Raw genomic sequence first — 144,179 nt, forward strand, 5'->3', positions numbered from 1 at the left:
AAAATGATTTATTATCTTAAAAAAAATCTATCCAAATTTCTTTGACTTAGCACTATACATGTCAATGCGTCGCATTAATGCTTATTTGTCATCTATATGTGGCGCTATACGTGGCGAAAATTTAAAAAATTTATAAGATTTTTATTAAAAGTTATAATTTAATATATATGTATAAAATAGTGGAATTATCTAAAATAGAACCCTAAACTTCTCTAAACTAATAATTTTATCCTAAAAATCTATCCAAATTTTATTGAATATCAAACTCTAAGCTATTTTTTTATCTAAAAAAAAAATATATCTTTCTTTTTTATCTCAAAAAACCTACCCTAATAAATCATAAAATAATCCTTATATGTCACCAACGTGGCGCGACACTTTGTAAAAAGTTGGAACATCAAGTGTCGCTGTCGCATAGCTTGACTAGAAGATTAGGTTTATGTATTAGTTTTATGATACGGAGTACCCTGTATCATCGTTATAGATTTTCCCTGATCAATTTAAGAGGTACAATTCTACAATCTTGCTATAAATATCAAACCTACACCAATAAACACAAGCCTTCTTCGCTTCTCTAGACTCTTTTGTACTTGCTCTCAATGTATTAATTTATGATGAAATAGGTGGTGGTGTACTATGGTTTGCATAGAACAATAATCCAACAATAAAACATATAATGAGAAAACAATAAAGAATATAAACAAGATATATATACAAGAATTGCGTGGTCAATTCAATAATGTTCATTGGTGAGAGATTCAAAACTTTTCAATTTTTAAGGAAGAAATAACAAGTGAAATACAAAAAAAATAAATTCATGTTGGTTAATAATGATCACTCATCATTTCATTTTTATAACACAAACTAAGGAACCCTAAATGGTCCTATAGGATCTAGTAGCTGTCACAAAAAAAAAAAAAAAAAAAAAAAAAACTCATAAATAGGAAACAAATTAGGACGAAAAAAATGAAAACTAAAGCAAAGAGAATTTCGAGAATACTTGTAGCTGCATAAGTTGTATAGTTCTTCGTAAAATGAAATTACCTATCTTGTTCTTATCATATACAGCATATAGGTTTATGACCAATCATTGGAATCTGTTGAAACAAGCTTATACCTCTAAGACTTTAACATAAATCAAACTTTAGAATTGTTTACCATTAAAAAGATATGTGCATTTTGAAGTCACATGAAACTATTTTCTTATTGATTTTAAGGCACAATTAGCATGTATAGAATACGAAGTATATATTTATCCCACCACAAGTTTCTCCCTCTTCCCTCTCCTAAACACTAACATTGCTCTCATTCTTGCGGCCACCACCTAGGATTTTTTTTTTCTTTTTCAAATCCATCACTGTGGTATATTTAATTTTGGAGTAAATTAGGCACTATTTAAGTTATGTAGGCCCACATTTCTTGCTAGTGTGTCTTGTACCTAAGCAGGTTGTGCCTGAAATGGGCTTAGAAAAAGTTATGTTGTGTCGAGTTTATACCGATAATAATTAAAATACAAAGCTCTTGCACGACTTGGCCCATGTATTGTTCCACCGATCCCACTTAGTAATTTTTATATACTAAGGGTTCCGATGTAATACCCCGAATTTCGGAAAATACTTTCTTAATTATTCATTTGATTATTTGAACTAGATGTATATAAGCTTGTGCGTTGCACGAATTATTATCTAATATTTTTTTATATTTTTGTTAACCTTTTTGTTTAAAAAAAAATTATTTTGCTTTTCTCTATCTTACAAATCTTTATACCTAAAAGAGCAGTTAGTTTTTTATGAATCCATTTGAGAATGATAACATTTATTAGCACTTTATGAATCCATTTGAAAAAAATAATATTAAATCATGTAATGGAGTAAACTTTTCATTCAATCAATTTTGAAAGTGCTGAACGTAATCACCCTTTAACTAAAAATAAAAAATTAAGTTAATTTAATACTTTATTAAGCTACCTAAATCACAAAAAAAATTTGTTTTTATCATAAAATTAATTCTTAAAAACTAAAAAGGTTTATAAAAAAAAATTGATGAATTTAAACGTTTTGTAAAGATATAATAGCTCCTCATCCAATAGGACCATAAACAAACTTATTAAGCTAAGTACGTCAAACAGACAAGAAACTCGTATTTTGATTTTCCAATCATTTTCGCTCGAATTTAATTCTTTAATTAAATTATAGCTGCATGTAAAAACAAAATTTAGTATACAAAACATAAACATATAATCATTAAGTATCTCAAAACACACACACACACACACAATGTAAGCAATAATTGAAATATACATTTAAGCATGGATTTTAAAAATTAAGCTAAGGATAACCTAGCCATTGATGACACAAAATTACTAACACAAAATTCACTTGATTTGGTTTTATATTGATATAAAATTTTGTTGGTGTTGTATGATGTGTTAATTTATAATGGTAGGTATCATAAAATTTAATTTAATTTAATTATAATTAAGGAATCATTTTTATTTCTTAGCATAAACACTATCAAAATTTATCTTATAATGGTAGGTATCAAACTTTATCGTAGTTGTTTATCCTTTAAGTATAATATTATTTCTAATATGGTTTTAATTAATTTATTAATTAATAAATATCTTTTTTTGAAATTTATCTTTTCATATATTTTGTTTTTATTTAAGAATTATGTTTTTTTAATTATGATTTTTTTAAAATTTTTTACGTACTTTAGTTATTAGTGATAAAAATTATCATATATTATATATAAGGATTATATTTTTTTCAATTGTGATATTGTTTTAAATCATAATAATAATTATTATCTTTATTTATTTCAATTTAATTTGTGTTCATGGTATTTTTTTAATCTTTTTTGGTAAGATAACATGTTTTTCATGCTATTTTATAAAATTATGCGTCTTTTCCAGATAATCATACTTTTTTATATACATAAACTATCATATATGCTCTTTTTTTTTTATAAATTATCATTTTTTAATTTTGATAATTACACGATAAAAATCTTTCCCGTATAATATATATATATATATATATTGTAAATTATTATATACGTTTTTTTTTTGTTAATTTTGATATTTAAATTTTAATATGCAAAGATAATCTTTAGTTCTTAAAAAATTGATAAATTTAAGTTTTTTAAATAATTAAATCCACTATTCGTTGTTTTTACTACGTGGCAATATTCTTAAATCTCATTCGCCACTTTTGCTTAGGTGGCGAGTGAATTTTTTAATTATAAAATAAAATACAAATCTTATTTTTAATTGGTCGAAATAATACCTTTGCTTATGTGGCGTTCCGAATGCTCCCAAAAAATGCCTACTTTATTTATATACTAGTTTTGTGCCCAAGTCCACGCCCAGATTGTTGATAAAAATTTATGATAAACTTTTTGGCTTGATTGTAAAATATGATCATATAGGGCCTGTTCGACATTAACTTTTAAGGTAGCTGTTAGCTTTTAGACCTAGGGCGTGTTCGGCAAAATATAGCTGTGAAGGTAGCTGTACCTGTGGAGGTAACTGTTAGCTGTGTAGGTAGCTGTTTGCTGTCAACAAGCTGTAAGCTGTGAAGATAAATAATTTAGATATGAGTGTTCGGTAAAGTAGTGGTGACTAGCTGTTACATATAAAAATCAATATTTTATTTTTAAAACTATAGATTAAATTTTCAACAGCTACCTGAAAAGCTACCTCTAATTTCAAAAGCTAATCTTTCAACTTTTCATAAAAGCTACCTCCACCACTAAAATCTACCCTAACCACTACTTTGCCAAACACTCACATTTTTTGTTAAGTAGTGATTTGACTTGGTCAAACCACTAAAAGGTACCTAAAAGCTACTTAAAAGCTAGCACCGAACACGCCCCTAGTCAAAACACTACCTTAAAATAATATTAGTGTTTGGTGAAGTAGTGTTTTAGGTAGCTGTTAGAGGTAGAGGTAGCTTTTAAGTAGCTGTTGTTGAAAGTTAAAAAAGATAGCTTTTGAAATTGTAAAGTAGCATTCAACCTTTTTTTTTTGTTTTGTTTTATTTTTTTTATTTTCTAATGAACTTTTTTTTTTCTTTTCTTTTTGACTCAGTATTATTTGTTTCGGTCAACCATAATATCAAAAATTTCTATTCTGTATCCCATTTTTTTTTCTTTCAATATAAGGAGTATTTTTTTTTCTATCTTATTTTTTAAATTGATTATTTATTAGCAATATATGTTATACTATATAATATTTGAAATCATCAAACATATCATACATAACACGTCACACTAATAATAATAATAATAATAATTTTAAATTGATTATTCATGCGTGGTATTTGGATGACGGCACTATTATTGGTGACACTTTGGTGGTAGGGAAAGTTCTGGAGTTGATTATGGAGGTAGGGCCTCGTTTTGGGTTACATCTCAATGTGGAAAAAACTGAAGTTTTTTGGCCTTCAGAAGACCCTTGAAGCAGGCTTGTGGGTGTCTTTTCGCCTAATATTGCTCGACCTTCTCATTGTGTTAAGTTGCTTGGTGGTCCCGCTAGTTCCGATCCCGGTTTTGGAGGCGACCTTGTGATGCAGAGGGTGACTAAGACCATTGCTTTAATGGATAGGGTTGCTAAGCTTGATGATCCCCAGTGTGAGTTGTTGTTGCTTAGGGCATGCACTGGAGTTTCTAAACTGTACTTTGCTTTGCGTACTTGTCCTCCTAGTACTTTTGAGGTGGCTTAGTGCAGTTTTGACGAGGCTCTTCGATCTTCCTTGGAGCGTATCATTACTGCTTTGGGGCCTGGGTTTGGCGATTGGCAGTGGCGGCTTGCCACCTTACCATTTGCGTTTGGCGGACTTGGTGTTTATTCCGCAGGTGATGTTCGTCATTATGCCTTTCTTGCCTCTCGGTTACAGTCTGCTGGATTGAAGACAAAGCTTCTATGGCATGCTGGCGTTGTTGGCCTTGGTCGAGCTTTCGCGGATGCGTTGCTTCTGTATAATGGAATGGTTGAGTTTGACATTTTGAGTACTCCTAATGAGGTCGCTGCCCCTAAACTCATGAAGAAATTGGCAGATATATATTTCACAAAGGTTACCGCATCTGCAGAATCCACCTTCTCCTTATCTCCTCGTCAATCAGCATTGTGGAAATCGCAGCAAGGAGTTCACACCTCTGCTTGGCTTCGGGCTGTCCCTATTTCTAGGTTGGGTCAGACGATGAAGGCAAAGATATACCGATGTGTGTTGTACTATCGGTTGGGTGTTCCATTATTCTCTGTCTCGATGCCGTGCTCTGCTTGTTCTCGGGTTTTTACTGGGGTTATTTTCGGCGACCACGCGGTGTAGTGTGCTGGTATTGTGGGTATTAAATATCGGCATAATGTTGTTCGGGATACCCTTGCTGATATTTGCTACAGATCTGGGATTTCATCAAGAAAGGAGGTTGACATAGGATTGTCTGGAAGGCATGCTGGGGCCCTCAGACCTGCCGATGTGTTACTCTATTCATGGGATTGTGGTCGTGATGTATGTGTCAACTTCATAGGGCTTCTCCTTTGACGCAGACAGGGTTAGCTGATTTTGTTCCTGGACGGGTTGTGGATGATGCGGCTCATCGGAAGCGGGTTAAGTATGAACCTCGTTGTCGGGCGAATGGATATGGTTTCATTCCCTTCTCCTTTTCTTCACTTGCAGAATTAGAAAAGGAGGCTGTAGCGTTGCTGAAGCTGGTTCAAAGGTTCTCGATGACGCAAGACATTGGGGCTCGTGCGGCAACTCATATTTTCATTAGGGTAGGCTTTGCTATAGTTAGAGGAGTGGGGGGCCTAGATTGTATCTCGGCTTCCCACTAACTTATTGTAGGTTGTATGACTATTATTTTTGAGATATAATAATAATAATAATGATAATAATAATAATAATAATAATAATAATAATAATAATAATAATAATAATAATAATAATAATAATAATAATAATAATAATAATAATAATAATAATTGCATTTATAGTTTCAATCGCTACTTTTACCGAACACTCATACTATGAACAATTACCTTGATAGCTAACCTCTAACAGCTACTACTTGACAGCTCACAGCTACCTCTACAGCTCACAACTACTAAAAAGCTAATAATAATAGCTATAGCTAGTTTTGCCGAACAGACCAATAATCTCTTTTGATAATTTATATAGTAGTGTACTTATTGTAGTTTTGTTTAAATATAAAAATCTATATTATTATTGACTTGAAATTATTTTTATTGAATGTAAACTATTTTTACTGAAATGAAAGTATTTTTAGCAAACTAAAATTATTTTTGTTGATTAGAACTTATTTTTACGTATTCTCTATTTTTTTTAATATATTATATATATCTATTTTATTATTTACTTGAAATTATTTTTATTGAAAATATTTATTTTTTTTTACCAATATTCACTATCATTTTTAAAATCAATTAATATATTATAAATAGATCTTATTTTAAAGAACTTTTCAAAATGAATTTTATGATGGAAATAGAACCAAATTATAGGATTTTTATTAAAAATTATAATTAATTTTGTATATATGAAATATTAGAAGTATGTCAACAATAAAACTTTATATAGAAATTTTATCTTGAAAAATCTATCCAAATTTCGCTTACGCAACATCATATGTGTCACAATAAAATCTAGTTTTTGCCTACGTGGCGTAACACATGGCAAATAACTGGAATGCCAAGTGTCACTGTCTCGTGGCCGGCTGCGAGACCGATTATTTTTACGTATACTCTATTTTTTTAATAAATTAAAGGAAAAATACAATTTAATAATCCCAAATATTGGCGATTTATTTTTTTATAATCCCAACTGAGGTTTATTATCTAATAATCCTAAATATGCTATGTGTTTGCCTCCAATAGTCCCAATAACCGGTAACCCGTTGAACTTGTATTTTTTTTATTTTTTATTAAATGCTACGTGTCAGTACATGGTTGGTTTAAAAATAACCAGCCACGATTTTCCCCACCAGGCCACCACCTTGCCCAGCCAAGCAACTTATAACACCCCCAAATCTCCCTCTACGGAAATACCAGTATAATACGTATAATTATACCATAGAGATAGACTTAGGCATATTACCGCCGCGTGATTACGCAAGGCTACTCAAACTTACTAATTAAAAACCAATACTTTGTAGCGAAAAATTCAATACTCTTTCTTTATTAATAAAACCATAAATAGAAACCATTTTCAGATCATTAGTACTCATAATTAAAATAAAGACCAACATCCCTAACTCTAGGTGAAGAACATTCCCGGGACTCCATGCTCATATATTGACTCCACCTGAAATTAGTCAACACTGCTTACCATTAAGGTAATAGGGCAAACCAAAACAAATAAGAAAGTATGGGTTAGCAAAATATGCTAAGTACGATAAGTGCAAGATAAGTAAACTCTATTTATTAACAAACATGCTTTTAAAACCAATTCCAATAATAAATCCATTGAATTCCAAAACTCATGATTAAAACCATTTCTCAATATGCTCAAACAATTCCAATAACTCAATAATAATGATTAATAAAATCAATTATTTTCAAAAACTCAATCTCCTCTCTAAGTGTGCACACCCCCAAGCTAGTCTCCTGCTATTTCAAGGCTATTCTTGGAGAAAGACTTGGTCATACAAAGTCCATAATTTTCAATGAATCCGCATAGTGGCATTAGTATAATAATCATGCTTGTAAAGCTTTTAAATAATTCAATAACCTTTTTAACTCAAGAATTCCAATAAATAACTCAACTCATTTTTAATTAAATTCAACATGCTTTCAAAGTCAAAACCCTTTTAAATATGATAAACAATTTAAATCATTCAAAATATGATATAAAAATCAATACTCCAATTTACTTATTAAAACTAATTATTTAAACATGCTTTATTTCATAAATCATAAATCCTAATTCAGTTCAATTTAATTCAATCATCATAAAAATCATATAAAACATGCTCTTTCAGTTCAATCAATTTCCAAGGTATTTAGCCACTTAAGCGTACCTTTGATCCTTGCTAGCAACACAAAAACAAACTTCAAGAACCTTGATTGAACACTCCCTACAAATAAATATAACCTTAATAAAGATAAGGTTAACAAATAATCACAACAATTAAATTAAAAACCCCTAACTATATGTACATGAACCCTATAAATTTATTTTTCATAAACATGAATAAAACTCTAATTTTATTTAATTAAAACTACTCATAATAATTTTTATAAATCCCTAATAATAATAATAATAATTAATTAAATAAGAGAAGAGAAGAAGAAAAGGTAGAAAACCAAATGAAAAAGGAGAAGAAGGTGGTGGCATTTGGTGGCTGCCAGCGACTGGTGGCTAGCGTAGGCGGTAGGTGGCGCCGGAGGTGGAAGGTGGTGTTTGGTGGTGGTTGGCGTAAGAAAAGAAGAAGAAAAGGAGAAGAGAATTAAGAGAATTGGTGTGAGTGGTTATCCATGAATTAATGAGTATTTATAGGCTAGCTCATACATGAATTATAGTAGGAAAATATAGGGAGGATTATGGTAAAAAGAGTTAATAAAATTACTTGGAGAAGAGTGTTAAAGAAACGTGGAAAGTTTTGATATTAAGGTGATTAAGAATAATAAAATTAAGGAAAGTATATTGTCATGAAAAATAATATGGCAAAAGAGGTTTACTTAGCGAATAATCAAGGAAGATATAAGGTAGAAAAATAAGATGATCAAATATTTAGGAGGTGGGAGATAAAATTAAGGAAAATAATAATTTTGAGGAAGATAAGTAAAATTACAAATTACCAAAATAATTGACCCAAAATCCAACCAAGGTGGCCGATTATTTTGAGCATCCATGCTCCAAATTTTTGAAACTCCTTTGCATTATTTAGGGAAATATATTGCTAGATTTAAGGCTTAAAAATAATTGTGTAAATAATATTTATTGTATAAAATATATAATTAATTAAGAAAATATCAATTATTCACTAAATAAATTAACTAAGAAAATCAGATTTTCTACACATAGAAAATGCGAAAATCATAGTAATTAAATTAGGAATTTCCGGCCCTTTTAAATAAATAATAAAATATAATTTTATTTAATTGAAATATCCAAAAAATATATAACTAATTCGGTTTTTAAAATAGAATAAATGGATAATAAATCTGATCCAAAATCTAAAAATAATAATTAGGTTTCAAAATACTTTTTGCGCCAAAATTCAAATATAATTTTGGCTCCAAAATTTAATAGTAAAATAAATTACTGAAACACCTGTTTTAGGAAATAATAATAAATTAATTAATTTAGAAAATACTTATCAAAATACGGGGTATTACAATCTACCTGTAACACCCCGACCCCAAAAAAATTAGGGAGGGGCCTATTATCACGAAATACGCATTGAGGGCGCTAACAACTGTCCTCACAGACCAAAACGAATCCTTCCGGCGCATTTTGTCCTCTCTCAAGCGCACCCCGAGAAAACTTCCTAGGAGGTCACCCATCCCAAAACTACTCCCAGCCGAGCGCGCTTAACTGTGGAGTATCTTAGCATATGAGCTTCTTAAAAGGAAGATGCATCTTATTGATAAGAGTAGTATATCAAACTCCTTTAAAGCAATCATGAGGGGTATTACACTACCCCCCTTAAAAGAAGTTTCAACCCGAAACTTAGTCAAAAGAGAAACGAAAATCATTTTAAATTTTTGATTCATGCACATCCTAACTTGACTCAAGACTCCAGCCAAACTCAAGAAAGACTCAAAATCACTCAAATGTGACTGGAAAAGCAAATGCGCGAAACTCTATCGCCCTCTACCCCCCTTAAAAGGAGTTACGCCCCGTAACTCGATCACTAACTTTAGTCAAACACCTCTGGGTAACGTTTCCTCATATCAACCTCACCTTCCCATGTAGCCTCCTCAGTTTTCTGATTTGAACACAACACTTTCACAATACTCACATCCTTGTTCCTTGTGCTCCTCACTTTAGAATCTAGAATCTTCACTGGTCTTTCTTCATAAGTCAAGTTCTCATCCATCTCAATGGTTTCTAGTTGCAACACATGTGTGACATCAGGAATATACTTTCGAATTTGACTCACGTGGAACACATTGTGAACCCTTTCCAACTTATTGGGCAAATCCAACTTATAAGCCACTTTTCTCACTTTCTGGATGATCTCATATGGCCCTATGTACTTTGGGCTCAGCTTTTCCTTCTTTCCAAACCTCATCACACATTTCATAGGTAAAATTTTCAAAAAAACTTTCTCTTCCACTTCATATTTCTCCTCCCTCCTTTTCAAATCAGCATAACTTTTCTGTCGATCTTGGGCTGCTTTTATCTTTTCTTGAATCAAATTCACTTGTTTCACCATATCCTTAATCATCTCTGGCCCAAGTACCATAGTCTCACTTATATCATTCCAACAAACTGGGCTTCTACACTTCCGACCATACAAAGCTTCAAACGGTGCCATTCCAATGCTTGCATGATAGCTATTGTGGTAAGAGAACTCTATCAAATCCAAAGGTCTTCCCAAGACCCTTGATACTCCAACACACAAGCTCTCAACATATCCTTCAATGTCTGAATTGTTCTTTCCGTCTGACCATCAGTCACAGGATGAAATGTTGTGCTCATCAACAACTTTGTTCCCATCGCCTTTTGCAAACTCTGCCAAAAGTTAGATAGAAATCTTGAATCTCTATCCGAAATGATATCCGTAGTGTTGTTGGGATTGGGGAAGGTGGTTCTGGGGGAGGGGAGGGGCTGGGTGGTCGGGAGGGTACCCCCGGCACCGGGCAGGTCCTCTGGCCGCCGACGAGGGTAGAAGGTGGTGGTGGAGTTGCTGCCGGCAAGGGGAGGGATTTTTTTTTAAATAGTTTTTTATTTTATTATTATTTTTAATTTTTTTTTTAATTTTGGACCAATCGTTGTTGATACGTATTATGGTAACCTGTTATAACAAGTCGTTGACTTGGTGTTGACTAGTTGTTACTATTGGAGGCAAACACATAACATAATTGGGATTATTAGATAATAAACCTTAGTTTAGATTATTAGAAGTAAATCGCCCATATTTTGGCAATATTAAAGTATATTTTTCCTAAATTAAATGTATCTATGTTATTATTAACTTGAAATTATTTTTATTGAAAGTATTTTTTTTTTTACCAATAATCACTATTATTTTTTTTAAAATAAATTGATACATTATAAATGGATCTTATTTTAAAAAACTTGTTAATAAAACAAATTTTATGATGGAAGTAGAACTGAATCATAGGATTGTAGACACCCAAGTGTGTCTCCCCAAAACCAAACCCAGTGATGAATACCTTTCATGTCATTTGATTATCGAACGAGGTGAAAGTGTGAAAAGTCTAGTGATGTGGATGTTTTATTAAAGTATCTTTCTTTCTGTTTTTGAAAACATTTATTTTCTTATACTCTATTTATGAAAATAGCCAGTCCAATTTGGTTTGGTCCATGATAAAGATCCAATAATAGTGTAGTTGGATTTGGCTCGAAAAGAGCTTTCCAACGATATATTATAAGCCCAATTCCGATGAATAATGAGGAATTTATGGATTATATTAAATTGGGTTGAGTTTTATATGCGGCCCGATGATTTAGAGGAGGGCCTATTAATTATTATTCCTAAAGTTATTAGGATTGATTTTAATCTTCTAGAATATTTAGAAGGTTCTTTTAAATTCTAATGGTATTAGGATTGATAATTATATTTTAAAGAGTTTTATTTGGAATAAAATAAGTGTTTTATGATAAACCTGACTTTAATTTGATAAACACGGAATTTGCTGCTTAATCATATTAAGAAGAGGATTCCGTACAAAAGCGCGTTTTATCTTTTAATTAGCGCCAAACGACAAAGTCTGTCGCTTGGCGCTAACATCTGCCGCCTGGCGCTGGTCTTGTCGCCTGGCGTTGATGTCTGTCGCTTGGCGACAGATTCCAGTTTTATTCCGTATAGAACTTGAAGTATTTTCTATCGTTTTCGGACTGTTTTCTTATAAATAGGGGTTGTCTCTCCTCCGTTTTCATGATTAACAATAATCAACAATCAATAATTCACAACCATCATCTCTCTTTATTCTCTAAAAGCTAGAAGCTTTCTTTCTCTCTATTCTTTTTCTAAACCTTCCCTCTTACAAAATTCCACATTCACAAGTTCTAGACACACCTAGCCAAGTTCGAAGTTGCCTTTGCCCTAGACGTGAAAGGTTTAATATTTCTGAGGGTTTGGTCCCAAATCTCTATTTCAATTATTTAATTTAATTATTTGATTTATTATTTTCCTTGAAGTTACTAACGCATGTATTTTGTTATTAGAAAGAGATACGAGGCATCGAAGTAAGTAATTTCTTTAATTGTTATTATTTTTATATAGAAATCATGCTTAGATTATTATGTTAATTCCTAGTATCATGTTAGGATGTCTTTATGCTTCCTAGTATCATGTTTAGGATGATAACTGATTTCTAATATCATGCATGTTTCTATGATGCTTCCTATTTCTTTTCTAATATCATGTTAGGAATAAAGCTTTGATATTTATTGTTTAGTGACATGCTAGGGTTTGTTATTAATCTTGTTAGTATCATGCCTAGGATCTTACTATTATTATTAAGCTTTATTGAGAATATTATGATTATGATTGTGATTATTATGTTGCTTGATATATATTATCATTTGTTATTGCTTGATCACACCCTCTCTTGCAGGATTAAGGGAATTTGTACTTGTAATCACGCTTAATAAGATAATTAATAATCTTGTTTAGGCTAATATGATTATAATTCAAGTGATCACCAATAATAGATTTGCTTGTGCATTAAATTCAACCAACATAGATTAAACAGGTTTAGGGTTAATCTATTGATTGTATGTTAGTCAGAAAGCGCACATGAATACGAGAAGAATAAAGTAGAGGCCTATTTAGGGCAGGTTCAGTCTCTTTCAGGTTGGATTTGTACCTTCATCCCCGAATTTCCAGTCATGGTTTCGGACCTATTGGAGTTTATCTTAATTAATAATATTCAACAAATTTAATAATATTCAACAAATTTAATTATTTCTTATGATTTACAATTTAGTTTTGATATTATCTAAAATATTTTATACATTTGTATTTTTATCAAAATCATTCATTTTATCAATTAAAATCTGACTTTTGTTTTTTATTTTTTTATTTTATTAAAATAAAACCTTGTTGGTCGTATCTATTGGGAATAATATCATATTTCGTAACTTTTATGTAGTTAATTTCTTGATTACTTTGATTTCTATCCTTAATTCTCCAACCAAATCAATACTAAACCTATTTTTACTTCTCATCTTTTTCATTGATTTCTCACATAAATTAACCTAGCCAAATTGCATTCAAATTCATTTAACTAACCTAAATTTATCTTGTCTTCATACTAATCCTACACTTTCTTGAACTCTATCTTCATACCCTTAAACACCTATATATAGACCCTTAATTCCTCCGATTTACTCACACCAAAAATCAGAAAAGTCCCCTCTACACCCTAAGACTTACGACCCTTTCTTCTTCCTCAACTTTTCTTTCTTTCTTACTTAAACAAACACCGCAATCGCACCACCTCGCCATTGCCACCGCCGCTTCCGCCAACCAACACCTCACTGTTGTACTACTATTGAATCTGCCACCTGTTGATGCCGTGACTTGCTGCCAGCAATAAGGTGCGTGCAATAGGACCTTCATATCATTCCTTCCTCCTATGCCGCATAATTGCAAAGAAAAATGATACTTTGCTTCATCTTATTTCTATTATTACCAATATTACTAAATTATTATACTAATGCTATTTTGATATTAACGTTTTTACAATTTTGATACTAATATCACTATTTTTGATACTAACATAAACTATTGAAATTTTGATAGTTTCGACAGTTCATGTTTAAGTAGCTTAGAGTAATGTTTGTAGTTTTGGGATTATTTGTTAACCTTATATTAATTAAGGTTATTTTAAATTATTGGAGGATTCTTTTGATCATGACCAAGTGTAGCTGTACCTTTATTTCCTGTGATCAAGGTACGCATAGGTGGCTAGGTGTAAGGAGGGTGTGCCCATCGTAGGGGCTCCTTCTCCTTATATGCCTATAGCCCTTTAAAAGCCTAGGACTTTAAACTTTTTAGGGTGTTTTAGGATTTGAATTCCTGACTGTTTGGGAGACATTTGAATTAGAGTTGATCCTATCATTATGCTTTTTTGTAAGAAACTAGTAAGGAGTCGCCAATGAGTTTTAGGAAAACTCATAAACCTCGTTCATGCCTTTCTCCAAAGTAGGGTTCAAGGGATATTTAGCATGAATCATAATTTTACCCCATGCCCAAATTGATCTACGTGTACTAGAAATGAGTTTGGGAGCGAGAGTACTAAAATGACGTTCCCTTTAGAGGGGAATCACTATTCTAGCCCTAGTGCGGCCTCTACTAGGTCTTCCTTTTTTACAATTTTATCACCAAACAATATATGCAACGTGGCTCCTAAAAACTAAGTTAGTTGATTTTATTTACAAACATTAATCACATAAAGATTACATCACAACGAATGTCGTTATTCTTAGTTAATTCAAATTCGTGAAAAGAACAAGAAATAAACAATATTCACCTTGACTTAGGTGATAAAACAATCAATTAATTATTTAAATTCTAGTTTTGAGTTAACGCAAGAATCTATGTGAATTAAATTAATTAATTTTTTTTAAAGTGGTCAAATAACACTAATTAATCAACTAAAATTATTTAAGCAATAAAAGAGAAGTGGTTTATCTAAGTGCTCAGGAAATCTCCGTTTAATGCGTTTACGGACTTTTTTTTTCTTCTTTGTACCTTCAAGGACTTTAATGGAATGTATTAGGGTTGAAGAGTATTTAGGAAGAAAGGAGAAAAGTATTATGATAGTAAGAGAAATTAAGAGATTAGGGTTTTAAGAATCCTACGGTTCTTGAATTCTGATTTTTTCTGTCCCCTTAAGGGTTGAACGAAGGCCCCTATTTATAGGCGTAGGAATCTACATTTAGGGTTTTATAGCCGTGCCTTCAGGTGGCGAGCGCAACTCTCTGAGTCGCGCTGGGTGCCGCGCGCATCTCAATGACTTGAGCGCGCCATGCGCGCAACTCTCTGAGTTGCGCTCGGTGCGGTTTGCCTTATACGAAAACGCGCTTTTAAAACTTTCATACTTTTGATTGCAAAGTCGGATTAAGGCGTGTAAGATATCATTGGAAAGCTCTGAATGTCTACTTTCTAATTCGGTTAGAATTAGGTTAAAAAACTATTATGGATCAAAAGATATAGTCGTTGGAGTGAAAGGGTGTCGGTTTTAGGGCCCGGTTTAGTGTTATGATCATAACTTCTTCGTTTTTACTCGAAATTGGGCTTATAATATATCGTTGGAAAGCTCTTTGAAAGAGATATCCACTTGTATATTCCTTGAATAGAAATTTGGTGGTTGATTTATCTGATTGGCTCGGTTTTTAACAATGTAAGATCCATTGGATCTAATCATTGCATTTGACGCATTTAGGTCCGTTATTAATCAAGTTTAAACATGTATGATCACGTTTTAGGTCTAATTAGTAATTGGAAAAGGCTCTAAGATAAATTGGTTTCAAATATAGGTTTTAACTTACTTCATAATGCATTTGATAGTCCATAAACACTTCAACTTTGATGTAGCATGAAGAATGGGTTTTTGTAACATCATCGCACTTCCTGTCGAGACAGGAGGCCAAAAGTAGGTGTCTACACTAGGTCCTTAATATAAGTTTTTGAATGCGTGTTTTGGTGAATGTTTATTTTTATTAATTGTTTAAATATCGCGTATGAAAGATTTGAGTTAATGATTTTTGTGATGAGTTAAATTTTACGACTTTAAAGGTTTAATTTTTAAAGCATTGATTAATTTTATAATTTTTTTTTAAAATTTATAAATCACTGGTTAAAAGTTATTGAATTGAATTAAATTTGCAGCTCATTACGGGCTTGCATATTTAATATTTATTGATGTCCCTTTACCCGAGAGTTGTTAAGTAAGACCTTGAACATTGTATGATTTGGTCTTTCCTCGAGTATAATTTAAATAGCTTGGGGGAGTGTGCACACTTAGGTGGGTTTTGAAAATAAGTCTAATTTTTGAAAAGTAATGAATTTTGTGGAAGTCACATTTTGTCATGTTTAATTTAAAATAATTATTTCGAAAGCATGTTTGCCTAATAAAAGTATTTACATGCCTTGCACTTATATGTAATTAGAATTTTTGCTAATCTGTTTTCCTTTTTGTTTTGTTTCGCCCTGTTTACCATTATTGGTAAGCAGTTTTGATTTCAGGTGTGGAGTTGATCGTGTACATACTTGAGTCGGGATTGGGATCACCTAGTTAGAAATTTACTCATTCATGAATCAGACATTTTTTTATTTGGAGTATTTTCAAACTATATATTAGGGTTATTATAATATTAATAGAGTCGGTTATTTTCCGCTACCATTTTTAGTAGTTAAGTAAGTCTTATGTTTTCACGTGGCGCTAATACACCCTAGTCTATCTCTGCGGTATTTTATATGTATAAATATATAGTATTTACGTAGATGGAGATTTGGGGTGTTACATCTGACATATGGCTAGTCCTTTGGAAAGTGTAATTGCAATTGGTCCTAATGTCCTAAGCTTATTTGCAAGTTATTTTATTATAATTAACTCTTTGCAAATAGGCGATAAATGCGTAGATTGTTGTGTAATCGTGCAATATTCGGGACTTTAGTAAAGTTAACTTAGATTTAGTGAAACATTGGCAAAAAATATCAAGTTATAGAAATGTAAATCTTCGATATATTTAAAGTACTTATTAAGAAAAATCAACCAAACAAGATATCGCACAAAATTGGAGAGAGCCTTAATTTAATGTAATTAGAAAAAAGAAACGAGTTTCTCAAACTTTCAAATAGGGGCAAATATGTAAACAAACATTTGAAGGGTATAAATTCCTGAACACTATTCACAAGGGGGAAGTCTTAGTACATACCTGATATGTATGAACATCGTACATAATAGGGTACATTATGTGAAACTTTAAATTTCAACATAATACTATTGAAGTCTTAATGATACTATTAGATACTATAGTAGTACCATTGAAATTTACATTTTTCTAACCATGATAAATTTCAATGATATCGATGTGGTATCTGATAGTACCAATAAGACACGAATGGTACTATATGTGTTTTTAATGGTACACAAAATATACCATTGAAATTTAAAGTTTCATCGAAAATGACCATAATATATATCTCGTGTACCCAGAATAATCTCCCTATTCGTAAGAGATTTCTCAAACTTTTTAAAAGGTGGGAATTTGGTAAATTGACTAAATTTAAATAGGCCTATGTGCAGGTCGGGGTAAGTGTACGTGCTTATCATGCCATCAACTTTTGAAATGAAGCTCTTGCATGGCCCATGGCCCACCACTAGCGTGTCATGTTATACTTATAGTGGGCCATTTTCGTGTTAGGTCTTATAGACCCTTGTGTGTCTATGTTGGCTCAGCCCATGCCCATCTCTAATTGGAGATTGTGGCACCACCATGTTGGCAATGTCTAAATTAGACACATTGGTCATGGTAGAGGAATCTAACAAATAACACTCCTCCGTGGTGAAGCTGCAATATCAAAAAAGGTCGTAATGGTAAATTTTTTAGCAAAAAGAAAAATTGCAAGAAAGTGTGTGGTAGTAAGAGGCATGGTGGTTTTGGAGATGGGAGAGAAAGGAGGATGAGGTAATTATGGGTTAGTGAAGGTAAACTAAATTGGAATAAATCTTATTACCCTGCCCTTAAATTTATTTTTCTTTAACTTATCTTATTTTATGTAGATAATCCTTATATAAACTTATTAATCATTATTATTTAGGGTAAAAATACCCCAACACGTGTTTCAATCTCATGGTGACACGTGGCCCAATAAACATGTGACGCGTGTCCCAATAGAAGATGACACTTGCCAACCTAGGATCATATGAGATATGGGAAAGGCAACAACCACATAAGAGGCCCAATTCTCGATAAAAGCACCATAATGACGCCCCTATAGGACACGTGTCCAACGCTCATTGCGCAGCCAATCAGTGCCCACCATTCTAGGGTACTAAACCTTAAGAGGGCACACATTCCCACCCCTATAAATACCCCAATCATTGATGATGGGAGGGGTGGATTGAGACATTGCATTCAAGGCATTATTTATTGATGTTTGCTCGATCTAACTTCTCTCTACTTTCTCTCTCCTAAACCCTACGTTTACCGGTTGCTAACTTAATCGTCAGAGGCGAATATTGTGGTTACGGATTATTCATTGTGTTTTAGGTGTCTCGACCGAGTGAGTTGGCAATGATGATCTGTATCCCGAGGGATTCCAAAATACCCCGAAACATTTGGCGCCATCTATGGGGATACACATCTGAAATGGCTCAAGACGGTCGGCAGACATTAGGTCCGAATCAGGACGGATTTGTGGAAGATATCGAAGTAACTATCAACAACAATGACCCTCTAATCGCGTCCTTTAATTTCATGCAGCAGAGGCAGCTCCTCTCATAATTGGCATGCTGCAGGCCACCTTGTCCAATGGAACTTGAGGGAAAGATTACTTCTTTTTCTAGGCATCCACCTAGAAGAGAAGGAAAGGGCAATAAAAAGAAGCCCCACGATAGATAAAACAACTAATACGGAAGATGCTGGTGCTACCCCATTTAGGAAGCAGTTGAGATAACCAAGGGTGGTTCGAACAAACTGATCTAAAATCTTTGAGAAATCGAAGTCAGCTGGGGGGAAAATTAGTAACATGTTGGGCAAGAGAATGAGACGTTGTTACGCTTTAAAGATGCTAGGGATTATCAGAGTCAAAAGCGACAAGATCGGATGGCCAATCCTACTACTGGGACATGACATCCACTTCAATTATGCTGGATGAATTCTCATATCTACCTTTTCCTAGCATCAAAGATCGACAATTATGCAAAAAAAAGTTTCTTGTGTGAAAACCATGAGAGAGATAGTTGGTGAGAGAGAGTCCACACCCCACCTTGAAAAGCCACCAGATCCACCACCAAAACATCCACCACCACCAAGTGAAAAAACCACCTCACCTTCTCACCACAATTTTCCTTTTCAGCCCACCAAATCCCACTCCTTTAAGGAAACATTAACAACCCCCTCATCGGAGTTTTTCACCAACCAGCTAGCCTTAAATCCAGCCCCCCTTTTTGACGAAGATAATGAAGTCTTCGTTGCTATCTCGGAAGATGAATACCCAGCGTATGCTCCCCTTGGGAAAATGCTATCATCTCGAAGTTAAATGGAAAGTCTTTCTCCACAGAATACTTCATTCAAGGCATTCAAAAGATTTGGAAGCCAACGGGAAAGATAAACTCCTTCCCAATTGGAAAGGGGTTCTTCATTACAAAATTTGACGCAGCCACGGATGCGGATAGAATACTAAATGAAGGACCGTGGTTCTTGAATAGGACCTTTATAGCTGTACAAAAATGGAAGGCGGGTTTTAAACCTTCGGAAGCGAAAAGCTCTATTTTCCCTATCTGGGTAGAGCTCCCTGTTGAATTCATGAATGAGGCCATTCTGAGAATAATTGGGAATTCAATTGGCACTTATGTCCATTCAATTACTAAGAAAATGAAACAGGGGAAACTCAGATTCGCAAAATTAATGATCCTCATTGATGATGCCAAACCAAGGAAGCACTCGATCTGGCTAGAAGGTGTAAAGCAGATTATTATCCACGGAGATATTCCCGGAACTAAGCATAGGGAAAATCTCCCCACAACACGGGCGGGAATAGCCGAAATGACGGTAACTAGTGCGGTGGCTGCAAGCACAAAACAAAGAGATCAAGAATGGAGGTGTAACACCCTAGAAATTCCTTCCCTTTAAAATACCTGTTTTTCTTTTTTAAAATACGAATTAGGAAAATCTAAAACATTACCGCCACCGTGAAAACGGCTAAGGCAAATATCAAAGACACACAGCGGAAGACTATATTTAAAAACCATTCAAAATAAGTCAACTTCAAAGTCAAAACCCAACGAAAGTAAAGTAAAACCAAAGTAAAACGAAATCAAACAAAGTCAACCTACAACTTGGAACCATTGTAGGCCCTTATTAAAACCGAGTGATACCAAAACCTTTGAGTTAGTTGCAATCATAATAATAGTTAATAATAATAAAGCAATAAAACACATCATATTCTTATGAGAACTAAACATGATTCGCTCTTCACTCATGCCCATCATGAATATGATTCATCACCTGAAAAGCTTCTCTCTACTTGTCCCCACTACTCGCCATTAGAAATGGGTCATCGTAGGGCCAAGGTAAAGACAAGGCCAAACAAACATATAAACACACAATCAGCAAAGCTGAGTACATAAGCGTAATGAAACACACTAACATGCTTTCATCCTATCAATCACACAACTTATATTGTTGCACTTTTAACAAACATTCAAGACACTCAATATTTAACTAGACAAATAATAATGTACATTTAATTTGATTACGCATCGAATGGGTTTCCAACCAAATCCCTGCCCCAAATAGATTGAGGTAAACTACACCAGGAGCTAACCGGGTCGGCAAATGTCACATGAAGTGACGAACGTAATGCGCATAATAATAATAAAAAGGAAAATATAGCGTCCTGTACTCCCAGTAGAAGTTATGGTTAAATATAAAACCCTATAACTTCCCCCATATGTTCATACTCGAGGTATATACGTTCCAAGAGTTTTGGTGCGTAATCTCTTTCACTTTACGTTGTTTTACATATTATTCAACTTGGTGATGATTCTCAAACCATAACATAATCAAATATTATAATTATACAAGCAATCAATCATATCAAATTAATTCTTGAATAATTAGTGACCACATAACTTTTAATATTGAATCCTTTTTAATCTACCTCAGTGTCAAAGACACCTTAAACGTATAACGCGCCGCAAATTCTATCACTCGGTGTTAGAAACACCTTAAGTGCACATAGGCACCACAATATTATTTATTCCTGTGTACTAAGACACTTGATAGCTCAATTCCCATGCTTAAAGCATCAATAAAAATTATATGAACCATAATAAAATTTCCTTTCAATATTCCAAACCAAATTAAACATTTATTTCAATTAAACATGCTTCCAATCATGCCAATAATAAAAGTGTGGTTCATACTCAACATGCTAACATAATTATTTCCAATCAATAATCCATCACAAATAATTCATGCTTCATAATTCAATTACCAACATCTACCAAATAACAAATTCCAATCAATACCTATCATGATACTACTTATAATTAATTATTCAAAGTCTAGCATGTTCCTACATCAACAATTAAATACCAAGTACGCGAACATACCTTGAATATGATCTCAAAATCCCCATGACTACACAAAATCACTCACTTGGAAATCTCCTACAATCCAAAATTACAAGGAGGCATTACTACCTATTCCATGCAAATTTCCAGCAATATATACACTCCTTAAATCACTCATAAATCATTTAAAATAAGCTGAAATTTAATTTAAGACCCTTAAATCCCCAATTAATGGGTAGTCAAAAATCCTTTCAAGAAACTTAATTACGGCTTATAAACAAAAAATTTAACTTTATTAAATCATCAAAACCTGCTGTAAATATGTTTTAAAACACCTATTTCAATAATTTAAACCACCCATAATCAATTTCCATCATTATGCAATAATTTAGAAACCTAGGGTTTTCAATTTGGGGCTTTTTAATTCAAAACCAAATCTAAAAAATTATATACATCATACTTACAATCAAACATCATAAAATCATCATAAAACCCAAAATTAATAATTAGATTAATAATTAAAACAAAAAGAATAATATTTTTTTCTCGGAAAACATCACCGGCGCACCAACCACCATGGCAGGCTGCTGCCACGCCGCCTGGTGTCGGTGGTGGTAGCCGCCGACCGGCGGGCTTCCGTGGTGGTGGCCGGAGGTGGTGGTGGTGTGTGGTGGTGAATTAAAATCAAAATTAAAAATAAAGGGGAAGGGGAAAAATAAGAGAGAGAATGAGAAAATAAGAGGAGAGAGAGAGAGAATTACCTTTGGGTATTTTCCATCTTGGGCAAAGTTTGACTTTGCTCATATGACGGGTATTTATACCCTCTCTCAGCAACCCTCCTACTTAAAATTCTTTTCTTACCCTTAATGATCCCTTTCATATTCCAACTACTATTTGATTTTCCTTTAAATACTATTGACTTTTAAAAATTAACTTTATTATAAATTATAGGCCCCATTTTTTTAAAATTATAAAATAAATCATTTCAAAATTATTAAATAAATAAATTGGATCTTTAATAAAACTCTTTAAATTAATAAAACCTCATCAATAATTCATTTCACTTATTTAAATACCTCAAGAAATACTTATTTAAATTAAAAATACGAATAAAAATACGGGGTATTACAGGAGGGTGGTGAAAAATAAAAAGCTATTAACCATTGGATCTTTAACTTGCAAAACGAGGTTACTCAAAAGTGGGGCCTAGCCCAAAAAATACAAAATACAAACCTTTTCCAACTCCTCTGTGAAGACACCAATATTAAGAATATGACGTGTCTTACCCCAATTGTCCCTCCTTCTTCTCTCTCCTTACCCTCCATACCCAAAGTGTCACGTCACTACTACTGCAACATTACGCCTTCTTCTTTCATCCCTGACTCACGCCGCCTATCTCCCTCTTGTCTTTTCAATAGCTATTTCTCCTTCCCCATACACAATCATACCATGACTATTTCCAACAACTCAACTCCACAAATCATCCATTTAACCATTCCTTCTCCAACACACCACTCACTTCAAACCCTCATAAAACATTTTCTAAAAAACTCAAACCCTTGCAACCATTACAAACCTTCCCTCAACGAATGCCTCAACAAACTCATCAATTACGACCAAGACGAACTATAGGACCAAGGGGGGTTCCTATGACCTCTGGTTTTTCCACCAACGACAATCCATTTGAAGCTCTGTCCGGACAGGAACATCATAACCATGACCAAGCCACTGGTGACCTACCCGGAGTCAATGATAAAACTGACCTCTTACTTTGCTTAGGGATTGCAGGGATAATGGCATGCCATCACTCCAAGAACGATGCGGGGAATCCTTCTCAACCCAGAGGAAGTATCACCCCTGTTCGCGAATCTCCGAATGTCCTCCTCGGAAAACCTATTCCGCCTGACTCCGACTCACATTCCGACAATCTCATATGTGAGCCTCATCAGCAAGCCCCAAGGAGTCCTCCTGAAATGGTGGATCAACCGCATGAACGTTGAATACTTGCTACTGACAGTTCCATGGGAGCTACAATTCATACTAGACCCGGTGTAAGGAGGGTGTGCCCATTGTAGGGGATCCTTCTCCTCAATGCCCATGGCCCTTTAAAAGCCTAGGACTTTACACTTTTTAGGGTGTTTTAAGATTTGAATTCCCGATTGTTTGGGAGACCTTTGAATTAGAGTTGATCCTATCATTATGCTTTTTTGTAAGAAACTAGTAAGGAGTCGCCAATTAGTTTTAGGAAAACTCATAAACCTCGTTCATGACTTTCTCCCAAGTAGGGTTCAAGGGATATTTAGCATGAATCATAAGTTTACTCCATGCCCAAATTGGTCTACGTGTACCAGAAATGAGTTCGGGAGTGAGGGTACTAAGATAACGTTCCCTTTAAGGGGGAATCGCTATCCTAGCCCTAGTGAGGCCTCTACTAGCTCTTCCTTTTTCACAATTTCATCACCAAACAATATATGCAACGTGATACCTAAAATCTAAGTTAGTTGATTTTATTTACATGCGTCAATCATGTAGGAATTACATTGCAAAAGTCGTTATTCTTATTTAATTCAAATTCGTGAAAAGAACGAGAAATAAACAATGTTCGCCTTGACTTAGTTGATAAAACAATCAATTAATTATTCAAATTCTAGTCTTGATTAACACAAGAATGCTATGTGAATTAAATTAATTAAAAGTTTGTTCAAAGTGATCAAACAACACTATTTATTCAATTAAAGTTATTAAAACAATAAAAGAAAAGTGATTTATCTAAGTGCTCGGGAATTTACCACTTTTCCTTGCTAGATCTTCGTTTAGAACAGTTATGGACTCCTTCTTATTCAGAATTCTCAACCGTAGTAACAAATAATAAAGGGGGTGAGTGTTTAGGACAAGAGGGTTGAGAGTACACAAGTTCACAAAGTTTCTGCTAGCGTTTCGGGTTATTTTCTATCTGTTTAAGCCTCATTTTAAGCCTTTATTTATAGGGAATGGGTGTGTTTAGGGTTTCGAGTGTTCTGCCGTAGCATGTGTCGTCCGCATCTGAATAAGTTACGCGCGATTGCCCAGCGCAAGGCATAATAACGCGCGCAAGACATTCAGTATTATGGCATCGTTGATCTAAAGTCCCTCGATATGTCATTAAAACTTTAGTCTATGATTTTAACAAGTTAAAAGATGATAAAAAGGAAGGTGTTTCGGCATTTGCAGCCTAACACATGAATAGAGGTTTTGACACTCGCTTGCCAAAATGCAGTATTCAGGGTCCATAAGATAGAAATACATGTCTCAGGACTGGAGGCATATATCCAAATCCAGTGAGAGAGAAGAAAATCGGCAACTCTCTCATTAGTTTTGTCCACAAGATGAAAACACGTGTCTCAGGACTGGGGGCATGTGTCTAAATAGGTGCGACTTCGGTGTGTCGCTCTTTATACAGGGGGTGGACAGACACCCTAACTGTCCGGTAAGCCAGTAAGCTCACTAACTACTGTATTTGCTTCCAATCGAGAAATGTCTGTTCTAGATGGTTCGGCGCGCCAATCGACTCATTAAGCTAACGCCTAAAGTTTGTAAAGAAGTTCTACCGTTTTCATTACAGGAGGTAGATCACGTTGTTGGGAAGAGGTGAAATTTCACGCAACACCTACGCCATACAATTTTACGTTGTACGATACACTATTCTTTTTGCTGTAGACGCTAAAAAGAAACAAAAGAACGTGAAATTTCTAAAGTCAGTACAGTAAAATGACAAACCTGTCTATGAGAGCTTTTACGTAAAGCACCACTATGGAACGTTATAAGACACGCTCATGAAAAACGTCCAAAACGTATGCTTGGGGCAGGCATAAAACACGGTGTGCATGCAAGATGATGCAAAAAGCTAACAAAGAAGAAAATAAACTATAAGATGCAAAGCAATTTAAAGGATTTTGATGATCTGTGCTTTATTACGTCTAACAATGCACAAAACAGTTGGGAAAAATTTCAAAACGGATCAAAATATGAGAACCGATCTTTTAAGTGACCAGTATCCGCGCGTACTCAGTAGGTCGTGCTGGCCAGGCGCGCGCAGGAAACTGGGTTGCGCTGGGATACCACACGTAACTTGATGAGTTGCGCGTAACATTTGAATTAGTAAAAGAGTTAGAGAAGCGCGATCTGTAGCTCACTCTCTTCTTCTCCTCTTTTGCCATTTTCGATCTCTTTGCATTTTTGTTGTCGTTTAAAGCTAAGGAAAGTAAATTTTACTCCTTTTATTGTACCAAACTTTGAACTTGGTCAATGAAATGGAAAAATCTGAATGAAAAACTCTATCTTTTAATAGTTGGAGACTTTGATTCGACTGATTCTCATGAATTTGTTTGTTCTATGTTTGTTGTGACATGTTTAGGAATATATTGCAACAAATTTCATGTGAAACGGTAAAGTATTGACCTATATGAGCATATACCAGAATACACGTGTTTAATTTTCGAATTTGTGCTTGAACTTTTTTCTTTTTTCCTCACATGGACTATACTTGTAATTTTTAATGTAAATCGAAGTGTTATTAGAATGACAATTATGCACCAAAATTATGATCGAAATTTTGAACTTTGATAATGGCATGAAATTGTTCTTACGACTCACATTTATTTTTGTCATGCCTAAGTTGCAAAATTGGTCTTAACAATGATAACAATAACCGAAAGTTATTATTATTCACTTATAAAACTATGATTTCAATATTTGCATAAACTAGTAAATTTAGGAAATTCTTGAAGACATCATTGAACTAGTGTAATTTGGCTATATCTCGAGCTTTGAAGCCCCCATTTTATTTTTTCGAATGTCGTAGCCCCTGATATTGGGTAGCTTCGATGACTTGTTTGTTGTTAAGAATTAGACCCTTTCATATTGCTCGAAATGGGTCTAGAAATCCCGTGTTTTGTCTTATTGTTACAACAACTAGGATCTTTGAAACGTTTAAACGAGTGTGTTAAAATCGTTTTCGAACATTCATAGTTTTAACAAATGAAATTTGCTAAGTCTAGTAATATTGGCCGTTCGTTGGAACAAGTAAGAAGAAAAAAGAGATGTTGCTCAACTTTTTCCTCTATTCTCGGTACTCTCGAATTCCTTCTCTTGAGTTCAAATTTTGTTACTAATTGAAGCTCGAGAAAGTAGATATTATTTTTCTTTGTGAAATTCCAATGTGCAACAATGGAGAATCTAAAAAATGAAGACCCCTTAATTTTTAACTTAGGGGACCTTTATTTATGTTTTAACTCATGAAATTGTTTGTCTTAATGAAGTGTCTTGATACAATAATTTTCATGATGAACGATTAAGTATTAAAATTTTATATGAGCAAGTATGTTGTATGCGTTTGAATACTATTTTGAACTCATGATTTTGTTTCTTTTGCTTTATACTAGTCGTACTCTCTAATCTTTAGAGTAAATTGAAGTATTGAGACAACAATTATGCACTAAGATTAGTTTTTTAAGTTGAACTTGAAAATGGCTCGAATATGTTATATGTTTATAGTTTGTTTTTATGACCAAGTTAAGTTGCGAACTTAGTTTTCAAAGGAACAAAATGATTATTAAATCATCATGATGCTTTTGAAAATTGTAAGGCTCGAGATCTACGCTGACCATTTGTAGTTTAGGCGATTCTTGAAAGTAGCTCAAATGGCATGAATATCTTATTTTGTTTATTGCGGATATTGGAGCCCCCATGTGTCAGGTTATGCGCATTCTTGCTATTTCACAAGTCTTGGAGCCCCCAATTTGGGGTAGTTCTAATGACTTGCTATTGTTTAGGCCATTCATATAATCATGATATGGGAATGAGCCTATGTATCCCATGTTTTGTATTTTGAGAATATTTTAGGATAATGACAAGGCTTACGCATTTTAGTTAAAGTCATGTTCAAGGAAGCAAGTTAGTTCTTTGCATGTTTATAAACCCAAAATAATTATAGTTAAGGTTTAGTAATCTTTACCTAATGTCAAAACGTTCATAGAGATATTGCGGTAATATTATTCTTTGAATTTGATTTAAAACATCAGATGATTTCATTGTTTTTATCAATCTTTGATTTTGGTCTTGTAGGTGGTTCGTTTACCATCCTTAAGTCCATGTTCGCATGATAACTAGGCGAGAACAAGTTCGAGTCAAGAAGAAGTCGAATCTTAGTTCATTCCTTTTGGAAATATTTATGTATATACATGTATTATCCAAACGGTAATTGAGAATCTGAAAATTTATTTATTTAAGAAAATGAAACAAAAATTCAGAAAGGAAATTTTAAAGACTTTTTTTTTTTATTTTTTTTTTATTTGGAAAGTAAGAAACATGTTATTTCGAACTAGAATTCAAAATTTGGAGAGGGTCCAATAATTTTAACGAAAGTTTGTTTTGAAAATAAAATAAAGCAACTTTTTCTAGTATGCAAAATACATAATCATGTTATTTTCAAAACTGGACCCAAAATGGAAAGAAAAAGTCTAGCTTGTAATTGAGTGTGACTTTTTTGTCCAAGATTGATGAAGGTAAGTTGTAATTTGCAACTTATTTCAACAAAGTTATGAAAATGTGAGCAAACTTTTGTATATCTATTTTTTTTAATGTTTTTCTTTTTAGTGTTTGTCATCATTGTTATATTTTGCTAATTGAAAGTGAAGTTCTTCCAATTAAATAAGCACCGTAGTTTGAGAATGAATTTTTATCAAACTTAGGTTTGATGGAGTGTTAGAATAGTTTATAAAATCATTCGAACCACTCTTCAAAATATGGTCTCATTTCAAAACGAAAGTTAAGGTGAGACCTATAGTTTTGTAGCCCCCAAGTATAGACTTAGGTGGCTTTTGGAATGTATGCATATACTAGGGGATGTTTCTCATGTTTATTTGGAGTCCCAAGATTTGTATTTTTAATTTGTGTAATTTGCATATGAATATCATGAAATGTTTGATCAAGTTGGAAGTAATATTATTCCCTTTGTCATTTAAATTTATTATGATGGTTCGTAATAAGCTTTCTATGACATAATTAGCGTGTTCAATTCTGTAAATTGAGAGAAGTAAGGATGTCCTGGCTTTTTAAGCTCCCAATTAAAGAGCAAAAATTTGTCACTATTTTTGGAGTTTTAGTTTGCTAATGGGAGGGATCATCCCGACTTACCCCCCTTAAAAAAGAAATGAACAAAAAAGACGGATTTGCAAATAAAGGAAGGGGAATCCAACTTTTCCATAGAAGAATAAAGAAAAAGTTTAGACATGCTTTCGAAAAGCAAGGATTATCGAATTGAAAATTGAATCATCATGATGACTTGGCAGTGAGTGTACATGTGATGGCGATAACGATCATTTTTGTCATGTAGCTATCAAGTTCAATCAATATTCCTCGCTTAGAGAGGATGAAGATATCCCACACATGCGGACATATTAGTTGCTCATGATAAGTGAGAAGACCAATGCTCAAGAGTTGTAAAAGACATCTAAAGTTGACGTCGAGGCTGTCGATATATCAAATCAAATTACTGTATTAACTCGTTTTCTTTATAGGCAATGTATATAGAACTCGAATCACCTTGGTAATAAATTGCCCTATTATTAAAAGAAAATAAGATTATTGTTTTTTTAAAGTGATAGACATCTTATTTTTCTTAGAAAAAGATATGGAAAGCATCGAATTTAGTTTGATTCGATTGCTTTACTTAAATGATGTAATCAAGCCAATGGCTATCAAATCATCCAAATTATTTGAATTTTTTTTATATGATTTTGTAATCATTACTCAACACTTCATGCATTTTAGTATGGGCATAACCACTCAATTGTAGATCCATATGTGCAAAGGCCTAAGGTGGGCCATATTTTCGTAGAATGATGATTTTTGTGGTACATGATTATGCTCTACCTCAAGGAGGGCCTTTCCAGGGTTATAACGTGGCTACGCTCAAGGTTATGAAAAATGGACAGGCTCAAGTATACTCCCTTAATCCCTTACTTTTGGTGCTTCTCAAATTAAAACCTTTCTACTTTGTGTTACAACTCCTACATTAGGTGCCTTTTCCTTGTCTTCCCTCTCTCTCTTTCTTTTTTTCTCTCCTTTTTGACAAGTTTGGTTTTGGGTTTAGAACGATTTTGCATTCGATCTTTCCTTTTTTGGGTTTAGACTAACTTTGTGTCCCCCTCTTATGTTTCGTTCCCCCAATTTTTTCATTTGTGTCTCTTTGCACCATTCCCATCCCAAGGTTTGGAATAATGTAGGTTGAATAAGTAAGGCTCAATTGACGAAGCTCAAAAGGGCTAACAAAAGATGGATTGTTCTAAGGTTATTAACATGGGATTATCTACGTGGAGTTTCAAGTTTCCTCCTATGTTGGTGTAATCATCATATCTCTTTTTAGTAGGCCAAAAAATGGGCCTCTTTTTCATTCAATACATCTTGTAAGCCAAAGCTCATCAAGATTCTTAAAGTGTTGAGTAAGTATGCCTTTTTTGATATTCCTTGTATGTATGAATGTGTTTTATTTAATTCGAGCTAATAACAACAAAGAGATTGAAAAGAGAACAAGATAGACATACTTGAAAATATAATTTTTTATTCATTAATTAATGAGAGTACATAATAAGTAGATTCGAAAACATGAATCTCTTAGTCCATCATAAAGAAAACAAAAGAAATAAAACAAGACCTAGGGTACTACATCTTGAATTGTTGACAACTTCTTGAGATTGCGTCTTCGAGCTTTGTCCGTTTCCAACGTAGGTGAAATCCTCCCTAAAAATCTAGTCCATTGATATGATTCATGGTTTCATTTATCAAGTCCCTTTCAATTAATGTTCCCACAGTATAGACTTTTTGAAATGTGTCTAAACCAAGGTATTGTAAATGACACTTGTATGGTGGAGACATATTGTCTATGAACTTTGGGACAAGTTCATGATCCAGAGGTCTTTGTAAAAGAAGAGCAACTTTTGATCGCCACCTGGAGAAGATGTCAATAAAGCCTTCTTCTTCCCCTTGCTTAAGCAATCCCTACAACATTTACCTTCTTGTGCCATGGGTATATCCGTGGCTAGCCTTCAAATTTCCCATGGCACAAGTAATTAGCCACGGGTACTTTGGTCGTGGTCTGCTGTGGCATAAAACCCTAAGGCTAGCTTTCTAGCCACGAGTATATTAACTCCCATGGCATATCCATGAACTACTGCAATGGTTTTTCCCGTCGCTAATTTACCACTTAGCCATGAGTTCTCCTGTGGCTAAAGTAACAATTAGCCACGAGTTATCTTGTGGCTAATAACTTACTGAGCACAAGTAAAATTATGGCTAATATATTACATTAGCCATAAGCAATCCTATGGCAAACAACAAAATAAATAATAAAAGACTACATTAGCTACAGGTAAATTTATGTCTATCAAGTGGCATTGCCACAACCTTTGATACCTCAAACCATTTACATAGTCATAACACGTCTTGTAGCTAAATAAAATACCTTGACACAACCTTAGCCATGGAAATTAGTAGCCAAACAATCTGTAATGTTCAACTTTTAATAGACACATTATGTATGAGATTTGTGGTAGAGATATAATACATATATTATATTTATAAGATATAAAATTAAACATGTAAAAATAACATTAACTTATACTTGTAAATATTAGTACCAAATATTTAAAATCCCAAAAAATTATATCATACCATCACTAGTTTATAAAGTCATGCTTTACAAAAGATATCATTCGTCAATAATATCTCAAAAAATATTGATAATTCAATGGCCTTTTATATCCCTTGCATCTTCTAATCTGGTGAAGTAGTAAGTTCCTAAGTTCTTGACATAGTCATCCCTACCAAAAAAAAAAAAAAAAATAAAAAAAATAAAATAAAATGTTAAAAATGTAAAATATTTCAATTATTGGTGTTCAATATAAACCTTAAAAGTAACAGATATGTAATTAAATACTGGTAAAAAAAACTTACTAGTGATCAAATTAAGTTGTCTTAATGATCATGGTTTGCTGATGGTGCTCCAAGCTTCTCACACAGCTTCTTGAACCTTTCCTCCCACATTTGATCACGTTCAGCTAATTTTTCCTCCATTTTTTCTTCCACAGCCTTTTTAACTTCTTCAACTCTTTCGTCAGCTTTTTTCTCAATTTCTATAACCTGATTAGCAAGATTGATACGACTTGGTTTCTCTTTAAAATGATCTGTAATGCTTTTATTTCTTCCATAAGAACGCAGATATCCATGTTTTCTTCACCAAGTATTTCCTTAAAAATTTGTTCATCAGTCATATTATTATGACCATCTTCTCTCTCTTGTATGGAGTAGTTCAACTTTGAGTACATTTAAGTGGACAATCAAGTGGATTAAAAAATCATTAACATTATCTTAAAATCCATTTAAAAAAAATAAGAGTTCACAATTTGTAACCCATACCACAATTTCCTGGTTTTCAGCAAACTTCACGGGATCAACAGGTTTACTTGATGTTCTTTGTCGCGATGCAATCAAAATTTCAGCGCGAGTAGGTTCTCGATTAAGTTCCTTTCTCTACAATAAAGATAATTTGTTATTTTGTAACTTCTAAAGTATGATCAGACAAAAATCAAACATGTAGTTGTATAATACTTACTAATTCATCAGCAATTCGAGCAAAGCTTTTTGTTCCTGAGTAGTGAGGAATCTTCAATCCAGATCTATTCTTTCTATTCCTTTGACTTAGCTTCTATAACAAGAAATGTACTTTGTATTTAATTGTCATATAATCATACAAGATATGAACTGAAATGTATAGTAATGACACTAATGAGTTACCTTGAAATCTGGTGAGTGCCAAAGTTTACACAAGTATAACCAATCTCTTTTTGCAACATTTTTTGGCTTATTTTTTTCCCTCTGTGCTTGGTTAATCAATTCAGGATCGTCGTAGTATATAGCTTTTAACTTCCTCCTGTAGTCACGATATAATGCATTCATATGCCTGAGAATGAACTCTTTCCGCATTTCTAGTTGATCCATTGTGAACTTCTCCTAGGTAGTGGGTGATGAAAAAATAAGTTAGAATCATCTTTAATAAATACATACATATATGCCTTTAAATAATAAGGTTGAAAATAATTTATACCAGCACAACATTCCATGCAAAATCAATATAATGGTCTTCAATGTTCTTCCACTCTGGAACTCCCAAAGGACAACAAGTGTGATTTCGAACGGTTTGACCCAAAAAGTATGTAAATATAGAAGAATTCTCACCAATCGGGCGACAATCCTTATCAAATGTCACATGTAGTTTATCTTCTGGCATTAGATTTATGAGTTTTCTACAGCAAACATTCCCTCTTTTTTTCTTTGTTGGACGACCATGTTGAGCTTTAAAAGGTAAGTAAAATTAGTATATATCAATTGGAAAGAATGGTATCGGATATAAAAATCAACACCAAACACTTTTATAAAGTGACTACATACATGCTTTAACAACCGCCTTAGAAGTTTGTGTAGCCACCATCTGGACACTCCTCAGGTCATTATCATTGGCTTCTTCATCATCCTCACTAAATGGTTCATTAATATCTTCAACAGGTTGTTGAAGTTCAATAAAACCCTCAACACTAGCTGTATTTTCATTTCTTCTTGACGTAGAATCCAATTTAGTGGCTTTCAAGAAAAAACATATGCATGCATAAATATTCATACTTAGTATAGCTTAAATAATAGTAATTTACAAAAATAAAGTTACTTACACGTATTAGCAGCCATCACCACTTGATCCTCTTCATTATCTCCAAGATGGGTATTATCTTGAGAATTCTTAGTTGAAGAAGTAGGAAAATATTTTGTTCTGCCCATAACTAGATAAAATGAAAACAATCATTATAGTTATACCCCATGTGTTACAGCTGTAACTTAATATTGTCATTGTAATTATATAAAGTAACAAAAAAATATTAAACAACAAGGAAGCAAATGTGCAAGCACTACAAAAATATAAATTTCAGAAACAATCGCTTACAACAAGAGAAACATAACAATTAGCACATTTAAATACCATGGCATTAGTCATCAAGAATCACTATCATCACTATCACTACCAATACTATCACAATCAACGTCACTTTCACTATTCTTAGCATCGATCTCATCCTCTAACTCATCATTCTCATCTTCAGAATCATCATTGAACAATTCACATTCATCTTTAGGCTCATTATCCTTTATAGCTTCAATAACCAGTTCTTCAATGTCATCACGCGTGTCATCAGCAATTTGAACTATGTCTCCATCCTCTTCTCTAGATGGCATAGTTGGAGTCCTTATTTCATCTTGTTGACAAGCATCTAAATCATCTTCATAGTTATCTTAATTCAAAGTGCATTTAGATGATACATCATAGCTATGTCGCGCTTGTGTTCTAATAGCAGCAAGCCAATTTGGATCAAAACCATCTCGAACATAAAATACTTGTTGTGCTTGACATGCAAGAACAAAGGGCTCATCAGTTTGCAACTTTCTCTTTGTATTTACACTCACAATGTTATGCTTATCAACTTTAATGCCTTTTCCAAAATTACTAACATCCCACCAGTGAGAATTAAATAAGACCACCTGTTTACCATCTAAATATTGCAAAGAAATGATTTCTATTAAAACACCATAATAGTCTAACTTTCCTGCATCTGAAGCTCCTTCGACTAATATTCCACTATTTTGATTTGTCCGCCTTTCTTCAAGTGCCTATATATGAAATCGAAAACCATTAGCGAGATATCCATTTTAACGCTCCATACCCATCAAAGGACCAAAAGATAATGATCGCAAGTCTTTTGCCACTTGACTATGTTTGTCTGGCAAACTGTTCACCTATAAATAGGATATCAACAAAAAAAGCTTACAATGAAAAATCCATATCTAATCTATTGGATATATTATATAAGAGGAATAGACGTTGAATAAAAAACATACACGCTCACGAAACCATTCTGGAAACTTGTTCTCATTCTGCCCTTGTTCTTATTCTCTATATAAAATGTATAATTTTTGTCGTTAGCTATTGCATTAAAACAATAGTCACTAATTTCATACAATTAGTAACGTAAAAGAAAAAAAAATATTATCTTAGGAAAGGTTGGACCTCATCACAATTTTTCAAAACATAATCTCGAGCCTTTTCCCACTCTTCCTGTGTAAGACACTTTGATTTTTTTCTTGTCAAATTGGAACGCCAAACGGTGCAAATATTGAAAGACCCTCATAATCATCACTAACACTATAAGAATTTCGTTCTTGTTGATTAGATTTAGTCTCAACATTATGCAAATACTTTGAGCAAAAAAATAAACATTCTTCGAGAATATATCCTTCTGCAATACTACCCTCTGGCTGAATTTTATTACGAACATAATCTTTCAACTTCCCTAGAAATCTGCATAAAATTATAAGCATATAAAATAAAGTGAGGCAAAGAGTCATATAAAATGTGCTAATTATCAGAATAAAAACAAATGAAATGTTTCATACCTTTCATAGGATACATCCATCTACTCTGAACAGGCCCTCCAATTTTTGCTTCACCAACAAGATGTACACACAAGTGAACCATAACATCAAAGAATGATGGAAGAAAAACCTTTTCCAATTTGCACAAAGTCACAATTATGTGATTCTCAAGACAATCAAGATCCTCTAAGTTAAGTGATTTCGAACACAACTCCTCGAAAAAAATACCAAGTTCAACTACTAAATCATACACTTGCTGGAAAAATATCCCTCTAATGGCAAGTGGCAATAATTGTTGTAGAAAACCATGACAATCATGAGTCTTAAGACCTGACACCTTACACTTCTTAATACATTTGGAAAAATTTGAGGAATAACCATCTGGAACTTTAACTTCCTCCAAAAATTTACACACTTTATCTTTTTCACCGGGAGATAATGTGTACATAACAGGGGATATATGCCATTTCCCGTTAATCAACTTTCGATGCAACTTTTTTCTTATTCGGAGTTTATTTAAATCATGTCTAGCCTTGATGTGGTCTTTACTCTTGCCTCGAATGTCAAACAATTTGCCAAGAATGTTATCAAAAACATTTTTTTTTTCAATGTGCATTACATCAAGATTATGACGCAATAAAAGACGACTCCAATATGGGAGTTCAAAGAAAATAATAATCTTTCGCCAATTATCAGCTTTCTTTGGATGTTTTACATCTTTTCCAAATTTCAAATCTTCAAGTCCACTCATTTGGACTAACATCTCATCTCCGGACAAAGGCTTAGGAGCTGGTCGTCTCTCTACTTTTCCATCAAATGTCTTGCTATCCCTCCATTTATGATTAAGAGGCAAAAAACATCGATAATCCATGTAGCATATTTTCTTACAATTAGGCAATCTAAAGGAAGAAGTACCCTTACCACAAGTAGGATAAGCCATATAACCTTTAGTAGACCAACCAGACAAATTCTACTTAACAATAATGATTAACCATGTTCCCAATTCAATCTAAAATGAAATACCTAGAAATTCAAAAGTAAGGTTTTTTTTAACATAGAAACTAAAGTTAGGGGGAAGATGAACAACTCACCAGAAGAAAGGAAGAAATGAATTTCTGAGCCAACGTCACCCGGTGGTCGGTGTACCAAATTAACCCAAAGCGTCAATTTTTAAATAATTTCCCAAAATTAAAGTAACAAACCACTAATTATGTGAAATTTGTTTCTTAATTCAAGAAAAGGGAGAGGATTTTACAAGCTAGGAGGAAATTGGAGTTATATCCATGGCAGTAAGTGAGGAAGAGAGCGGGAAATTTCTAAAGTATCCTAGAAAATATAATAAGAAAGTTAGGTTTTATATGTGAGTGAATATATGTCCTTAAAAAACATCACTTTATCAACAATGAGCTATTAAGTGATGCGTTTTATCAACATTGAAATTTTTCCTCTAAAATTATGACTTGCTTATAGGAGGGAAAATTCCCGCTACATTTTTGGTGGGCTTGTTTAGCTAAAATGTAGCCATGGGATAAATTGACTGTGGCTAACACTTTATAAAATTGTATTGTAAACTTTCCCACTAATATTCTTATGGCTATAAAAAATACTTGTGCCACAAATATTTAGTTTCCCGTGGCTAATTCCGTGGCACAAGAGTGCTTTTGTTGTAGTGAATTCAAGATCGCGCAAGGTAGTTGTGAGCTCGATGTTGTCTCCATATTGGGCTAAAAAAAAGGATTTTACAACGTCACTCCAAGTGGAAGTTTATTTTGCATCGAGGTTATAAAACCCTGATCTAGCAATTGGGTCCAATGAAAGAGGAAAAGTACATGCATATAAGTTATGCTCAACCCCTTTCAATGCCATAATACCAATAAAGCTCATTAAGTGAGTCATAGGATTGTCTGTAACCTTAAAGGTTGGTAAATCCGTAGTTAAGAACTTTTCTGGGAGAGTCTTGCCACTAGGTTGTGGTGCAAGCTCATAATTGAACTACTTATTCCCTGAGCTAGCTCGAAGGATAAGTTTCTCCTAGGCTTCTACTCTTTCGGCTCTTGCTTTTTCTTGCAGAATGTTTTCTTTTTCTTTCTCTGCTTTTATTTTAGCCTTTTCTGCTTTTTTATGAGCCTTCATTTGGGCTTCTTCTTCTCGAAGGGCCTTTAGGTTTTGGAGTTCCTCTCTAAGTTTCTCTAATGCCACTTTGTCACCCATGATTGGACTAGTATGCGAATGTGGAAGATAATCTAGTAATGTGTATCACGAGAAATTGAGTGTGTTCACTTAAACCTTTTCTGCCAAGCATTCAAACAACGATCAAAAGTCAAAATGATTGTTTTTTTCTAGTCCTTGTAATACGAATTCACTATAAGCAAGTTTATTGATAAAAATGTCAAAAAAAATTCACAAACAATCATTAATGGAATGTCATGATTTGTGTTGACTTCAACAAGGTAATCATCTAAGGATTTTAATTGAAGTGAATTGTTTTCGAAAAAGGGAGAAGAGAAAGAAAGGGAAAGTTGGATTGACATGCTCATCAAATTTTTAGAAATATTAGTCAACCTTAGTACACTCCTTAAAATGATCAATATACTAGAAATATGGTATTTGTTGATCATTTAGATTACAATAGAGATCTTTATCGTTTTTTTTTAATTATGATTCTCATATTGCTCATCTTTAAAGGATAGTATATCACTATTTGCGTAAATAGAATGGCCTCCGAATATAAAATCCAAGAAATAATTAAATCATTTTCTCGGTTTTATCATTCATTATCTTCTCTCTCTATTTTTTTGTTTAGGATAATAATCTTTTTGTATCATACTCTTCTTATTTTTTTTAAGAACGATTTCTTGATTTTTTCTTCGTTCCATTTGTTTTGCTTCTTTTTTTTTTTTTTAAGAGGCAATCATCCCAAGTAAGCTTCTCGGGATTTTCTTAAACCATAGAAGAGGTAAATAAATTATGCTCTTAAGTCAAGGTTGACTAATTACAACTAAAAGATGACGACCATGAAAATAGGCACGTTTAAGTATGGGAATATTCACGACGCCCTATCAAGAGATGCGAACTTCTAATGACGAATCTTATGAGAAGTAATGTCATTAGTTTGATTATAAAGTACGTAAATGAATCATCATAATCGAAAACAGTATCGCGCGCAATTTTCCATCTTACGCTAAGGTGGAAAGTGCAATTTCGAGTGTAGCGCCCGCCACACCGCGGATTTTTTTTTTTAAAAAAAAACGCATAAAGAACGATAAAAGACTCTTTTTTTTTTGGGAAATGAAAAGGACGATTAAAAGACATGTTTTTTTGATTTTTTTTTCTAAACAAAGAATGATTAAAGATTTTTTTTTTAAGCGAAAAGAAGAACAATAAAAAAAAAAACAACTGACCCGCTGAGCATGTTATTTAGTTCTCCTAGTGGGGAGAAATTAGATGAACCAAAAGCAAGGGAGGCGGCTTTGATGGTGGTAACGGACCCACTGAGCATGAAGAAAGTTCTAAGACCTTCCTCTGTCCATGTAGCCATGAGCTCCCCCCACGGTAGTCATGTGAATGTTGCTGCCAGTGCTTCCACAAAGCTCCAGGTGGAAGAAATATCAACTACCCCTCAACAAAGCCTATAAAAGATGCCAAGTTCCTGGAAAAGAACCGATCGCTCTTCTGTAAGTTATGATGGTGATGTTTCTATGGTTGATAATGGTATAATTGTCTCTGGTGGGAAAAGGAAGGGGGGGGGGATTTGGGATCATTTAATGATGGATGTATGGGGAGTGGGGTAGTAAACAAAAAAATAAAAATGTCAGAGTCAAATGTTGTCTATAATTTGTCTCAAGTAGAGGGTCTTGGCGATGACCAAGCCCTCGAACAACAATGAAAATTTTTAGCTGGACTGCCACGAGCTTGGCAAACCGCGTGCAGTTAGATCCCTCCAAGATATGTGTTGGAGGGAGAGGCCGAATATTGTCTTTGTTATGGAGACGATGATTGATGAAAAAATTCTGAATAAAATTAAAAATCGTTGTGGTTACACGAATGGTTTTTGTTTAAGTAGTGTTGGTAGATCGGGTGGTATGGGTTTTTGGTGGAAGGATATCAATGTGGAGATTTTCTCGTATTCTGTTCACCATTTTTCTGTTAATGTACTTGATGACAATAATATTCCTATATGGAGAGCTATTGGCATTTATGGGTGGCCAGAACAAGCAAATAAACACCAAACTTGGTCTCTTATGTCCCAGCTTAAGAGTTTGAACCAACTCCCATGCATTATGTTCGGTGACTTTAATGAAATTTTGAGTTCATCTGAAAAGGAAGGGGGGTCCCGAGAAGTGAGAGGTTGATGGATGCTTTCCGTGAGGCAATTGATGGATGTGCTCTTTGCGACCTTGGCTATAAGGGATGTGTTTTTACTTGGGAGAGGGGAAATTCCATGGATACATATGTTCGAGAACGGCTGGATCGCTTTCTTGCGTATGAGGGGTAGTGTAATATATTTCCAGATTTTGAAGTACGTCATCTTCCAATCTTGAAGCTTGACCATGCGCCCATAATTATGAATACTGAGAGTCGACAGGTTGAGGATGGGGAAAGCAAGTCCTTTAAATTTGAACATTTTTGGCTCTCGAATGAAGGGTAGTGAGGTGGTACAAGATGGTTGGAATGCAGCCGTGGGTTGTGGAATGCGTGAAAAAAATAGCAGTTCGTGGGGAAAAAGTGGCCAGTTGGGCAACTTTTACTTTTGGCTCCATAAAGAAAAAAATCAAGAAAGCTGAAAAATCTCTAAAGCTGCTAAAGGAAGGTAGTATGGATGGTGTGAAATTGGAATTATGCAACAAGCTTTCGACGGAGCACACTTTTCTTTATTTACTTGAGGAGTCTTATTGGTTTACTCGTGTCTGTGCTAATGAATTATGTGATGGGGACAAGAATACAAAATATTTTCATCACAAGGCAAGTCAAAGGAAGGCTCGTAACAGAATTGCTGGGTTGTATGATGAGAATGGAGATTGGAAGACGAGCAAAGTCGATCTTGAAAAGCTTATTTCTGCCTATTTTTCAAAGCTTTTTTCCACTAGCTCGCCGACTGGGTTTCAGGGCGCTATGGAGGGGCTCGAGACATTGGTTACTCCGGAGATGAATGATGTTCTTGATAGAGAGCCAACGGGAGAGGTGATTAAACAAGCATTTTTTCAGATGCACCCGCATAAGGCCCGGAGCCCTGATGGTATGCACGCATTATTTTTTCAGAAATTCTGGCATGTTGTTGGGCCTGATATTATTGCTTATGTTCAGAATTGGTGGAAAGGGGAGATTGATCTTGCGGAGATTAATAATACTTTTATTGTGCTTATTCCGAAATGTGAGAAACCAACTCAGATTTCGGAATTTAGACCAATAAGTTGTTGCAATGTGGTCTATAAAATCATCTCAAAAGTACTGGCAAATAAATTAAAATTTTTTTGGGGGGAAATTATATCCCCAAATCAGAGTGCTTTTGTCCCGCAGAGACTCATCATAGATAATGCCATTGTTGCTTTCGAAATTTTTCATTCTATGAAGAGAGGTGGTGAGGGTAAGGATGGCAACATTTCCCTAAAACTGGATATGAGTAAGGCATATGATCGTGTAGAATGGGTGTTCGTGGGAACAAATGATGATAAGGTTGGGCTTCTCTACTAACTGGATTCATCTGATTATGAGTTATTTACAGAGTGTGTCCTTTGCTTTTAAAATAAATGGACATATTTTTGGAGCTGTGGTGCCGTCTAGGGGGTTACGCCAGGGTGACCCCATTTCTCCGTACCTTTTTCTGTTGTGTGCGGATGCTTTTTCGACTCTGATTACAAGAGCGGCATATGGTAATCTGATTCAGGGTGCTAGAATATGCAGGAATTCTCCCATGGTGTCTCACCTATTTTTTACAGACGACAGTATACTTTTTGCTAGAGCAAATGTGCAAGATTGCTCGGTTATAGCTGATATTATCAGCAAGTATGAGAGAGCTTCAGGTCAAAATGTCAATCTAAGCAAAAACTAAAGTTGTTTTTAGCAAAAATGTATGTCCGAACCGGAGGCAAGAGATAATCGAGATCTTGGGTGTTAGGGAGGTGGAACGACATGAGAAGTACTTGGGGTTGCCGACTATAATTGGTAGATCAAAAAAGGCTATTTTTGCAGGATTAAAGGAGAGAATATGGAAAAAGTTGCAGGGTTGGAAAGAGAAACTCCTATCTAGGCCAGAAAGGAAGTTCTTATCAATGTTGTGGCTCAAGCTATTCCGACATATATGATGAGTATCTTCAAGCTCCCCGATGGGCTTATTGATGAGATACATTCGCTGCTTGCACGGTTTTGGTGGGGTTCGTCAGACACTACTAATAAATTGCACTAGCAAAGATGGGAACCACTCTGTCTTCCTAAAGCTCTTGGGGGCTTGGGTTTTCGTGATCTAAAATACTTCAACCAAGCACTTCTAGCAAATCAAATGTGGAGATTACACCGTAATCCCGGTACCCTAATACACACAGTTTTAAAAGCAAAATACTTTAAGAAATGTGATGTGCTTAAAGCTAGTCGGGGCTATGACCCGAGCTACGCTTGGAGGAGCATGTCGGATGCAAGGGTGCTTTTGCTTGAGGGTCTTAAGTGGCGTGTGGGGAATGGTTGTTCAATCAATGTTTGGAGCGATACTTGGCTTCCAGGTAACTCCTCTGCCTTTTTCCCATCCTCCACTGCCACTAGTAACATGGAGATGAGGGTTTGTGAACTAATAGATCATTCTTGCTGTAAACGGGATATGTCTGTGCTTTATAACAACTTTATCAATGAAGATATAGTGAGTATTTGTTCTATTCCCCTGTCTTTTAATTGTTCCCCTGATAGGATATATTGGTGGCCATCCAAGGATGGTAATTATAGTGTCAAATCGGGCTATTGGTTATGCAAAAAGGATCTGAATGTTGCTCAAGGGATTGATATGGCGTTTGATTTGGTCTCTTGACTGTCCCCCCCAAGCTAAAACACTTCCTATGGAGAGCTTGCAAAGGCTTTTTAGCTGTGAAAGAGCGCCTTTTTTACTATCACATTACACCAAAAATGGCATGCTCTATATGTAACGCTCAAGAGGAGACGATTCTTCATTCTACCTTTGAGTGTTCTACAGCAAAGGACATATGGGAAGCTAGTCCTTTTCGGAATCAGCTGGTTCTTGCCCTTGACAGCAGCTTCAGTGAGCGATTGTTGTGGTTATCGAAGAACAACTCGAAAGCTGATTTTATTACCATGGCTGCTCTTGCGTGGCAGCCTGGCATTGCAGGATCTCCCGTATTTTTGAGCAAACATCTGTCAATGCTGTAGAGGTTGCAAGGGGGTGGGTGAAATTTAAGAAGGAGAGTAATGAATATGCTTCTAAGGTCCTGAATCGTGCAGTACATCAGGCTGGTGGGTCTGCTAGCTCGTGGCAGTGTCCAGACGTTGGTGTGGTGAAGATTAATTGTGACTCTCATATAGGTGTTGCTAAGGGACTTGGTGTGGTAATTAGAAATGAGCAGGGGACACTCCTTACTGCTGCTATTCATAATGAGGAAGAGGGATGGTATGCTGAAACTACAGTGGCAGCAGCTTTTAGGTACGGGCTTCTCCTAGCTTAGAGGTTGGGTTACACAAAGGTGCACCTTGAATGTGACGCTGAAAATGTTGTGCGAGCAATTAAAGCAAAGGCAGTGGGTTTCTCTCCTATTTTCCTGTTTTATGATGATATTCATATGTTGGCTTCATGTTTTAGTTTGTTTTCTATTTCTCATGTCAAGCGTGCGGGTAACACCCTAGCACATCATGTTGCTCAGTGGGATGCTAGAGGTAGTAATGAATTTGTATCGTTAGGTCCTTTTCCCCAAAGCTTGTTAACTTTGGCGGGGATTGATCTCATTTAATGAAATTTCGCAGCTTGGTTTCAAAAAAAAAAAAAAAAAAAAAAAAAAAAAACTAAGTTAGAAACATTGCTAGCCCAAGAGATATTATTAATACCTACTTAACGATTAACCTTGAAACGATAATATCGTTTTTTTCGTATAACATTGCTTGTAACGAGTCAAAGTCAACGTTGAACAGTGGGTGCGCGCAAAATATAGAGTTGCGCGGAAGGGCCGCGCGCAACTCCTGGACTTGCGCTTGGAGGGCGCGAGCAACTTTGACAGTTGCACGTAGGTTCGACTTTTTTTTTTTTTTTTTTTTTGTCGAACCACATTTTTTTGCGATTTTTTTTTAATATCTCTAGGTAACAAGTTGGAATTAATTAGATTAGACACGAAGCACATAATAAGCACATATTCACGTAGTCACATAAGCACATAAAAGGAACCGTCAAAGCATACAATACTATTCTAAGGTCAAGGCTTGGGTGTCCAAAGGTACCCTTCCTTAAGGGACAATGCACGAATCAATCACTCAACGTGTTGACCCATGATATAACCCTCCCAACATTTTGTTGTCGATATGGGTGGGATGATTGTTATTGATTTCGGGATAGAAGCCTAGTGTTGGCAACCCCTAGTCAATGAGCCAATCCCCAATGGTTAAAGTGTGCTATGATTATGCATGATGCAATGTTGCTTGTTTGGCTTTTACTTTCGTAAAATGGAAGATATTATGCGTTCAAGTCTCGCTCTCTAACTAGAGATTATCCAAGTTAGTTCTCGTTACAACCCATAGGTAACCTAATGTTGGAAACCTTGAACCATAAGTAAGAACTAATCTTGTAACCTCTAAGTCCCTAGTGGAGTCGCCACTGTAAGGAGGGTGTGCCCATCGTAGGGGATCCTTCTCCTCTATGCCCATGGCACTTTAAAAGCCTAGGACTTTACTCTTTTTAGGGTGTTTTAGGATTTGAATTCCCGACTATTTGGGAGACCTTTGAATTAGAGTTGATCCTACCATTATGCTTTTTCATAAGAAACTAATAAGGAGTCGCCAATGAGTTTTAGGAAAACTCATAAACCTCGTTCATGCCTTTCTCCCAAGTAGGGTTCAAGGGATATTTAGCATGAATCATAAGTTTACCCATGCACAAAATGGTCTACGTGTACCAGAAATAAATTCAGGAGCGAGGGTACTAAGATAACGTTCCCTTTAGGGGGGAATCACTATCCTAGCCCTAATGTGGCCTCTACTTGCTCTTCCTTTTTCACAATTTCATCACCAAACAATATAATACAACGTGATACCTAAAAACTAAGATAGTTGATTTTATTTACACGCGTCAATCATGTAGGAATTACATTGCAAAAGTCGTTATTCTTATTTAATTCAAATTTGTGAAAAGAGCGAGAAATAAACAATGTTCGCCTTGACTTACACTAGTAGAAAAATGTAGAATGACACTGGTTCAAAACCCCCCTATGGCACCGGTTTTGAACCGTTTAGCATTTGAGGGATGCCAAAAAGTGGGATTTTTGGCACCGGTTCTTGTTCAAAACCGGTGCCAAAAAAGGCCCTAAAAATTTTTTTTTTTTTTTTTTTTTTTTTTTTTTTTGCATTTTTTTCACTTAAATTGATATATAAACACTAACATATATATAAACTTACATATTTCATTAAAAAAAGGCTGTAATATTACAATTTTGGTCTATAAACAAGTCACTGTTAAATACAAGTCACTGTTAAATACAAGTCAAACCAATGTAACACAACACGGCGAGGAAGCAGATGCTGCAGCAGCAGCCTTGGTGAGGCAGCAACAGCCTTGCGAGGCAGCAGCAGCCTTTCGAGGCAGTAGGTAGCAACAGCCTTGCGTATGTTAGAAAAAGCTCAGCGACTTCATGCAGTTCCAATGCTTCGCACCTGAAATTTTTTAAGAATTTGGGATCAGCTTGGAAGATTCTCATAATTTCCTTCACACTTCAGTTTGAGTGTGATAATCTCATTGTTAGTTAAAAAAAAAAATTAAAAAAAAAAAAAAAAAAAAAAAAAAACACAAACACTATTTCCATTCCAGCAAAATTTCTGTAGTTCTTTTAACTTTGGTTATTATCTAGATGTTTTAGGTTAAGAAGATTGATGTTAATAAGGGTAATAGTTGCACAAAAGCACTAAATAATCACATGCTATCACTCAAGGAACAACAAAATGAATAATCTAGGAGTCATTCAATCATAATAAAATGGAAAGTTCAACGTATAACACATGCTATATGTTTATACAGATGTACATCTACTTCAATGCTCATTGTTGGCCATGCAAATCAGTAGAACAAGATATCAAGGAAAAGGCACAGCACCAGAATATTTCAAGTATAAAAATGGCTACAGGATGGAAATATTAATAGTATGAAGGTCACATCTCACATTAATGTTATAAGATACACACCAGCTCCATTGTTAGCTACTAATTAAATGAATTTGGTATATTCCAACAAGAAAGTCTCAAGCTCTGACTTAAGCAAAATAGCATTCAGGATATATCATAATCATATAATTAGAAAGAACAAAACTTAAAAGTCTACAACATGTTCAAATTGTTGCTAACTCTTGTTTTCATTCTATAAAAAAATTTCAGACAAAAGTTCAGATTTCTCAATATCATTCTAATATGCCACATGCCAATAGTAAAGGCATAACACAATTCTTTTTAACCTATGACCTTAACCACTTTGCAAATTAACACTATTTAACCTCTATTACTTAATCCACCCCCTGTAATTAAAAGGTATGAGTTGCGCACTTTTATGAGCAAAAAGTAATATAGGGTCATCAGTAATATATTGCACAACATATAGGGTTTCATAATTTTATCCTTGGATTAAATCATATGGCTTGCTTGAAAAATTGATACAGTTGAGCCTTCTGCAGAAGTATTATATATAACCATCATTCCCATCGTCTATTCTTATCTACAAGCCTATAATAAAACTATTAACACACATAAAAATCATTGCAACAGATAACAAATTCACAAATTTGCTAATACTCAATACCAACTCCAATCATGAATACACACAGTAGCAAACAATAAAGATAACTATAGTGACATGTTAATAATAAAAAAAAACCAAGTTGACTCACTCTCAATTGATGCAAATTAGTATACAAAGCATCTCCTCCTTCAACTCTCCATCAGCATAACCACTAGCAATCGACACAGAAGATTTTGGTAAGTCGACACCAATCCAAATAAAAATCACAATTAATTACACTGAAATATTTGACAAAAAACAGCTTACTTCCTTGTAGCCACTGAACTACAACCATCCTAGTCTCTGTCCTACCAAAATTACTCGCCTACGACCATATCTAGCCAAATAATGCTGGTACACATCATTAGAGAGGCTCAATATTTCATTAACTACTAACTATTGTCAAACAATCACTTTGTTCTGGTGAGTTGTGAGACTTGTGACTGACTCATGGGAAACACAACAGAAGCATTGAAAGCAATAGCTTCAAGTTGAGCTAGGATCTTAATTCATGAATATTTAAATTAATTTTAAATCAAGGTAAGTTTTCTAATCACAAAGAAACATATCATTTGTCAAACATAAGAGCAAAAAATTATTCTGAATCCTCATATTTGAATTGATTATTCCAAATACTACGAGATATGAAATTAACACAAAATCTTCACTTATATAAAACAGAAAAGAAATCCATAATTTTGTTGCAACACAAATCATCAGAGTTACAGTCAAAGATCATTTGAGAGGTAAAGTCCATATTTAAATATTGGCAACCAGATTGACAAAGCTTCTAGATTTAGCCGCAAATATTACTCTCTAATAATTGTCCAAATATTATCTTCTTCGAATTTTCACATATTCCAATTGACTAATCAATCATGCAATTGCGAAAGGATTAGGTAGAAGAATGGCGAACCTCACAAACAAAGAGGAGATTGCCAATGACAACGGCGCCAACAATGCCACTGGTGATCACCGCAGTGCTGGTCAACAGACTCCACTTTCTGTATATCATCTTGTATCCGACGATTTACTTTTCTCGTTCTCCTTTTATCTTCATCAAAGAAAAAAGGAAGAAAAATCATTAGTTATGTGATCACCAGATTCTGGAAATACTTACCAAAATTTCCAGAAAAGATTTAAATAAATACTTATTCAACTCTGCCCATCCAACTTAAATCTAAATTTGAGAGATTTTAACTCAATGTTGTCTAATTAAACTGGAGAACATGGAGAATAAACAAAGAGAAACATGATGCCTGTGGAGGTTCTATAATATAACCAGTATGTGCCCTTAATTAAGTTGAAACAAACAATTAGTCAGGTTCTATAATCTGATCTAAACTCAATTTCCTCCACAATTTCATAGCATACATTTTTACATACATTTAAACAGGAACAAGACTGAAAATTATTATTAAATGAATGTTGTTAGATGCACTAGAACCTGAAAAATCTCGTTGATCAATCGAATTGATCGTCTTTCTTTTATTTCTCTTATGCAAACGTACTACAATATCAAGATCAATCGAAAAATCACCAACAAAAAGGCCAAAACAACATTCACTAATCGAAAAATCGCGCATCTAAAAATGAAAAACTAGGTTTAAACAAAATCAGATCTAACAAAAACAGACAAAACTAATGATATTGCAAAAAAAAAAAAAAAATCTAAAACGAAATCAAAGGTAGAAGAAATGAAGCGGTACCATTTTGCAATATTGTTTCAGAAAACCCTAGCCATCGATGGTGTTGCTTGCGGCGCAGTGATGGAGAAGGAGAGAGAAAAGGAAAGGGGAAGCGGCGATGGCTGAGGGATCTGGACGGCGGTGGCTTCGATATCTGGCCGGCGGTGGCTTCGACTGCGTGTGACTTCGAGTTTGAGGAGAGAGAAGGCAAGAGAGAGCGGTAGTGGCGAACCTCGGGCTCTTATTCTCCTATGTCGTTGCTCACGGTTGTGGTGGAGGGAATTAAGGGGCAGGTGGCGGCAGTGGTTCTGGTGAAGGTGGCGGGCAAAGAGGAGGGAACGAGAAAGAGAAAGAATGAAGCCAAGTGAAGTGGGAAAACAAAGAATGAGAAAAGAGAAAGAGAAGGAAGGGCGGATTTTTTTTTTTTTTTTTGGTTTATTTCGCACCGGTTTGAACCGGTGGGATTAATACAATTTCCCACCTGTTTGGTTTGAACCGGTGCGAATTCTCTTTAGTCATATCCTACCTATTATTTTTCCCATCGGTTTTTGAAAATCGGTGGCCATTTTTCGATGCGAATTTATGTTTTTCTACTAGTGTTACGTGATAAAACAATCAATTAATTATTCAAATTCTAGTCTTGATTAACACAAGAATGCTATGTGAATTAAAAGTTTGTTTAAAGTGATCAAACAACACTATTTATTCAATCAAATTTATTTAAACAATAAAAGAAAAGTGATTAATCTAAGTGCTCGGGAATTTACCACTTTTCCTTGCTAGATCTTCGTTTAGAACACTTATGGATTCTTTCTTGTTCGGGAACCTCCACCGTAGTAACAAATAATAAAGGGGGTGAGTGTGTTAGGACAAGAGGGTTGAGAGTACACAAGTTCACAAAGTTTTTGCCAGCGTTTCGGGTTATTTTATGTCTGTTTAAGCCTCATATTAAGCCTCTATTTATAGGGAATGGATGCGTTTAGGGTTTCGAGTGTTCTGCCGCAGCAGGTGTCGCGCGCATCTGAATGGGTTGCGTGCGACTGCCCAGCGCAAGTGATTTGGATGCGCTGCTAAGGGCAGCGCAACTGAATGTCTTACGCGCAGTATTATGGTAAGATTCGATTTTATATTTTTATGAAATTCTGAATCTTTCGCGAGCGCATCACTGAGATTGCGCTGGGTGTCACGGCAACCTTATGAGTTGCGCACGCCAGACCAGCGCGACTCATTGAGATGAGCGCGGATTTTTCTGCGGCAGCTTTAATTTTTAACCTAGACGCCTCTAAATCCGTCAAAATTAGGTTTTAATCTCGAGCTTAAGCCTAATTATGATAGGGCTTAGTTAATTTGGACTTTATTTCATTTATTTTTGGGTTAGGCTAGTCATTTTGTATTCTTGTGACTTAACCAGATGTCCATAAGTATTCTTCACGTTGGTCCAACACAAAGATGGTTTTATTTATCGTCATAGCACTTCCTGTCGGGACAAGAGGCCAAAAATAGATGTCTACACCCGGTGCCCATTCATCTGGCCGAAAGAAAAGCGTTGTCGATTACCGACGAATGGCTGGTGCTCTAATCAATATCCGGAACAAACAACGTCAAGCTGATGCATCTGGTTCAAGAGGCACATACAACAGCTCCACCTATCCGTGGATGGGGAAAGAAGAAAGGGGGAGACAACGAGATGTCTGGAATCAGGATCAAGAAAAACACTATGACAATGTATTGAAACTACTTGGGAATGTATGTCGAACTAGACAATAATGGGGTGTACGCAACGAGGAAAGAAATGGAAAACCTTTCGATGATGAGTCCGGGAATGAATGTGCTTCTTTGGAATGCTATAGGAATTGCGAGGGACGGATTCAAGAGGAACATCCGCCAGCTACTTAAAGATCATGAACCAGCCATCATCATCCTTATTGAGACAAACGTCTCAAAAATCAATTGTGAAGAGCTTCTCACCATTCTGCCCTACAATTCCTTCGAGGTGGTGGACCCAATTGGCTATTCGGGAGGGATCCTTATTTCGTGGAACTCTGGCTACCATAAAATCAACATTGTCAATAAGGAACCCAACGCTATACATACTGTAGTGCAGGTAAATTTGTCACAAAATTTTTTTCTTTCTGCAATTTACGCTTCTACTTCTTTTAATGGTAAACTTGAAATGTGGAATTCTTTGAAAAAGCATAGTGAAGATATAGATATGCCTTGGATTGTATGTGGTGACTTTAATGACATATGCTATGACCATGAAAAATGGGGAAGGAATGCCCACCCTCTTCACCAAATGCGAGCCTTTAATGTAACCATTGATGCTTGTAAGTTGGTTGATCTAGGTTATGTTGGTCACAAGTTCACTTGGTTTAATATACAGAAAAAAAAAATCTTATTTTGGAGAGACTTGACAGGTTCCTGACTAACAATGAATGGATATAGCTTTTCTCACACAATATTGTTAGAAACTTGCCTAGAATGTCTTCTGACCATAATCCCCTATTACTTTTGCTTGAGAAAAAGAAAAATTTTCCAGGGGTCACCCCCTTCAGGTTTGAACCTATGTGACTTTCTAATATAGATTTCCTCCCTTTTGTCAAACATAAATGGCCTACTTACCATTCAAATCTGTATAAAAAAACTCATCCTCTTAGCTATAGATCTGAAAACATGGGCTGAAAACCACTTCACAAACCAAAAAGCAAAAAAGAACATACTCCTAGCTAGAATAAATGGAGTTCAATTAGCTTTTCAGAGAAATCCAAATAACACCCATTTTTTTGATTTGGAAAAGGAACTCCAATCCCAATTAAACACCATTTTAGACCAAGAGGAGATCTTCTTGGCTACTAGATCCAGATCAGATTGGTTGTTGCAGGGGGATAGGAACATAAAAATTTTCTATACTACTGCTATAATAAGGGGAAAAAGAAATAAAATCTTGGCTCTGAAAACAGTGTGGGGGAATGGCTCGATGATCCTCAGATGATTCACTCTCATATCCTAGACTATTTAAAAAAGGTTTTCACTTCTGAAAGTTACACTGTCCTCAACACAAGTCAATCTTCTAAGGAAATTGATTGCTCTGCTATCCCAAACTTGCCAGAACTAAAGGAAGCCCTCTTCTCCGTTGGCCCTCAAAAAGCTCCTGGTTTAGATGGCTTTCATGCTTCTTTCTTCCAATCCTCTTGGGAGTGCATTCATCAAGATTGTCTCACTTTTGTGCAACAGACTTTTTCTGATAAGCAAATCCCTTCTAATATAAACAAGACTATCATCTATCTGGTACCTAAGGTCTTCTCTTCCTCTCTCATCACCAGTTTCAGACCCATTAGCCTGGTGAACACCTCCTACAAACTGATTTCCAATATTCTAGTGAATAGAGTGAGACCCCACCTTTACTCTATAATATCCCTAAACCAAAACAACTTTCTTAAGGGAAGGGGAACTGAGGTAAACTATATCATAGCTTCTGAGATCCTACATTCAATGAAAAAGAAAAGGGGATCAAGAGGTCTATTTGCTTTAAAACTTGATCTAGAAAAATCCTATGACATGCTTAAATGGCATGTTATTAGTCATTGCCTTCACTTCTTCAACTTCTCTCAGGACACAATATCTCTTATAATGTCTTGCATCACTTCTATTTCCTCCCAAATTCTCATAAATGGCAAGTTATCTGATGAGTTCTACCCTTCTAGGGGAATACGACAAGGGGACTAATGAGTGTCATTTATGGCACTCATTTAGCCTCTTTTAGGATGAATTTTGATTGCTTTTACATCTCTTTTATCTCTTTTTCTTTAGTTTTACTTGCAATTTCTCTAGTTTGTGTATTCCTTAGTTGTTTTCTTATTTTCTTGCATTTCTTAGTTTATTTTGCCTTTTCTCCTTGTTTGCTTCTCTTTGATTTCAGGAGATTAGTGATGCTCAAGGAACTCAATGGCGTTTTCTTGGGGTATACAAAGCTTAAGATGCAACCCGGACTCTCCTCTTGAAGCTCAAAAGTGAAGGAGTGCAAAAGCCAAGTCTTCAAGGCCGCGCTCTCATGCTGCGTGGGCATCAAAATCGGTGTTGAACCCACCGTGAGGACCTCTAGTGACTGCCTCCCCCAACATGTATCAAGTGGAGCCACGAGAGCATCAACGATTGCACGAAGGAGATCTCCCCTGCTCCCAGGTGCGGGCGCACGCGAGGCAGGACCGGCCGCGCAGGTGTAGGGAATATTTCAAGCATCCCACACTTGAACCCCATTGTGATCATACACTTAAGCATGGTGGCGTCCAAAGGGAAGGAAGCTAGAGTAAAAGAGTCGCCAACAAGTTTTAGGAACTTGTAAACCGTTCACAGGGTGAAGGTTACACCCCTTAACGATCCAGGAGATCGCTAACTCCAATAGGTCTGGAACCATGACTGGAAGTTCGGGGATGAAGGTACAAATTCAACCTAAAAGAGATTGAACCTACCCTAATAATAGGCCTCTACTTTATTCTTCTCATATTCATGTACGCTTTCTGACTAACATACAACCAATAAATTAACCCTAAACCTGTTTAATCTATGTTAGTTAAATTTAACGCACAAGCAAAACTATTATTGGCGATCACTTTGAATTATAATCATATTAACCTAAACAAGATTATTAATTATCTTATTAAGCGTGATTACAAGTACAAATTCCCTTTAATCCTGCATAAAAGGCGTGACCAAGCAAGCAACATAATAAAAATAATCATCATCATCATATTACTAATAATAATCTCAATCTCAAAGCAATAATAATATTAGCAAGATCCTAGGCATGATACTAACAAGATTAATAACAAATCCTAGCATGTCACTAAACAATAAAGATCAAATCTTCATCCCTAACATGATACTAACATGACATAAAGAAAGAATAGGAAGCATCATAGAAACATGCATGATATTAGAAATCTTAGTTATTACCCTAAACATGATATTAGGAATCATAAAGACATCCTAACATGATACTAGGAATCAAAATAATCAAAGCATGCTTTCTATATCAAAAGAATAACAATTTAATTACTTACTTGGATGCCTCGTATCTCTTTCTAATAACAAAATACACACGTTAGTAACTTCAAGGAAAATAATAAATCAAACAATTAAATTAAATAATTGAAATAAAGATTTGGAACCAAACCCTCAGAAATATTAAACCTTTCACGTCTAGGGCGAAGACAACTTTGAACTTGGCTAGATGTATCTAGAACTAATGTATGTGGAATTTTGTAAAAGGGAAGGTTTAGAAAAAGAAAGAGAGAAGAAGCTTCTAGCTTTAGAGAGAGAGAGAAAGAAAGAGATGATTGTTGATTCTTGATTGTTGATGATAGAAAACGGAGGTCTAGGACCCTATTTATAAGAAAAAAAAGTCCGAAAACCGATAGAAAGAGTAAGAATTCAAATCGGAATAAAACTGGCTTCTGTCGCCAGACGACAGACATCAGCGCCAGGCAACAGGATTAGCGCCAGGTGACAGACATTAGCGTCAGGCGACAGACTCTGTCATCTGGCGACAAACTCTGGCGTTTGGCGCTAATTAAAAGATAAAACGCGCTTTGTACGGAATCCTTTTCCTAATATGATTAAGCAGCAAATTTCGTGTTTATCAAATTAAAATCAGGTTTATCATAAAACACTTATTTTATTCCAATAAAACTCTTTAAAATATAATCATCAATCCTAATTGTAGACACCCATTTGTGTCCCCCAAAACCAAACCCAGTGATGAATGCCTTTCGCGTCGAACCATAATCGAATGAGGTGAAAGTGGTTGAAAGTCAAGTGTTGCGGTTTAGTTTTATTAAAATTCTTTTCTCTCTGTTTTTGAAAATAACTCTATTTGTTTGAAAATAGCCAAACCAGTTTAGTTTGGTTCATAATTAGGGTCCAATAATAGTGTAGTTGGATGGGGCTTGAAAAGACCTTTCCAACGATATATTATAAGCCCAATTCCGATGAATAATGAGGAAGTTATGGCCAAAATACTAAAGTGGGCCCAAACCGGATTTTACCTACGACCCAATGATCATGTGGAGGGTCCAAAGGTTTAATCCTATTCCTAAACTAATTAGGATTGATTAGAATCTTCTATAAGTTTCTAAAATAACTTAATTATCCTTTTTTGAAAAGATAAGATCATGGAATTTGATTTGAATATAAACTTTCCTTTTTTAAAACTTTCCTAATTCTATTCGGATTTAAAGATGTTCAAAGATAGTCAGATATTATTTTCGTGCCTCATATATTTTATCCAAATTTTATATGGTTGGATATATCTTGAAATTATCTTTCCAATGATATATTATAATAATAAATCCGAGCTATAACGAAAAAGATATTAAAGATATACAAAACTCTATCTAAAACTGACACCTTTTCACTATTTCGGCCATATATTTTTATTTAAAAAATATTTTAATCTGATTCCAATTGAATTAGAAATTAGACTTCAAGAGCTTTCCAACGGCATATTATATGACTTATTTGGACTTCTATATCAAAAGATATGATAAAAACAAAATCCGCAAAAACTGTCTCTGTCGCCAAACGACAGGCTTGTCGCCTCGCGACAGGATAAATTTCTGGCGACAAGGTCGGTTTGTTAGCGACAGCATGGAGTTTTATTCCTCTTCAAATTCTGACTATTTTCTTATAAATAGGGTCCTCGGATCCCCGTTTTCATTCATCAACTTTCATCAACTCTCATCATCAACTCTCATCATCAATTCTCTCTATCAACTCTCATTAAGAATTACTTAATTCTTTCTTTTTCACTCTCTCTTTCTAAACTAGCTTTTACAAACACAATTCCACATTCACAAGATCTTGAAACACCTAGCAAAGTTCGAAGTTGCCTTCGCACTAGACGTGAAAGGTTGATAATTTCTGAGGGTTTGGTCCAAATCTAGTCAAAACTTTATTTAATTTGATTTTGATTTAATTATTTAATTAATTTTTATTATTTTCATTGAAGTTTACTAACCTGTGTATTTTGTTATTAGAAAGAGGTACGAGGCTTCAAAGTATGTAATCTTATTACTCTCTTTCAATGTAGAAAGCATGTTTATTAATGTTTAATTCCTAGTATCATGTTAGGATGTTTTTAATGCTTTCTAGTATCATGTTTAGGTTGCCTCTTATTATTTCTAATATTATGTTATCATGTTAGTACCATGTTAGGTTTGAAGCTCCAATCTTTATTGTTTAGTGACATGCTAGGATTTGTTATTAATCTTGTTAGTATCATGCCTAGGATCTTGCTATTATTTTCAAGCTTTATTATGCCTTATCATGTTATTGTCATTATTATTGTTTTATTGATTTATTATGTTGCTTGATATATTTTATTGTTATTGCTTGATCACACCTTTTATGCTTGTTAAAGGGAATTTGTACTTGAAATCACGCTTAATAAGATAATTATTAATTTGGTTTAGGCTAATGTGATTTTAACTCAAGTGATCGCCAATAATAGATTTAATTGTGCATTAATATTCAACCAACATAGATAAACAGGTTAGGTTCAATATAATGTTTGTATGTTATTCGAAAAGCGCGCATGAATACGAGCAGAACAAAGTAGAGGCCTATTTTATAAGGCGGGTCCTTTCTTTTGTAGATTGGATTCGTACCCTCATCCCCGGACCCTGTTTGGTTCAAGACCTTATGGAGTTGATGGTCCTTTTGGATTGTCTTTTGGGTTTACAAGTTCCTAAAACTTGTTGGCGACTCTTTTGCTCTCTTTTCTTTCCCTTTGGAGCGCCACCATACTTTAGTGTATGATCACAGTGGGGTTCAAGTTTGGGATCGTAATGCTTGAAATATTCCCTACAGTTTTTGGCGAGTCCACTGGGGAGGATTTCTATTTATATTCCTGAAATTTATTTTGGCAATTATTTAGAATGAACGGATGAGACTCGAAAAATTCTAAGTATTTCATGTGCGTGATTTGATTAACATTATTGTCATATGCATTAAAATGTTCTCATGGGAGAGCTCCATGAGTCAATACCTAGGAATTTTACACGTAGGAAATTTGAGAAATATCTTTCATGACTAGAATCGAAAAGATGATGCGAAATCTGGAAAATTCTAAGAACACAGAAACTTGCCAAGGCATGTAGGAACTAGCGTCTAGAAAACAGGGCTTGTCGCCCGTAAAAAGTTTCTGTCGCCTGGCGACAGTTCTGTCGCTTGGCGACGGAGACTTTTTTGCGGCGACAGTCCCTGTAGTCTGGCGCCAAGTTCTTCCAATACCGAGCCAGGGGTCTGCCTTCTTGCTTTGACCATTTCTAGCATTGTTGGCTTGATTTTACTTATTGATTGAGTCCTTTTCTCACTTTTCTGAACCCATATGTGTTCTACATATGGATATAACCCTCTAGGGGTTCCTGCTTCACCTGCCCAATGGAATAATCCACTATCATGTGCAAAGTTCAAATTTGGGTACGTGCAAAGTTTGTGAATCCACCAAACCATGGAGTTGAGTTCGATTTCATCACGAACTCGCGGGGTCCCGTCCATTCGCTCCAACCCTCACGGTAGGCTTGTGTGCAATGCATATGGATTCATAACCATGGACCTTTTTTGACTTAACCCATATCCTTGAACTTTAGAGAACTAGAGCCATGGTTAGGTTGCAAACTCATTGCATCATATTGTGACTATGTGAACGACTTGTGCATTATTTGCTTGTGCATAGCTTATATGTGACTAAACTAACCGTTTGTTTGACTTGTGGTTAAGACTAAATAAACTAACCAATGACTAAAGGACTTTGTTTAATTAATTAATTAATTAATTTGAACTAATAAATAAGCCTAAAATCGAGTCATAGTTCCTTTAAGTCAACCCGGATTTTTATTCCCGTATACTGCACATGCGTCAACTTGTTTTGGTCATATCTGGAGTTCTAGAAAGAAACACGAGTCGTACAACCTATGGATCTGTAGCCCCGAGTTTTATCTTTAATTTGGCGTTGGTTTCGTCCCAATCAGAGTCACAGATCAAAAGTTATGACTAAAATACTATAGCCTGTCCAGTTTAATGCATATACGCGAAGTCTTAACTTTAGTCACTGCTTGAGTCTAGTCACATAGTCTAGCCACATGGTCATGACACAAGTCTTAACATGTCACCTACACTCATAAGTCTTAGCACACACTTTGTACATGTCACTGTGACCATGTCTTAGGTCCATGCATGAGTCGTTCTTCCGTCATTTGAGTTGGGGGTCCATTCTATTCTTAATTCTTCCATATTTCTCCATCTCCATCATCTTCCCACTTACCACATACTTTCTCCACACATATCATTCCCTTCATTCTTCCATGATCTTTCTCCACCTATGCATGTTGAATTGAGTTTGAGTCATGTGATTGACAATAATAAAAAAAAAGTAATGATGAGACAAAAGACAAGGCAAGCTTCTCACTAAGATTTCATGCTTTCTTCTTCTTTTTTCAAACCTTTCCCCAATAAGTCTAGCATAGGCACCCTTTGTCTACCTTAGATTTATTACATAGGTTTTTTTTTTTTATCTTGTTCCCCTTTAATAAAATGAGCATTTCTTCCCTCACATATGATCAATGCATTGCATAGCAAAAAAAAAAAAAAAAAAAAAAAAAAAAAAAAAAAAAAAAATCAAGGTCGAATTAAGCACAAGGTATACCAATGATTTGAGGCACCCCTTGTAGCCATGTCATATCATCTTCACCCTTTAAATATATAATCCTTTTTTTTGATAAACCACTTTGAGCCTCGTCTAACGATAGACCTTTCATTTTTCAACCCACATCTACCTAACCTTGGGATGGATGGTGTGTAACTTATGCAATTCACAAATATGAAAAGCTTGAATGATCTCAAAATAAAATAAAAAAAATACAAAAAAAATGAATAAAAGTGTACAAAAGGGCAAGTGTTCCAATGTCTTTGATATAAAAATATCTTTGATAAGAACATGTCTCAGATTGCGTTTCTTATCGAGTGCTCGGTACCGTGCCTGAGAAACATGAATGCCAAGTGAGTGATAGACCGCATGATCGAGATTGCCCACACATATAAAAAAAAGGCGAATATGAAAAATGCAAAAGCAAAATAAATAGAAGAGCAAACAAAAAATAAAAGAGAGCTCAAAAGAGAGAAAACCTCAAGCATAAAAATACAAAGATTCAAAAGCAAGGTTGCACACCTTGGGGGCTTATCTAGGGTCTTGAGCCTTTATCCCCTTCTTCTCTAACCTTTAGCCTAACCACGTTACAACCCTTAAAAAGACCTTTTTGAGGTATACACACACTTGTGCGAGGTTCGGCTAGAGCTACGTTTGGCCTGATTCCTAACGGATACGTAGGCAACCTCATATTGAGGTGCGACCATAATAAAAATGCATTCATTTTCACATTCACACACTTACACCATGATCATGTCAAGGGATCTCCAATGCTCATCCCTATTCACTTAGAGCTAGACTTGGGGGCTTGATCCTTACATCATTATCCTACCTAGCCTAAGAGTCATCATTATTTGACTCTTATCAAATAATACTTTTCCACATCGTTAGCCTTTGCAGCCTAACCTTAGTGTCACTTTCACACACTGCACGGATACATGACCAAATAGACTTCCAATTAGGAACCCTTTGTCATGAATTCTTAACATAACGTTGAAGCATGCTTTGTCATATCAACATCACTTATCACTCATAATCATCATTGCATCAAAGTATGAAGTACTTAGCCTCCGTGCCTAAGTTACCTAAATACTTTCATAAATCGAGTCAACTAAGATAGTTTAGGTTGGGTTACTCCTTGTACCTTGAGAGATAGTATCGAATGCATATACTTGATTAAGCTCATTCAACATGCACCATTAAACACTTCAATTCTTTTTCGCGTCTTTCTTTTTCGGGAGAAAGTCGGTACCCTCCACAAAAATGACGGAAAATTTTTGCTTTTTTTTCACATCACACACGAGTCATGTACATTGAGTCATGTCGTGTCATATCACATCGAGTGGAGTCTAACACATGTGTCAAAAGCTTTGAGTCGAGTCATGTCAAATCAATGAGTCAAGCAGCACTAAGCCTTAGGTCAACCCTAAGATAATAAAAGATGAGCAAAGTCCTATAGTCTAAAATATAGATGCAGGTACATTCCAGCGAGCAAGAATATTTCCGGATTTTTTCGAAAAAACCGCGAATATAGATGTATGAAACTTTTCCAAGATGAGAGAAGTTTGAGCAAGATTATATGGAGATGAAGAGCCTTAATTTGCAAAAGAATTGAGTAGATTTGGTTGTAAGGAAACGACCAAATTGAAAGTTCGGAGCGAAACCGAGCAATGAACAGCAGCAGCAGCGGTAGAAATGAAAAAGAAATCTGTCGCCAAACGACAAGGTTTGTCGCCTGGCGATAGAACGATATCGCGGCGACAGAAGGTTCTGGCATACGCCAGTGCAGCGACATAATGTGTGGCCCCATATTGGATTATGCGGACCTTTTACAGAAATTTCGGGTTCCTTGGTACGCCAGTTAGCCCCTCTAAGCAATTTGACATGATTTAGTAATCGGCTCGATTACAACAACAATAAGTGATCAACCTGACAAAAGATCGTCTCACTTAGCTTAAAGCGCCTAAGTATTGGCTCATCGCAAGCACCAAAGTAATGGTTCACAACGATTTCCTAGGATGGAAGAAGATTTGAAGATTCGAGATGACGAATCCTTCAACAGGGGGCTTTAAGATTAAAAAGAGTCTATTACTTGGATTTAAGAAGGACGGTTTGAGATGAAGCGACCTTCAATAGCTTTCACTATGATTGGGGAGGTTATTATTTGAGAAGAACGATTCAAGATGAAGCGGTCTTTGATAGCTTTCGCTAAGATTGTGAAGGTTATCACTTGATTTGAGAAGATAGCACGAGATGAGCAATCTTCGACAACGCCCGCTAAGATTGTGGAAGTTGTCACCAAGATTTGAGAAGATAGCATAAGATGGGCGATCTTCGACAATGTCCGCTAAGATTGTGGAAGTTGTCACCTAGATTTGAGAAGAGCGGTTCGTGATGAGGCGGTCTTCGACGACATTCACTAAGATTGTGGAAGTTGTCACCTATATTTGAGAAGAGCGGTTCGTGATGAGGCGGTCTTCGACGACATTCGCTATGATTGGGAAGGTTGTCACCATGATTCAAGGAAAAGCTCGAGATGTAGCAGCAATGATAGACAACGTTCCATAGGATGTGGAGTGTTGTCTCAAATTTTGAAGATGGCGAAGCAAGGTCACCTTCGACGGTCCCTCAAGGTAAAGAAGAGATTGTCTATAGCGGCGACGTACTGCCGTGGCGACATACTGCCACAACCTGGAAGATGACGACATACAGTTATTTTCGACGATATTCCCGAAATACTGTGGAGGATTGTCACCAAGAATATTGAAGATGACGACGTACGGTTATTTTCAATGATGGCGTTCACGAAATACTGTGGAGGTTGTCACAAACAACAAAAGCAACAACAGAATGGTTCCTTTCAGAGACGCGTGCTCGACGGTGCAAGACACGCGTTTCTTAATTCTTTTATCTGTTTAACTAATGATTGTTTTACAGGTATCGGCGTTATAAGAATGATTTGGAATCGTAGAACGTTCTGAATAATTCTCCGTCCCTATCGCTACTTTGACTTTTGTTTTCGAAACATTCGTTTCTCCAAACTCAGTCAAAGTGGGGGCTTCTGTAGACACCCATTTGTGTCTCCCCAAAACCAAACCCAGTGATGAATGCGTTTCGCGTCAAACCATAATCGAATGAGGTGAAAGTGGTTGAAAGTCAAGTGTTGCGGTTTAGTTTTATTAAAATTCTTTTCTCTCTGTTTTTGAAAATAACTCTATTTGTTTGAAAATAGCCAAACCAGTTTAGTTTGGTTCATAATTAGGGTCCAATAATAGTGTAGTTGGATGGGGCTTGAAAAGACCTTTCCAACGATATATTATAAGCCCAATTCCGATGAATAATGAGGAAGTTATGGCCAAAATACTAAAGTGGGCCCAAACCGGATTTTACCTACGACCCAATGATCATGTGGAGGGTCCAAAGGTTTAATCCTATTCCTAAACTAATTAGGATTGATTAGAATCTTCTATAAGTTTCTAAAATATCTTAATTATCCTTTTTTGAAAATATAAGATCATGGAATTTGATTTGAATATAAACTTTCCTTTTTTAAAACTTTCCTAATTCTATTCGGATTTAAAGATGTTCAAAGATAGTCAGATATTATTTTCGTGCCTCATATATTTTATCCAAATTTTATATGGTTGGATAGATCTTGAAATTATCTTTCCAATAATATATTATAATAATAAATCCGAGCTATAACGAAAAAGATATTAAAGATATACGAAACTCTATCCAAAACTGACACCCTTTCACTATTTCGGTCATATCTTTTTATCTAAATATTTTAATCTAATTCTAATTGTATTAGAAAGTAGACTTCTAGAGCTTTCCAAAGACATATTATATGACTTATTTGGACTTCTAGATCAAAAGATATGATAAAAACAAAATCCGCAAAACTGTCTCTGTCGCCAAACGACAGGCTTGTCGCCTCGCGACAGGATAAATTTCTGGCGACAAGGTCGGTTTGTTAGCGACAGCATGGAGTTTTATTCCTCTTCAAATTCTGACTATTTTCTTATAAATAGGGTCCTCGGATCCCCGTTTTCATTCATCAACTTTCATCAACTCTCATCATCAATTCTCTCTCTCTTTCTAAACTAGCTTTTACAAACACAATTCCGCATTCACAAGATCTTGAAACACCTAGCCAAGTTCGAAGTTGCCTTCGCCCTAGACGTGAAAGGTTGATAATTTCTGAGGGTTTGGTCCAAATCTAGTCAAAACTTTATTTAATTTGATTTTGATTTAATTATTTAATTAATTTTTATTATTTTCATTGAAGTTTACTAACCTGTGTATTTTGTTATTAGAAAGAGGTACGAGGCTTCAAAGTATGTAATCTTATTACTCTCTTTCAATGTAGAAAGCATGTTTATTAATGTTTAATTCCTAGTATCATGTTAGGATGTTTTTAATGCTTTCTAGTATCATGTTTAGGTTGCCTCTTATTATTTCTAATATTATGTTATCATGTTAGTACCATGTTAGGTTTGAAGCTTCAATCTTTATTGTTTAGTGACATGCTAGGATTTGTTATTAATCTTGTTAGTATCATGCCTAGGATCTTGCTATTATTTTCAAGCTTTATTATGCCTTATCATGTTATTGTCATTATTATTGTTTTATTGATTTATTATGTTGCTTGATATATTTTATTGTTATTGCTTGATCACACCTTTTATACTTGTTAAAGGGAATTTGTACTTGAAATCACGCTTAATAAGATAATTATTAATTTGGTTTAGGCTAATGTGATTTTAACTAAAGTGATCGCCAATAATAGATTTAATTGTGCATTAATATTCAACCAACATAGATAAACAGGTTAGGTTCAATATAATGTTTGTATGTTATTCGAAAAGCGCGCATGAATACGAGCAGAACAAAGTAGAGGCCTATTTTATAGAGCGGGTCCTTTCTTTTGTAGATTGGATTCGTACCCTCATCCCTGGACCCTGTTTGGTTCAAGACCTTATGGAGTTGATGGTCCTTTTGGATTGTCTTTTGGGTTTACAAGTTCCTAAAACTTGTTGGCGACTCTTTTGCTCTCTTTTCTTTCCCTTTGGAGCGCCACCATACTTTAGTGTATGATCACAGTGGGGTTCAAGTTTGGGATCGTAATGCTTGAAATATTCCCTACACTAATACTATTAGAATTTAAAAGAACCTTCTAAATATTCTAGAAGATTAAAATCAATCCTAATAACTTTAGGAATAATAATTAATAGGCCCTCCTCTAGATCATTGGGCCGCATATAAAATTCATTTCGGGCCCAATTTAATTTAATCCATAACTTCCTCATTATTCATCGGAATTGGGCTTATAATATATCGTTGGAAAACTCTTTTCGAGCCTAATTCAACTACACTATTATTGGACCTTTATCATGGACCAAACTAAATTGGACTGGCTATTTTCATAAATAGAGTATAAGAAGAAATATTTTCAAAAACAGAAAGAGAAATATTTTAATAAAAATATCCACATCACTAGACTTTTCACACGTTCACCTCGTTCGACAATCAAATGACGTGAAAGATATTCATCACTGGGTTTGGTTTTGGGGAGACACATTTGGGTGTCTACAGCAGGGCTGTGGTGTGGCCGCGCAAGGCAGATGAGCGGCCGCGCACCTCCTCCCCCCTGTTCCGTACCCATTTTTGAGCGGCCGCGCATTGAGAGAAGAGGCCGTGCCATTTGGGGTTCTTTTTGGACGTTTAACTAACTTCTCCTTAGTTAGTTTTACTATATATAGAATTTTTCATTTCTAGAGAAAAAAGGAAGAGAGAATAGCTTAGAATTAGATTTTAGAGAGAGAAGCTCAAGATTTTGGAAACTTTGTTCTTAGATTTTAGAGAGAGAATCTTGGTATTTGATGATTGATACATTTTGATCTTCATTCACTTTGATATTGATCAAATTTTTGTAAGAATTCTTTCCTTTTCAATGCAATTTTATGTTTAATTCTTGATATATTGTTGAATTTCTATACTTTGTTTGATTGATTGTTGATATTTGGATTGAAATGTTGATGATGAAATTGATGATTAGTTTTGTTATGCTTTTCAATTTTACAATGTGTAGTGAGTAGTTCCTTTGCTAGGGATGTGGTGAAGCATGTATGAGTAATAAGCTATAGCTAATTTGGGGTTTTTGATTGATTTGATGATGTGATTAAATTGGTTGATGAAATTTGTGCATGTGTTTGATTTGAAGAGGAGTAGCTAACCTTGATTATCAAGCTAGATTGCATAGTAGTTTTCAATGAAATGAAAAATTGATTTGGAAGCAATTATTATCGATTGATCTTATTTTGCGATTTTCCTTTGAAGTCATTTGTAGAGACATTTAGCTTGACCCTAGGAAATAGCTCTTTGAGTGATTTTGATTGCAAATATCATTTTCTCTCGCATTACTTGATTGATCAAATTCCTGATGAATTAGCAAGTTTATCGTGAGTGCATGCGGATCGTAAATTCCCTAGTGCTTTGATATTTGAATTCCATTTGTTAGCTTTGATTGAGTTGATTCGATAGCATAGCTTAGACCAACCCTATTGTTTAAGACTCCGGAATAGCTTAACTAGAGACCTTAGCAAATACCGCTTTCCCTTGGGTTTGACCCGCACTTACCCCTATACTTAGGGTTGGGTTTGGTTTTATAAATTTGGTTTTGATCGGGGAATCTTAGTAATCAACCACCTAGGTTTCACCCGCGTCAGGGACCCCCTATCACCCTACATTTTTATCATTTGCTTAGAGTTCCTTTTTATAAAAATCCATGCAGAATGCCATGAAAAAAGGTGGAAGCCTTTCAGATTTAGAGGTGGCAAGACTGATATTTCCCATTTGCTCTTTGCTGATGATGTCCTAATATTTGGTACTGCTGACAAAAAAACTCTTAACTCAGTTGCCAACACTTTAACAAATTTCTACTCTATTTCGGGGCAGAAAATAAATAAGGGAAAGAGTCAAAATTTATTTCTCAAATAATACTAGTATTCACATGATTGACGACTTTGAGCAACCTTTAAATGTCAGTAAATTAAGTGATTTGGGAACTTATTTGGGGTACCCCATAACTGAGAAGAGGCCAAATAGGAGACATCTGTCTTCTATCATTGACAAGCTTGGTAAAAAGCTCTCCTCATGGAAAGCAAATACTCTATCTAGGGGAGGGAAACTAGCTAGTTCTACTGCAATCCACTATGTTTTCCATCCCTAGATACATTATGTCATGCATCAAGCTTCCCGAGTTTATCTTAGGGAAGCTTGACTCCACTTGCTCTAATTTTCTATGGGGAGGGAGCTCTGAGTCAAGAAAGATCTCTTGGATATCTTGGAATAACATCTGTCAAGACAAGCAAAAAGGAGGGTTGGGTTTCTTGAACAATGCTGAGATAAATCTTCTGGGTTTAGAAAGACTATGTTGGATGGTGGATACTAAATCCAAGGGAAACTTCTTTTTGAGAAATATATTATCAAGAAACAAAGACCAACCCCTTTTAACAAAAGATCTCACATATGGAATGCTGTGGGAAGAGGTTGGGATCTCTTTAAACACAGTCTTCTTTGGGAACCTAGGAATGGAGATACCATAAGTTTTTGAGAAGATAAGTGGCTTCAAGCTGACTGTGTAATTAAGGAACCTTCTGCAAGTGCCTCTCACAAACACTTCTTAAGCTAGAAGCCTTAGCTCACTTCGTATTCACTCAAAAAGTGAACTGGAAGAGGCTATCAATTTTCAAATCTTTGAGGAGATCTTCTCCAGGATTGATAGTACTAACTTGGCTGCTAGAAATGATTATAACTTCACAAGTTGGACAAGAAAAGGAAAATTTGATAGCATCAAGGCCAAAGAATGGATCCTTTACAATAGATGCAACCATAAAAATCTGACTGGAAGTGACTCCTGGGATTGGAACTCTATATGGAGCAGTTTCACCTATCCTAAGATTAAGATCTTCCTTTGGCAATTATTCTAGGATAGACTTCTAACTTCTAAAAACTTCTACTTTAGGAAAGTAACTTCCACAAATACTTGCACATTCTGCCCTTTTTCAACTGAAAATATAGACTACATTTTCTTCAACTGTAACAGAGCTTCTGAGTTCTAGATTCAACTTGCTATCCCCACCTTGAGTATTAGACAGCAACATGAAACTTTTCAAGCATGGATTTTCAGGAACCTAAAACAAAAACACATGTCTCATAACAACATTCCATGGAACATCATCTTCTACTTTTCTCTTTGGCAAATTTGGAAGAGAAGAAACGGCCAGCTTTTCTCTCAAGTTAACATACCTATCAAAAATTCTATAACCCAGTGCCTATGGGCTGCTAGTGAATGGCATTTCTCTACAAGTCATCCCACTAGAATAATGCCCATCACCCTTGCCTGGGTTCCTTACCTTCCTCATTCCTTAAAGATAAATGTTGATGCTGCTTTTATTCCCCTTTCAAAAGAAGCTGGCTGTGCAGGTGTGTGTAGAGATGAGCATGGTTCACGGCAAGAAGGATTCCAATGGAAAGGTTGCTCTACTTCAGCAGCAGATGCTGAGTTGCAGGCATTCTCTCTAGCATTAGGGTGGATAAAAGATCGAGGATGGTCTATTTGCCAAATAGAATATGACTGCAAGTTTATTATGCAAGACCTAAATGACTACAGGGATTTTTTTTCTAACACCAAAATTGAATGAATGCAGGCTGTAACTATAGGAACTAACTGATGTGAAGCTATTTTATGGAGAGAGGGGCAAGAATAGCGTGGTAGACATCCTGGCAAGATATGCAAGTGAAACTCTAAATATTTTGAACTATCTTTGTATGATATCAGTTCCTCCGATCCAAATATATGTATTAATACTTTAGCTTCTGACACTACAAACATTAGTAGGGATGCAAATCCATAGGCTGGAATTTTGGGCTGTCCTTTGAGAAGCCAACCAAACTATGATTTGCTTTAATTAATCTACCCCTCTTTCTTTTTTTTTTTTTTTTAAAAAAAAAAAAAAAAAGAAGGAGCTCGACCAGACAAGCAAGATCCAAGCCTCTTGCTGTGGTGATTAAGTCAAGGAGAGCTTTGAGTGTGAGTTTGGAGGGGAAGGTGTCGGATGGAGATGAATTGTTAGGGCTTGTTAGAGATGATTTGAAAGTTGAGGATTGAGGAGAGAGAAAATATTATAGCCATGGAAGAAGAAAAGGGTTAGTGGTGAAGGAGAAAATAATGTTAGGTATTATTAGATTATTATTGTTAGGTATTAGATTATCACTGTCAGTTATTAGAATATCATTGTCAAACATATTGGATTCACGGTGAGTCTAGTGTCACGCAAAACCTTCTCCTTATATAATAATCCAATTGTTAATAATAATAATAATAATAATAATAATAATAATAATAATAATAATAATAATAATAATAATAATAATAATAATAATAATAATAATAATAATAATAATAATAATAATAATAATGTGGATGGTGAGGTGCGAGATCATATCGGTGGTTTTGATGTGGCTCTCCTTGATTGTTTTTTCTCTAAGGGGTTTCGCACTGTTAAGTCTATCCCTCCCAAGTGTCGTTTGGGGTTTTCTCGGGTTCTGAAAGGTGCTCTTGATAAGGTGATCTCTAAGCCTGATGACATTTCTAATTGGGTCTCTTTGTTGGTGTTACCTCTTTGCATCCTTAAAGTCTTTCGCCCTCGGAGTAGTCGTGAGTCTCGGTCTACGGTAAGGCGTCGGCATCAAGAAGAGAGTATTTCCCGTGCTATTTGTTCTTGGAATGTAGCGGGTGGTAATTTGCAGCTTGTGAGGGAAATTTTGGCGGAGGAATCTCCTACTTTGTCGGCGGTTGATGATGAGGACATTGATTTGGAGGAGCGTAATATAAAGCAGTGTCGTAGGAAGATTTGCGATGGCCATTACACTGCTGCAGTTCGGGTTCTTTCCTCTTCAGGCGTTGCTCCTTATAATGACGCCACTCTTGCGGATTTACAGTCCAAGCACCCTTCATCTCCAGCTCCATCCTTGCCTGATATACCTATTGATCACCTTCATCTCGTAACGACTTCTGCTGTTGTTTTGGATCGGATTAAGAGCTTCCCTCGTGGCACATCATGTGGTAGGGATGGTTTGCGTGCTCAACATCTTATGGATTGCTTAAGTGGTGCAGCTGTGGCAGTCTCAGATGAGTTGGTTGACTCTATTACCGGGGTGGTTAATCTCTTTCTAGCTGGAAGATGTCCTATGGAATTAGGAGAGTACATTGCTAGTGCTCCTCTTACGCCACTTGTCAAGCCCGGTGGTGGTATCCGTCCTATTGCTGTGGGTACGGTTTGGAGGCGTCTCGTTTCGAAGGTGGGTGCTGTTATGGTTGGTCAGTCTTTAGGGAGTTACTTTGATGGCCTTCAATTTGGTGTTGGGGTTTCTTCAGGTGGTGAGGCAATTCTTCATGCGGTGAATCGGTTAATTGAGGATCGTGGTTCTGATGTGGGTCTATCTATGTTGTTGGTGGATTTTCAAAATGCCTTCAATCTGGTTGATCGTTCGGTCATGTTAAGTGAGGTACGTCGCCGTTGTCCAGGGATTTCGCGATGGGTTGAATTCTGCTATTCTAATCCAGCCAGGTTGTACTATGGGGACCAAACCTTATGGTCATCTCAAGGGGTGCAGCAGGGTGATCCCCTTGGTCCTTTGCTTTTTTCTTTGGTTTTACAACCTCTGGTGTGTAAAATTAGAGAGACTTTTGATGTATGTCTTCAGGCTTGGTATTTAGATGACGGCACGATTATTGGAGACACTTTGGTGGTGGGGCAAGTTCTGCAGTTGATTATGGAGGAAGGACCTCGTTCTGGGTTATGTCTTAACGTGGAAAAAACTGAAGTTTTCTGGCCTACGGAAGACCCTCGAAGATGGCTGGTGGGTGTCTTTCCGCCTAATATTGCTCGACCTTTGCGTGGTGTTAGGTTGCTTGGAGGTCCCGCTAGTTCCGATTCTGGTTTCAGTGGTGAGCTTGTGATGCAGAGGGTGACCAAGACCATTGCCCTTATGGATAAAGTCGCTATGCTAGATGATCCTCAGTGTGAATTGTTGTTACTTAGGGCATGTACTGGAGTTTCAAAACTCTACTTTGCATTACGTACTTGTCCTCCTAGTACTTTTGAGGTAGCTCAGCGCACTTTTGATGGGGCTCTTCGATCTTCCTTGGAGCGTATTGTTACCGCTTCGGGGCCTGGGTTTGGTGATTGGCAGTGGTGGCTTGCCACCTTACCATTTGCGTTTGGAGGGCTTGGTGTTTATTCTGCAGGTGATGTTCGTCACTATGCTTTTCTTGCTTCTCGGTTGCAGTCTGCTGGGTTGCAGACACAACTTCTTCGGCATTCTGGCATTGTTGGTCTTGGACGAGCCTTTGAGGATGCGTTGTGTCTGTTTAATGGAACAGTGGAGTCTGACATTTTGAGTAATCCGAGTGAGGTCGCTGCCCCTAAACTCATGAAGAAATTGGCAGATATGTATTTCACAAAGATTACCGCTTCTGCAGAATCTGCTTATTCTTTAACTCCTCGACAATCAGCATTGTGGAAATCTCAGCAGGGTGATCACACCTCTGCTTGGCTTCGGGCGGTTCCTATTTCGGGGTTGGGTCAGACGATGAACGCCAAGACTTATCGATGTGTGTTGTCCTATCGGTTGGGTGTTCCATTGTTCTCTATCTCCACGTCGTGCTCTGCTTGTTCGAGGGTTTTTGCTGGAGATATTTTCGGTGATCACGCGGTGTCTTGTGCTGGTATTGTGGGTATTAAACATCGGCATAATGTTGTTCGGGATACCCTTGTTGATGTTTGTTATCGTTCTGGGATTTCAGCGAGAAAAGAGGTTGACATTGGGTTGGCTGGAGGGAACGACGAGGCCCTCAGACCTGCGGATGTGTTACTTTATTCATGGGATCGTGGTCGCGATGTCTGTGTTGATTTGACAGGGTCTTCTCCTTTGACACAGTCAGGGCTATCTGACTTTATTCCTGGGCGGGTTGTGGCTGATGCTGCTCATCGGAAGCGGGTTAAGTATGAAGCTCGATGTCAGGCTATTGGATATGGTTTCATACCCTTCTCCTTTTCTTCGCTTGGGGAATTAGAGAAGGAGGCTGTTGCGTTACTGAAGCGGATTCAGAGGTTCTCGACGACGCAAGACATTGGGGCTCGTGCTGCAGCTCATATCTTCACTAGGGTAGGTTTTGCTATAGCTAGAGGAGTGGGGGCCCAGATTGTATCTCGGCTTCCCACTAATTTATTGTAGGTTGTATGACTTTTGTTTTTGAGATATAATAATAATAATAATAATAATAATAATAATAATAATAATAATAATAATGCTAGTAGCTAGTCAGTCAAACTGACCAAGTAAAAAAGCCAACAACCAACATCAAATATAAACAAGGTCTTAAACTCTTGAATGATGACATACCTTGATCTTCATTTCTATCTTGCTTAAAAGGTGTTCCTTTTCTCGAAAAATTCGCACCATTTTCCTATAAAGAAAATTTCACAATAGTGGCGATATTAATTTTCTAGTAAAACATTTTAGTAAATATGACTTAGATACCATATCCTTACATTTTCTATCTCAATTGCCTAACCATTAAAGTACCCATGCTTAACGTAAGCATGCATAATGTATACTACGTATAATAGTTGCATCGTTTCACATGCCCTTTTTATTCCTAAAGGGAGTTGTTAAATAACGCCCACATTCTTATCAAAATCGCCCACAAATTAGGAATGAATTTACGTTCTTACCCATACTCAAAATCCTAAACTCTTTTTCTCTTTCACTCTCTAACATCACCTCTTTCTCTCTCCTCACTTAAAACCTCTCAAGAAAACTTAAAATCACCACTACCACCAACCAACACCACCATTGCCGCCGCTACCGCCGCAAAACAACATTCACCACCTTAAATCACCACCACCACCGCATATTGCAACCACCACCACAAGGTCCACCACTTCAATATCACCACCACCACCGCCCATAACTATCGAGAATGCCACGGTCGAGGAACGCAGCACGCGCGAGGGAGGAGGACGCAGCCCAGGCGGAGCGGGTATATTTTTTTTCGCCGGAAAAGTACTAAAACCGCCCTGTCTGTGCGATTCAACCGTGGTACAACCGCCCAAGTTAGACGATTTGACCACGGTCAAAACGCCTAGGATATACGGTTTGACCATGGTTCAATCGTATAGTTTGGGCGGTTTGACCACGGTCAAACCGTATTTTCTGGGCGGTTTGTCTACGGTAAAACCGTATTGCCTGGGCGGTTTGACTGTGGTTAAACCGTCTTACTTGGGCGGTTTACGTAATGAAAAAAAAATTAATTTAATTATATATTTATTTTGCATATTAATAAAATTATATATTTGTTTATTTTAAGTGCATATTAATTAGAAATATGTTTAGGAAATAAAATTATGTAATTGTTTATTTTAAGTGAATGGTAATTAGAAATATGTTTAAGAAATTAAGTAATATAATTGTTTATTTTAAGTGAATATTAATTAGATTTATGTGTAGGAAATAAAATTACGTAATTGTTTATTATTAGTGAATATTAATTAGATTATGTTTAGGAAAATAAAATAATGTAATTGTTTATTGGTAGTGAATATTAATTAGATTTATGTTTAGGAAAATAAAATAATGTAATTGTTTATTTTAAGTGATTATAAATTAGATTTATGTTTAGGAAAATAAAATAATGTAATTTTTTTATTATTAGTGAATATTAATTAGATTTATAGAATTGAGTATTAATTATTTGTATTACATTTTTTTATTAAATAATAGCCACAAACCGTTAGAAGGCTAAATATCGAGTTCACACGTGTCGAAGGATCGGGTCCTCGACATACTCGATCTCGTGGTGTTGATGCTTCTGTTAGGAGGGAGAGGGCAGCTTCTCGCACGACGGATGATGTCTTGGGTTGGCCTTCGGATGCTCAGCACGAGCTAGATCAGGTCATGGATGATTATGATTCTGATCATCATGACACGGAGGATGCCACGACTTCCGAGAGTGGGCAAGGAGGATTCGAGCACGGGGAGTCGTCGTCTGGGATTTTCATGAGGAAAGGTAGAGGAGGGAGGTTTGTGGGTTCTACGACTACGACTTCGAGCACCGGCCGTACTCGTAGGTCTCGTGGTTCTTGAGACTCAGATACGTCTTGGCTTGTTCACGAGGCGATGCCAGGTGGTCCAGCTGATGGCAGTCTTATCCCTAGCTATGCAGCTCACGTTGCTTTTTCGTGTTTGGGTCGGGGATGATCGTGAGGTGCCACGGTAGGATTCAGTGGTGTAGGTCGTTGCAGGAATGGGAGACAGAGCTGAGTGCGGATTTACGTTCACACCTTAGTGTCACTGGACTACAGCACTTGCCGTCTATCATGCATTTCCACATTGATTGGCCTCTGATCTCTGCGTTCGTTGGACGGTGGCAGCCGGAAACGAACACTTTTCATCTCCCCTTTGGTGAGATCACGATCATGCTACACGACGTCGCTTATATTCTGGGGATCCCCGTTGAGGGTGACTTGGTTGACATGGTTAGCGAAAGTGCATCTCTCCAGGTTGACTTTCAGGAGTTGTTGGGGCTGAGTAGGGATGAGCTTTTGGTGAAGCCGAAAGCTATTTGGGAGAACGGTGCTGTAGCGGTGACTAGCATCTATGAACGGTAATTTGTTGGATCGGGTCCCAGACGTTGAGTTCATGGGTTTCTTTGTCACACTACTTGGTAGCACCTTGTTCGTTGACAAGAGTGGTCACCGCTTTCTTCCCTCCTGCATTTTAGAGGTGAAGAAGTCTTATGACGATCTTCACCGATATTCTTGGGGGTCAGCTACACTTGCTTTCCTGTATCGACAGTTGGGTATCGCCTCCCGTATTGAGTGTAAGGCTATCGGAGGTTGTCTCACGCTTCTGCAGGCGTGGATATACGAGTACTTCCCATGTTTTTGGCCTTGTCAGGGAGCTTTAGTGGTACAGCCAGGTGAGGCACGGGCCTCAATGTGGGATCCATGCTCAGAGTCGAGGGATCACCAACGACTTATATCTTTCCGTACCCGACTTGATCAGATGACTAATGCTGAGGTAGTATGTGAACTTAGCTTGCGTATATTATATTATTATTTAACGTCTTCAAAACTAATGTAACATTCTTTTTATGATTGCGTGTGCAGGTTAACTGGTGGCCCTATACACTACCCCCGCACAGGACGTCCCGAGAACCACGTACATGGGATGTATACAATTTCGGGACATCGTCGAGCCGTATAACCCAGACAGGGTTTTACGGCAACTTTGTCATGTGCAGGGGATACCGCGGCCCGGTTTTAGGCCTGACAGCGCGTACAGACCTGCTAATGTCCGGTCGTATAGCGTTACTTTTCGAGGTAAGGGGTTATGGGATAAGTTTGGTCCTGGGAGCTGCTGTTTCGGCCTGTCGTTCCATCCACCTCTATTGGATGGACAGCCCACATGCACACCTGACTACTTGACCTGGTTTTACACGTACTCCCATCCTCGGCTTATCAGTGATACCGCGATACTTGCCCCCCCACCAATTCCAGGGAGAACGAACACTGATTACGTAAGTATTTGTTACTTGTTTTCCATAGATTACTGTGCAACTTAATATTGGTACTGATTTTTTTTTGTATTTTTTACAGTGGATGGGTCGCTCCATGCATGTTATACGACGATTCATTGCTGATAGCGGCGGTGAGATTACCCAGACAGTGGTTGAGGCCCAGGACCTTATTGCGGCGTGGGACGCAATGATGAGGATGTAGTTGATTTCATTTTCTTATTTAGAAACTAACTTCATTGTTTTAGGTTATGTTGTAAATTTTTTTAAATTTATTATTTGAATTTAAATTTGCATAATACATTGCTTAATTCTACAACTATGCAAAGTTCTACAACTAAACATTGCAAAGTTCTTATCACTAATTTGTAGCTAAAGTATGCCATGTTGCTATCCGACCTACATATCGTTGATCCCAGTCTTGCACACTAAAATCGCGCACGTCGTACCAAAAACCTGCTACAGGAGGGACTGGAAAATTAGGTGACATGTCCAATCGAACATAGTGATAGTTTGCCACTGTGAGGAGTGCAAACTCCCTATATGGGCCCGTCGCAGTGGACGGGGCACTCCATGGTAGCACAGTGATGCATGGATACACACCTATTCCATCTACGCCAGCACCGAAAAGCATAATGGCAGTGTTGAATAGGTTAGAGATCGGAAACAAGTCCTGAAACACTACCATCCAATGTTCACTTGTGCATCTCCCACCAGTCCATCTGATACGACGAACCTCGTTCTCCAGTTGACCAGCATAAATTTGAGAGTAAATGTTAGGATGCGCAGCAACCTCGTTTGCAACCATAGTCCTGGCCAACATCCACTACTCCTGGTCACCCAAAAAGAAATCCGCAACACATCAAAATCCGCAATTTCCGTCACCTATCGGGTCAAGCCAACCTTCCAAAAACGGCAACATGAATTTCAGAAAATGATCGACGTATAAAAAATCATCGATGTTCATCTGACTACCTGTAATAATCACCAGGAAAGTATTTTAGCATTATAAAAACCCGACAACATCCGCACTAATTAAATCCCAAAAGAATTAATTAAATGTAAAACATATTAACAACAACAACAACAATAATAATAATAATAGCAAGTAACAATAATAATAATAATAATAATAATAATAATAATAATAATAGCAAGTAACAACAACAACAACAACAACAACAATAATAATAATAATAATAAAGCATATAGCAGAAGGCGTTTCCATGTTTACTGATGATTGTGATCGACCACGTCTGGAGCTAGATGTAGAAGTAGCACGACCCCTACTTCGGCCGCGACCTCGCCCACGACCACGACTACGACCGCCCGGAATATGCTCGAAGCCACTTGGATCACGCCTGGTAGATGAGGACCACTGTTGGCCTTGTGGTCGACCCCTGGTTGTCTCATTTATCTCGGGCTCTTCATAATCTACATCTTCATGGTAAAGCTCCGCAAACAACACTCGGTTCACACTTCGCACAAAACTGGCATCACGAAGTAGTACCTCATCAACCAGGGATCTAAACTGCGTCGTGTCCTATTCCAACTCATCCTCAAAGATAGGAATGTCAACACCGTCTCCAATGACTAGGGTTTTCCAAAAAGGATGGACCTGATCCAAATACAACCCCGTACCACCTTGAATCGAGGTGTGTATAGTACAAGCACATGGGAGTCCGTGTGTCATCAACATCGCACGACCACAACGCTCGTACACATCATCAGATAACTCTCTCATCCTGTTCACCTCCTGCTTAAGAATTTTGAGAGCACGGAAGGAAACATAGCCACTGAGATTGTGCAAGGGCATTCCCCTGTACTCCACTCCAATTCGTCGTCTGGAGTCCTCCAAATGATGACGAATTTGAATAAGCAAACCCTCAGTGGCGCGGTGTACACGGTTGAAGATAGAATCCATTGACCCTTTGGAGCTTCCGAGCCACTGTTTAAGCACAGAATGTTGACTCTCCACTCTACACGTGTTCACGTTGCCAAAGTGCAGCACCTTATTTGTCCAAGCCGGAATAAACTTGTTCTTGTGCACAAGCCAAGTTTTTTTCACATAATCCACAATGGTATGCCTTGACCTTCCCCAAGTATCCTTCATTTGTTGCAACTCAAATTCATATTCATCCTCAGTTGTCGCATTCATGATTTTTGACCACCTCCCATTCCTAAATTTTTCGGCAGTCACCATGTCTTTCTTACACAAATGGTATACCTTGGCCAACACATCTTTGTTGATGTGCCACCTACATAGCAAGTGAGCTGTGTTTAGGAATATCTCTTTCACCGCCTTCATAAGTCCCAACTCTCGATCAGTTAGTATCACCTTAGGAGTCACTTCAAAACCTATATACAACTTCAATTTCTCCAAGACCCACTTGTAACTCTCATAGGACTCTGTCTTCATTAAAGCATACGCGATCAAAAAGTTTTGATTTGTCGGTGTGATCCCAAAAATCTCGAAAAACGGCATGTTGTATCTGTTTGTCTTGTAAGTGGAATCCATCCCTATGACATGTGGATATGTTCGTAACATATTCGCCATCTCTGGATGTGCCATAAAGGCGTGGGTGACAACACGTGTGTCGGGGTCAGTAGCTACCCAACTAACGTATTTGCGCTCATTGGCCAAGTGAAGGAACTGGTTGACGACATCTCTCCCTTCACTAGCATCAACCCTAACACGACTTCTGAAATTGTAGATGTGTCTCATGTTAGGGTTCTCAATGGGAAACACATCTTTCACTGCCGCCATTATGTGACTAGGTTTAGCACATGCTGAACTCATTTGACTAACCAATTGCTTCGCAGCCGGACTTAGACCACTCACTTGCCGATGACCCTCTCGGTATACCATCATTGGGTGGTTATGCAAGCCATGCAAACCTGATGAAGGAATGATTTTTCACCCTTGATCGTCCACCATACATGTGACCTTGATACGAAATGGACACTTAACACCCTTTCTTTTCGTGTTTTTCCGTACAACATTCTCCATATCTCTATCTTCGGCTGTGTTTCTATGGCCACGATCGCACTTAAGATACTTGACCGGTCGACCATCTCGTTGTTTCTTATACGAAGACTTTGTAAGGAAAAAGCCATAACGTATGGAAATGTTTTGTGCCCATTCAAATGCTTCTTCAAAAGTCGGGAAGATCATTGACGTTATAAAATATGAACTGTAGTCGATGCCATCGCCACCATAATCCGGTAGTGATGCCTATTAAACATCCCAACAAAATATTTTTAAAATAATAATCAAAATAATAATAATCATAATCATAACAACAATAATAATCATAATCATAGTTATAGTAATAACAATAACAACAAGAACAATAATAATAATAATAACAATGAAATAATAATAATAATAATAATAATAATAATAATAATAATAATAATAATAACAATTAAATAATAATAATAAAAACAATATTAATTAAAAAAAAAAACAAATCGGGCAAACTGGGCGGTTAAACCGTGGTAAAACCGTGCAATCCGGGCGGTTCAACCACGGTCAAACCGTGTAGTCCAGGCGGTTTGACCGTGGTTGGACCGCCCGGATTGCACGATTTTACCACGGTTTAACCGCCCGGTTTGCCCGGTTTGACCACGGTGGACCTTTTTTTTGGGCGGTTTGAGTTCCGGCGAAAATAAATTACCTCGCCAAGTGGATCCGGCGGAGTACACGGCCTGCCGCTTTCACTTTCCGTCATGTTGGCGCTGGTGGCGACGGTGCAATGGTGGTGACGGGCGGTGGTGGTTGTGTTAGGAGAGAGAGGAAGAAAAGGGTAATGTTGGAAGTTTACATAAAAATGTGGGCGATTTCGATAAAAATGTGGGCGTTGTTTAGCAGTCTACTTCCTAAATTCTTAGGACAAAAAAAAAAAAACAATTATTTCAAAATAAAGGTAGAATTTATATATATACTACAACCGCTGATATCATCATTGCCTACATGTCACTTTTTTATTTAATTTTTTCCCTCCAAAATGCAAAGATAATGAGATTTTTTGTTTTTTTTCCTTTTTAAGCTATCATATTTAACATAGCTTTGAAAATATATTCTATTTAAATTTTGGGTTTTCTACACATATTATACTATTTAGTTATTTACGAGTTGTTAACAATAGTTAATAATAGAAATTTCTTAATTAAATATGAAAATTATGCACTTTCGGGAATTGTATATTCATATTTAATTAAAAATTATTTAGGAAAAATGAGAAAGTTATTTTCTTTCATTACATGTTAAAAGTCTATAATTCAATTCTTATTTTCAAACAATGCATTGCACGGGGTTAATCTAGTTAAAAATAACTAAATGCTTCGTTCGTTTCAGAATGACCAACGCAGTTAAATTTGACAAAAATGATAATTAATGCCTAAATCGTTTGACCACAAATATTAGTAAAAATGTATAATCAGAGTTAGTATATTAATAGTGAAAAGAGTCAAAGTGTGTTAGCTATTCTAGAATGCAACGAATAAGTTTTTTCTCTCTAACTCTACCCCCTTTAATATTAATTTGTATCTATATATATCGTAGGACAAATAAGCGAGAGGAGTGATTAACTAGAAAATACAAGTTTATCACGCACTTTGATAAATAAATTTTGTTTATCAAATGACAAAACTGTAAATTTAATAACTTTTTGTTAAATATACGTCTCACATTTGTTGATATATTTGTGAAAATGTCATGTTGACTGGACATTTTTGTTGATTTATTTAGAATTTTGCCACTTGATAAACGAATTTTGTTTATAAAGGTAATAAATTGGGACACCCTCGTAAGCCATAATTAACTAAAAATTGGGTATCACCTATATATATATATTATTTGGTGAGGAGAAGAACCTTGACCGTAGCTCAACCCTCACAATTTTTTTGGTCCAATAAATGTGGGTTAGACACTTTGAGGGTGAGGGAGAAAGTCACCACACCATATAATTGATGGAAGTACTTGAATATAGTATGTTGTAATAAAGTATCCCTTACTACCCCATAAAAAGTACAAGATTACGCTTATGAATAGTGTGCTACCAATTATACCCGTCAAAATGTATATTTATATGTTTACCCACATTAATCCCTCTCTATCCCTACCTCCCTTACTTTATGAAAAGGAGTAAAAGATTACTCTTATGAATAATATACTGCTAATTATACCCTTTAAAATGTGTATTTACATGTTAACCCTTATTAATATGTACAAGTTTTTATTTTGCCTTCATGAATGGTAATTCCCTTTTTTTTTTTTTTCCTGTCTTCATTAATATTAATTGCCTTTTTTTTTTAACTATCTAGAATAGTGTGTGTACATTTATACTCCTAAAATATTTATTTATATAATTTCCTCGTTAAAGTATTCGGTAACTGAAAAAGCTCTCAAACATGACTAGTTATGACGTGCTCATTTGATGTTCTATAAAAGGTAAGTTATTAAAAACAAATAATAATAATAAAAAAAAATAAAAAAAATCTAACCAGTATGTTTTTCTTTTCACCTCTTAAATTGTAGAAGGTTTGTTAAAGATTGACACTCATCAGTCTTGTTACATTGGTACTTCATACTTTTACTGGTTAACTTTGTACAACTATGTACTGTTATTTTTGTACCAATTAATAAATTATTAAGATGGTGTAGTCTATTTATTGTAAGCATTAGGTTGGTCCAAATTTATGATAGGTAGAAAATTATAAAATTTAGTATAACTATATGAAAGTATAAGTCAATTAAATATGTGGGCTGTGGCCGCCTATCCATTTATGGCCTCTCTACTTTGTCAAAATTCTTTCCTCCATTGCCAAACTCTTCTATTCACTTTCGGTGGTCAAATGCACGAGTTTGTCTTTGTTGCTTCTATTGTCATCAATTTTACCAAGCTAGATAGCCAATTCAAGTAATTGAATTTTGGTACCTATTAGTTGTACAATGAATTTTATTTTATACTTGTACTAAACTATTTTTTATTAATAACACTAAGAGTTCGATATTTTTCAAACAATTTATCTTGATAATAACTACTCCACACTTGAAGAACTTATTTATGGCATCATTTACCTTCTTTTGATAAATAAACTAGTGAGTAACCAGGACGTTGCTCTAAGTTGCTATTGTTGTTGACATATGTGTAATTGATAATTTTTTTTTGAAGGCTTTCAAAACTGCAATTGTCATTGTCAAACTAATTAAAATTAAGTTTTTTTTTAGTATCTTTTTTTTTAATTGAACCTCTTGGTTTGCACTTATATAATTTTTTTTTTACATATTAATAACAAAGTTGATAATGGTTTAGATGGTTAAATAATCATCTTTGTTATAAAAGGTTGAGGGTTCCTTCGAACCTCCTTGTAATTATGTTTTTATATGGAGTAATGTTGATTGCTTGGGTCAGACTATGAGTGGAGTAAGTGGAGAACCTCCTTATAATTGTTTCCGTTTTAGCAATTACCACCTACAGGTTTTTTTTTTTTTTTTTTTTTTTTTTTTTTTTTTTTTTTTTTTTTTTTGTTTGGATTTTACAATTATAAAAGGTAGAGGGTTCGTTCGAACCTTATAATTATGTTTTAATTCTGCAACATCCACTTTCTCCTTATCTCCGCGTCAGGTTGCCTTATGGAAATCCCAGCAGGGGGATCACTCTTCTGCCTGGTTGCGGGCGGTCCCAATATCGGGGTTGATTTAGACTATGAATTGTAAGACTTATCGTTCTGTTCTTTGCTACAGATTGGGTGTTCCATTGTTCTCGGTTCTGGTACAGTGTTCCGCTTGCTCAAGGGTTTTCGATGGGGATATATTTGAAGATCATGCAGTGTCCTGTGCTGGGATGGTGGGTATTAAATATCGGCATAATGTTGTTCGCGACACCCTTGTTGATATTTGTTTTCGGTCCGGGATTTCTGCGAGAAAGGAGGTTAACGTTGGGTTGACTGGAGGCAACGATGGGGTTCTTCGACCTGCAGATGTGTTGCTTAATTCTTGGGATAGAGGCCTTGATGTTTGTGTTGACTTAACGGGGTCTTCTCATTTGACACAATCAGGGTTGTCTAACTTTGTTCCTGGTCGTGTTGTGTCGGTTGCTGCTCAGCGAAAACGGGACAAGTATGGGGCACGTTATAGGGCTATTGGTTATGATTTTCTTCCTTTCTCATTTTCTTTTTTGGGGGAATTAGAAAAGGATGATGTTGCGATGCTGAAACGGGTTCAGGCGTTCGCAAAGGACTTAGGATATAGGTGCTCGTGCAACTGATCACATATTCAGCAGGATCAGGTTCGCCATAGCTAGAGGAGTGGGGCCCAGATTGTATCTCGGCTCCCCATTAATTTCTTGTAAATCGATTGACTTTGTAGGTTTTTGTTATAATAATAATAATAATAATAATAATAATTAATTAATTAATTTAATTGAGATAACCAATAAAAGTAGGACACGTGTCACCATAACCCATAAAAACAAGTTACCAACCGGTTATGTCTTGTTTAAAATTAACACCACCTAAAGGTTATATAATATTCAGGAATAATAAAAAAGTTGTATTATTAAAAAAGAATGGGCAAAGGTTGTATTATTCTTGGCAATTTTTCCTAATATCAATCATCCTAAAGATTTATATGCATAATTTTAAACAAAGTATCAATTTGATTTAAGATCGATTTTTACAGTACTTTTAAAAAAAATTGAATTAGAGTAGCAGACTAGGGCCCCGTCCACTTCACTTTATTTTTGCTGAACTGAAATAAAGTTTACTGAAATGAACACTTAAATTATTTTTACTGAACTGAAATTATTTTTGCTGCACTTTAATTATTTTTACAGATTTGAAATTAATTTTGCTGAACTAAAATTAAAAATTAATTTTTCTAAACTGAAATTATTTTTGCTGAACTGAAATTAATTTTATTGAACTGAAATTATATTTGCTGAACTAAAATTATTTTTACTGATTTTCAATTGTATTTCTTCTTTAAATTTACCGATTTTTACTAAACTGAAATTGTTTGTATTAAACTTAAATTAATTTTACTGAACTGAAATTATTTTTACTGAATAATATTTTTTTAAGGTGAAGTGTACAGGGCCTTATTTCAATCAAATTAAATAAATCTTATGTATATAAATAAAGTAGACATATTTTTGAAGCATTTGGAGCTCCATATAAGCAAAAACATTAATTCAACCAATGAAAAATTAGATCACATTTTCTTTTAGGATTAAAAAATCAATCGCCACATAAGCAAAATGAACGAATGAGATTAGAGATATATAAATGCACATAGATTAAAAAAAAAAACCAATAAATATCCTCTCTTTTTATTTTGCAAAAATAAAAATATCCGCTAATCAAGAACAAACTTTATCATATTAATGATAATAATTTATAACGACTTAAAATTTATCATTTTTTGAATCCTATATAACCATCTAATGATAATCCCACATACCCAAGTCACATAAATAAACATATAGTTTTATGAGATTATTATTCCAAGTGCCAACAACTTTTATAGCCAAAGAAACTATAAAGAGCCAATTAAGAACCAATATAATGAGAATACTCTGTATATAGAGAAAGGTATGTTCATTTAGGGTCTGTTCACATTTACTGAAGTAAGCTGAACTGATTTGAATAGAACTAAACTGAACTATTGGAGCTGAACTGAATATTTTATAAGAGAAGGAAATTAGGAACTGAACGAAATTAAGCTGAAGTGAACAGGCCCTTAGAATGTCGGATTAATTAGGATTTGGCTCTAATTTGTCTATCGAATTCTTTGATTTCCTTGTATTCGAAATGTAAAAATTAAAGGTTGATAAGGCAGCGGAATTGTTTAACAGCTTAGAGAATAAACTAGGACGTCCTGGAATGTCATGATCATAGGTTTTGCATAAAAATGAGTAAATGATTATTGTATTGTTATTGATAATGTTGTTTAAATTTCAATGTTAATTTTTTTAACGTTTTTGTTCCACAATTTTCAATTTAATTATATTTTACGTTTTTTAAAATCTTTCTCATGCAGATATAATTTAAATAATAATTGCATGGTTATTGATATTATATAAGTGTTAATTTTTTTATATAGTTAAACTTTAATTTAATCATAAATTACTATTTTTTTTTGTTTTGTTTTGTAGGTAAAATATTCTTGGCTGAAATCTACCCGGTTTGTTCTTCGCTAGAGTATGTAGCTTGGAGTTTCATTCTTAGGGATGGTAATAAGGTTGCTCATGAGTTGGCTCATTGCCTTCCATGTGACACCGGTAGTCGTGTTTAGTTTAGTATTTTTTCCGATTGTATTGTTCCAATTTTGGATTTTTATTCCCCTATGAATGAAATTGGGGCAATTCTTGAAATAAATAAATGAAAGAATTAGAACCCTCATATATAGTTCACAACTTCACACTCCTATCCCCAATATCTCAATATGTGACACTAAAAAAACCAAGGTAATGTTTTACATTAAAACCAATTGGATGTTGAATAATTTTGAGAATTTAGACAAAACTCATGTTAATAATTAATTTACTTAGGCAATGGTATTGTAAATTAATTAGATAAGAATATTAAAGTAAAAAGGATATAAGAACAATGGTGAAGGAAGAATGGTTTATGGTTTAGAGAAGCTGGATTTGCAGCCCTCCATGTGCCCTGTCTGCCGCCCGGTCTGGGTGGTGCTCGCCCGACCGGGCGCGTGAGGGTGTTTCTGAAATCCTTCTCGGTCGCCCGATCGGGCAGCCACCGCCCGATAGGGCGCGAGAACGAAGTTGCAAATTGCTGGTCAGACTTGTTAGAGGCTGAAGGTTTGTTTCCTTCCATTGGTTGGTTTTTTGGCAACTACTTAGTGGTTGTTGGCTTCCATTTACTTTAATATAAATATGTTCATTGAACATATGTTGAGATTGCTTCACGAAAAATCAGAAACATATTTTCTCTTGAAAGTCTTTTGCAAGTTTATTGATCATCATCATAAATTTTCATAAGTTTGATTACATTAGATCACAAACATACTACACACTGTTGTGATTGTCTTTGTTGTATCATCATAAATTTTCATACGTTTTGATTACATTAGATCACAAACATACTACACACTCTTGAAAGTCTTTGGGAAACTGATCTCGTTCAAGCCTCGAAGTGTTAATTTATCCAATTTTGTGTCATTTTTGTGACCCGGTAAACAATTTCCCCAACAATCCAAAGTAATAATTTCCTACAAAGCTGACAGGGTGTAAGAATTATCTTGCAACTTTCATAGTTTGGACCAATTAAGAGGAGTGGTTTTACGAAGATGGTAAAAGTTCATAATTGCATTTTGGTGATATCTCTTGGAGTGGCATTTGTACTCACATCCCCGAAGTTAATGGAGGAGGAAGACAAGACGTTGGAGGCAAGAGGAACAAATGGAAGAACGGTTTGTTCGGTACCATTAAATTGATGCTTTATTTATGTTTTAATTCTCTCATTTAAATCCAATGTGAAAATAATAATTTATTGCTTGATTAAGTGCATATTTGTTTTTCATAGCACACTTTCCTTAGGCAATATGAAGTGTTTAGCAACTGTCATTGATGTTTTTTCAAGATGTTGCTATGTTTATTTATTGTGTTCTAAGGATGAAGCCTAGACATATTTAAAATCTACTAAGTAAAGTAGAGTTGCAAACTCACGAAAAGTTTATAAAGTTTGAGAAATGATATAGGAGGTGAATACTATAAGCCAAGTTATTTCCAATCTATAGGTTTAGTACATGAAATTACCGCGGAATTTGCACCACAACAAAGTGGTGTAGCGGAAAGGTAGAATAGGACACTAGAGGAAATGATTAATTCTATGTTGTCATATTCGGTTTTAAGTGATGGATTTTGGGGTGAAGCCGTTTTAACGGCATGTTACATGTTAAATCGTGTTCCCATGAAAGGGAAGGATGTTACTCATATAAGTTATCGTACAAAAGAAACCAAACTTGAGTCATCTCAAAGTTTGGGGTTGTATGGCAATTGTAAAAATGCCGGAACCTAAATGTAAAAGTTAGGCGAAAGAAGTGTTAAATGCAATTTATAGGATATGCGGAACATAGCAAATCCTATAAGTTCTATGTAATAGAGCAAAATGACTTTTGGTTGGTTAACACCACTATTGAGTCAAGGGATGTATGGTTTGAGGAAATTAGATTTTCTTCAATTCCTAGATCAAAGGATGTAACTCTAAATACCAATGCTCAAAGTTTTGATCAAGGTTTCGTTTGATTAAGAGGTGGATGATCAAACTCATTTAGAGGAGGCATATACATCATCATCACAACTAAGGATAAGCTAGAGGGCAAGGAAAGGAAAAATCTTTTGGCCCGGATTTTCATGTGTACTTGGTTGAAATATCAAGGGATGAAGTTTCACTACAACATCCATACATTTTAATGTGGAAATGATCCTTTAACATATGATGAGGCATGAAGTCTCTTGATGTTCCATTTTGGAAGGAAGTAATTAATGATAAGATGAAATCTATCATGGGAAACAACACTTGGGTTTTAGCTAATTTACCGCCTATTTTAAACCAATAGGGTGCAAATGGATCTTCAAAAGAAATTGAGGATTGATAGAACTGTTGAAAAGTTCAAGGCCCGGTTAGTGGCACAAGGTTTTATATAAAAACCTGGTATCGGTTATTTTGATACATATGCGCCTGTAGCTAGAATCTCAACTATTAGATTGTTAATCGCACTTGCGGCGATTATGAATCTAGTGATCCATTTAATGGATGTCAAGACAACGTTCTTGAATGGAGATCTAAAAGAAGAGGTTTATGTGCGACAACCGGAAGGGTTTGTTGTGGAAGGCCACTAGGCAAAAGTTTGCAAGTTAATTAAATCAGTATATAGGCACCTAAGCAATGACATCAATAGTTTGACGGGTAGTGTTGTCTAATGGTTTTAAGTTATACAATTTAGACATGTGTGTATAGAAAATTTAATGACAAAGGTTAAGGTGTCACAATTTGTTTATATGTAGATGACATGTAGATCTTAGGATGGAATGAATTTGTCACAAGTTGAAATGACAAAATCAGAAAATTGGCTTAAAATAACACCAGCTATCAATGGTGTGTGCAAAATAATACCAACTCAACTATTTGCTATTAGTCGCACCACCTTTTGTACTATATGTGCAAAATAGTACACCAGTTATTGAAAAAGTATCACGAGGAATATTCCGTCTATATATATCATTATTATTATTTTGTTAATAATTTTCAGTTTTCTTTTCAAAATTCAAATAATGTTAACAATTTTCCTTAAAATACAATATAATCCAAATTAATTAATAATGCCCCACCCCTTTATTAGGCTTTTTTTTTTAAATCGTCAATATGTATTTAATTTTTAATAATTTCTACTATCACCTAATAGTAAATAGGGTAATTAAATGTGGAGACATTTTTTGAAACTAATTATATCAAAATAATAATGCGTTTAAATACCTATTTAATATTGTGTGGTAGTAGAATTTACTATAGGTATTTTGGAAAAAATTATTTAAATACATATTGACAATTCAAAAAAAAAAAATAAAGTCGTACAAAGGGGTAGGGAATTGTTAATTTGGATTATAAAGGAAATTTTAACCTAATATGTATTTTGAAAAAAATAAAACAAATAACAATAATAATAATAATAATAATAATAATAATAATAATAATAATAATAATAATAATCTAATATATATAAATAAAGTAGGCATTTTTTGGGAGCATTTGGCGCGCCACATAAGAAAATGTATTATTTTGTCCAATGAAAAATTAGATTAATAATTTATTTTAGAATTAAAAAATTTACTCGCTCCCTAAGAAAAAGTGACGAATAAGATTTAAGAATTTTGACACATAAGTAAAAACAACGAATAGAGAATAATTAAAATTTAAATTATTTTTAAAAACCAATAAATATCTTCTCAAAAAAAAAGTAATAATTATCTTTTTTTACATATATGGATGCAAATTTTTCATCGCAAATATCTTTAATCTCTCTCTAACAAATATTATAAAAGTTTGATTTTAATAATGTACTCATCGAGATGAATAAAACTATATCTCATGTGACTAATTCCCCATAATTTTTAATAGTTAAATGATTATAAATGAGACTAACATTTTTAACAGAACGAGTATATTAAATAAACGCATAGGCAAAAGACTAATTTTGATCAATAAAAAAACGAGATTTGTCATTTCTTTTTTGAATTAAAAATTTAAATTGTCACATAAGCAAAATTAGTGAATAAGGTTTGGGATTTTAAATTCAAGCATCACATAAAATAAATAAAACAACAAAAGATAACTTTAGGGTTAAAATTAAAAAATTATCTAATGATATTAGGAATTTTATCCATATATTTAATGAATGATCTTCATAAATTTACAAAATTTTAAATTAAATAAAATGATTTACTAGAACCGTGCATCGCACGGGCTACATCATCTTTTAAAAAAAATCATGTTTAAATATAGGATTTATATATCTAAGATAATCTTGATAGTGTTTATGATAAGAAATAAAAATTATTCCTTAATAATAATTAAATTAAAATTTTTGATGTCTGCCACTATAAATTGACACATCTTATACACCAATAAAATTTTGTATTAATACAAACTAACATGGTAAAACCAAATCAGTGAATTTTGTGTTAGTAATTTTGTGTCAATTTTAAGTCATCAATGGCTGCATAATTCTTAGTTTAATTTTTAAAATCCATGTTTAAATTTATATTTGTGATTATTAGTTACATTGTGTTTATTTGGAATGCTTAATGATTATATGTTTATGTTTTGTTTACTGAATTTTGTTTTTACATGAGATCTAATTTAATCAGAGAATTAATTTCGAGCAAGAATGATTGGAAAATCAAAGCACGAAGAGGTATTATATCTTTCTAAATCGTTTACATTTATTACATTTTTTTTATAAACCTTTTTAGTTTTTATTAATAATTTTATGATTAAAACAATTTTTTGGTGATTTAGGTAGCTTAATCAAGTCATCAAATTAACTTAATTTTTATTTTTAATTACAGGGTGATTACGTTCATACCTCAATTAAAGCCAACTTTGTACAATTTCATCCAAAATTAATTGAAAGAAGAGTTTACTCCATTAAATACTTTTCAATCGTTACAACTAAGAAGTAATATCTCACGCATTGTTAGCGACAACAAAATAATGATTTAATTTTTCAAAATACTATTGTACAAAATAATGATTTAATTTTCCAAAATAATGATGTAAGCCCGTGATGTACGATTCTTATAACATAACAAAAAATATTTGATAAAAATGACAACAAAAAATTCCAATGCATAGATTTGATTTTGTATAATTACAATTTTTTTTTATCAATTTCACAACAATTTTTCACTTTATGGTAATATATTAATTTATTTCATAAGACTATAAAGATTAATTTTATATAAAATTTATTTTTGCTAACATGTTTTATTTGTCCATTTTGATTAGATGGAAGAGATATGGGTGTGAACGAAATTGGTGATTCTATCAAAATAGAACATAAATAGTATACATGTTTTCATTATTTTTTTAATATTTCTATTTTTTTAAAAAGTCACGAATAATGATTTAGGATTTAAATATGTAAAAAAAAAAATATCTTTTCACATTAAATATTTTATCCTAATATGTAACCGATAAAATATCATATGTACAATTTTTTATTTTTTTTGAAAGATATCATATTTACAATTTATTCATAGTTTTAAATTCAATTGTCATATAACAAGCCACAACAAATAAAATACAAAACAACAATAAATAAAGTCGCATTAAAAATTACATTAAAAAATATAGTTTTGTAATAGGCAATAACACTTTAATCAATTTTTTTTTTTTTGTCTGAAATTATTAAATAGTAAAATAAATCAAATACAAAAATATCTTTTCTTCAGATTTATATATGAAAAATCGTGCATCACATGGGCTTTCATCTAGTAATAATAATAAACATAGACGGGATATTTCTCAAAATACGTTTTTGGTGACTAAGGTACTATTTTGCACATATAGTACAAAAGGTGATACTACTAATAGAAAATAGTTGAGTTTGTATTATTTTGCACACACCGTTGATAGTTGGTATTATTTTAAGTCAATTTTCCTGACAAAATCCTTCCTTAGTTCACAGTTTTCCATGAAAGACATGGGAAAAGAGGATGTCATCTTGGGCATAAGAATAAAGAAAGGAAAAGGGAAGTTGTTCTTGTCACAATCTCATTACATTGAGAAAGTGCTCAAGAAGTTCAATATTAGTGAAAGTTTGACCTTTCTTTATTCAACACCTATGGATCCTAGCATAAAGTTATTACCTAGTAATGTTAATGCAGTTTCACAACTGGAATATGCTAGAGTATAGGATGTTTTGTTGTATGCCATGACAAGTACTAGGCCGGATATCGTTTATGCGATTGGTCAAATGAGTAGGTTCACTAGTAATCCTAGAATGCTACATTGGCAAATGGTTCATAGTTTGTTGAAGTACTTGAATTACATCATGGATTGTGGTTTGTGTTTCAGTTGGTATCCTTCGGTTATTGAAGGATATTCGGATGCAAGTTGGATCTTAAATAGAGATCATTCATTCACAAATGGGTGGATATTCCCATATGGGGGAGGTGCCATTTCATGGGCATCTAAGAAGCAAATTAACTTGCATTGTGGATTTTATAATGACAACGGAGTTCATTGCATTACATTCCGCTGGTAAAGAAGCAGAATGGTTAAGGGTTTTAATGCATGATGAGATTTCTTTGTTGCAAAAGCCAATATCACTAATAGTGATGAATTGTGATAAAAATATAGTTTTTGGCTAAGGCATATAGCCAAGTGTAAAATGGTGAGTTAAGGTATATTGGTGTAAGGTATAGTTACATCAAGGACTTAACAAGGATAGTGTAATTAAAAACTATTGTTTATTTTCGTACGAAGTTTAATCTCGCCGGTTGCTTTAAAAAGCATGGGTTAGAGATGTTAATAAAAGGATGGCAATCATTTTATATTGGAGCCCTATGGTAATCACAATTAAGAGAATCTCAACTTAACGCCCAATTTGACGTTGGGTCTTAAGTTCAATGAGATTAATTCTCTTAGTTGATGATTGGGAACTTGTTTAAATTTCCAAGGTTAAGTTTTGGTTTTAATGTGATGAAAGGAGGTTGTTTTAACTTAATAGAATTCCTGATATACTACTCGATCACAGGGGCATGTTTGGAAGTCTACCTATATAAGTACGAAGTTTAGCCGCTCAAGAAGCTATTAGGGCATCGCTTTGAAGTACTTACGAAAAGATAGGGACACATGGCTTTACGTGTCAAGTATTAATGTAATCTTGTAATTTATCTTGTGTGTGTAATATCTTCATGAATCCAATATGTATTGCTTTTGGTTCAATTGTTTTACGACACCAAATGGATACGGGTTCTTGGAATGTGTATTGCACTAAGTGGAAGTTCAAGTCTTTGTACACTTTCATTTATGCATAAGATTGCCTTTATGATGATGATGTTTTGCAATGAGTCTAATATAATTCTCAAAATGGGGGAGGATTGTTGAATAATTTTGAGAATTTAGACAAAACTCATGTTAATAATTAATTTACTTAGGAAATGGTGATGTAAATTAATTAGATAGGAATATTAAAGTAAAGGATATAAGAACAATGGTGAAGGAAGAATGGCTTACGGTTTAGAGAAGCTTGATTTGCAGCCCTCCATGTGCCCGGTCTGCCCCACTGTGAAATAATTTCAAGCATCCCACACTTGAGTCCCACTGTGATCATACACTTAAGCATGGTGGCGTCCAAAGGGAAGGAAACTAGAGCAAAAGAGTCGCCAACAAGTTTTAGGAACTTGTAAACCGTTCACAGGGTGAAGGTTACACCTCTTCACGATCCATGAGATCGCTAACTCCATTGTGGTTTGGAACCATGACTGGATATTCGGAGATGAAGGTCAATCTAAAAGAGATTAAAACTACCCTAAATAGGCCTCTACTTTATTCTTCTCATATTCACGTGCGCTTTCTGACTAACATACAACAAATATATTAATCCTAAAACCTGTTTAATCTATGTTGGTTGATTATTAATGCACAAACAAATTTTTTTATTGGCGATCACTTGAATTAAAATCATATTAGCCTAAAATAAAATTATTAATTATCTTATTAAACGTGATTTTAAGTACAAATTTCCTTTAATCCTGCAAGAGAGGGCGTGATCAAGCAATAACAGTAATATATCAAGCAACATCATAATATTGATACAACAAATCATCATCATAAAAATCTCAATCTCTTCAAAGCATAATAATATTAGCAAGATCCTAGGCATGATACTAACAAGATTAATAACAAATGCTAGCATGTCACTAAACATTAAAAATCAAAGCTTTAGCCCTAACATGATACTAACGTGATAGAAGAAATAGGAAGCAACCTAAACATGATACTAGAAAGCAATAAAAGACATCCTAACATGATACTAGGAATTAAAATAATCTAAGCATGCTTTCTAAAGATATAGAAAAACTACTTACTTTGTTGCCTCGTATCTCTTTCGATCAAAACAATACACATGTTAGTAACTTCAATGAAAATATTAAATCAAACAACTAATTTAAATAATTGAAATAGGGATTTGGGACCAAACCCTTATAAATTATTAACCTTTCACGTCTAGGGCGAAGGCAACTTCGAACTTGGTTAGGTGCGTCTAAGACTTGTGAATGCGGTATTGTATTTTGAAAAGGGGAAGTCTTAGAAAGAGGGAGAAAGAGCAAGCTTCTAGCTTTTAGAGAGAGAATAGAATAAAAAGATGATTGTTGATGATTGTTGGTGATTGTTTTTTATTAAAACGGAGGAAATCGACCCTATTTATAGAGAAAAACATCCAGAAATGATTGGAAAAGAGTTAGAAATTGAATTGGATTAAAATTCCTTTTGAAAAGGCAAGATAAGGACTATCGTGGCGCAATAGGACTATCGCGTCGCGATAAAAACAGTTTTTGTGGATTTTTTTTTCATCATAACTTTTGATCCAGAAGTCGAAATAAGTCATATAATATTTTTTTTGGAAAACCCTTGAAGTATACTTTCCATCCCAATTTGAATCACATTAAAATCTTTTGTAGAATCAGAGATATGGCCGAAATAGTGGAAGGGTGTCAGTTTTGGATAGAGTTTCGTATTTCTTTCATATACTTTTCGTTATAACTCGGAATTAATATTATAATATATCATTGGAAAGTTAATTTCAAGAGATATCCAACCATCTAAGATTTCGATAAATATTATGAGGCACGAAATAATATCTGAACATATTCCATTTCGCACAGAACAAGGATTCTCAAAAAAAGGAGTTTTATTCAATTTCAATTTCAAATTCTTTGATCTTATCTTTTCAAAAAGGATAATTAAGATCTTTTAGAAACTAATAGAAGATTCTAATTAATCCTAATTAGTTTAGAAATATAATTAAGATTAATGGACCCTCCACATGATCATTGGGTCGCACATCAAACTTATTTTAAGCCCAGTTTAGTATTTTGACCATAACTTTCTCATTATTCATCGAAATTGGGCTTATAATATATCGTTGGAAAGGTCTTTTCAACCCATCCAACTACACAATTATTGGACCCTGATTATGGACTATACTAAACTAGATTGGATGTTTTTCATAAATAGGATACGAAATGAATGATTTTTGAAAACAGAAATGAAATATTTTTATTAAAAGCAGATGCATCACGAGACTCTTTCACATTTCACCTTGTTCGATAATCAATGACGTGAAAGATATTTATCACTGGGTTTTGTTTTTGGGGAGACACAATCAGATGTCTACAGAAGCCCCCACTTTGACTGAGTTTGGAGAAACACAAGTTTCGAAAACAAAAGTCAAAGTAACGATAGGGACAGAGAATGATTCAAAACGTTCTGCGATCCCAAATCATTCTTGCAACGCTGATACCTGCAAACTAGCGTTAGTTAAACAGATAAAAGAGTTAAAAACGCGTATCTTGCACCGTCGAGTACACGTCTCTGTGTTAACCGATTTTGTTTGTTGCATTTTTGTTGTGACAACCTTCACAAGCTAGGGAATATTGCCGAAGACCGCTCTGCTTGTAGCTGTCTTCAATTTTGCTGTGACGTCCTTTCACGTCTCAGGAATTCTATTGCGAACCACTACGCCTCGAGCGATTCACTGTACGAAAATCTTCCACGCCTTGGAAATTCTATTGTGAACCACCACGTCTTGAGCGATTCACTGAATGACAGTCTTCCACGCCTTGGGAATTCTTATTATGAACCACTACGTCTCGAGCGATCCATTGGATGATGGTTTTCCATGCCTTGGGAATTGTTATCATGAGCTTCTGCGCCTTGAGCAACTCACAAATGAATGATGACAAATTTCCTCGCCTCAGGCAACATGTCGTAGACTCCTTCGTCTTGAGCAGTCTTCTGAATGATGATTTTCCATGCCTTGGGAAGTCTAATAGTTTAACAGTTTCCACGCCTTGAGAGTCCTGTCATGATCTCCTACGCCTTGAGTAGCTCGCAAGTGAAATTCCACTAAGTACCCACGCCTTGGGATGCAATCGCCAACTTCTACGCCTTGGGAAGTGTGCATCAATCGACAATTTCTCTTCGTCTTGGGAAAACTTGTCCGATAATTATGAGTCTCTTTGCCTTGGGAAACTTGCTGTGTGAGTCGTCCATGCCTTATGACACAATCAATTTTTGTTGAATCAAAGTTATTTAGTTCGACAACCTCCACATCTTAGGGAACGCTGTCCAAGATTGCTTCGCCTTTTGCTATCTTCTCAAATTGGGTGACAACTTTCTCATCCTAGGGAATGTTATCGAAGATCACTACGCCTTGAGTCGTCTTCTCAAATTAAGGTGACATCTTCCATATCTTTAGGGGATATTGTCGAAGACCGCTATGCCTTGAGCCGTCTTGTCAAATTCTCTCATCTTCACGCCTTAGAAGTGATAGCTTTTCATGTCTTGAAAAAACTTATGTCTTTTGCTTTAGACCTTTGTAAAGATCACTTGTCCGTCTGGGACTTAGTGCACCTGCATCTATGTTTTGGACTATAGGACTTTGCTTATGTTTTTCTTAGGGTTGACCTAAGGTTTGTTGTGTTTGAAATTATGATTGCTTGGACTTGAGGTTGACTCAAGGTTTAGTGTGTTTGACTCTTGTGTGACTTAATGTGTTTTGACACATGTGTTAGACTCAACTCGATGTGATATGACACGACAGGACTAATGTGCATGACTCGTGTGTGCATTGTATTGTGATGTGCTTGACTCAAAATGTAGAAAAGCAAAAAATTTCCGTCATTTTTGTAGAGGGTACCGACTTTCTCCCGAAAAAGAAAGACGCGAAAAGGAAGAAGTGAAGTGTTTGAGAGTGCATGTTGAATGAGTTTAGTCAAATGTATGTGCTGATGTTATATCTCATGGTGCAAGGATTATAATATCCTAGGCTATCTCAATTGTTGACTCGATGATGAAATTATTTAGGTAACTTAGGCACGAAGGCTAAGCACTTCATACTTTGTGATGCAATGATGATTACAAGTGATGAGTGATTTTGACAAGGCGTGCATGCTTCAGTGTTGTGTTAAGATTTCATGACATCCAAAAGGTTCCTAAAGGAAGGATTATTTGGTCATGTATCTATGATGTGCGTGAAAGTGACACTAAAGTTAGGTCGCAAAGGCTAACGGTGTGGAAAAATATTTTGAAAACAGTCAAATAGTGGTGACTCTTAGGCTAGGTAAGCTAATGATGTAGGGATCAAGCCCCCAAGTCTAGCTCTAAGTGGATAAGGATGAGCAATGGATATTCCTTGATATGATCATGCATGAATTTGAATGTAAATGTAAATGTATGAATGCATTTTTATTACGGCCGCACCCCAATGTGAGGTTGCCTACGTATCCGTTAGGAATCAGGCCGAACGTAGCTCTAGTCGAACCTCGCACAAATGTGTGTATACCTCAAATAGGTCTTTGAAGGGTTGTAACGTGGTTAGGCTAAAGGTTGAAGAAGAAGGGACAAAGGATCAAGACCCTAGATAAGCCCCCAAGGTGTACAACCTTGCTTTTGAATCTTTGTATTTGTATGCTTGAGGTTTCTCACTTTTGAACTCTCTTTTGTTTATATTTTTGCTCTCTCTTTTTTGCTTTTGTATTTTTTTATTTTGATAAGTGTGGGCAATCCTGATCATGCGGTCTATCACTCACTTGGCATTCATGTTTCTCAGGCACGGTACCAAGCACTCGATAAGAGACGCAATCTGAGATGTGTTCGTATCAAAGACATGTTCATATCAATAACATTAGAACACTTGCCCTTTTTGCACACTATTATTATTCTCGACTTGTTTTTTTTTTTTTTTTTTGACCTTTTGAAATTTTTGTAACATCACTCAAGCTTTTGTATTTGGTAATTGTATAAGTTGCACACCATCCTATCCCAAGGTTAAGTAGATGTGGGTTGAAAAAGAAGGGACAATCGTTAGACGAGGCTCAAAGTGGTTTATCAAGAAAGGATGTATATTTGAAGGGTGAAAGTGATATGATATGGCTACAAGGGGTGCCTCAAAACATTAGTATATCTTGTGCTTGGTCCAGCATAGATTTTTTTAATTTTTTTTTATGCGATGTAAAGATCATATGCAAGGAAATAAATACTCATTTTATTAAAATGGAAAAGGATAAACAACAAACTCTTAATAAATCTAATGAGGGAGATGAGGAATTCCTATGCTAGACTTATTGGGAAAAGGAGGAATAAAATAAAAAATAGAAAAAGAGGTCACAAAATTTTGTCGTTGAAGCTCGCCTCGTGTCTTATGCTCTATCATTATTCGGCCTTCTTGCCAGCTGGAGGTATGGGAAGCTTGTTATTATTGATCAAATATTGGATGGCCTCCTTTAGATTCCAACAACTCTCGGTAGTATGCCCTCTACCTTTATGGTACTTGCAATGAGCGTTGGAATCCCAGTTGGGCGACCTGTTTTCGGGTGCTTGATCTTGAAGAGGTCTAATAAGAGTGATAAGTCCTTTGGCATGGAGTCGATCGAAAGCGATATCGTAGTTCATCCCAATCTGGGTGAACTCTTTCCTTAGTTAATTCTTAGGTCTTTGGTTATCTATGGCTAAGACTTCGTTAAGGACAAAGGTACTAACATTGTTACTAGAGTAGGTGTTTTTGGAAGAAGAAGGATTATCGTTCTTCTTTCCTTTCCAGCCACTGTTGTTACTATGGTTAGTAGATTTCTGTTTTGCAAAATCGTCTTCAATATCAATACCTATGTCATAGACAGTTTTAAATTGTTTAAATTGCATTGATATTTCAGGTGCCTTTGGTACTTGTCCTGGAGGTTCTTGATGATCATTCTCACAGATTCCTTTTCAGTAGGAACTTCTACCATCCTAGCAGAAGTTTCCCTCCACTTGTTGAAGAAGGAATTAAATCCTTCGTTTTCCTTTTGTTTTAACATCTCAAGCTCCCTATGGTCCGTTTCAACTTGGATGTTGCACTTGTATCTATCAATGAAAGCGCTTGTTATAGAGTCCCAAGAAGAGATCTTCTCTTTGTCTAGGGAAAAGAACCATTGTTGACAAACGGTTTCTAGATATAGTGAAAGCAATGAGTGGAAAACTTTCCTATCAATTCCCTTAATATTCATTATAGTTTCGAAAGCTCTCAAATGGAAGTAAGGGTTATCTGTTGGCTTGAACTTAGGGATGTCATTAGCATTGAACTTCTGCGGAAGAAGTTCCTTGTCCACCGAGACACCTTGTGAGTTAATTCCTTGATACTTATAATCGTTGGAAACTTTCTTAAGGCTTTCTTCCATGTGCTCAAGCTGTCGTTGCTTGCTAGGATCGTTAACTTGAAGAATGAAGGCTTTCATCATCTCAGTTAGGTTATTCATGTTCTTCTTCAACTCATCAACTTCTTGTTGGGAAGCCATTAGTACGAACTTTTTCCAGTGTCTGATGGATTTGTCGAAGAGCAGTACTTGAACGAAGGTGTTGTCTTTGATTAAGCGCCCTTCTCTCCTTGTCCAAGTGCTGTGAAAATGGAAGTCATGGATACTTATTGTTAATTGTTTGACTCTAACTTGATTCAACATGCGTAGATGGGAAGAGATCATGGAATAATGTGGGAGTGGTATGCATGAAGAAAGCATGTAGAGAGTGGAAAGATGATATAGATGGAGAGATATGGAAAAATTAGGAATAGAGTGGACCCCCAACTCAAATGATGGAAAGAGCGACTCATGCATGAACCTAAGACATGGTCATGGTGTAAAAAGTGTATGTACAAAGTGTGTGAATACTTGTGAGTGTAAGTGATGTGTTCAAGACTCATGTCATGACCATGTGACTAGACTATGTGACTAGACTCAAACAAAGACTAAGTTAGAACCTCACCACTAGTAGAAAAATGGAGATTGGCACCGAGCTAAGGCCACCGGTTTTTAAAAACCGGTGGGGAAAATATGGGGAAAAATGGGCGGGATTTTGAGGGGAGGGTATTGGCACCGGTTCAAACCGAACCGGTGGGAAAATAATAATCCCACCTGTTTGAATTAGTGCCCTTTTATTAAAAAATAAAATGCCCCCCTTTATAAAACCCTAACCCTACCCCTCATTCTCTCTCCGGCCTCCCTCCTTCTCTCTCCTTCTCTCTCCTCTCCTCCTTCTCTCTCATTCTCTCTCTTCTCCATCTCTCTCCTGCTCTCTCATCTCACCCCTCTATCTCCTCTCTCTTCGACTTCCTCTTCTTTCCCCTCAAAGCCCACCACCACCACTGCTACTAACCATCGTCGCCACCAAGACAGACAACACCACCAAGACCGACAACCCTCAAAGCCCTCCGACAACACCATCGTTGCCCTCCTCGTGATGAAAATATAGGTTTTCAGGTCAAATTTGATCTAGAGTTTTCATGATCCAATTTGGCCTCGTAAACCCGATTTCAATGTTTTGTGTGGTCGAATGAAGGTATGTGTGTTTTTTTAATTTTTTTTTTTCGATTTTTTCTGTTTTTGTTAATATTTGGGTTATTATTTACGGAGGCGGTGGTTTTAGGTGGGTGGTGTGGTGGTTTTAGGTGGGTGGTGGGGTGGTTCAGTCATTTTAGGTGGCTGGTGGGGAGGTTCGGTCGTTTTAGGTGGGTGGTGGGGTGGTTCGTTCGTGTGTCGTAGGTTCTGGGTGGTGGGTCGTGGGTTGTGGGTGGTTTTTTTGTTTTAATTTTTCAAATTTAATTTTTTTGTTAATTTACAATTTTGTTTTAATTTTTTGTAATTTTTTTGCAGATTCAAGCAATTCAAAGGACGATTTTTTTTTTAATTGTAAATTAACAATTTATTGATGAATATATATGTAATTTATGTATATTATGATTATATTTAAGTGTCTCCTGATTTTTAAGTGAAAAAATTTGAAAAAAAAAATTATTTTTTGATTGCATAATTGTCACCGGTTAATCGGTGCCAAAAATAAGGAAATGCCACCGGTTAACCGGTGCCAAATCACATAATTGCCACCGGTTTTGAACCGGTGGCACTTTTTTGTTTTTGGCATCCCTTAAATGACCACCGGTTCAAAATCAGTGGCAAATGGGGGTTTTGAACCGGTGGGCATCTCCATTTTTCTACTAGTGCACGTATGTGCACTAAACTGGACATGCTGTAGTATTTTAGTCACAACTTTTGTCTGTGACTCCGGATTGGACGGAACTAATGCCAAATAAAAGATAAAACTCGGAGCTACAGATCCATAGGTTGTACCAATCGTAATTATTTCTAAAACTCCGGTTATGAACAAAACAAGTTGACGCTTGTGCAGTATATGGGAATAAAAATCCGGGTTGACTCAAAGGAACTATGACTCAATTTTAGACATATTTATTAGCTCAAATTAATTAATCAATTAATCAAGAAAAGTCCTTTAATCATTGGTTAGTTTGTTTAAGCATATTCATAATCACAAGTCAAACCAAATGGTTAGTTTAATTACATGTAAGTATGCACAAGCAAGTAATGCACAAGTAGTCAAATAGTCACAATATGATGCAATGAGTTTGCAACCTAACCATGGCTCTAGTTCTCTAAAGTTCAAGGATTATGGTTAGTCAAAGAGGATCCATGATTATGAGTCTGGATGCATCGCGCGGAAGCCTTACCTTTGGAAGGGTTGGCGCGTATGGATGGGACCCCACAAGTTAAACTTGTTTCCATGGTTTGGTGAATTTACAAACTCGAATGTACCCTTTGTTGCAATGAGCTTTCGATTGGGTAGATGGAGCGTGAATTCCCAGAGGGTTATGGCCATATGTAGAACACATATGGGTTCAGAAAAGAGGGAAAAAACTCAATCAGGAAGTAAAATCGAGCAAACAGTACAAGAACCGGTCAAAGCAAGAAAGCAGAGTTCTGGCTCGGTATTGGAAGAACTTGGCGCGAGACAACAGGGACAATCAAAGACAATAGCCCAATCGCGTCGCGATATTGCTATCGCATCCTGACAGAGCCATCGCACTGCGATGGGCACTATTTTCTCAGTGTCAGTTCTTACATGCCTCAACAGCTCTCTGTTTTTCTTAGAATTTTCCAGTTTTCGCAGCGTTTTTTCGATTCTAGTTGTGAAAGATATTTCCCAAATTTCCTACATGTAAAAAGTCTATGTTTTTGACGCATTACGGATGGTCTATCCAATGCGGACCTTTTTATGCTTATGCCAATAATGTCAATCAAAATTATGCACATGAATACTTAGAACATTTCGAGTCTCATCCACTCATTCTAAATTATTGCCAAAATAAATTTTAGGAATTAAAGTAGAAATCCTCCTTATTGTGAAATAATTTGAAAGATATTCATCACTGGGTTTGGTTTTTGGGGATGCTCTAGGAACAGGGCACGTGGGGGTGTTTCTGAAATCCTTCTCGACTGCCCGATCGGGCAGCCACCGCCCGATAGGGCGCGAGAACGGAGTTGCAAATTGCTGGTCAGACTTGTTAGAGGCTGAAGGTTTGTTTCCTTCCTTTGGTTGGTTTTTTGGTAGTTACTTAGTGGTTGTTAGCTTCCATTTACTTTAATATAAATATGTTCATTGAACATATGTTGAGATAGCTTCAAGAAAAATCAGAAACATATTTTCTCTTGAAAGTCTTTTGCAAGTTTATTGATCATCATCATAAATTTTCATAAGTTTGATTACATTGGATCACAAATATACCACACAATGTTGTGATTGTCTTCGTTGTATCTCCTAGTAATTTCGTGATACCCGGTGTGTATACAAGGGTCGAAATATTACTTTTGGAAACTAATCTCGTTCAGGCCACGAAGTGTTAATTTGTCCAATTTTGTGTCATTTTTGTGACCCTGTAAACAATTTCCCCAACATTGGAGTATCACCCAAAATAGAAAAATAAACTCTTGATTATTCATACATCGTATGAAGTTATATCGCTAATAAAATAATGTAACAAACCGTATAGAAACACACAAGTTTTATAACTTATAAAAAAATAAAAAATAACTAAATTTCGTGCATCGCATAGGCGGGTTCAATTACATAAATTAATAAAAATTATCTTATCTAATATAGTGATCAATAATTTTATTAAAATATTATATGATTTAACTAATAAAATTATTCTTTAGATAACATCAACCGATAAAGGCACATTATCACATAAACATAATAAAAATTATCTTTTTCCATAGACAATAATATTTTTTTAATTAAACTATTTTACAGTTTAACTAAGAAAATAATCTTTTTTTGGGATTTATTTGGTTAAAAAAAACAATGCGTTTTGGTGCGGCAGGGTGTCAAATTAGCAAATGACAAAGTAACCCCACCAACCTAGTAACCCCTCCAACCAAGTAACCCCTGATCGGACCTAGTAACCCCTGACCGGACCAAGTAATCCCTGACCAGACCAAGTAACCCATCTATTAACCCCTCTAGTAACCCCTTAAGTAACCCCTCTGACTTAGTAACCCCTTACCGGACCAAGTAATCCCTTAAGTAACCCCTCAAGTAACCCCTCCAACTCAGTCACCCCTCTAGTAACCCCTCCGACTTAGTAACCCGTTAAGTAATCCCTCCAGTAACCCCTCAAGTAACCTCACTTAAATAACCTCCCAAGTAACCCCCCAAGTAACCCCTAGTAACCCCTCTAGTAACCCCTCCGACTTAGTAACCCCTTAAGTAATCTCTCCAATAACCCCTCAAGTAACCTCACTTAAATAACCTCCCAAGTAACCCCTAGTAACCCCTTCAAGTAACCCCACTTAAGTAACCCCTTAAGTAACCCCCGACCTACCCATCTAGTAACCTCTTAAGTAACTCCTGACCTAGTAATCCTTGACCCACCACCACCCCCAAAACGCCACTAGCCCCACGTCCAATACGCCATGCCACCACCACCACCACCATGCACCAAACCCACAAACAAACATAGATCCAATCGAATCCACAACCAAATCGTTAAAAAAAAATATTAAATCGAACAAATACCTTTAAAATTAACAATGGCTTCGAATTTCACTTCAAATATGGCTAAAAAGGCCAAATTCGATCATGAAAACTCTAAATCTAGAGCTTTTATGGCCGAATTTGGCCTTAAAAATCTTTAAGTTGTTTTCCGACGACGGAGTACGACGACAGGTTGGTGGAGGACATGCGTTCTTCCTCTGTATTGCAGGTGGTTTGTTTTGCAAGTATGCTGCCCTTTTTTGGAGAAAGGAGGAGAGAGAAAGAGGTGATAGCTTGGTGAAGGGGGTGATATGAGTGGCTAATCGGAGAAAAAGAAATTAAAAGAGGAGAGAGAAAGAGGAGATAGAGAAGAGAGAGAAGAAGAATTAAAAAATTAAAAAAAAAAACAAAAAATTATATTGTGGCTGGTCGTACAGTGCAGCCAGCCACATATGAAACTTTGTGGGAAAAAAAAAACGTGCATGGACTTACATCTAGTATAAGTCATGAGAAGCTCACGTTTAAATTTTGCAGGAAGTATCTATTCAACAAAAGTAAACTTCAAATATGAGGCTGAGATATGTTGCTTAATTGTTCTTTGCTCCACTCCAAATTGTGCGGAATTAAGGCAGGGAGTTCATCAATGACATTATTATTATAGCCGACAACTAGAATCAAAGATCACTTACATCATCTACAACCTTGATTCCCGAAAGAGATTCCGTTTGCCGTACGCAATACTCTACGTTAATATTAAATTTGTTTTTAAATAAATGTATTATTTTAATTTTTATTACATTACTCCTCTCGTTTCAATTTGTTAATCTCATATATTATTTTGGGAGTTTTAAAAATATTTACCCGTATTGAATGTTCCACTTCTAACTTAGTTTCTCTCGTCAAAAAAAAAAAAAAAAAAAAAAAAATAGTTTCTATTTCCTATTTTATACATATTAAATTCTGATTAGTTTAATTAATTGATTGTAAATTGATGACATGACTCTAAGTAAATAAATTATTCCCTTGAATTATGCAATTATGTTTGACGGCTTCCTAAAAAAATAAAACAATTTAATTAAGGCAAAACTATTTATGAATTGTTTTTTACTTTAATGTTAGATTCCAAATATTCTTGTTTCTTATTTTATGTGATTTATTCAATATGGGACTATCATATTGAAACGGAGGGAGTACTATTTACGAGTGCATGATTAATTCTTAATTCAGGTCATTTAGAATATATGAAAAAAGAGGATTATCAATTCCGCCCCGTTCAATTCACCTTATTTTTGCTGAACTAAAATTTACTGAACTGAAATTATTTTTACTGAACTTAAATTAGTTTTATTGAACTAAAATTAATTTTACTGAACTTAAATTACTTTTGCGGAAGTGAAATTATTTTTACTAATTCTATGTTATATTTCTTCTTTAAAGTTACTGATTTTTACAAAATTGACATTATTTTTACTAAACTGAACTTATTTTTACTGAACTGAAATTATTTTTGCTGAACTAAAATTATTTTTGCTGAATATTATTTTTTTAAGGTGAAGTGAACAGAGCTTAACAATAATAGGGGGTTATCATTAGTTTTTTTTTTTTTTTTTGTTTTACAATTATCACCTACAATTGTTCCTGTTATAGCAATTACCACCTACAGTTTTTTTTTTTTTTTGGATTTGACAAACTACTATTTTTAAAAATATCAAAACGTCCCATCTACGTACTTGGTTCTCAACTCAAATGTGACGTCATGTGGGGCCCACTAATTACCTTCATACTCTTTTTCCCTCCCTTTATTTCTTTCTCACTCGATTTCTCATTCCCCTATATTGTATTGCTCTCATAATTGGGAACAAACTTCAATTTGTGAAATAATTAACATGAATATGTAATTTAATTTGATTTTTTTTTTTTACCAAATTTTAAGAAGAGTACAATATAGGGGAATAAGAAAGAGATAAAGAGAGAAAAAAAAGAAGGGAAATAGGGTATGAGAAGGTAGTTAGTGGGCCTCACATGACATCACACTTCAGTTTAGAGCTAAGTAGGTGGGAAGTTTTGATGTTTTAAAAAATAGTAGGTGGTAAAATTAAAAAAAAAAATATAGGTGGTAATTGTCAAAAAATCCTTATAATTAAGAATTTTTCAATTCAAATTCATGAAATCAATTAAAACAATGCTTAAAAACATCTTTTATTATTTTTGTATTTTATTTTATTTAAATAACTAGATAATTGTGAGTTAACACATACTATATGTGTTGACCAATAGAAGTACGTAAGTCAATCAAAATTAAAGTAGGTATCAATGTATCATCCTACATATCGTTTATTAATAGAGGGATAGAGAGTAGGTGTTAGGAACACTGTCTTAGAAGCAAAATTCGCCCCGATTATGGTGCAATCGGAGATGGCGTTGCATGAACCCCAAGATTTAACACAGCGATCTATCTTAATGTACACTCATCAAAAAGAGAGATTTGGAACTCACAATGCAATATGCCTAGAACTAAATTAGAGGAAAACTATTTTTTAGAGTAAGAAGAAGAAGAGAATTTTTGTTCTATTAAAACTGATTGCAAACTCAGTTTTGAAAGACCTTCAAAGGTGTAACTGTTGGAGAAAAATCAGGGAGCGATAAAGATAAAGGGCAAAAATCAGGGGAACCTTTTTTGAACGAGTGAAACGTCTATTGCGAGCTTTGTAACTAAACGGTCGCATAAAGCTGGACCATCAGTTACGACACGGCCCAAAAAGGTAGGCACACCACACCGCGCATGTGCCACGAACAGAACAGGCTGGACGGCAGCGGCGGTGTGCGCGTGACGATGCCCCCTTCTAGATCATAAAACAAGTAAAACCAACTTTATCCCACCAATGTGTGACAAAGAGTTTTCCTCTAAAACAAATAGCTTGTTTCTTAAGTATTATTTCCAACAGTAGAGGCAATTACATAAACGCCATTTTTTTTAAAGAAACATAAACCACATTTAATAGGCTAAAGCCTGGTTCCTACACCCAGGTGTACCGAGCAAGGTACACCGAATGCAAAATGACAACTAAAATAACATAAAACAGGGGAAATACATAACATTTACGCATAAAGCAGGGGAAATACATAACGTTTACGCTTAAAGAACATGGTGCTTTAAATCTTTGACCAAATGGACTGTAAAGAACATATAATTAGAGTGAAAAGAACACATTGTTAAAATGTAAAGAACGCGATAATTTTTTTAGCATAGGTTTTAAATAAGTAAAAGATAATTACAACTACATCTTTTTAGCTCGCATCTAATAGTAAATCTTTTTAATATAATCATTTTCTCATGATAATTATCCATCTAATAAAAAATTTCCTAATAATACATCAAGATTTAATTTTCAAAATTAAAAATTAAAAATTTCATTTACAAAATTTTGTCATGCTAGCTAGTTAAAATTAAAATATTGTTCATTACATAGTTATCATGTTCATTATTAATATTATAAATATTTTTTTATACTTTACTTATAATTTGGTGTGATGGCCATGCGTATTACTTGTAATATTCTTTGTATGATTTAACAATGTTCTTTATCATAAAAGATGATGTACTATATATTTGTTTGTAATATACAATTAATTATTAACATTATATTATTTTATATGACAACTATATATCATATAATGATTTATTTTTTGAAAATATCATATAATGGTATTTTGTAGATCTTTGAATAAATTATTTTAAATGTTCATGTTCTTTGATGGTAAGTTTAATGTACTTTAACAACTATTATATCATATAATGATTTATTTTTTGAAAATATCATATAATGGTATTTTGTAGATCTTTTAATAAATTATTTTAAATGTTCATGTTCTTTAATGGTAAGTTTAATGTACTTTAATTCTATAGTCACAAAATATTCATTATTTATTATGAAATGTTCTTTGAATATTTTCCTCGGATCATGGTAGGTAAATATAAATAATGTGCATTATATAATATTACCATGTTCTTTATTGATATCACAAATGATCTTTAGGTCTAAAAATTAATCATCAATGTAGAAGGTCCCAAAACAATATCGTCATCAACCTTAGCTTCATGATCTTGATTTCAAAAGAAAAATATAAAAAAAAAAATACATAGTTATTGAATGATAATTAATATTGAAATAATAGAATTGTCAAATAATATTCAAATTTAATATTATTATAATTAAAAATGACTCTAAAACCAATTTTAAAATAACATCCGTTAAAATAGGATACATCTAAGAATATAAGGGTCGGGATAATTCAAAAGAACATTTGCGTTAAAACACATACAAAATTAACAAAATCAGTAATTAAAAGAACTACATAATGGTAAAACAAAAGATCATAAGGGACATCACAAAAGAACATAAAGGATATATAAAAAGAGCATAAATAAAGTATTAAAACCTAACATGTGAATTAAATCAAAATTCAACATTGATGTCAAAGCTTTTAACAACAACGAATATAACAATATTTTAAAAAGAACGTCATATTTAACATTGATCTAAAATTTAGTATCCAAATTCATCAAAAATCAAAATTATAAAATAAAAAGAATTATTAATAATGTTACAATGAATTTTGAAACACACTATCGACGAACGTAAAACAATGAAATAAAAAACATCTTCATCCTCTGACTTAATTGCCAAAAAAAAAAAAAAAAATGAAATCCAAAGTAATTATTGACCCATCAAATTTCATATTATTATTGATTTGAAATGATCTTAACAACATTATTTAAATTATATGTGTAAATATAACATAAATTACCTTCTTCTTTAGATTTGAATTCAACAAATTCACCATCATCGTCAAAGAAATCTTCATTGTGATCATCCGTCGCAAATCGACACTTAGATCATGACGAAATTCATCTCATGCCGCCTTTTTCGTAGTTAACTTTCAACTTCTCTCTCTAAATTTTTACTACCTCCGTTTCATATTTTTTGCAACTTTGGAATATTTTATATCTCACAAATAATACCCCAAAGTTGCAAAAAATATGTAACAGAGGTAGTAATTACTTTCTCTAAAAAAAATTCTCTCTGTTTTGAAAACTAAAAAATAAATGAATAGGGAAAATAACTAATTTAAAAAATTATAAATATGGAATTAATAACATAATTCCTACAATTAAGCAAGCAGAATCTATTTTTTTTAATAAAAAGTACAGCTCACGCTTTACATTTAGCAAGGTGTACCATGCATGGTACATGCACACTTGTGTGTGTTAAAATTTTCAAGCTATAAATTGTAGGTTATTTATCTAAAATCTGTAATTGCTATATTGTTTTGGAAAAATTAATAATTAAGGAAAATTTGCCAAGAATAATACGACCTTTCAGCTGTCTTTCAAGAATGGAATGACCTTTGATACACATCTGCCAAAAACTGGAATTGCAAAAAAAAACCTGATTACATTTGACATACGTCACTTGTGTGATTGGTTAAAATATTTTTTTATTTTAATATTTTTCTTTAAGAATGATGATTTGAAAAATCATAATTAAACTTAAATTAGAAAAAGTTTTGTAATAAATATACAACTAAAAAGCAATAATATTTGTAGGGTTGAAGGAAAGATTATGGAAAAAATTACAAGGATGGAAGGGAAAATTGTAATATACTCCGGGTAAGGAAGTGCTTATAAAGGTTGTGGCTCAGGCGATACCAACATACATGATGAGTATTTTTAAGCTCCCCGGTGGCCTTATTGGCGAGATTCATGTAATGCTTGCTCGATTTTTGTGGGGGTCCACGGATACCGCAAATGAGCTACATTGGCAACGATGGGAGCTTTTATGCTTGCCTAAAGCTCAAGGTGGAATAGGGTTCCGAGATTTGAAAGTTTTTAATCAAGCCCTCCTTACGAGGCAGACTTGGCGCTTACATCATAACCCGAGTATGTTTATTCACTCGGTAATAAAGGCAAAATATTTTTAGAATTGTGATGTGCTTACGGCTAGTAGGGGTTACGACTCGAGCTATGTTTGGAGGAGTATTTGGGGTGCTAGAGAATTGCTGCTTGAGGGCCTCAAATGGAGAGTGGGAAATGGTAGTGAGATCAGTGTTTGGAGCGATGCGTGGCTGCCTGGGAAAACATCGACGCTTGTCCCAACCCCGAAGGCAAATAGTGATATGGAGCCACAAGTAATTAATTTGATTGATCATGCCTCTGACTCGTGGGATACTAATGTCATTTATAATAATTTAAATGAAGCAGAGATGGCATTGATCCTCACCATTCCATTATCTCCAAGTAGACCGAAAGATAGGATGTTTTGGTGGCCTTCAAAGGATGGTGCCTATAGCATCAAATCGGGTTATTGGCTTGGTAATAAGGCCATGAACTCAGCTCCTCAAGTGGATATGGATGCAAGCTGGAAATAAATTTGGTCCCTTATATGCCCTCCGAAGCTAAAGCACTTTCTTTGGAAAGCCTGTAAAGGTTTTCTTGCGATAAATTAACGCCTTGCCTATCGCCATATTGCTTTTGATAAGGTATGTTCAACTTGCAGCGCTTTGGAGGAAACAATTATGCATACCTGTTTTGAATGTACATCAGCTACGCAAATTTAGGGTGTAAGTTCGTTCACTCAAAAATTACAGCAGGCCTCTGCTTCCAGTTTTCTGGAACGACTTTGGTTTGCTATCGAAAAATGTATCTTGTGATGAACTGGTGACCATGGCTAGACTAGCCTAGGCTTTGTGGCACTACAGGAACTTGGTGATCTTTAATTAAGGCTCTTTCAATGCAGTGGAGGTGGCTAAGGGCTTTGTGAATTTGGTACGTGAATGTAATGCATATGCCAGTAAGGTACTTATCAGATCAGATCAGGTCAGGGGGGCTGCCCATCAGCAAGTTCATGGAGCTGTCCAAACCAGGGGTGCGTTAAGGTGAACTGTGATGCACACTTGGGGGGTTAAAACCTGTCTGGGAGTAGTCATCAGAGACGAACATGGGACTATAATTGCTGCTGCTGTGCGAATTGAAAATGCGGGATGGGTTATTGAGTGTGCTGAAGCTGCTGCTTGTTGCTTTGAGTGGAGAGTGGCTAGTCATTTGGGGTTTGCCCATCTGCAGCTGGAAAGTGATGCCATTAACTTGGTAAGGTCGGTCAAGAGCAAAGTCAAGGGATTTTCTCCTGTTTTCCTTTTGTACGATGATATAATTAGTCTTTCTTCCGGTTTTAGTTCTTTTGTTTTTTCTCATGTTAAGCGTTCGAGTAATACTCTAACTCATAGTGTGGCAAGGTGGGATGCTAGGGGATGTGATGAATTTGTATCTCTTGGTCCTTCTCCACAAAATTTATCAACTTCGGTGGAAATTGATCTTCTTTAATTAATGAATTTCATTGCTTGTTTTTAAAAAAAATAATAAAAAAATAAAACTATAAAGAAAACTTAAATTAAAAAAAAAACCATCATCCCTTGCTAGCAGCCACCCCTCCCCACCCCTGCCAGCGGCTTGAGCTCCTTACCCAGCACCACCCCTCCTTGAACCAAATTCGGACCACCCAACCCTCCTCCCCCTGAACCACCATCCCCCAACCTTAAAAAAAATCCCCCTTCCCCTAAAAAAACCCTCCCCTCCCAACCGGCCGGTAAATAAACCCCCTTCCGGTGCCAGCAATTCCATTTTGCCCCTCCGTCGGCCGTCTCCACCCCTTTCCCCCCTTGAACCACTATCCGATAAGTCGAAAACCCTAAAACCACCACATGATTTTGGGGATTTATGGTTTTGGGTGGTGGTTTAAAGGGGAAAGGAATGGAGACGACTTGCGAAGGGGCAAAATGGGTTTGTCGACACTAAGAGGGGATTTTGGCGTTGGCCAATGGAGAAATGAGGGTTTTCGAGGGGAAGGAGAGGGTTTAAGGGTTGGGGGAAGGTGGTTCAGGGGAGAGGCTGGGTGATCGGGCTCTGGGTTAGGAGGGGTGCCGCTGGTGCCGGGTAGGGAGACTTTGCCACTGGTGGGGGTGGTGGTGGGATGGCTGCCAGCAAGGGGAAAGGGTTTTCCCTTTTTTAATTTATGTTTTTTTTTAAAGTATTTTTCTTTATTTTAAGGTTTTTTTTTAAAAAAAATATAAAAAGTTAAAAATAGACCAATGACATTGTGTCACGTGTCACAGGGGTCACGTTCCATTTTTGGAAAATGTGTGTTAATAGTCATTCCATTTTAAAATAATCCAAAGGGTGTTCAATTTATGAAAGACAGGTAAAAGGTGGTGTTAATCCTGGTAAATTTTCCTAACTAATTAAAGGCTAACAAGCATACTACTAGGCGACTTCTCTAAATTTCAGTCTTTTGACCAATCATATCGATCAATCCAAATTAAAAACCTGAAGATTAAAATAGCCTCCCAAAAAACAATACTATCAAATCAATAGCACACTCAAAAATCATTGAAGAGTAAATTAAATAGCCTCATCAATAACGAATTCCTCAACAATTTACCTTGCCATTCAAAGTACACTAGCAGTGTGTTTGGATAAAGAAAGACTATAAAAAAATGGATGATTTTTCACATAATTATTCCGTCGAAAAGGCCCCGTTTAATTTTTCGTCAGGAAACCCATATCCGACGAACATTCTGTCGAAAACGGTTGTCGTAAACCAATTTGTCAAAAAACGACACTTTTTGATGAAATTTATCTCAAAAAAGGTTTTTGATGAAATCTCCGGCGGAATTTAAGGTGTCGTATAATATTTTTTCGGCCCAAATAGTTTGTCAGAAATTTCTGACAGGCAGTAATCTGTCAGAAATTTACAATCTCCGGCGGAATTTAAGGTGCCGTATAATATTTCTTCGGCCCAAAAAGTTTGTCAAAAATTTCTGACAGGCAGTTATCTTTCGGAAACTTACGACGAAAACCGTCGGAAAAGTCAATCAAAAAAAATCAACCCCAGCCCAACTCGTACCCCTTCCCCTCCTAAGCTACCATCTAAATTCACCCTACCACCACCGCAAATCACCCAACCACCACCGAACATTCCACCACAACCTAAATTCACCCCACCATCACCACCACAACCGAGATCCACCATCAAAACCCCCCATCACAACCCAAATCCACCACCGAAACCCCTAACTCACAACGACCCACAACCCACCACCACCGAAACCCCTAACCTAGATCCGCACCCACCACAACCTACAACGACCCACAAACCATCCCATTTCACCACCCCTCATCCCTTCCACCCAAACCCTAACCCTAGATCGACCCAAAACCACCCACCACGTACCACTGCAATTCAATCACACACCACCATAATTCAATCACATACCACCATCCATAAATAAAAAACTCAAACCAAATTTTAGAAAGAAAAAGAGAACACACCTCAAATTCTAGCAAAAAAAAAAAAAAAAAAAAAAAACCTCGAATTTTGGTTTTAAAGGTCAAATTTTTGACATGAAAAACCGATGTTTGACATGAAAACCTCAAATTTGGCGTTCGTTGATGGTGGTGCGGGCTAGTGGCGAGGATAAAAACGGGAAAGAGGAGAGGAGAGAGAAAGAGGAAAAGAGGAGAAAGAGAAGAGGAGAGTGAACGTGGAGAAAATATTAAAGAGTGTAGAAGTGAACGAAGATCGAGGAGAGGAGAGAGAAAGGATGGAGAAGAGAAGAGGAAAAGAAATAGAGTTAGATTGAACTAAGAAGAGAGAGAAAAGGAAGAAGATTAAAGAAGAGAGAGGGGGAAATAAGGGAGAGAGTTATGGCTAGCAGTTTAAATTAGGGTTTAGGTTTCTTTTTTTTTTAAAATTTTTTTTAATAGTATCCGATGGAATTAAATTATGTTGGAAATTTCCGAAGGATTTTAAATCAATCCGTCAGAATTCCAACGGAAAAATTCGTCGAAAATTTCCAATGGAACTAAAATCCATCGGAAATTACATATTTTTCGATGGGTTTCCAATAGAATTGTTTAAAGTTGTCGAAATTTTCTGACGGAGTTTAAATCCATAGGAAAATACATAATTTGGGATTCAAGTTATTGAGTGAGGAAAAATTAGGGTCTTGGTGAGTTTTAGGTAGCAAGTTCATTGAAGAAACTTGAGAGAAAAAGGTCTATTTATAATTATGTTGTAACTAGGTGAATTTGGCCTATCATAATACAAGAGGATTTTAGGAAAAACCCTCAATTAAATGGGTAGAATTTTAACTCCAATTGGACCGTGGAAGGTTTACTCGTAAAGTTTAATGTCTTCAATCTCTTTAAGTTTCTTTACGCTTTATTTTGGTTAAATTTCCAAAAGTTAACCTTATAGAAACTCATTAAATTAAATTACGCTTTAGTAGTTGTCTCAATTAACACAAGTATAACTCAAATCATATAAAAAGGCTAGTTTACTTATTAAAGGCTTAATTAATCTATTGACATGTGAGTTGTATGTTAAGGGTAACACATGTTGTATACACAATACAATACACAATACAACCAATCTTATACATTTTTATTTTATTTTATTTTATCTTTTTTTTTTGTTGGGTGAGAAGCTAAGAAGGACCCTACTGAACCAACAATTCTCACAAGTTCCGCAAGCTAAGTTACGTAGGGAAAAGCTTGCGATTATAAGGTAGAGGTAATTAAGGGTACATAATCCCCCTACTCTCAAGTTAGAGCGGATCTAAATACATGTAGTTAGTGGAGTTTGAATTTGTGAATGCTTTTGCATTCTAATTAAGTGGAATATCATACTCAACATTTTACATATATCCCTATTTGAAACATACAGGTTGATGAAATTAAAATTTAAAACCTTTTTTTTTTCTCATGTACAACCCTATTTTTTCGAGCTTCTGGGCAGAGTAGGACAGGGCAAAACAAATTTCAGCACATCAGAGTAGAGCAGAGAAAAGAAGAGCATATTTTAGCACAGCAGAGCAGGGCATGATTTCCATACACCGCGGAGCAAAGTAGGGCATGACAGGGCAGAGCAGAATAGAGTAGATTTCAGCATAGTAGAACAGATTTCAGTAGAGCAGGGCAGAGTAGAGTAGAGCAAAATAACTAAAAAAAAGGGGGTTTGTTATAGGACAATGTTTAAACATTTTTTTCTAAGATTGTAAATTGTAAAGTTGGAAATTTATAACAATAATAATACATGTATATAATTGATCAAATTAATGCAGTTAGCTTATTCTCAATAATCTTTCTTTTAGTAATTTCGTATTATATGCAATATTACATTTATCATATTCAGGCAAAAGTTAATGAGCGCCCCCAGGGCGTTAGATAAGAGAATTAAAAGTGGGAATCTATCTATATACTATACTAAAACAGGGTACACTAGCTCTAAAGCTGACACGAGTCCCTGTTTTAGGTTTTTTATTTTTTATTTTTTTTGTTTGGTAGACTATATAATTGTTAAAGATCTTATTATTAAAGATACTCCAAGATAATATCCTTGACTTCTTAATATTGTTTATCAATCAATAGTATTCACGGATATTCAACATATAAATTTTGTCCATATTAGTTGACTTTAGATTGCTTAATTCATAGAGAGTATATGCTCTTATTTTGTAGAGTATATTTTTGATATCCTTATTGTAGACACCCAAATGTGTCTCCCCAAAACCAAACCCAGTGATGAATATCTTTCACGTCATTGATTATCGAACAAGGTGAAATGTTAAAAGCCTTGTGATGTGTTAGTTTTTAATAAAAAAATTTCTTTCTGTTTTTAAAAATATTTCTTTTCTTACTCTATTTATGGAAAACATCCAGTCCAATTTAGTTTGGTCCATGATAAGGGTCCATTAATAGTGTAGTTGGGTCGGGCTCGTAAAGAGCTTTTCAATGATATATTATAAGCCCAATTCCGATGAATAATGAGGAAGTTTTGGTCCAAATACTAAATTGGGTCTGAAATGGTTTTACGGCCCAATGATCTAGTGGAGGGCCCATTGATTCCTAAAATTATTAGGATTGATTATAGTCTTCTAGAATAGTCTACAAGGTTATTTTGAGTTCTAATAGCATTAGGATTGATAATTAATATTTTTGATAAATTAATGAATTTGGTTTGAAATGAAACAAGTGTTTTATTTTGATAAAATCTGATTTGAAATTAATGGAGTTTTAATTGCTTAATTATATTAAGAAAAGGATTCCGTACAAGAAGCGCGTTTTATCTTTTAAATTGTCGCGAAACGACAAGCCTGTCGCCAAACGACAGAGCTTGTCCCTATGCGTGATTCCTGTAGCACGGCGACAGACTCTATCGCTCGCGACAGGGAGCAGTTTTATTCTGATCCAGATTCTGATTTGTTTCTATTGATTCCGGACTATTTTCTTATAAATAGGGGTCGTATTTCCCCGTTTTCAATCATCGACAATCATCTAATTCTATTCTCTCTCTCTAAAAGCTAGAAGCTTATTATCTCTCTATTCTTTTTCTAAACCTTCCCTTTTTTACAAAATTCTCCATTCACAAGTTCTAGACATAGCTAGCCAAGTTCGAAGTTGCTTTCGCCCTCGACGTGAAAGGTTGATAATATCTGAGGGTTTGGTCCCAAATCTCTATTTCAATTATTTGATTTAATTGTTTGATTTAGTATTTCCTTGAAGTTACTAACGCGTTGTACGGAATATTTCAAGCATCATCCCAAACTTGAGCCTAACTGTGATCATACACTTAAGCATGGTGGCGTCCAAAGGGAAGGAAGCTAGAGCAAAAGAGTCGCCAACAAGTTTTAGGAACTCGTAAACCGTTCACAGGGTGAAGGTTACACCCCTTAACGATCCATGAGATCGCTAGCTCCAATAGGTCTGGAACCAAGACTGGTGTTCGGGGATGAAGGTACAAATTCAATCTAAAAGAGAAAGAACTCGCCCTAATAATAGGCCTCTACTTTATTCTTCTCGTATTCATGTGCGCTTTCTGACTAACATGCAATCAACAGATTAACCCTAAACCTGTTTAGTCTATGTTGGTTGAATATTAATTCACAAATAAAACTATTATTGGCGATCACTTGAATTATAATCAAATTAGCCATAAACAAGATTATTAATTATCTTATTAAGCGTGATTACAAGTACAAATTCCCTTTAATCCTGCAAGAGAGGGCGTGATCAAGCAATAACAATGACAATATAATATCAAGCAACATATAATCACAATCATCATCAATAATAATAATATTCTCAATCTCAAAGCATAATAATATTAGCAAGGTCCTAGGCATGATACTAACAAGATTAATAACAAACCCTAGCATGTCACTAAACATTAAAAAGCAAAGCTTTATTCCTAACATGATACTAATATGCTATTAGGAAAGAAATAGGAAGCATCATAATAAAATATACATGATATTAGAAATATTAGTTAACCCTAAATATGACACTAGAAAGCAATATAACATCCTAACATGATACTAGGAATTAATTAAAACATAATTTCTATATTAAAGCAATTAAAGTACTTACTTCGATACCTCGTACCTCTTTCTAATAACAAAATACACACGTTAGTAAGTTCAAGGAAAAGTAATAAATCAAACAATTAAATTAAATAATTGAAATAGAGATTAGGGACCAAACCCTTAGAAATTATCAACCTTTCACGTTTAGGGTAAAGGCAACTTCAAACTTGGCTAGGTGTATCTAGAACTAATGTATGAGAAATTTTGTAAAAGGGAAGGTTTAGAAAAATAATAGAGAGAGAAGGAAAGCTTCTAGCTTTAGAGAGAGAAAGAGAGAGATGATTATTGTTTGTATACGATTGAAAAACACAAACTTTTAAATAAATCGGATGTACAATAAATATTGTACATCCATTATAAAGTTACCCCTAAAATAAGCAAAAGTTACCCTAATATGGATAAATGTTACCCTAACATAAATAAATGTTACAAAGTATTTATACTTTATTGATAAAAGTTACCCAAAAAATTGTAAAAGTGACCCTAAATTTGATAAAAAGTGACCCCCGATGTACAATAAATTACTGTACACCGGATGTATACAAAAGTTAGAAAAAAGGGAGATATGACCTCTATTTATAGGAAAAAAGAGAGTCAAAGAATAAGAAAAGAATCCGAATTCAAATCGAAATAAAACTCGTTGGTCAGCAGTTTTTGCGAATTTTGTTTTTATCATATCTTTTGATCCAGAAGGCCAAATAAGTCATATAATATGTCGTTGGAAAGATCTTGAACTCTAATTTCCAACCCAATTAGAATCAGATTAAAATATTTTGTAGATAAAAAGATATGACCGAAATAGTGGGACGGTGTCAGTTTTGGATAGAATTTCGTATTCCTTTTATATCTTTTTCGTTATAACTCGGAATTAATAATATATCATTGGAAAGATAATTTTAAGATCTATCCAACCATATAATATTTGGATAAAGATTATGAGGCACGAAAATAATATCTGACTGTCTTTGAACATCTTTAAATTCGAATAGAATTAGGACTTAAAAAAGGAAAGTTTTATTCAATTTCAAATTTTATGATCTTATCTTTTCAAAAAGGATAATTAAGATATTTTAGAAACTCATAGAAGCTTCTAACAAATCCTAATTATTTTAGGAATGTGATTAAACCTTTGGACCCTCCACATGATCATTGGGCCGTAGGTAAAATCCGGTTGAGCCCAGCTTAGTATTTTGGCCATAACTTCCTCATTATTCATCGGAATTGGGCTTATAATATATCGTTGGAAAGGTATTTTCAAGCCCCATCCAAATAAACTATTATTGGACCCTTATCATGGACCAAAATAAACTGGAATGCACGTTTTTCATAAATAGGGTAAGAAAAGAAATATTTTCAAAAACAGAAAGAAGATATATTTTAATAAAAACATCCTCATCACTAGAATTTTCACACTTTCACTTCGTTCGATATTCAAATGACGTGAAAGGTATTCATCATTGGGTTTGGTTTTGGGGAGACACATTTGGGTGTTTACACGCGTGTATTTTGTTATTAGAAAGAAATACGAGGCATCAAAGTAAGTAATTTAACTGCTTTGTTATTCTTTTTCTATAGAAAGCATGCTTTAATTATTTTAATTCCTAGTAACATGTTAGGATGCTTTTATTTTCTAGTATCATGTTTAGGTTGCTTCCTATTCTTTCTAATATCATGTTACTATCATGTTAGGAATAAAGCTTTGATCTTTAATGTTTAGTGACAGGCTAGGATTTGTTATTAATCTTGTTAGTATCATGCCTAGGATCTTGCTATTATTACTAGCTTTGAGATTATTATGATGATTATTATTATTGTTGCTTGATATGATATTATTGTTATTGCTTGATCACGCCTTTTATGCATGTTTAAAGGGAATTTGTACTTGTAATCACGCTTAATAAGATAATTAATAATCTTGTTTAGGTTAATATGATTATAATTCAAGTGATCGCAAATAATAGTTTTGTTTGTGCATTAATATTCAACCAACATAAATTAAAAAGGTTTAGGATTAATATATTGATTTTATGTTAGTCAGAAAGCGCACATGAATATGAAAAGAATAAAGTAGAGGCCTATTATTAGGGCAGGTTCAATCTCTTTTAAGTTGGATTTGTACCTTCATCCCCGAATATCCAGTCATGGTTCCAGACCACTATAGAGTTAGCGATCTCATGGATCGTGAAGGGGTGTAACCTTCACCCTATGAATGGCTTACAAGTTCCTAAAACTTGTTGGCGACTCTTTTACTCTAGCTTCCTTCCCTTTGGACGCCACCATACTTAAGTGTATGATCACAGTGGGGCTCAAGTGTGGGATGCTTGAAATATTCCCTACACTTATTAGCACACATTCAACTATTGTATATGCTCTAGACTTTTTTTTTATTTTTTTTTTAATTCCAAATGAGGCTACAATAACCAAGGAAAGGAAAACTCAAACAAGCAAAAACAAGAAAACTAAAAGAAAACACCTAATTACAGAGGAGTAAAACCCTTTCATGGTAAGGTTGTTCCTTTAACTCTATTTTTTTCCTCCCCACATTATTCATATGGCTGCCAACACCATTTCTTATGATGTTGAACCTTTTTTTTTTTTTTTTTTTGAAACCATGATGTTGACCCTAATTGTGCTCTCATTGTTGTCAACCTCGCTAATATTATCAAACTCAAGTCAACCAATTATTTATCTAGTAAAAAATATATATATATTCATTGTAACACGTTATCAAATGTTTTTTTATCCTCCACGAGTGAAAGAAAAATATGAGAAATAATATTTATATACATAATAAAAATATCAAATGTTTATAAAAAGCTATGACTTTTATTCATGCTATCTAGGAATTTAAAAAATCCTATTTTTAGAAGTTTTATATTATATTTCAAGTGTATTTAGAGACTATAGAGGAGAAAAAAAATGATATTATTAAGTACAATATAATATATACAATGATCACGTTATTATTAAAATAGTAAATTTTTCCAAATATATATGGAGTTCACAAGTTTCATACGTGGCTGGCCACAATGTGTGACTGAGATTACTTGGTCAAGGGTTAAAGACTAGGTCGGTTAGGGTTTACTTGGTCAAGAGTTATTTGGTTGGTCGGGGGTTATTTGGTCAAGGGTTACTCGATCGGTCAAGGGTCACTTAGTTAGTCTGGGTTACTCGGTCAAGGATTACTCATGCTTTGGTTTGTGTCAACCGGCCACACAAAAAAGTGATGTATTGAGTTAGTGGACAAATTTTAATCATTTTTAAAATGAGGTGGCCAGTGACTCAAGTAGAAATGAGAATATATATATATATATATATATATATATATATATATATATATATATATATATATATATATATATATATATATATATATATATATATATATATATATATATATATATATATATATATATATATATATATATATATATATATATATATATATATGATTTAATGCACAAATTTTCATATGTGGCTGGCCACACCGTCTAGCTGGGGTTACTCGAATTACTCGGTCAGAGGTTACTCGAGTTACACGGTTAGGGGTTACTTACTTGAGGGGTTCGGTCATGGGTTACTCTGTCAGGGGTTATATACTTAAGAGGTTACTCATTCAGGGATTACTTGAGGGGTTCCTCAAGGGTTTATCCGGTCAAGGGTTACTTGAGGGGTTCGGTCAGGGGTTACTCAGTTAGAGGTTACTTGAAGGGTTACTCGGTTAGGGGTTACTTGAGGGTTTACTCGGTCAGGGGTTCGATCAGGGGTTAATTGGTCAAGGGTTACTTGAGGGGTTACTCGGTCAGAAATAACTCGAGTAACCTCGGCCACACAGAAAAACCCCCCATTATAAAGTAGAATATATATAATTATTTTGAGAGGTGAAAAATGGATGATTAAGACACCTATGCAAGTAAATTCATTATTACTCATTAAATCGTTTTATCTTATAATTTTGTTAAACGAATATAAGTATTAAGATTTGTAATTCATGCATCGCACGGATACCATGCTAGTATTAGAGTAAAACAGTCATTACACGAACAACGCGTGATTTTATTATATATATATATATATATATATACATATATATATATATATATATATATATATATATATATACATACATATATATATATATATATATACATATATATATAAATATATATATATATACATATATATATATATATATATATATATATATATATATATATATATATATATATATATATATATATATATATATATATATATCGGACGGTCAACATACTTTCCGTGTCATTTATGACATTTTCGTAATATTTCAACTTTACAAAGTGATTTTCATTTTCATTTCTAAAAAGTAAATGAAAAGTTAGTAAAAGTAAATGAAATCAGTCATAAACTAAATGAAATTGCTTTAAAAGTTTAAAAATTTGCGAAATTACGAAAATGCCATTAATGAATGCGGGTGAGATGTGAGCCGTCGGATGTAGGTTGATTAAAGGCTGAGATTGGTTCCTAGTTCCTATTATTCACCTTGGTTCTCACATGATCACAATTATATATATATATATATATATATATATATATATATATATATATATATATATATATATATATATATATATATATATACCCCGTCCGTTTTTAAATACTTGTTCCATTTCTCCATGTGCGGAATTTTAGGAGAAATTGGAGAAAGTAATAAAATATGGAGATAGTGGGGAAGGTGGAAGAATAAAAAATTGTAAAAAGCGAAAGTAGTGGAGAGGAGGAGAAATAATATGAAATTAATAAAATGTGATCATGGTGGGTTCACTAAGTGAGAGAAATTAATTAGATATTGTAAAAGCTTTTTAAATAAGAAAATAGAGCAAGTATTTATAAACAGCCGAAAAAGAAAAGCGGAGCAAGTATTTAAAAATGGGGAAAAATTGCAAATAATAATACAACATTTGGCCGGTTTTTTTTTTAATAATATAACCTTTGGATTATTTCTGAATATTACAACCTTTGGGGGTGTTCATTTTAAACAGGTAAAACCGGTTGGTAACCTGATTTTACAGGTTACCTTGACACGTGTCATCGTTTAATTGGTTTTGTCAATTTAATTTAATTTTTAAAAATTTAGTTAATGTTTTTTCATTTTTAAAAGATATAAAATAATAAAAATTACTTTTCTTATTATTATTATTATTATTGTAAAAATAAAAAAATAAAACCACCACCCTACCACCACCTTCCCCAATCCCCACCATCCTACCACCATTCCCTCTCCCTATACCCTGCACGCAGCTCGCCTCCCGCAGCCCAGAAATCGGACGGCCGGCATCCAGCTCACCCACCACCGTCCAACCAACCTCCTATTATCCCGACCAGGCCGAAACTCCCACACACACACCACCTTCTGCAGCCTCGATTCTACCCCATCCCGACCACCGCAGCCAACCTCTACCACTAACACCAGCGAATATGAACCACAACCAAACTCCCACAAATCGCAGCCAGCGGACCACAACCAAACTCCCACGAACCGTCGCCATTCCCGATCTTCGCACCAACAGCAGCGAAAAGCCCCCCCACCAATTACCACAAAAAAAAACCAATCAATTCCTCTCTCTAATCAAAACCTAACCAAAAACAATCAAAATTTAAATCAAACAAAAAAATCTTGAATCAAACTTCAAAATCACCAAAAAAATCAAACAAAATTTTTGGTTAGGGTTTGGTTCGTTGGCTGTGGTGGCGCGACGGGGGAAGGGTGAGGTCGGGGTAAGGAGGAAAAGATGAGAGGGTGGGTCGACCGCCGAAGCTGGGCGTCGGTCGTAGCGTCACCGAGGAGTTGATGCGTGTGGGGGAGGGGGAGAAGAGCTGGCTGGGTGGTGGAAGACGTGGTGGTGGTGGCCTAGTGGGTGATAGTGGGGGGATGGTGAAATTTAAATTTTTTTTATAATTTGCTTAAAAATACTAAATCATAATTAATGTTATAATTAGGAATAATTAAATGTTAAACAGTCTTATCAATTATTAAAAATAAAAATTTATTTATTAATTTAAAAATTTAATATATAGACCAGTTACATAACAACACGTGTCATGTGCAACCGGTTTAACAGGTTACAAGTTTTTTGTCTTGTTTAAAATGAACACCCCCAAAGGTTGTAATATACTAATATTCAGAAATAATCCAAAGGTTATATTATTAAAAAAGAATCGGCCAAAGGTTGTATTATTTTTTGCAATTTTTCCTAAAAACGGAGGGAGTATAAAAAACAATTTATATATAAAGTTGCAAATATCGACATCATCATTATTATCATAATATCAAGTACTAATACTAAAATGAATCATTAAAGATTTAAAGTATTTGATTGAGAATAATATTTATATATGTCCATCAATAATCTTGCCATTACAATATAATGGACATGTAATATATATAATTATCATGATCCAAAATCAATAATTTTAACAAGAAATAATTTCCAATAATAACTCATCGAAAAATGATTTTATGATTCTCACCTCAAAAGACTCGAACATCAAACACCCCATACCAATTAAAACTCCGATAAATCGTATGCCCATCTCAAGGATGGAGCATCAACGGTCAAAATACATCCAACGGCAAAAAAGTAAACTGAAAAAATTGAAATAAAACTTGATAAAATAAAATCGAATGGTCAAAAATGATTTGGCGGCTGCCGCCCCTCTGAGAAATGTGTCCCCCCGATCTTGGATTTGCTTAGTAGCCGACCCACATTGCATTTGTCGGTTACCTTACCCATACGAATTTTTTTTTTTATTGAATTATTAAAAAGGAAAGATACTACTTAAATACTAAGTTAATCAAAGTACGATGCATGACATATCATATGCATGAGTCATACGACATCATCGTGTACTGGAGGGCATTATTTATGGATCTCATTTTCTTCCTTTCCTCCCATTTTTTCCTATCACAATATTGCTTTTATGTCATCAGAAAAATTTTAAAAATCATAGAAAAATCCCATTTCTCTAATTAAATGTAGTTCATAATAATAATAATAATAATAGTAGTAGTAGTAGTCGATGATAACTTGTATACTATACATAGGAATTTGAAGGAGTAAAAAAACTTAGTATGTGACCAAAATAAATCTTCTCAAAATTGATAGATGACAAAGAAATAAGTTAGAACTATAAATTTTCTCCTATCAAAAATTAATTAATTGCAACAAATGTTTTTTCACTATCTACAAGGCACAATTTTAACTATTTATAATTTATCCTTCATTTTCAATCTATATCTTATCTACTTCGTAGTATTTTTAGGAATATGAGTTACTTTGGTACTCCCTCCATCCCTAAATTACATTCCTGTTTTCCTCTATTATGTGAGGAATAAATGCTAGAAATAGGAATGTAATTTAGGGACGGAGGGAGTACTCTTTTAGTCTCAATATTTTTCTACATAAGGGAAGGAAATCAAAATTAGTACATGTTAACATGATGTGTCTAAACTAAGTTGAAATAAAGAGAGTAATCATTAAGGATTATGGAGTAAAAAATACAACTCTATATACATTTTAAAAAATATTTTTAATTTTTTTTTTTTAATATATATACACTTCGTATTTATTTGATCTAGTTTAGATAAAGTAAAATGCATATTTTAGTTGAATATAAAATATATTGCATGCTATATGGATCATCTTTGATTACAAGTAACTTACAGAATATCAAGTTAAAATAATTTTTTTTTTTTTTTTTTTTTTATCTTTCATTATTATATAAGTTACTTCTCCACTACACTTGATTATTACAAGTCATTTTTAGGAATTCAAGTCCTCATAAGTATTGTAATTAAGTACTCCCTCTATTTTCTTAAATACTACTCGCACTCGCTTTTTATATTTTTATATGCCTACCTTTTATTTAATTTTATCAACTACAACACCATTTTGTAAATACTGAGTATCAAATTTTGAATTCATTCCATATATTTTTATATCAATATATAAAAACTGAAAAATAAATCATTATACAATATTAATGCAACATTGAAAGTGAGGGATACCTCAAATGGTTAGATCTTTCTTCCTAATACCAGGAAATCCTGGGATCGATTCTCACCCCCGCCCTAGTGGCTCTCTTTAAAAAAAATAATAAATTAATGCATATGCAACGTAATTATAATTGTCGTTCTTTAAATAGTTTTACATCAATACATAAAAAATGACAATTATAACATTGCGTTAATTGGTATAAAGATTTAACATTTTTTTTGTTTTTAATAACATTTAACTAAAATTGGCGTATATGAGCTCTTCTACCAACCCTAAGCTAAGAAAACCAATATGCTTTTTTCCTAAAAAAAAAAGAAAAAAAAAATATAAAAAATATGCGTTTTGATAGGCTAATTTAAGAAAGTAAATAAATACAAAAATGGAGTAGAAGGTCGTCCAGGTAGGTTATTGGAACATTTAAAAAAATTACAATAAATTATAATAATAAATAGAAATTTGACAACCATAACATCTCTTCTATTTAAAGAGAAGGCATTATTATCTTGTCTAATTGAAAAAACACCTTAATAGCACATAAATACTTAGACTAATGGAAACCTCCATAGTCTTGGGTTCCTCATAACCCAATCATATCTTATATCCAAGACTCCATATTAATTTCTAAAGTTTTGGGCATTTATTTTTAATTAGCTCTAACTTTTAAGCTAATCTTCCATAGAAACTTACCTCAAATTAAGCGCAAGCTTAATTGTTATACGCTTCCTTAACCTGATTTCATTCTTACCTAAACTTTGTGATCAAATTATACATTTTGAGTATTCATTTTCTAGTCGTCTCTGATCAAACTTTTGAGCAACTAATTCGATCCATTTGAACGTTATTTTTCTAATTGTGAATCAAAACAAGCTAATTAACAATGGAGTCGTTACTCAATGAGCCATCTCTATCTCCCACTAAACAAATCAAAAATTCGAGGAGAAAAACCTACCACCTTCAAAATCATCCCCACCAATACCAGCATCAACACCAAGCAGCTCAACTGCCTAATATTTTGAGGCAGTCGAGCTGCGGTGCTATACCTCATAAATATGCACCACCGCCACATGTACAGTTGGAGATGGTGCATGCATTCACAGGAGGTGTATTTTTGAATCACTTTCCTAACCACTATTCTCACTCCTCTTTCCCCCCAATATTACCTGCTTATCACCACCAAAAGATTCATCAACAGCCGCCTCTCCTCCCTCTTCCCGTCGTCTCCAAACCCGCTTTCCGCTCTCTCCCTCCTCCTCCATTTACTCGCAACCACTCTCTCCCTTACCCCCTCCCCAAAAAGCAACCCAACAAAACCAAACTGAATCCATCAAAGAAATCAACAACTCCAACAAAACACCCGAAAAAAGAGGTTGCTGATAAAACTAAGGCCACAACAAAAGGGATAATGAAGAACGGATCATCATCCTTAGTTGAGAAGGATCAGCCGTCTGTGGGGCCAGCTAAAGGGGTGAAACCCGACCCGGTGAGCACTCCGAAGGAAGCGAACCGGATTTTAAAGGTGGTGAATCATAAAAATGGAATTGTAAATGAGAAAGAGAAGTATTTCAGTAAAGCATCAGCATCAGTATTTAGTATATCTCCTGAATCTCCTCCGCCAAGCAGCCTGCCTTTGCCTAAGTTTCCTTTAAGGAAGCTGCAGCAAAGTAAGCTTAGCTGCACTGCCGAGGCGGCTGCTGCGGAGGTTGATACCGGTGCTACGGACAACCTCTGTCGCATGCTCAAACTCCGGTGAGACGGTCTAATTTTAGTATTATTATTACTTGAACAGTACAAGGTGGGTTTACCTATTTTTTTATGGGGTTTCTAAGTTAAGTAACATGATTGAGTAGTGCTTAATTAAGTAATTAATTATGTAGATATATTAAAGGCAAAAATCTTCTATTTTGATATGCCTATAATATTGGTGAGAAGAATGTGGTCCACTGTTTTATTATGGATCTACTCTTCTTTTCAAAGCTTCGCACACCATATATGTTGGGAGGGACAAACTAGTGTTTGTAATGTCTTTTAATTTTTATCTATTTGTGTATGAAATCTAAAATGTGAAGTTGTGACTTGTGATCACCACAACATATTTTTTGAGTTGTGGTGAGCAAGAGAACTTCCACATAAGTTTGTACTTGTTTTTTTAAGACTATGAAAGAGTATTTAATAATAAAGTTTCAGAATTATACGCCTAGCCTTGAGTTCCTATTGTTACGATTATTATAATGGTCTTCATTAACTCTTCAATTAATGTTGAATTTTTTAATTAGTAAGACACCAGTATAATAGATCATCTATAGCTTTAATTACTAAGAAAAATTGTCAAAAATAATATAACTTTTGAGCAGTCCTCAAAAAAAAAAAAAAAAAAAAAAAAGTCAACCTTTTGATTATCTCTAAATAATGCTTTCTTCGTTCTTTTTTACATAACCCGCTTTGATTTTGACACTATTCATCACCCTTCTCTGACTGTCTTTTATCAATAATATATAAGAAAATACATATTTATGTGGGATCTTTTTAAATTCGTCTCAATAATTACTATCATAATATATAACTTTTATAATTGTTACCTATGAAAAATTAAAGTTATTTATCGTTACAGTTTTGTATTGACAAGTCTGATAAAAGAAAGAAGTCAAGTAAAATAAATAAAAGAAGTACAACCTTTAGTGGTTTTCGCTTTAAACATGTTATAACCAGTTGCCAAACCAATAAAATTTTGACACTTGTCCAGTATAAATTGTTATAACTTCTATAAAGCAAAAACCGTCCAAAAGTTGTATTATTATTGAAAAAAAAAAAAAAAAAAAAAAAAAAAAAAAAAAAAATTGAACTTATGTTTGACGGACTGTTTAAAGTTGTATTATTTTTGAAAATATTCCTAATTACTATGTCACATGAAAATATACTTCAAGCTATAGTTACATTATACTCTGTATCTTTATTGCATACTTCCTCTGGTCTACAAATATTGCAACAATGATAGATGAAATTATGCATCCCAAATCACATTTTATATGCTAAAAATCTATAATTATACAAGAGTAGAAATTATAAGAAGTTGATATTGTGGAAGTATTTTACGAGACAAATCTAACAAAATTCCACATGACTATATTTTACTTTATGGATAAATAATAATATATGGTCAATAGTGTATAAGTCCAATTATTGCAATATAATTAATACGGAGAAAGTATGAATAAAATATACAGCCATGGCCATCTATAAGGCCATAAATCCTTAATACCACCGTCGAAATCTGTGAATATATAACTTGTATTTGTATATTACTTCCTCCAACCTTTATTTTAGGACAATTAGTAAGGAGAAATACTTTGTTCTTTTTACCTTAAAAAAAATATTCATTTATATATTTTAATTTAATAAAAATAATTTCAGTTAATTAGAAATTAAAAATGTTCATTCAACAAAAATTATTTCAATTCAGTAAAAATCAATAAATATAATAAAGAAAAATTATATAAATAAAAGTAAAATAGTTTCAATTCAGTCCAACTGATTTCAGTTTAGTAAGATTAATTTCATTTCATAAGCAAAAATAATTTAATTTTAACAAAGTTAATTTCATAACTAAGATTCTCATCATCATTAAAAAGCTAAGAATGCAATGAATCTCTATATGTGTGATACATGGTACAAGTATTAATTAAGATCATCTGTGTTAAAAATTAAACTAGGGCATATGGTGTGGACACTTCCTATGTAGAGTAACTAATAAAATAATAGGATTTACGATGACGAGTAAATGGGATTACCTTGATGTATGCGCGTTACTTCAATGAGATAATAGGGGCTCTCACATAAATAACCGAAGTTATTCTTTCATTAGTTAAAAATAAAGAATATGGGTTACTTGTTTAGTGAATTTAAGTTTACCCATAATATAATATAAATTCAAATTAATATATAAATTATAATATAATGTAATAAAATATAATATAAACTTATTTTTTTGGCTTTTAAAATATAGGCTCGTTACTCAAATATAAAAATTAATCTAAAAAAAAAAAGTATCTTTTGATATCCAACGAATGGATAAAAGATTAATTTTTAAATAATTTATATAAAAGTTATTTTTTTCCAATAGGAATTTATTGAAACATTAAAGTATTAAATTTTATAGATATGACAAAAATTATGTAAAATGTTATATAAAAAAAAACTTGTGTATCGCACATCTTTAATCTAGTTATAATCCATTTTGTTTACGGCTGGTCATACTATGTGGCCGTTTGTAAAAGAACAAAGTAATTAAGTAACCCCTATGACACTAACTGATTAACCCCTTTAACGTTGACCAAGTAACCCCTATAACATTGACAAATTAACCCTTATAACACTGATGAATTGAAATAACCCCTAAAACATTAATGAAGTAATCTCCATTATGGGCTGGCCCCACTAATGAAGTATTTTCCATTATGACTGACCACACTGTATGACAGGGCACATATAAGAATTTATGTTTGTCGTTCAATACATTTAACATACTTACTCATGATTTTTGACATTATAATCATAATTTAACATTATTTTATAATAGAACACTTTCCTAATCAAAGTACTTCAAAATTTATAGCGTTTCAAAATTTTGGGGGTTCTTCAATAAAATAATATTTGGAAAGTCCCTTTTTAAAATACACACATTCTAAGGCTTAATATTAATAATAACTAAAAGTGAATTTATCGATAATTAGACCATAAAATTAATTAAAATAATTAAAGACTATTTTTTTTAACAAACCCACAAGTCCACAACCACACATATATGCACAAAAAAGGGAGAGAATTGAAGGGGTGGTGGTTGTCGCTACCACCACTACTGCTGGTCTGCTGCTGCTGATGGCTTGGTGCTACTTCTAATGGCTTGGTACGTAGGCAGTGTGTAGTGGATGTGGTTGCTGGCCACCATGCATAGGGAGAGGGGAAGGGAAAAAAATGAAAAGAGAGAGAGAGAAATTAGGTTCACCTCTTGGTTACAACTTTGAGCAAAAAGTGATTTTGTGTCTTAGGATGGATATTTTAATATTTATATGACCCATAAAATCTTTTTTTTAAAATATACTATTATGTCATTAATGATGAAAAAATACTTGCCCTTAACTTAGTTTCCCATTCAAAACTTCATCCTAAAACTAGATTTTTTTTTGTTTCAAATTAATTAAAAAATATATTGCCCCTTTTTAAAATAAAATAAATACTTTTATATTCATCCTCGAAATATAATTTATAAATACTTTAATATTCATCCTCGAAATATAATTATAAATACTTATATTAATATATAAAATTAAAAAAATACAGTGTATTACAAGGTCGGGTACGAGTTGAGTCATTTTGGATCGGGTGAAGTTCGAGTCAACAGATACTAATATGCACATTGAATCATTTTATATTGATAGAGTGTCAAGTTCAAGTCAACAAATACTGATATTTTAAATAAATAAATTTGTAAAAAAACGTTGATATATATAAGCAAAATTTATAAAGTCGAAATCAATACAAAAATAATAGTTATTTGACATTTGAGTTATCTATAAATCTTAATAGATAAATCCGCTTACCATTACAAGATTTATCTCATTGTTTTAATTTCTTTCTATTATAAGAAATTAATTTCTTATAATAGAAAGAAATTAAAACAATGAGATAAATCTTGTAATGGACATATATAAATTAAAATTTGATAAAATAGTAGTAATTACAAATATTTAACAAATAACATGAAAATGTTTACAAAACTATAAAATACAAAAAGTTATACAAATAAATTAGATATTAGTGGGGTGAGAAACTAGGAGGAAAAAACTCTTAAAATTTCATGGAAGAAAAAAAATATATATTATGTTGTAAAATAGTGTATGTTCATTATCACTTGGTAGTTATTTTTGTATATATATACTACTTCATTGGATGATTAAGGTGAGATACAGTTTTATGATATTCTACATTCTTTCTATATTCTCTCCATTTCTTCTATTCCTTCATCCCCTTCTCTTTACTTTTACAATACGTTATCAACACCATTGTCTATAATTATCATTGAATATCAAAAACACATCACAAGGGAAACGCATCAACAAGAAAAAGTACAAAGAAAATTAAATCAAGCAATCCTCTATCATATAAGTTTACTTTGTATTATGATTGTTTTTGTGAATGATTAATTTGTTGATCGCTTATCCGAAGATGTGTTTATTTAGCATTACTCATAATGTCATACAATAATATTTCTTCATTAACTTAGTGGTAGTGGTTATATATGCGTTATTCCATTGTCAATTTCTATGCTTATAATCCTACTATGTTCGTCCTTATCATTATTTTTGTTCCAGATTATGTGTATCTTGTTTTTAATTTCGTTTGTTTCCTACTTAAATTATTTAATAATATTAGATTTTGTTACTTTTTATAATATTAATTACTGCTTTGTGATTTGGTTCAAATGTATATACGATTGTACTGATAATTAGATCTGGATTTTGGCCTAGATTTGAGCAATTGTGTCTGTTTCTTTAATTAAAAAGGTCTCTACTATCCTGTAGGCAATGACAATTTCGTGAGTCCAACTTCAATTTTTGATGGTTTCTATACTTTTATTTTTGCAATTGATTACTTAATCATTATATTGTGTCAGTACCTCCATGCTTTGTCATTAATACGACATAATTTTACTTGTATTTGAAATGTCTCATGTGAATGTCTATAATAATGCGTAATAATTTCTTTAGTATATTACTCGCAACCCTATATGAAATATCTGATGGTCAATTTGAAAATTCATCCCTCTCATTTATATATATATCCCGTAGGAATTTCTTGGTGATAGACTTTATTAGTGTTAGACATTATCTTTATTATTATGCATATGACGAATTATCAGTGGTTATGGTTATTTTATTTGATGATTGTGAGAATTGAAGTATAATTGTAGTATTATAATTTCTGATTTGAATATTATCTTGTATAGTGAATAATGTCGAACCTTGCCAAACTTGAATTTGTGGCCCTTGATATTACCGGAAAGAATTATTTATTATGGGTGTTAGATGCCGAAATACACCTAGATGCTAAAGGACTTGGTGAAACAATCAAAGAGGGTAATAAAGCTACATTGCAAGACAAAAGTTAAAGCCATGATATTTCTTCGCCATCACCTCCACGAAGGGCTTAAAAATGAATACCTCACTGTTTAAGACCCGAAAATCCTTTGGAATAGTCTAAAGGAAAGGTATGACCACCAAAAAACTGTTATACTTCCTAAAGCTCATTATGATTGGTTAAATTTGAGATTACAGGATTTTAAATCTGTTGGTGAATATAACTCAGCCATGTTTAGAATAACTTCTCAATTGAAATCATGTGGGGAGAAAATTACTGATGCGGAGATGCTAGGAAAACATACTCCAATTTCCATGCAAATAATATTGTCCTGCATACTCAATATTGAGAGAAAGGTTTTAAGAAATATTCTGAATTAATATCTTGTTTACTTGTGGCTGAGCAAAATAATGAGTTGTTGATGAAAAATCATGAATCCCGTCCTATTGGTTCTACTCCATTCCCTGAAGCGTGGTCGTGGTCGGGGACGTGGATATGGTAGAGGTCGTGGAGGTTACTCTAAGAGCTCACATTCCCACCGAAAGTGGGAACACAAAAATGATAATGTTGAGAAAGAAAACATGAGCCTAATATTTGTTTTCGTTGTGGAGTAAAAGGCCATTGGTCTCGTGTGTGTCGAACACCAAAATACCTTGTTGAGCTTTATCAAGAATCACTAAAGAAAGGAAAGAAGTTGAGACAAATCTTAAAGTTGAAGATGGCCAAGGTGACTTTGATTCTGGCGATGCAACTCATCTTAAAGTTGCTGATTTTCTTACTTCCCTAGAAATAAATAATTAATGATGTATTGGTTATGTTGTTTGATTTTAGTTATAGAAATTTAATTTTATAAATTATGTTGGTTATGTATATATTTTATGGTTTTATGATTGTAATATGATTTTTTATGTTTCATGGGATATTGTAATATTTTAGATGTTTTATTTTATCTTGTTGACATATTTTATTATTATTATTATTCTAGACAATTTTAATTTTTGTGACATATTTTATTTCTTTTAATATATAGTATGAATACTCCTCAAGTTCAAGTGGCAATAAATGATGAAGAATTGTGTCTTGCTGATAGTGCAACTACTCATACTATACCAAAAAATAAGAATTATTTCTCTCAGTTGATTTTGAAAAAGGTTAGTGTGAGTACCATATCGGGTAGTACAAATATAATTGAAGGCTCCGGAAGAGCTAACATAATATTGCCTCGGGGGACAAAAATTGAAATAACTGATGCTTTATACTCCCCATTGTCTCAAAGAAACTTGCTAAGCTTTAAAGATATTCGTAATAATGGCTATCATATTGAGACAAAAAGTGAAGGAAACGATGAATTCCTTCAAATCACTAATATAAACCAAGGCACAAAATGTATCTTAGAGAAATTTCCTGCATTTTCTACCGGTTTGTACTACACAAAGATCAATGCAATTGAGACACACACTATTGTGAACCAGAAGTTTACTGATGACTTCGTTGTTTGGCATGACCGGTTAGGCCATCCCGGTTCAATAATGATGCGAAAAATAATTGATAATTCTTGTGGTCATTCATTGAAGAGTCGGCAGATTCTTCATAATAATTTTTCATGTATCGCTTGTTCAGAAGGCAAATTGATAATTCGTCCATCACCAGTTAAGATAAATTATGAATCAATTAATTTTCTAGAACGTATATAGGGGGATATATGTGGGCCCATACCCCCATGTGGACCATTTAGATATTTTTTGGTATTGATCGATGCATCGACTAGATGGTCACATGTATCTTTGTTATCAACTCGTAACCTGGCGTTTGCGAGATTACTAGCTCAGTTGATTAAATTAAGAGCACATATTCCAGATTCTCCTATCAAGACTATTCGTCTTGACAATGCTGGTGAATTTACTTTTCAAGCTTTTGATGATTATTGCATGTCCATTGGGATAAATGTTGAACATCCTATAGCACATGTTCATACACAAAACGGCTTGGCAGAATCATTGATTAAACATCTCCAGTTAATTGCTAGACCATTACTCATGAAATCTAAACTCCCAATTTCTGCTTAGGGACATGCTATATTACATGCAATATCACTAATTTGCATCAAGCCAACAGGTTATTATAAATTCTCCCCATCACAATTGGTTTTTGGTTAGGAACCAAATATCTCCCACTCGAGAATTTTTGGATGTGCAGTTTATGTTCCAATAGCTCCACCCCAATGCTCTAAGATGGGTCCTCAAAGGAGGTTAGGAATATATGTTGGATTTGAATCTCCATCTATAATTAAATATCTTGAGCCTACCACAAAAGATCTATTTACTGCTCGATTTGTTGATTGTCATTTTAATGAGTTAGTTTTTCCAACATAAGGGGGAGAAAACAAACATTTTGAAAAATAAATTAGCTGGAATGAGTTATCATTAATTCATCTTGATCCTCGAACGAAGCAATGTGAATTGAAAGTTCAAAGACTAGTTCATTTGCAAAGTTTAGCAAATCAATTGCCAGACTCGTTTGCTGACCCAAAAAGAGTGACTAAGTCACATATTCCAGCTATCAATGCTCCATTCAAGATTGATGTCCCAAAAGGGCAACATGAAGTTGCTAATGAGTCTAAAGCACGCTTGAAGAGTGGAAGACCAATAGGTTCCAAAGACAAGAATCCTCGAAAAAGGAAAAGAGCAATGGTTGATGATGATGGCCAAATTGATGATACAATTTCTGAATCTCAAGAAGAGAACTTAGACATGATACAAAAGGAAACTCAAGTACCTGATAATGAAGAAATTTCAATAAATTATATCATGTCTGGAATTATATGGAACCGAAACCAAATCAACGTCGATGATGTTTTTTCATGCAATATGGCATTAGATGTTATGAATGCTAATGAGGATCATGAGCCAAAATCTATTGATGAATGTCGACAAAGAAATGATTGGCCAAAATGGAAAGAAGCAATTGAAATAGAATTAAAATCTCCTGGAAAAAGAAAAGTATTTGGACATGTATTCTATACACCTGAAGGTGTAAAGCCAGTGGGATATAAATGGGTTTTCGTGCAAAAGAGAAATGAAAGAGGTGAAGTTGTGAGATATAAGGCACGATTAGTTGCACAAGGATTCTCACAAAGACCTGATATTGATTATGAGGAAATATATTCTCTTGTGGTGGATGCAACTACTTTTAGATTTCTCATTAGTTTGGAAATAAGAGAAGGACTAGACTTACGCTTGATAGACGTAGTCACAGCTTACTTGTATGGCCCACTGGATAATGACATTTATATGGAACTCCTAGATGGTTTTAAGCTGCATGAAGCAGCAAAATCTAGTTCTCGAGAACAATTCTCTATTAAATTGAATAAATCTCTTTATGGATTGAAATAATCTGGGCGTATGTGGTATAATCTCCTTAGTGAGTATTTGTTGAAAGAAGGCTACAAAAATGATCCTATTAGCCCATGCATTTTTATAAAGAGATTTGGATCTGGATTTGTTATAGTTGTAGTGTATGTTGATGATTTGAATATAATTGGAACTCCTGAAGAGATTTCAATGATAGTAGAATGCTTAAAAAAAGAATTTGAAATGAAAGATCTTCGAAAAACAAAATTCTCTTTGGGATTACAAATTGAGCACCTAAAGAATAAAATCCTTGTCCATCAATCAACATACATAGATAAGATTATTAAAAGGTTTTCTATAGATAAAGCACATCAATTGAGTAATCCCATGGTTGTAAGATCACTAGATGTAGAGAAGGATCCATTCCGTCCTCGAGAAAATGATGAAGAGATTCTTGGTCCAGAAGTACCATACTTAAGTGCGATAGGAGCATTAATGTACCTTGCTAGCCATACTCGACCTGACATATCATTTTCAGTAAATTTATTGGCAAGGTTTAGTTCATGTCCAACTAGGAGGCATTGAAATGGGATTAAACATGTACTTCGTTACCTCCAAGGTACGAAAGATATGGGTTTAATCTTTTCTAAATCGTCCAAAGAAGATTTGATTGGGTTTGCAGATGCAGGTTATTTATTTGATCCACATAATGCTCGATCACAAACTGGATATGTGTTTACCTATGGTGGTATTGCCTTTTCTTGGCGATCTATGAAACCAACCATAGCTGCTACTTCTTCTAACAATTATGAGATTTTAGCTATTCATGAGGCTATTCGTGAATATATATGGTTGAGATCACTAATTCAGCATATACAAGAAGATTATGGTCTATCTTCCGGAAAAGAAGCACCAACCTTTTTATATGAGGATAATGCAACATGCATTGCGCAGTTCAAGGAAGGATACATTAAAGGAGATCGGACAAAGCATATCTTACCAATGTTCTTTTTCACTCATGATCTTCAAAAGAATGGTGATATAAATGTTTTAAATATTCGTTCGAGTGAAAATTTGGCAGATTTGTTTACCAAGGCGCTTCCAACATCGACAATTAAGAAGCTACATCATCACATTGGATTACGTTCTCTTAAAGATCTTCAATGATGTTGATGTGAGGGGGAGTTTTGCGTGCTACACTCTTTTTCCTTTAACCATGATGTTTTCCCACTGGGTTTTTCCTTGATAAGGATTTTAATGAGGTAGCATTATATGCACATTAGTAGGTAATATATTGTTTTAGATAATGAACATCCAAGGGGGAGTGTTGTAAAATAGTGTCTGTTCATTATCACTTGGTAGTTATTTGTGTATATATATACAACTTTATTGGATGATTAAGGTGAGATACAGTTTTATGATATTCTACATTCTTTCTATATTATCTCCCTTTCCTCTATTCCTTCGTCCTCTTCTCTTTACTTTTATAATATATTAGTAAATGTAATCTTAGTTTCTGTAAAACTCTAATATTGTTCCAAATTTCTAATATATATAAAAAAAATTCAACGATGAAATAATATAAAGAAATTTTTGTCAAAAACTACCTTTTCAGTTCACACTTTTTGAAAGAGCTATTTTATAAAACTTTTTTTTTAAATAAAAAATTATCATAGAATTCAATGAATCCTTTCGAATCACATATATCATAAGTTTAATTCAAATTCAATTCTTATTTCAATTTTGCAGTAATATGATCTTTTCTACTTTTCACTTCAAATTTTTGTTTTGCACTTTAATTTGCTTTGATGATCATGTTCTCATTTTGACTTATAATTTTAATTTAATTAGTTAATTTCCTATTTGATTTCTTTGCTTTAATTCAGTGATGATGATAAATTTGTTTGTTTTTTTTTTAATGCCTTTTCTAAATTTGATAATGATGATGAGTAATTTTATAGATAGAAATTGGGTGAAGCATTATTAAGTAATGGTGATAAGAGTTTGAGTATTTGATCAATGATTACATTATTGTGATAGGATTGATTGGATGAAATTTTTCAGTTGCTTATATTGAATGGATTAGTTACCCCTTGGTTATGGGCATGATGGCTTTGATTGAAATGAGAACTTAGATTAAAGTTGATTAAATTGATTGAATTTGATTATGCTTTCAATTGCTCTTACTACTAGTATTTATTTGCTTTGCCTTGATTAATTTTATCCTCTAATTACCTTTATAACCATGAGATGATGTGAACCCCATTACCTAATGCCTTTAGAATTTGAATTTTTCCATCTAGCTTAATTGAAACTTGTTAGAATAATTAGTTCAAATTTTCAAACCTAGCTTGACTTTGTTTTAGCTTAATCATAAGTCATTTGCAATTATTGTTTCCTTTGCTCGTGGATAAATTCCTGAACTTACTATTAGACTAGTTTGTTTAGGATTAATAAATTTTGTTTGATCTCATTAAAAACATTAGTTTGTGATCTCATTTTTTTATTTTACCTTTTTTTTTGTTTGTATTTCACCCTCATTATATTGTTACAACTATAACTGTTGTCGTTGATGGTTTAAAGCAAAATTAACTCAAAAAATTTCAACTATCATTGATTTGTAATAGCAATTTTTGAAGATCAAATTTGGAGAATGAGAGACTATAGATTAGGGAATTCTTCAAATAATTCAGGAGTTAAGGATTATGAGAAAAGTAGGTTTAGGAAAATAGAGTTTATCAATTTAACGAATTAAATTTGGAAATTAAGAGATTGAATTAGGTATTATCAATTTGGAAAATTAGTTTGTATATTTAGGTACTACAGATTTAGAGTTAAGCATAAAAGAAGGACCTCACTTTTCATATTTTTCACCGTTAAGGAGCTTTTACTTTTTTTTTTCACCTTTAAGGACTTAACATTTACTTTTTGATAACAATTAACAATAATTAACCCAAGGTGAGTTAAGCCTCGGTTAATCGAACACATATACCCCACGTTTTTCTTCCTCGCTATTTCTCTCTCCTCTTCCTAAACCCCCCCTTTTTTTTTAATTCACAACTTTGTTTTTCATTTTAACTTTCAATCTTTTATCTCTTTATTTATGGTAGAAAAATTTATTGTCCGTCTTTGATTCTTCAATCTTCATTAATAACTTTGCAATTCTTTCGACCTTTGTAAATTAATTGGAAAAAAATAATTATACATAGTTCTGTAGTGGTATGATTCAAGTTAGTTGATGATTTTCTTAAAGGTTGTATGGTATATAATTACAAATTAAACCCCTTCTCCTCTGTTTATTTTTTTTCCTTGAATTTTTTATTTTTATTTTTATTTATAATTTTCGATTTATAAAAACTTTAAAAGGTGTAGTTGTTGAGGTCCTTGTTCTTCTTCTTCTTCAATCAATAACTGGTAGAATTTAGTTTAAGCTTAATTTATCCGATCTTAATTTAGGTCAAAATTTTTTTATTCTGTTGAATTTGGTTTCTTCGATCCATTTTGAGGTTTGTTTTTGTTTTTGTTTTTCAATTTTGATTTTGTTTTCAGTAGGATCTAAAACTCAAATTTGTATTTTTTTTAGTTTATGTTTTTGTTATTTAATTTTATTAAATTAGTAATGGGTTAACATTCTATTTCTTTCTTTGATTTTGAAATCGTGTTATTACTTTGACTTAATTTTGGATTGAATTGAGTGTTGTTTTGATGGATCTGTGTGTATAGTTGAGAGTGTTGATTAGTAATAAATTTTTTTATTTGTAATTGAATTTTCCATCTCAAAAAAATAATGCAAATTAATCAGCTAAAAATTTGAGTCAAATATGATGAATTTCGATTAATTTCAATCACACATGGATTATTAGCTTGAAAGTTACAATATATTTGTAAACACAAAGTTTAAATCTGCAAAATATAGATTCAAAACAAGTGCGACAAAGTGTTAATTTTATTAATTTGATAATTTTGGGTACAATCTCTAATTTGATCCTCTAGTTCGATCTCCACTTTGACTTTGACATAATGCGCGGATTTATTGGATTCTCGAACGAGGGCCGTCGAGGCTTGATCTAGATAGAAGACAGTTGATACAGAATTTTTACTTGGGTTCTTGTTTGAGGGCCGATGAGGCTTGATCTCTATCGAAGATATTTGATGTAGACCTTTGACTTGAAATGTTGATTGTGGGCCGACGAGACTTGATCTCGATCAATAATGACTATTTGATGTAGAGGTTGAACTGGTGATGTTCTTGATGATTTGAAGCTCTTCTTTCCTTCGTGTTGAGGGCCAGCGAGGCTTGATCTCTTCTACGGGTGATCTTCTAGAGTAGAACGATACGCCGAATGCTTGTTGTTCTCCTTCTAGGTTTTGAGAGGATTTCTTTGGAGAAGTTTAGAGTATTTGATGAGAGGTTTTCTCTGGAGAGGTTTTGAACATTTGAGAGGTTTTTCTCTTTATTTTGATTCTCTTTGTTTTCCTCTAGGTTTTTCTCCCCTCAAATTATGTGAGAGTGCTTTATTTATAGAATGAGACACCCTTAGGGTTAGGGTTTGATTTGTATTGAATTGGATGTTGGGCTTGACAATAAAAGCAAACTAAAATGGGCTAATTTAATATATTCACCCAAATTAATTTACTTTAATTAATTAAATGTCAATAATAAATGAGCCAATAATTTGACCTTTGACTCACATAATATACAACATGGTACTTAATTAAAATTTCCGTGCCTACAATACTGAAACCAAAGTATTAAGTTTTTGATGAATTAAATGCTCCAAGGACTTAACATTTGTATTTGAAGGACTTAAGTTTTCAATTTAAAGGACTTCACTTTTTGGTTGGAGCTCAGGTGGGTTAACTAACTGGAAAACTAACCACAGGTCCTTAAAGGTGAAAAAAAAGTGGGAGGTCCTTAAAAGTGAAAAATGTAAAAAGTGAGGTCCTTCCTTTTTTTTTAACTCTACATATTTGGGAAGCTCTAAAATTGCGTTGATATCATTGGGTAATTTAAGGTGTTTTATTCTAGTTTATTTCTATATATATATTTTGGTTACTACGTACTCCCCCTTAATATCTTAGGCCGAAAGTAAGTTACTCTGTATATTTTCAAAATTTGGCTTCTACAAGGTGAAATTATATATATATATATATATATATATATATATATTGAAACAAATCAATTCATTAATAAAAAGCCATCCGACATCTACAAATGAAATTTACATTAACAAATACATAAAATTGAATCAAATTAGGGTTTTCTTCATCAAAGCTACGATCGTTGAAAAAATCTTGCACTGTGGTACATCTCTCGCACACATCACTGGAATATACAAACTTTTTGGAGAGACGATCTAACGATTTGTTGTAGCCGTATGGATGATTTTCATCTGATTCGCTTGAATGCATATGAAAACTTGACAACTGTTGCGATCCCGAACAAATCTTTACCAAAGAACTGACAATAGGGCAAAAGATGATTACCTTTTTTATAAACCCTAACACACAAACAAACCCTAAACATAAACAAACAACTAAACTAACAAAAACTAACGATTCCACCATAGGGAGACGGACGTATCTACACTTATTCGTATAGATTTATGAAACCTAAATTGCAACACTAAAGAAAATTTAGGGAAAAGGGTCGGATTTGTTGAAATTTTATATTTGTCTCTCTACTTTAAGTAACATTGAGCACACACTTTTCAAGTTTTCATTTACTAATATATATTTTTTTTGTTGGTTTAATAAGTTATTCTACTTGTATTGATTGATTTTTGAATGAGTTTTTAAAGTATAAGCATTTGGCAAAGCCTAATTATTTCCTTAAGACTTGGTTTTCAAATGTTTTTTCCTTCCTTTTTTTTGGGCAAAATTAGTCTCAATAACACCAATTATAGGTTGGGTGTAAAGAATAATACAACTTTAAATGGGTGCGCTCTACATCACAAAATATAAAGTTCGATGCAAAAAATGTCATAAAAAATACCGTAGATCGAAAATTTTATCGGAAAAGCATATTTTTACTATTCAAATATATTTAACCCATTTTCACTCTTTTTTTAAAAAAATTTTCTCCTACTATACTAAGGAAATGACTTCATTATTATTATTACTCACTCATTATCTCAGTTAGTAAAATTAATACTACTCCTTGAAGAACAACTAAGGTATACACGGAAGAACGAAGATCGATCCTAAAATCCTAGGCGATTAATCGATACCATATTTTTTAAATTTTACTTTGGTAAATTTCAAAATTCAATTTCTATCGTTGTGCTAAATACATGCATTTGAATAAATTTTTTTCATGATTTCATGAAATTAGGATATTAGTTGGTATACTCTAATGATGATTTGTTGAAATTGATGTATTGTTTGGATGAATTTTTAATTTGTGTTGTTAGATTTTGATTTATTTTGCCAAAAATAATCCATTTGTTGCAACTTATCCTGAACATCATAACAAAATAAGTTAAAGAAAAGTAATTAGGGAGCACGAGCTAAGTATAATAATTAAAGTAATTAAATAAATTAGAGAAGATTAAAAAAGGTGAAAATTGGTTTAAAAATAATTATTAGGAAATTTTGGATTTTAACACCAGAAAAAAAACCCCAAAATGGTTTTTAACACCCCCATAAAAAATTATTTTAACACCAGACAAATTTTTGAAAAATGGATTTTACCACCACTTAATGGTCTCCTTTCAAAAATTCTTTTAAGTGGGGTCCACAGTGACACGTGTCACCATTTTATTTGTTTTAAATAAAAGTTAAAAAAAAAAGAAAAAAAACCTAAAAGTACCTAGCCACCACCGCCCTACCAATGCCACCTTCACCCAACGCAGCCGCCTGACAAACGCCAGCACATCCCTTCCCCCTCCCTTACCCAACCTACTAGAACCCTCCCTCTACCCTTTCCCGCAGCCCTACTTGGCGCCAAAAACCACCAAACCAAAACCCTCCTACCCCAAAACGACCATGAATCCAGCCATAAATAGCTGAAATCGGCCAGTTTTAGGGCTGAGTAGCCTTAATCGGCCGATTTCGGCCATTAATGGCGGAATTTGTGGCCGTTTTTAGGAAGGAGGGTTTTAATTTGGTGGTTTTTGGGGCGGATTAGGGTTGCGGGAAAGGGAGGGGGAAGGTTCAAGTGGGTTGGGGGAGGGAGGGGGAGGGAATGCGCCTCCAATTGCCTGCCGACAACTTTGGGTGAAGGTGCGGTGGTGGGGCTAGGGTGGCTGGGTAGATTTAGGTTTTTTTAATTTTTTTTTCTTTTTTTGCCAATAATAAAGCGACTTGTGGCTTTATGGCCCCACTTAATGGATTCTTGAATGGAATCAGTTAAGTGGTGGTAAAATCAAAATTTTGAAATATGTCTTAAAATAAATTTTTTTATGGGGGTGTTAAAAACCATTTTGGGGTTTTTCTTCTTGTGTTAAAATCATCCGATGTCATTTAAGACAGCCATTTGTTTAGCAGGTAATCCGGTGCAACATCAACGCACCAAACACATTGAGATGGACATTCACTTAGTTCGTGAAAAGGTCGCTAAAGGCGAGGTCCAAGTAATACATGTTCCTTCTCGATATCAGATTGCTGATATTTTTATTAAAGGTCTTCCACGTGTATTATTTGATGACTTCCGAGACAGCCTAAGCGTTTGTGAACCTCCCGCTTTGACCGCGGGGGTGTGTTAGAATATTATATGAATATTTTAGTTCATCGTATATATTTAGTTTGTTAAGTGTATATATCTCTTCCTATTTTGTAGCTAAGTAATTGCCTAGTTTGTAGCCTTACGTTACTCCATATACAGTGTATATACCGGAGAGCATAGCAATGAAATGGTCAACGAATTACATTCTTTCAAAAAACCTTGTGTCCTAATAAAGAAAAGATCGTCCTAGAAGAGGAATATTTATTATAGGTATAAACCTTAAATCAAAGAAAAAAAATCAGACAATATAGGCTAGGTTTTTTCACTAATAAATAATTAGTTGATCATTAATTATCAATAACAAAAGCATAAGCTTGTCCATAAAAATCATTGTGTATAGCTAAAATCAATAGGCAACATCCAACAATAGCTGATTTCACTAACTACACTTTATATTATAAAATTCACCCTATGATTTCCTACCCTATAAATTCCTACAAATTTGTGTAAGACCTACTTGATATTTGATTTGAATGAAGGAATGAAATATCCTTCCTCTTCTTTAGAAAATTGCATGAGAGTTGAAGTGCTTGATAATATTGTGAATTCCATGCATGAGCACTTGCTCACATCTAACGATCCTCTTGAGTGTGTCTTGTTGAACAAGGAAAAGATAGGTATCTCAACCAAGGAAGAGCAATTGTATGAAAATTTGCTTAATGAAGGCGATATAGGGAGTGGAGAAGAAACTTGCATGGGGATATCAAGTCAAGATGCTTTGCAAGTGGCCTCAACCAAAGAAGGTAAAGGTGTTCCCATGGTAGAGCTAAAACCTCTACTATCACACCTTAGGTACGAATTCTTAGGCCCTAATTCTACATATCCCGTTATTGTTAGTGCATCCTTGAGTGAGAGCCAAGCTCAAGCGTTATGTGGTGTTTTGAGAAAGCACCAAGGTGCTTTGGGGTACACAATTGATGATCTTAAAGGCATAAGCCCCGCCTTGTGTACACACCACATAACACTTGAGGAAGGCACCCTTCCTTCTATTGAACGACAAAGGAAACTACATCCCCAAATGGGAGAAGTAGTCAAGAAAGAGATCACCAAGCTTTTGGATGCGGGAATTATATTCCCCATTTCAAGCTCAAGGTGGGTCTCTCCCGTGCATGTCGTTCCTAAAAAGGGGGGTATGACCGTAGTTGAGAATGAGAAAGGTGAGCTCATTCCAACTAGAACGGTCACCGGTTGGAGGATGTGTATAGACTATAGACGTCTAAACACATCAACCAAAAAGGATCATTTCCCTCTCCCTTTTATTGACCAAATGCTTGAAAGGTTGACTAGGAACAAATTCTATTGCTTTCTTGATGGATATTCGGGATTCTTTCAAATTCCTATTCACCCCGAGGATCAAGAAAAGACAACCTTCACATGCCCCTATGGTACCTTTGCATATAGAAGAATGCCCTTTGGATTGTGTAACGCTCCGGCGACCTTTCAAAGGTGTATGATGAGCATTTTTGGGGACATGCTTGAAGAGGAAATGGAAGTCTTCATGGATGATTTTTCCGTGGGAGGTGTTTCATTTGAGGATTGCCTCAAAAATCTTGAAAGATGCCTAGAGAGATGTGAAAAGGTCAACTTGGTGCTTAATTGGGAAAAATGCCACTTCATGGTGGAAGAAGGGATTGTTCTAGGCCATAAAATTTCCAATAAAGGCATCGAGGTTGACAAGGCTAAGATTGAGGTAATAGAGAAGTTGCCTCCCCCGGTCAATGTGAAAGGGGTAAGATCATTTTTGGGTCATGCCGGATTTTATAGAAGGTTTATCAAAGATTTTTCTCTTATTGCTAAGCCCTTAAATGATCTTCTCCAAAAAGATGTTGATTTTGTCTTTAATGATGCTTTCTTGGAAGCTTTTAATAAATTGAAGAAAGCTTTGACTTCTACTCCTATTGTCCAAGCCCCTAGATGGGATTTGCCATTTGAGCTCATGTGTGATGCAAGTGATACGGCTATAGGAGGTGTGTTGGGTCAAAGAATTGACAAGAAGCTCCATGTCATCTATTATATGTCAAAGACTCTCAATGGTGCTCAAAGAAATTACACAACAACGGAAAAGGAATTCTTGGCTATTGTTCATTCTTTTGAGAAATTCCGTTGTTACTTGTTGGGGTCTAAGACTATAGTTTTCACCGATCATGCGGCTTTGAAGTATCTCTTTGAAAAAAAAGAATCCAAACCGAGGTTAATTCGTTGGGTCCTTGAGCTTCAATCTTTTGATCTTGAGATCCGAGATAAAAAAGGTGCTGAAAATGTTGTTGCGGATCATTTGTCTAGACTTGAAGATTTTCAAGTTCAAGACGATGGGTCTCCTATAGAGGACCGGATGTTGGATGATTCTTTGTATGTTATCAATATGAAGGAGCTCCCTTGGTTTGCCGATTTGGTGAATTTTCTTGCTTGTGGGGAGTTCCCTCTTTCTTTTTCCAACAATCAAAAGAGAAAGCTTAAGAGAGAAGCAAGGCACTATGTATGGGATGAACCAATCTTGTACAAAAGAGGTGTGGATGGAGTGTTGCGCCGATGTGTGCCAAATGAGGAAATACCGAATGTTTTGAAGATGTGCCACTCGGATCCTAGTGGTGGTCATATGGGTGTTTCAAGAACGGCCTCTAAGGTGCTTCAATGTGGATTATGGTGGCCTAACCTCTTTAAGAATGCTTGGGAATATGTCAAAAGTTGTGATCAATGCCAAAGGACCGGGAATATTTCGAGGAGGAATGAGATGCCCCAACAACCAATACTTGAATTGGAGATATTTGATGTTTGGGGTATAGATTTTATGGGTCCTTTTCCATCTTCTTATGGGAATCAATATATCCTTGTTGTCGTTGATTATGTGTCAAAGTGGGTGGAAGCCATTGCTTCTCCCACTAATGACCATAAAGTGGTGATGAAATTGTTCAAAAAGATAATATTCCCTAGGTTTGGCATCCCCAAAGCGGTTATAAGTGACAATGGCTCGCATTTTGTGCACTATGCTTTCCGGAAGATGTTGAAGAAGCATGGAGTGAACCAACGATTTGGTCTTCCTTATCATCCTCAAACTAATGGGCAAGTTGAGGTATCTAATCGTCAAATTAAGTTAATTCTTGAGAAGACGGTTGCAAGGAGTAGGAAAGATTGGGCAAATAAGCTTGATGATGCTCTATGGGCATATAGAACGGCTTTCAAAACTCCTATTGGTACCACTCCTTATCGCTTGGTTTATGGGAAATCTTGTCACCTTCCGGTTGAGCTTGAGCACCGCACTCATTGGGCTATTAAAAAGATCAATTTTGATTTGGCTAGTGCGGGTGAGCAACGTTGGTTAGATCTTCATGAGTTAGAAGAGCTTCGGTTGGATGCTTATGATTGTGCTAGCTTGTATAAAGCTAGAACTAAGGAGGTGCATGATAAGCTCATTGAGAAGAAAGAGTTTGTTCCGGGGGATAAGGTGCTTCTTTTCAATTCCAAAATGAGGCTTTTTCCCAGAAAATTGATGTCTCGTTGGACCGGCCCTTTTGTTGTTCAAGAGGTGTTTTCAAATGGTTCTATCGAAATTTCTCCCTTGGATTTTTTAAGAACTTTTAAGGTTAACGGACATAGACTAAAGAGGTATTATGATGGAGTGTTCGTGGGGGTCATTCATGACATGACTCTCTATGATCCGCCTTGAAAGAGGTGGAGGATGTCTAGCTTAAGACTCTAAATTAAGCGCTTCACGGGAGGCAACCCGTGCTTTCTAACTTTTTCTTTCTTTTTCTTTTGGTTTTTCTTTGGGTTTTGATGATGTTTTTGTGATCTAATTTTGTTGTGTTTGATGTTGTAGGATGGTTTGAGTCGAATTCCAACAATTTTGATGCCAACTTTGAG

General features: G+C 34.6%; 5 protein-coding genes and 1 long non-coding RNA gene across 6 annotated transcripts; 2 read left to right on the top strand and 4 right to left on the bottom strand.

Moving 5' to 3' along the window:
• Positions 1 to 9,882: 9,882 nt before the first annotated feature.
• LOC145592207 (uncharacterized) lies at positions 9,883 to 10,431 on the bottom strand. The gene has a single exon (XM_081648664.1). It carries the CDS (start codon positions 10,429 to 10,431, stop codon positions 9,883 to 9,885), a length of 549 nt encoding a protein of 182 aa, XP_081504790.1.
• A 21,442-nt stretch (positions 10,432 to 31,873) lies between these two features.
• Positions 31,874 to 33,334, bottom strand: LOC145592208 (uncharacterized). Its single transcript, XM_081648665.1, has 6 exons — positions 33,229 to 33,334; positions 32,954 to 33,142; positions 32,610 to 32,857; positions 32,300 to 32,515; positions 32,118 to 32,210; positions 31,874 to 32,035 (listed from the first exon to the last, which is right to left on the bottom strand). The coding sequence occupies exons 1-6, from the start codon at positions 33,332 to 33,334 to the stop codon at positions 31,874 to 31,876; spliced, it is 1,014 nt and encodes a 337-aa protein (XP_081504791.1).
• Positions 33,335 to 41,600: 8,266 nt separating this feature from the next.
• LOC145592209 (uncharacterized) lies at positions 41,601 to 41,993 on the top strand. The gene has a single exon (XM_081648667.1). It carries the CDS (start codon positions 41,601 to 41,603, stop codon positions 41,991 to 41,993), a length of 393 nt encoding a protein of 130 aa, XP_081504793.1.
• Positions 41,994 to 44,265: 2,272 nt separating this feature from the next.
• On the bottom strand, positions 44,266 to 48,123 carry LOC145590923 (uncharacterized). The gene is made up of 4 exons (XR_014102208.1): positions 47,651 to 48,123; positions 46,858 to 46,995; positions 46,051 to 46,113; positions 44,266 to 44,830 (listed from the first exon to the last, which is right to left on the bottom strand). It is a non-coding gene; the product is annotated as an uncharacterized LOC145590923 (long non-coding RNA).
• A 26,401-nt stretch (positions 48,124 to 74,524) lies between these two features.
• On the bottom strand, positions 74,525 to 75,850 carry LOC145592210 (protein FAR-RED IMPAIRED RESPONSE 1-like). Its single transcript, XM_081648668.1, has one exon. The coding sequence runs from the start codon at positions 75,848 to 75,850 to the stop codon at positions 74,525 to 74,527; it is 1,326 nt and encodes a 441-aa protein (XP_081504794.1).
• A 30,464-nt stretch (positions 75,851 to 106,314) lies between these two features.
• Positions 106,315 to 107,025, top strand: LOC145592211 (putative mitochondrial protein AtMg00310). Its single transcript, XM_081648669.1, has 2 exons — positions 106,315 to 106,482; positions 106,579 to 107,025. Exons 1-2 carry the CDS (start codon positions 106,315 to 106,317, stop codon positions 107,023 to 107,025), a joined length of 615 nt encoding a protein of 204 aa, XP_081504795.1.
• Positions 107,026 to 144,179: the final 37,154 nt, after the last annotated feature.

The sequence above is a fragment of the Chenopodium album genome, chromosome 18, assembly GCF_948465745.1.
Source record: "Chenopodium album chromosome 18, dcCheAlbu1.1, whole genome shotgun sequence".
NCBI classification, from domain to species: domain Eukaryota; kingdom Viridiplantae; phylum Streptophyta; class Magnoliopsida; order Caryophyllales; family Amaranthaceae; genus Chenopodium; species Chenopodium album.

Bases quoted from the DNA above. Each gene is read 5' to 3' on its own strand.
- LOC145592207 (XM_081648664.1), bottom strand. From the start codon at position 10,431: ATGGTACTTGGGCCAGAGATGATTAAGGATATGGTGAAACAAGTGAAT.
- LOC145592211 (XM_081648669.1), top strand. From the start codon at position 106,315: ATGATGAGTATTTTTAAGCTCCCCGGTGGCCTTATTGGCGAGATTCAT. The intron at 106,483-106,578 runs GTTTTTAATCAA...AAATATTTTTAG, and splicing joins TAGGGTTCCGAGATTTGAAA to AATTGTGATGTGCTTACGGC.
- LOC145592210 (XM_081648668.1), bottom strand. From the start codon at position 75,850: ATGGTATACCGAGAGGGTCATCGGCAAGTGAGTGGTCTAAGTCCGGCT.
- LOC145592209 (XM_081648667.1), top strand. From the start codon at position 41,601: ATGTCGGATGCAAGGGTGCTTTTGCTTGAGGGTCTTAAGTGGCGTGTG.
- LOC145592208 (XM_081648665.1), bottom strand. From the start codon at position 33,334: ATGGGCAGAACAAAATATTTTCCTACTTCTTCAACTAAGAATTCTCAA. The intron at 32,858-32,953 runs GTATGTAGTCAC...TACCTTTTAAAG, and splicing joins TAAGGCGGTTGTTAAAGCAT to CTCAACATGGTCGTCCAACA. The intron at 32,036-32,117 runs GTAAGTATTATA...TCTTTATTGTAG, and splicing joins CTCGAATTGCTGATGAATTA to AGAAAGGAACTTAATCGAGA.